The 144,179-nt window shown below is 37.5% G+C and overlaps 2 protein-coding genes across 10 annotated transcripts; one reads left to right on the forward strand and one right to left on the reverse strand.

The window, feature by feature from the left end:
• The first annotated feature begins 11,674 nt into the window (after positions 1 to 11,674).
• On the forward strand, positions 11,675 to 72,840 carry Fxr1 (FMR1 autosomal homolog 1). 8 transcript variants are annotated; one of them, XM_070025864.1, is made up of 18 exons: positions 11,677 to 11,785; positions 32,902 to 32,954; positions 34,372 to 34,465; positions 39,974 to 40,045; positions 40,714 to 40,862; positions 41,057 to 41,150; positions 41,977 to 42,093; positions 44,702 to 44,872; positions 47,580 to 47,658; positions 51,325 to 51,434; positions 58,833 to 58,919; positions 60,925 to 60,982; positions 61,070 to 61,132; positions 64,220 to 64,423; positions 66,724 to 66,924; positions 67,648 to 67,728; positions 71,022 to 71,113; positions 71,788 to 72,840. In XM_070025864.1, the coding sequence occupies exons 1-18, from the start codon at positions 11,735 to 11,737 to the stop codon at positions 71,956 to 71,958; spliced, it is 1,947 nt and encodes a 648-aa protein (XP_069881965.1). In that variant the 5' UTR covers positions 11,677 to 11,734; the 3' UTR covers positions 71,959 to 72,840. The 8 variants fall into 8 exon arrangements, with proteins under 8 accessions (XP_069881967.1, XP_069881963.1, XP_069881965.1 ...); XM_070025866.1 differs by lacking the exon at positions 61,070 to 61,132 and having other exon boundaries at positions 11,675 to 11,785; positions 60,925 to 61,069; positions 64,256 to 64,423; XM_070025862.1 differs by having other exon boundaries at positions 11,676 to 11,785; positions 60,925 to 61,132.
• Positions 72,841 to 80,023: 7,183 nt separating this feature from the next.
• Positions 80,024 to 84,170, reverse strand: Dnajc19 (DnaJ heat shock protein family (Hsp40) member C19). Of its 2 annotated transcripts, XM_070025871.1 has the most exons (6): positions 84,035 to 84,141; positions 83,099 to 83,150; positions 82,947 to 83,020; positions 81,482 to 81,561; positions 80,928 to 80,998; positions 80,024 to 80,198 (listed from the first exon to the last, which is right to left on the reverse strand). In XM_070025871.1, the coding sequence occupies exons 1-6, from the start codon at positions 84,035 to 84,037 to the stop codon at positions 80,128 to 80,130; spliced, it is 351 nt and encodes a 116-aa protein (XP_069881972.1). In that variant the 5' UTR covers positions 84,038 to 84,141; the 3' UTR covers positions 80,024 to 80,127. The 2 variants fall into 2 exon arrangements, with proteins under 2 accessions (XP_069881972.1, XP_069881973.1); XM_070025872.1 differs by lacking the exon at positions 83,099 to 83,150 and having other exon boundaries at positions 84,035 to 84,170.
• Positions 84,171 to 144,179: the final 60,009 nt, after the last annotated feature.

The raw sequence follows: 144,179 nt of genomic DNA on the forward strand, positions 1-144,179 counted from the left end.
CTAAACTCTGGGCCTGGGTGCTGTCCCTGAGGTCTTCAGCTCAAGGCTAGCGCTCTACCACTTGAGCCACAGCACTGCTTCTGGTTTTTTCTGCTTATGTGGTGCTGAGGAATTGAACCCAGGGCTTCATGCATGCAAGACAAGCACTCTACCACTGAGCCACCTTCCCAGGCACCCTCTCTCTGTACTTCTTTTGTTCAAAGCTGGCACTCTACTTCTCAAGCCACAGTTCCACTTCTGGGTTTTTTGTTTTTTGGGTTTTTTTTTTTTTTTTTCTGTTTATGTGGTTCTGAGGAATCAAACTCAGGGCTTCATGCATGCTAGGCAAGCACTCTACCACTAAGCCAAATTCCCAACCCCTAATTAAACATTGTATCATTCAGAAAGGGAGAAAGTAGAGTATATATGATGGTTGATATGTATTTCATTTATTGTGAGGTTAACTGAGCCTTTTACTCTGCTCATGATGTTTACTTTCATATCAGCTATTTGCATCTTGTCCATTTTTCTATAACTTTTTTGTATTTTCTTATGATTTGTAAGTGATCTTTGTTGATAAAAACAAAACAAAACAAAACAAAACCTAACCATTTTTAGTTCCATATATTCTGTCACCAGGAAATCTTACAATTATATTTATGGTAATTTTTCTTTCTGTGAACATTTAAAATGCTTAGGTATTCAAGTTTGTAAGTCTTCCATCATTGGTTTCTGGATATTTATTTTTGGCAGAAATGTAATTTGACAGCTTAAAATTACCTATATGGGACTGGAGGAATAGCTGAGTAGTAAAAGTACATATTTAATATATGCAAGGCCCCGAGTCCAATTTCCAAAACCACTTAAGAAAAATAAAGTATGCATTCAGGTAGTCCTATATGTCTGAGGGATCTACCTACATCTTTGGATTCAACCCATCTCAGATAAAAGATATTTGAGAAAAGAGAAGTGTCAGTGTTGAACATATGTAGACTTTTCTTGCTATTATTCCCTTAGCAATATAGTATAACAACAACTTACATGATTGTAAGGTCTCAGAGTCAGCTTGCCAATTAAGTCCCCACGCTGTGTTCCTACCTGTTTACAAAAATCTGTTAAGTTTTTATTTCCTCAGATGCAGTATTGTTTTCCTGGTGTGACGTACAAATTCCTGCCCCAATTGCAACAGTCTCCTTACACTCCTTACACTCCTCAGCCCCCCCTAATTCCTGCAGTCCATGTAACACCTTCACACCACCTCTTCTCAGAACTGACCTCACCCCCAAATTCTCTGCATAATGTGATCCATGTGACTGCCCATGTGACTCATGTGACTGCCCCTAAAATTTTGTTTAAATTCAGCCTACACCTGTCCATTGCTGTTGCCTCCATTCCTGCTTGGAGCAGCTGGGCAGGTCTGTGTCCCAATAAAGCCTTGAGCGCATATTGGTCACTCTCTCTTGCTTCTCATTTCTTACAATAATCATTTACATTGTATTGAGTATAATATGTACTAGAGGTGATTTAAAGTAGACAAGGGAATGCTACATGCAAATACTACATCGTTTTATACAACGGACTTGACCATCTGCAAAGTTTGGTATCTTTAGGCATCCATGGATACCAAGACACAACTATATTTACTATATTTATGATATTTAAATCTTTGTTCCAGTTACAATATATGTTGTTATGAGTAGTAAAGATATCTGCATTTGTCAAATTAATGTTAACTACTATATTAGGAAACCATAAAAATCCCAATGTTTTTGTGGCTTACCAAAATAGAATAAGTAAAACTTTTTTTCCTAGCTCACACATAGTATGAGCTTAAAAAAAAATGACAAAAACGAACTTCACAACTTTGGTGGGGAGGAGAATTAAGTGGGGGGACGGGGGAAGATGGGAAAGGATGGGAAGGGGAAACAAAGGAGGAGGCTACAATGCTTGATAAGAAATGTACTCATTATCTTGCTCATGTAATTGTAACCCCTCTGTACAGTATTTTTACAATAAAAATCTTATTTAAAAAACAAACAAACATGACAGCTGGATTTCAAGTAGGAAATCTTCACTCACAGTCCATCATTATGACCCTATTCACTAATCTTCCAGGGTCCAGGTATTATAGACAGTAATGCAAAAAGCAAATAACTGTTTTCTTCTATTTCAACACAATATACTTCTGATAACAAATATATGGAAATTTCCCACATACCAATCCAACAGAAGATACCAATAGGGTATCCTAAAATTTAACTCATTTGTAACTTTAACTAAATTTGTGCTGACTTCACTAAGACTAGTCTTTTTTTTTTTTAATTTTTTTATTGTAAAGATACTATACAGAGGGTTACAGTTACATGAGTGAGGTAATGAGTACACTTCCTCTTGAACATTGTTACCCCCTCCATTGTTTTCCCCCTACCATCCCCTCCCTCCCTCCCTTCCCCAAGATTCTTTTTTTTTTTTTTATTGTGATTAAGTGATTACTTAATTTCCAGAAATTCACAGTATTGTGGAATAATGATGCTCATTTAAAGTCACAAGTTCATTCTAACTTTCCTGGAGCAAATTGTCTATCACAGTCTGTAATATATAACGGTGCTCACATGTTATATACCATATATGTGATCAGCAGCATGGGGATATTTGGTAGTGGTTCAACCAGATGAGTGGGAGTTCTTTGTTTCTTAAGTCCTGTTAGTTTTGACTAAGACTAGTCTTAATCTTACAAGCCTGTCTCCACTTCAACTGTCAGTTTGGAAGCCCTAGATTCTGACAGATCAGCTGTCAATTGTGGTTCTCAGGATGTTTTTGGATTAAACTGTGCTAGGATGTCTTACAGTATTTAAGGAAGTGCTTTATTTACATTTATTAAGTTATCATAAAAGATACTGTAAAGGATACAGATGAAGAGATGTATTAGGAGAAGGACATACAGGCATGCCAAGAATTTCAGTTATCAGTATCAACCTAGAAGCTCATCAAAGCTCAAGGATCCACAGTTTATATGCAGCTTAGTTTCCAATTCCTCCCTCTTCCTCCTTTCTGAAGGTCAGTGAAAAGGATTGAAAACTCAAATATTCTAGTAATTTACTTGGTCTTTTTGGTGATCAGCCCTATATCGAGGCTGTCTAGGCCCCACCACATTCTGAGTCATCGTTTTAGCATAAGCTATTTGCAATCAAAGAGGGTCTCAAAATGCAAAACAAAAAGCCATTGCCATCACTCCGGAAATTCCAAGACTTAAAAATAATTTTGGTTTGATTTGCCTTTGTGTAACTTGGACTGGCTCCACCCTCCTCTGTGCTTATATTATAGTCATGAACAACCACATGTGGCAATTCTAATTAAGGAGCCTGGTGGCAAAAATGGAAAACAAACAGTAAATAATAAAGAGCAAATAAAAGAATTTCATGTTATATCATATTATGTTTTTGGATTTAGTTTCGATTCTCTAAGTCAATTCTTGGGGCAAATAAGTTTCAGGATTTGTTTATTTGTTTTTTTGTTAAGTTCCAGTAGTGGGTCTTGAAACTCAGGGCCTGAGTGCATTCCTTTGAATCTTTCAGCTCAAGACTGACACTCTACCAATTAAGCCACAGCTCTATTTCTGGCGTTTTGCTGGGTAATTGAAGGTAAGAGTCTCATAGACTTTCCTATCCTGGCTGGCTTCAAACCACAATTCTCTCATCTCAGCCTTCTGAGTAGCTAGGATTACAGGAGTGAGCCAACAGTGCCTGGCTGAGACTAAGCTTTTGAGGTGCAAACTTGGGGTTTCCTTTTCTTTTTCCACTTGGGATTTCCTGTATTTTAGAAAACAAATCAAGTGACTCCAATATCAACCATATTGTCATATAATACTCATTCTTTGGAGGTTGAGACAGGAGGATGGCTAGACTGTGTTGCATAGTGAATAGGTCAGCCTGAACTCCTTAGCAAGACCCTGTTTCAAAACAGAGACTGCTGGACAGCAGTGGTTCATGCCTGTAATCCTAGCTACTCTGGATGAGATATGAAGATCATGTGAATCCAGCCAGGGTGAGAAAATTCATGACACTCTTAACTCCAATTAACCTCTAAAAAGCTGGACATGGAAGTGTGACTCAAGTGCTAGAGTGCCAGCCTTGAGCAAAAAAGCTAAGTGTCAGCATCTCAGGCCCTAAATTCAAGCCCCAGTATAGATACAAAAACAAAACAGAACAAAAAAGCCACACTATATTGCTTGAATTCAGCTGAAGTCAAAACTTTGGTTTTAACTGGGTACTGGTAGCTTATGCCTCTAATCCTAGCTCAGGAGGCTGAGATCTGAGGATAGGGCTTGAATGCAGGCCCAGCTGAAAAGTCCGTGACTCTTATCTCTAATAAACTACTCAGAAAAAGCCAGAAGTGGTGCTGTAGCTCAAGTGGTAGCACACTAGCCTTGAGCAAGAAGCTCAGGGACAACGCCCAGGCCCAGAGTTAAAGCCCTAAGACTGGCTTGAAAAAAAAAAAAAAGTTGGGTTTTATGTAATTTCCTTTAATATTATCATGCTCAATAATAATGTGTTATGAGAAAATATTCAAAGATGCTTGTACAACAACAGTTGAAATATTTTAAATTATCCTTACCTAGTCATTCATTGCTGTTTTTTTTCAAATTGGGCACAATTTGTTCTAGGAATTGTTTTTTGAAATATTAAAGTTATTTTAGACTTTACAGTTCTTGATATCTTGAAGAAAGAAAGCAATCTCAATTTAAACAAGCTTGTATTATTTTCAAGGGCTCTACTTTGAGAATTAAAATATTTCAGTATCCGATCTCATTAAGATAACTCAAAACATTGTCACAAAATTGATCAAAATCCTGTTTTTCTTCAGGTGGGGATATAAGGTGTAATGGGGAAAAAATGAATTACAGCTACTTTGGTGCAATTTGAATCACAACATCAAAAAAAAATAAAGAGAAGAAAATCGCAACATTTTAAAGATCTTAATTAGCTTTATTACTGAATCTAGAATTGGGCAGTCACTTCATTCTGTAAATAGTATGTGTCTACGTGATGAGCTTAGTACAACAGGTTTTTTTTTTTTTTTAAGGCTGAAGAAAGCAGAAATAACAACAGGTCTGTTCAATTACTTTCTTTATAGGTAGGCACAAAAAGATAGATGAAAGCAAAATTAACTGGATGACTTTAGATTGTTGAAGGGTTTTTGCATGATTGAAGAATTAAATGTTGTAAAGTTTGAAACAACTGGAGCTTCACTATCACTTTGAATGGTCTCTTTGGGACACTTAACTGCCATTCCAATTTCTTTTTTTAATTTGCCCCATTTAGGGGCTTGAACTCAGGGCCTGGGTGCTGTCTCTGAGCTTTTTTGCTCAAAGCTAGTGCTCTACCACTTGAGCCACAGCTTTATGTCTGGATTTTTTTTTTTTTTTTTTTTTTTTTTTGGTGCTTAACTGGAGATAAGGGTTTTACACTTTCCTGCCAGGCTGGCTTGGAACACTGATCCTCAGATCTCAGCCTCCTGAGTAGCTATGATTGCAGGTGTGAGTCACCATTGCCCAGCTTCTTCATTTCTCAGAAAGTCATAGAACAATTTAGTTGGTTTAGTGATGAGAGTGATTCTGCTTTCTTAGTCTGGGTCTGTGGGGTCCAGTAGAAGTTTAGTCCAAAATAATGGCTCCCACAATTTTTATTTAACAAAGTTTGTACTGTGTATTTAGTTTTAAGAGTATTATCCAGTTAAATGTATAATTGTTGAAAATTGGCAGTATCACTACTTTTTACTTACTTACATTTTCTGAGTTACTATTTTTAACAGAAAGCAAAGAAAAGCAAAAGGATAAAACAGTTCATGATGCCACTTCCTTAAAACACATTTTAGTAAAATTCATATCCTTTATACCTCAAACCTAGGATCTCATGAATGTTAAACAAATGCTCTACCACTTGATCTATGCCCCTAACCCAAGTCTGCTTTTTTTTTTTTTTTCTTTCTTCTTTAATCAGTGCAGGGCTACAAGCATATTTGGCAAGTACTCGAGCATTGAGCTGCAACACAAGTCATTACTGGACCTGAAACCCGTAATTCTCTAGGGAAGAGGTCTCCAAAAGGCTGGCTTTTAGGTACCAAGTTTGTGAGGATGAAAAAAGTTTGGGGACACATTGAAGTGTCTTAAAAGTTTATTAGTACGGGCTGGGAAGTTGGCTCAGTGGTAGAGCGCTTGCCTTGCATGCCTGAGGCCCTGGGTTCGATTCCTCAGCACCACATAAGCAAAAAGAAAAAAGCCGGAAGTGGCGCCGTGGCTCAAGTGGTAGAGCTCTAGCCTTGAGCTGAAGAGCTGAGGGACAGCGCCCAGGCCCAGAGTTCAGGCCCCATGACCGGACCCAAAAAAAAAAAAAGTTTATTAGTAAAGCAAAGCAAAGCAGAGGTACATTCAGATATGGGTGTGGGCACATCTAATAAGTGCAATGAGTTGCACTACTATCATGGGTATTTATGGTGGAAAAAGTAGGTTGAAGACTTGGCTCAAATTTACCTTAGGATAAGTGCTCTGTTCTGACATCCAGTTTTTTATAGTTCAATTTTTATTGTAAAGGTGATCTACAGAGGGTTTAGTTACATAAATCAGGTATTGAGTACATTTCATTTTGAACAGTGTCACCCCCTCCCTCATTTTCTCCGAGTTTTCCCTCCCGACCCTCCTTCCCCCCAAGTCATACAGTTCATTTCCAACACAGTGTCTAGTGAGTATCACTGCTGAATTAGTTCACCCTTTGTCTCACCATTTTTCTTTCTTTCTTTTTTTTTGGGTCCGGTATGGGGCCTGAACCCTGGGCCTGGGCGCTGTCCCTCAGCTCTTCAGCTCAAGGCTAGTGCTCTACCACAGCGCCACTTCTGGTTTTTTTCCTTTTGCTTATGTAGTGCTGAAGAATCGAACCCAGGGCCTCATGTATGCAAGGCAAGCACTCTACCACTGAGCCACCTTCCCAGCCCCTTGTCTCACCATTTCTGTGCTTCTCCTTCCCCTTCCCAAATCAGATAAACTTACATACAAGATAAAGGGTACAGAAAAAAAAAAAAGCTAGAAGAGGAAATACACAGAACAAATAAGAACTGCAAAAATAAAAATAAAACCTCGTTTCCACTTCTTATTTTGACAAGCATCATTTTATATGGTCATCTGCACATACCTATTGGGCCCTTGTGATCCTTTTCTAAGAATACCCTCCTTTGGTCTCAGTGTGTGAATGTTTAGAATCCTGTTGAACATTCAAGTGTAAATTTTCATCTTTTACCATCCATTGAGTTTACTCATAAATTTATAGGCATGTTCTAATTATTACAAATGAGGGAAAACACCTGGGTCTGGCTTACTTTGCTCAATATATTTTTTCCAAGTCTTTCTAGTTCCTTACAAATGGGGCAGTTCCTTATGTCATTCTTTCTGATGGAAGCATAGAAATCCACGTATTCTTGATCCATTCATTTACTGAGGGGCATCTGGGTTGATTCCATATCTTAGCTATGGTAAACAATGTTGCAATGAACATGGTTGTGCTGGTGGCTTTAGTGTGGCCTGATTTGGGGCCAATTGGATAAATTCCCAGAAGTGGGATTGCTGGGTCATAGGGAAGTTCTATGTTTAGTCTGGGGAAGATGCTTGCACACTGCTTACCAGAGTGGTTCAATGAGTTCATGCTCTCACCAACAGCATAGTAGTGTTCCCTTTTGGCCACATCCCTGTTAGTATTTGTTATTGTTAGTTTCCTTGATACTGAACATTATATCTGGAGTGAGGTGAAATCTCAGTGTTGTTTTGATTTGCATTTCTTTTATCGGCAGAGATTTTGAACATCTCGTCTGTTGGCCATTATTCTTCTGAAAAATCTCTTTTTAGGTCTTTAGCCAATTTATTATTTGGGTTGTTTCTTTGAGGAATTGTTTCTTTGTGGAATTTTGTTTTGTATATTTTAGCTATGAGGCCCTTGAAAGCCCCCCCCCTTTTTTTTTCTGGTCTTGGGGCTTGAATTCAGGGCCTGAGAGCTATCCCTGATCCTTTTTGAGCTCAAGGTTAGCAATCCACCACTTGAGCCACAGTGCCACGTTTTGCTTTTTCTGTGTAGTTTATTGGAGATAGTCTCACAAACTTTTCTACCTGGACTGACTTCAAACCATGATCCTCAGATCTCAGCTTCCTGAGTAGCTAGGATTACAGGTGTGAGTCACCAGCAGCCAGCTGACAACCAGTTTTTAAATCATTCCTTCTGCTATCTTGTCTTATTAATTGGGTTCAAAGATTTCAAGGTTGGTCCAGCTATTAAGCTGATCATTACAATACAGATGTTAGAACAGCCCTTTAATCTAAAAATGGGTTCTGTCAGATGCCTTTAATACACAAGGTCATCTTTGAGATAAGTTTTTCACTTTGCAAACTTTTTTTTTGGTGACAAATAGAATTTTCTAGGATAAGTGTTTTTAAGCTATCCTGATTCAGTTTCCAGAACACATTAATTTTAATTATTTGGGCAAGTTGACAAGGTCACAGAACTCTTTGTTTTATTTATTTTTACTAAGTGTTATGTTTACTGAGGGAGTATAGGCTTATAGCAAAGAAAATGGTGCCTGTGGCTTGCTTTAAATCAGAGTATTCAGTAATACGGTGTTTATCTGAATTTCTGTCTTCTTTGCCTCATTTCCCTGATCTGTCCTGCTTCAAGCCATATAAAAGGTATTGTAGAACATTTTTAGCATGTAATAGATTCCATGCATCGTGACAGCCTGCATCACAGGCATTTTCTTGTGTTAGTAAAATGTCTTCTGTAAGATTATTTCCAATGGCCATAGATTATCCATGGTATAGTACTAAAAAAAAACGAGTATCTCTCATATTCTAGTAGTTAAGTGATATATTCATTGCAAAAAAAAAAAACTTAGGACAGTGAAAAAATAAATACTATACATTTTTTTGCCAACCATAAAGTTCTGGAAATGTCAGTGTTACAATTTTGGAATATTAACTTCCAACTTACACATGCACATACACTATTTTTTTAAACAGTGAATGCTTTTTTCCTTTTAATATAAAAATAAACTTTTTTTCTGGTTGTGTTGAGGTTTGAACTTGCTAGGCAGGTGGTTTGCCACTTGAGCTATAGTTCAATTGAAATATCTTTTTAAAGTGATGAAAATAGATCTATAACAAACATTTAAGTTTGTGGGTTTGATATTTGCCTAGCATGGTGGCAGTTCAGGCTTCCATCCACTAAACTGCAATCAATCAATCAATCAATTAAATGTGTCATGTGTTATTGTGAATATTACAGAGGGCTACAGTCACCAATGTGTGACTGTAAATGAGAAGTGAATGGCTTAAATCCTAATTTTCCATCTAGAAAGTGTTTGATTTCAGGGGCTGGGAATGTGGCTTAGCAGTAGTGCTTGCCTAGCACGCACAAAGCCCTGGGTTCGATTCCTCAGCACGACATAAACAGAAAAAGATCTAGTGAAAGTGATTTCAGATGAGTTACTGGCTGCTATTAAGCTCAGCTACTTGATGGAAATCATGAATCCCACCTAACAGTATTAATAAACTGTTGGCTGGGGGCTCCAAACTCAAATGTTTCAGATCATAATGCCTGAAAAAGATCAAAAGTTTTTGTTTTTCAGAGTTTAAACAATATAGAATCCTTTAGGTTGGACTGAAATAGAATTATTATTATTATTATTTTGGTCAGTTGTGGGGCCTGCAATCTGGGTCTGGGTGCTGTCCCTCAGCTCGTCAGCTCAAGGCTAGCACACTACCACTTAAGCCACAGTGCCACTTCTGGCCTTTTCTGCTTATGTGGTGTTGAAGAACTGAACCTAGGACCTCATGCATGCAAGGCAAGCATAACCTTCCCAGCCCCTGAAATAGAATTATTTTGCAGCACTACTGCAAATCCCTCACACTAAGAAACAAAAACAAACACAAAAACACAAGAAAGACCAAAACAAAGAAGAAACAAAGACAAGACTGGGAAAGAGAGAGGAGGAAAAAGAGAAATATCTAACACAAAGTAAGAATGCAGGTCTTGCCATCACTGTGGAAAATAATCTGGCAATTCCACTAAACATTAAAGACTGGAGTTACCATAATTAGAAATACTACTTCTAAAGTTGTATCCAAGAGAAACGAAAACACAAAATACAAGACACAAAAATACAAAAACTTGGATAGTAATCTTCATAGCACTCTTAGACTCCTAATAGTCAAAATGTGGAAATTTCCTATAGCACTATTAACTGATGAACGAATAAATGACATGAGTAAAGAAGCTAGGGTGTACCTCAGTAGATCAGGTACTTAGGATGCACAAGGCCATAGGTTCAGTCAACATCAAAAGCAAAAGCATTCCCCAAATCACCAAATGATATGATAGATCCAGACAATGGTAATGTTGGAGTTGACCAAAAGGAGTAATAATCCATGCTGTAGCATGGTTGAATCTTGAAAATTATGCTAAGGGAAAGTTGTCATAAAAGAACATATGCTTATATTCACATGACATATCCAGATTAGACAAATCTAGATAAACAACATACAAGGACCTGGGGTATCAGGATTAAATTGGGAGTGACTACAAACAGGTGTGTGCTTCTTTTTGCAGTGGAAAAATCTAAAATTGATCATGGAAATGGCTGGGCAATTATGAATATACCGAAGACCTTTACCTTATATACTTTAAACCAAATGAATTGGTTCAGGGACTTGAGAGCTGAGGATCAAAGTTTCAAGCCAGCCCCAGCAGGAAAATCCAATTAAACACCAAAAAGTCGGAAGTGTGTGTGTGTGTGTGTGTGTGTGTGTGTGTGTGTGTGTATTAATGAACATTGCCCAGGCCCTGAGCTAAGTCCCCGTACTAGCACACACCTGTACATGTATATGTATACAGTGTTGGGACGGAGTGTTGGGAAGCCAACCTAGGCTATATGGACCTTGTCTCTAAAACTCTAGAGGAAAAAAAAGTTTTTCTGTGAAAGTAGTTAACAAGTGTAAGCCCTTCTCCCGCTCCGCCCCGCGGCCGCTCCAGCGTGGCGTCCACAGGCCTGGCTCGTGGAGCTTCAGGATGCCGGTGGTCACTCGGGGCGGGCTCGCTCTGAGCTGTCTGGAAGTTTGGCGGGTGCCCCGTGGGGACCGGGCGGCGTCCGCTATGCGGTTCTCCCTCCCCCCCCGCCACGCCCCGCAAACGGCTCCGCTTCCCCACGGCTAGGAGGGTGTGCGACTCCGGAGTTCGGGTCCGACTTTCAATAGGCCCGGAAGGCTCGGGGTCACAAACCACGCGCGATTCTCAGGTCTTCGGGAGGTTCGGAGCCCCGCCGTCGCCCTGGCCGAGGTGCGGAGCCCGGCAGGCCGTCCACCGGGCACCGGGCACCGGGCGAGGCCCTCGAGCAACCACCGGGAGACGCCGCCGCGTCCCGGCGACGCGCCCGGGGGAGGGCGGGCGGCGGCCCGCGGGGCGGAGACGTAGACGGGTCAGCGGAGGTCGAGCGATTGTGCGGAGCACGGCGGGCGTGGGGCCGCGGCGGGCGGAGCCCCGCGGGCCGGTGAGGAGCGCGGGAGCCGCGGGGAGAGCCGAGACCGCACGCTGAGACCCCGGGGCGCGGGCGGGGAATCCCAGTCCCCGCCCCCTCCCCGCCCCCCCCGCTCCGTCACGCCCCTCCCCCCGCCCCTCGGGTTGGAAAGTTTCTAGAATCTCTTCCCAGCGGCCTTTGCGGTTCCAACATGGCGGAGCTGACGGTGGAGGTTCGCGGCTCCAACGGGGCTTTCTATAAGGTATTGGCCCCGTGGCCGCGTCGTGGGGGTCTGCCGGGGGCTGGGACGGGTTGTGGGGGGGCGTAGGTGGTCCCCGGGAGTGAAGTTTGCGGACGGAAGCGCGGCTGGGCCGAAACCCGAGGCCACACAAGGCTCCGCGCTGGTCTCCACTCCGCCCGCGGTTTAACGGTCTCGGGGGCCCGGGCTCCGCTATGTTTTGAAGCCACTCGCCGGTGCCCCTGGCCTTTCCCTACGGGAGGACCGTGTTCTTGGCCGGGGGTGAGGCCCCTGGGCGAGCCGGCGGGGGCGAGCCGGGCAGCGGCTGGGCGGCGGGGAGGCTGGAGCGAGCAGGCCCAGCGCCTGAGGTGGGAGCCAGGCGGGCGGCGCTGGGGTCGCGGTCCCGCCGCTCCCCCCCTTCCCCCCCCCCCCCGGCCCGGCCCTGGCTGGTTCCGGCCCGGCCAGGCCTGGCGGGAGCTGCGGCCCGCGGCTCAGACCCCTCCCCGCCGCCGGGGGAGGGGGGCGTCGGGCGGAATCTGAGGAATTCACCTTCGTATTGTTCGGGGTCGGGGCCCACGAATCTCTAGTGTCGGAGCGGGGGGGAGGGGAGCCGGCGAAAGGGTCGAATGGAAGAGTGAAGTAGGAAAAAAAAACCTTGAAATGTGGCGGGGCGAAATGATTTTTACGGCCTGGGAAATCGGGGCGGCGCCTTAAGTGCCTCTATTACGGAAGAAAAGGGGAGAGTTCTGAAGATTTAAAACGTGGGACTCGGAGGGGCAGGTGGGGCGGTGACTTCTGTCAGGTACCCTGTAAGGTTTTTCTTAAACCCTTTTCTATTTTCTCTTTTCCTTTTCTCCACGAGGTTCTTTTTGTTCCTTTGAGGAGATGCATTGCTATGTGATCAGGGCTGGAAACGGATTCTGAAGTAGAGGAATTTCTCAGGGCCTTTCTGTGTGTGTGTGTGTGTGTGTGTGTGTGTGTGTGTGTGTGTGTGTGTGTGTGTGTGTGTGTGTGTGTGTGTGTGTGTGTGTGTGTGTGTGTGTGTGTGTGTGTGTGTGTTGGTGGGGGGGGGTGTCAAGTAACTGGAAATGAAGTCCTAACAGTATTTTTTTTTTGCCATTGTAATGATCTCCTTCCGATTTTCTTTTTCTTGAAGTATGCCAGGAGGTTACAAGATCAATAGAAAATCTCCCGCAGCTGTTGTCTGTCAGTCAATCTCACTAAGCCAAGCATCTCAGATGTTTGAGAGTCTTGGCTATTTTTATGACGAGCCTTCTTCTAATACGTGGGTATTGTGCATACCCACAACGATTTCTCACACGTTTTCATTTCAGTGTATCTGATCACGATTTCCTATTTTCAGCCAGATTTTCCTTAATACATTGATTAGTTTTGTGGGTTAGTCACTTGGTAATAGCATTAAGGAGGCACACTTGTGCAGAGTATCATGGATTCTTAGTGGCTTTTTACAAAACTGTAAACTGTCTGCATAAACTAGAAGCAGTGCCTGTTGGAAAGTAGTTTTTATTTAGAGTATGATCTATCAACATGTAACTGGTTTATAGTCTTGATAAAACTTGGTGTCAGACAAATGAACTAAGTGAAATTTGACTACTTCTCAGTGAAAATAAGAGGTTGCTTTCCCAGAACCAATGAAGATGATTGGTTTATCTGGACCACAAGGAATGGATTTAGTACAAACTTTTCCTGTCTCGGGTAATGCATCATCATTCCTCTCATCATACACGTGGTTAGGTTTCATTTTCCAGTTTATTGAAAAAGCGTTTGCTTTGTTTTAACAAGTTCTTTTGTATCATGTAGGTGTTAGAATGTAATTTCTTACCTAATTTTATTAGGTTTTTAGTCTGCTGCACAATTGTCATTTTTTATAAGGTAATCAGTTTGGCTTTGTAAAAATTGTTTATAATCTTTGGTTGGTTTCTCATGATTTTTCCTGAGTCAGTTCATAATATACTTCCTCTAGTGAAACTCTGGAGTATTACTAATTACTTTTCTTATGCTACAAATCTAGTGCTTGGTTCTACTTAGCCTTGACTCTTACCTATTTTACCTTAAAAGTGAGCTGCGGGTTTGGCAGGAGTTGGGAAGGACATTTGTGTGTACTAAAAGTTCATGTTTGAACGTTTGAAATTTTATGCAGCCATAATCCACTGTGTGTGTGTGTGTGTGTGTGTGTGTGTGTCTGTCTGTCTGTCTTGTCTGTTTGTAAAATGAGAGATATGATGCAGCTAAGTGGCTCCCAGTATTTTTTTTTTTTTCCCCTTGATTGTGGGGCTTGAACTCCAGGCCTGGGCGTGCAGCCCTTGAGCCTATTTGTACTCAAGGCTATGGATCTACCATTTGAGCCACAGCACCACTAACAGATTTTGAGTGGTTAATTGGAGATAAGAGTCTCAGGCAAACTTTTCTGCCGGAGCTGACTTTGAGCTGCAGTTCTCTGAACCTCAATTCTCCTGAGTAGCTGGAGCCTGGCCGGTATGTTTTCTTTTTCTTTTTTAATCTAGTGTCTACTAGAAACCTTTTTCCACTGAATAGTAGTTACATTTGAGGCTAGTTTACCTAGAGTAAGTTTTGTTTTTTTCCTGAAACAGACTTATTTTACTTTTTACTGTATTGAAGTGTGAACTCAGGGGTTCCTTCTTTACTAGTTTATATTCTTTACATTTTTGTCACCACCACTTTGATGATGAAGGGATTGTCCTTTATATTGCTCATAGGCCCTCAGTAGTTAATCTGACATCCCTAGTTCCTTGCATATTTTTTGTCCTCTTCTTAATGTTGTCATACCCATGGTTTTTTATATCGTATATAGGCTTACACAGTGTAAGATGATGAGTTTTTGCATAGGAGCAGTTTACTTTTTTTTCTAATTAGAAAATAATATTTGATCAGTGAGGGATTGTTAGAAGCGCATTAAAAACTCATAAATTGCCTTGAAATTGAAGAGCTGTTAACATTTGATTCTGAATTCTGTCCTCACAGACATAAATGCATTGACTATAATTGTAAATTTTCATTGAGTTTCCAAAGTCTGTTACTTGCCTTCAGCTCCCTGGTGCTGGGATTATGGGAGAGTACTAGCATTAGTTGTGGTACTACAGCTACGTTATTCCTGCTTGAAGTATGTAGCCAGTATTACTGCTTAAAGCAATGGTGTGTAGATATTCAATGAACTGAAACACTATTACAGAACCAGTGAAGAGCTAAAGATTTTGCATGCTAAATGTTTTGTCTTTTTAAATTTTAGCTTAATAATAGATCTTTAATTACAGAGAAATGTCAACAGCCTTATAAATCAGTAGGAAGGAAAAGAATAGGAAGTTATCAATTACACACTTGGTGGTAGGGTATAATTTGATATAAAATACCTGGACCTGGGGCTGGGAAGGTAGCTCAGTGGTAGAGTGCTTGTCTTGCATGCATGAGGCCCTGGTTTCAATTCCTCAGTACCACATAAGCAGAAAAAATAAAAAAAAAGCCGGAAGTGGCGCTGTGGCTCAAGTGGTAGAGTGCTAGCCTTGAGCTCAAGAGCTGAGGGACAGCACCCAGGCCCAGAGTTCAGGCCCCACGACCGGACCCAAAAAATATCTGGACCTGGCTTTTGTACCCTTTCTACCTATAGCAACATCTTAAGGATTTACTAATGTACTTTATATTTTACTTTTTTGTCAGTCGTGGGGCCTGAATTCTGGGCCAGGCTGCTGTCCTTCAGCCTTTCAGCTCAAGGCTAGTGCTCTACCACTTGAGCTTATGTGGTGCTGAGTAATCGAACCCAGGACCTCATGCATGCAAGGCAAGCACTCTACCACTGAGCCAACCTTCCCAGCCCATTACTTTGGTACTTGTAAAGTGCTTTTTCAAAACTTTATTAAGGTAGAAGATGTGTTCTATACTTTATCTTAACCAGAAGGCTAAGAAATTGGAAGAGATGAATATGTGTATTTCATAAAATTGATTTTTGCAGTTGAATTTTTTAACATTCTACGGTATTACTCTTTCATTAGTCAAAAATGCTTTATTGTTAAAAGTGTCCTCTTGTTGCTATTACTGTTTTCATATATTTGTATGTATATTTATTTATAAATGTGTGTGTGTGTGTGTGTGTGTGTGTGTGTGTGTGTGTGTGTGTGTGTGTGTGTGTGTGTGTGTGTGTGTGTGTGTGTGTGTGTGTGTGTGTGTGTGTGTGTGTGCTTGGGCACTGTCCCTACTATTTTTTACTCAACACTAGTGCTTTGCCACTTGAGCCACAGTTGTACTTTTGGCTCTTTTGCTCACTTGACTTTTTCTGGGCTGGATTTGAATCTTGATTCTAGATCTCAGCTTCATGATTTAGTAGGATCACAGGCATAAGCCACCAGCACCCAGCTGTTTCCATAATTTTGAGGTTGGAATTTCCTCTATGGCCTGGGCTAGGTTGCTTAATTCTGGCCTTGCACCCTTGCTCTCCCTTGTAAGAGCTGCAGTTACAGGTGTACACCACTGCACTTAGCTTAAAAGTGATTTTTAACTGATGCCTATGGAATCAAACTTTTTTTTAAAGTGGGGTTTGGCTGTTTTGATGCAACATAGGATTTGGAACTTTCTGCTCTTGCAGTCTTCTCTCAACCTCAGGGGTTGCATTGTTGAGACTAAAAATGCCCTTGTGTCATGGCTACCTTTACCATATTAGACTTTGAAATATTGTACTATTATAATCTTGAGTTAAATACAGTACTTTTTTTAGTGTTGGTGGTCAACTTGGCGTTTTGTATGATAAACATGCTCATCTCTGAGCTATAAGTAGGTATACTATATACAGCTTTAAATAGAAGTTAAAAGTACTTCATTATTTCTGGCTCATACAGAGGAACATTTCTATGGTGTTGTAAGTATATGTAAAAGGTCTAATATAGGTGAATAAAATGTCAGGCCCATTTATAAAGTTAATTACTTTTAGAGCTGTCTTTTCTTTGTCACTCATGGGGCTTGAACTCAGGGCCTGGGCTCTGTCCCTGAGCAATTTTGCACAAAGCTGTTGCTCTACAACTTTGAACCACAGTTCTGTTTCTGATTTTGAGTGGTTAATAAGAGTCTTATGGGGATTTTTCTGCCTGGGCTGGCTTTGAACTATAATCCTCAGATTTCAGCCTTTTTAAAATTTTTATTTTTATTTCTTTTTTTTTTTGGTCTTTTGTGGGGCCTGAACTCTGAGCCTAGGTGCTGTCCCTCAGCTCTTCAGCTCAAGGCTAGCACTCTACCACTTGAGTCATGGCGCCACTTCTGGCCTTTTCTGCTTATGTGGTGCTGAGGAATCAAACCCAGGGCCTCATGCATGCAAGGCAAGCACTCTACCACTGAGCCACATTCCCAGCCCTGATTTATTTTATTTTATTTTATTTTTTTGTCGGTCATGGGGCTTGAACTCTGAGCCTGGGTGCTGTCCCTCAGCTCTTCAGCTCAAGGCGAGCACTCTACCACTTGAGCTACAGCGCCACTTCCGGTTTTCTGGTGGTTTATTGGAGATAGGAGTCTCACGGTCTCTCCTGCCCAGGCTGGCTTTGAACCGAGATCCTCAGATCTCAGCCTCCTGAGTAGCTAGGATTACAGGCGTGAGCCACCAGCGCCCGGCTTTATATATATATATATATATATATATATATATATATATATATTTATATTTATATATATATTTATATATTTATGTATTTATGTATATTTATATATTTATATATATATATATTTTTTTGTCGGTCATGGGACTTGAACTCTGGGCCTGGGTCCTGTCCCTCAGCTCTTCAGCTCAAGGCGAGCGCTCTACCACTTGAGCTACAGTACCACTTCCTTATTTTTTTTTTAAAGGAAAACCGTCTTGCTTTATAATCCAGGCTGGCTTGGTTCCTCCTACTTCAGCTGCCTCTTTTGGGATTAGAGGCATGTACCATGATATGCTGCTAGGAATATAACATTACAAAACTTATACTGTAACATGCATAATTAATTTCTTTATTCATTTAGCTTAATATTAAATAAAATTTGAGGATATCAGCTAAATTACACATTAGGTGTTCTATCACTAATAATAAACTATAGATTATAGTGAAGTGGTTATATTCCTGGGTGTCTGAGTTACAGTGTTTGAACTAAGGATCTTTAGCTTATTTGGTTTCCTTGTCATTATATTACCATGAGCCATGTTTCCAACCTAGCTTTTATGAAATGGACTTTTCTTCCTTCTCATCTCAGCCCACATTACATGTATGGGCCCCATGAGCTTGGCTACAATTTTAAAAATTAAATCAGTGTTTCCTAAATGCTGAGGAGTTCCACAGTGGGGCATGTTGGGGGTAAAATGTCCTGGCCTGGTTCTCAGGTCATCTGCCTCAGCTAGATTTAATTAAGACAGTGTGTGTTTGTGTGTGTGTGTCTTGCACATAAATGTGCATGCAAGTCCTTTACCACAGTGAAGCAGTTAACACCATTTATGGATAATAAGGCTGAGTCTAAGGAATTAAAGACTGATTCAAGATTCAAACTCTGATCTTTGACTCTATAGAGTTTATCTTTTTAAACCATATGGTAGTTTTTTTTAAAAAGTACAATTAGGTAGTTTGCAAGCTATAACCAATTAGTACAATGAAAATTACAAGGATGGAATTGTGATGATTCCTACAGTAATGATTTGGTCTATATTTTCTTTACAAAAATGCTCTTTTCAAAATGGTACCACCAGTTGCTGAGTTCAGAAGTGTTAGTCTCAATTATGATAGTTTGTAAAAGAATGTAAATCATACCAATAATTTATGGTGCCTGTGGCTCACACCTGTAATCCTAGCTACTCAGGCAGCTGAGACCTGGAAAATTTGTAATTGGAAGCCAGCCCAGGCAGAGAAGCCCTTTAACTCCCTTCTCTAGTTGGCCTGTAATATGGGGCTGGAGTTGTGGCTCAAATAGTAGAGTGCCAGCTGTGAGGAAGACAGCTTAGGCTCTGAGTTCAGGCTCTTAGTACCAGCAAGAACTAAAAAAAAAGTTACATAGCTCAAATAATATTTAGAATATATTAGGTTAAAATGTTAAAAAATGTTTACTTTTGTGTAGAATAATTTAACGATATATACACCTTACATTTTTTTTGTATTTGATAGTGTTTACATCCTCCACGGTAGTTTTAAGATGTTGGTGAGTAAGGTACTTTTGGATATACTTGAAATGCACATAATTATATGTACTTTTTTTGGGGGGGGTCGGTGGTGGGCCTTGAGCCCAGGGCCTGGGTGCTGTCCCTGAGCTCTTTTGCTCAAGGCTAGTGCTCTACCATTTTGAGTCATAGCATCCAGTTGGAGATAAAGAGTCTCATGGAGAGTTTGCTGCCCAGGCTGGTTTAAAACCGCAATCCTCAGATTTTAGCATCCTGTGTAGCTAGGATTACAGGTATGAGCCACAAGTGCCTGGTTGTACTAAAGCAGTATTAGGGTTTGATTGAAGTGCTTCATGCTTGCTAGGCTAACACATTTACCACTGAGCTATGTCTTAAGCCTTATCATTTATTGGTTATTGGGTGGGGGGAGTGTCTTCATATTTCTCTAGGGAATGTTTAAACCATGATGCTCCAGCTTTTGGGCCTCCTATCCTTGTTGGGATCACAAGCATACACTATTGTGTCCAGCTTTACTGCCTTGGCTTGTGCTGGTACCACAGTTCTCCCAATCTCAGTCTCCCACATAGCTTGGGATGACAGGTGTGCATCCCTGTGCTTAGTTACAGATTCTTTGAGAAGGGGTCTTGTGAATGTTTCTGCCTGAATTGGCCTTGAACTTCAGTCCTCCTCTTTCTGGCCCCTTGGATAGAATGGCTTCCCTTTCTTTCTTTTTTCTTTTTTTTTTTATTATTAACATAGGACTTTATTGTGAAAATACTGTGGCTTCCCTTTCTTAATTCAGCCACTTAATTATATTTATATTTATATATAATTGTTTCTCTTGCCATGGCTTTTTAAAGACTTTTTTGTTATTTTGAAGACTTTTTTTTTTTTTAACTTGGAGGGATGTTTTATTGTTCTATTTTTAAGTGCTTCCAGTATTTTCCAATTACTTTCCCCTCCTTTATCACTCTCCCTTCCTTCTTCCCAAAACAATTGCAACAGATTTTCTTGTTCTATTTTCATAGTTGGAAGCCATCTTGAACACATTTTCTAGTAGTTTGATAATGTGCATTTAGTACATAGTAGTCTTCAGTCTATATAATGACCGAATAAATTGTGAGAAAACCTATCTTTCTATATAAGTGCATTTTTTCTATCAAAGTGGGTTGCTTCCTGTCAGTCTTCCGAGAATTGTTTTTCTGTAAAGTTCCTGCTTTGTCCTTGGTTGGTTAAACTTTAGTTACATCTTTTTCCTCCTACACCTTAATTAAGATATCTTTGTTACAAGCTCATGGAATTTGTTACATATTGCTCTTGTTAATTACAACCTGTTCCTGTTAAACTACATCCTGTTGCAGATTCTAAGCCAGGGCACCACAGCCAATCTGAGCAGAGGGGCAGGACCTGCTGGGTTAGGCATAAAAAGGGAGTAGCCTGAATAGTTCTATGTGCTTGATTGCTTGGTGGATTTTGGCACCCTCATTGACCTCTAGTTTTTTTTATTCACAACAGTTAAATGCGTAATAATAATGGGGAAGGATATTTTTGTGTGTGTGCTAGAAATTAAACCTAGGGCCTTACATACTAAGCAAATGTTCTTACCTGCTGAACCACACTCCACTCCCAACTCATGAAGGCTTTATGTGTGTATGTACGTGTATGTGACATTTTTAACCAGGATTTACTGTAATGAAATAAGTTCTGTAATATAATTAATAAAAAGTGCATTTTAATTGTTAAATGTGTCCATTGGCTTGAAATAAGTATCAGTAATTGTCAGCTTTGCAGATTTAGTTATGTAGGTCTTTAATCTTCAAAATTGAGTTTTAGTTTTTCTTTTCTTTTTTAAATGTGGTTTTCTGTGTTATCCAGGCTGTTCTTGGAACTCCTGGACTCAAATGATCTTAGTATCTCAACTTTCCCAGCCGGTGACATTATAGGCTACTATTCCTGACAAACAAATTATGTGTGTGTAAGTATAAGTAATTTATAAATGAATTAAAATAAGCACATTGAATAGGCCTCCCAAGTGCTGGGATTATAGGCATGTACCATTATGCCAGGTATCACAAGTTTAAAAAATATAGATGTATGTATTTATGTATGCATTCACATTTCTAATTTTACACAGTTACAGGTGGAATGTACAAACTTGATTTATTCCAAATTTGTTCCTTATCTTTTTTTTCCTGACTGTCCTTTATCACTCAGTATCTTGTCCCCTATGTTTTAAGTAACCCCTATTTATAACCATGTATCCATGTTTCCAGCCAGATTTTGCTCTGTGCTCATAGTTGTATTTGGAGACACATTCTTAACACAGATGTGAGGGTTTATTTTAGTATGCTCTATAAAAAAGTAAAATTGTCCATCTTGAATGAACTAAACTTAATGTGTAATATAGTTAATTTGTATTAGTTGCTTAATATTTCCTAAGGATATATCAAGTTCGGTTGCTCTTCAGTAATGGCTACATTTTCCTCCTTGTGTCTGTCTCTCATCTTACTCTACATATCTATTTCCAATTGGATAATTTCAAGAAATGGGATAGATTTGGCGAAAGCAACTGTATATTTTTAGGAACTTAAAAAAACTAACAAATGTTAACAGATGACTTTTCAAAAAGTGGCAATTCTTTTACCCTGTTCTCAGCCAGAAATGGGTTTTATAATCCTTTATTTTTAGCAGCAGGGTTCACTGTAACTTTGATTTACAGATTCCACTTGGGAATTTTTATGTTTGTTTGACTTAGAATATGCTGTTCCACAGATTGCCTTAATTTGCCAGTCTTTGTTATGTTGTCACTTAACAGTTTTTAAGGTTTCTAAATATTATAGGTATTAATCTAGTGACTTAGTACTTCTTCTTCCATATATAGGTAGACAGTTGTGGTAGTACCTTACATTAAATAGTAAACCATCTCTGAATAAACCATCTCTGAAATACTGTTTTGTATATGTAAGGATCAGGTGCTGATTGTCCTCCTTATCCATAACTCCCTGGCACGAGAGGGTGACATTTGATATACAAAAGGGCTGTATCCTGTCATGGGGCTTGAACTTATAGCCTGGGCATAGTTTCTGAGGATTTTTTTTTTTTTCCTACCATATGATCTATAGTTTTGGTGGTTTCTTGGAGATAAAGAGACTTTTCCTGCCTGGGCTGGCTTTGAACCACGATCCTCAGCTCTCAGCCTCCTGGGTGTTTAGAATTACAGGTTACATTTAAAAAAAAAAAAGAATTACAGGTTAGTTTCTTTGTGAGATAAGGTCTTGTTTATTTTTTTCCAGGGCTCCTCACTGACTCTGCCTTTCAGGTAGCTAGTATAACAGGCATATGTATCACTATGTCAGTCCTGAGACTTATTTATTTATTTATTTATTGTTTACTGCTTCAGATCTTTATTGACCTGACCTGCCATGTACTAAGTAGTGAATCTGAGCCTTAAAAATATCAATGAAATCACTCTGTTGTAGTGGTTTTTATTAAATGAAGGTCTTTTTTCCTTCTCTGATACAGGTTTTATTCCTGTGTGGACAGTATAAATGTAAGATGTTTATTGTGTATCTTTAAGTATAGACATAAAAGCTCCAGATTTATTTTAGTTTTTTTGGGGGGAAAGGAATAGCTTTAAAGATTACTGTCATATCTTTGATTGCATAAGAATACTCAAATAGGCATCAATCCTTTGGTTTGTAGATTGTCTTGATGATGATCCAGATCTTGGAGATATTAAGTAGGGTTCTAGATACATGAGAACGAAGTAAATTCATTACATACAGTGGATGCCTTACTGCATTGGACTGTTAAAAGCTCTGATTGTAAAAGACTGTTAAGATTTTTCTAAGTTAGAAAAATCTTATAGATGGCTGGAAGTGAGGCTCAAGTGATAGAATTTAGGTAGGGCAGGCCCTAAGTTTCAACCCCAGTACTCCTCCCAATCCTGTAAAATGCTTCTTAAATGTATAGGGTGCAAAGGATGAACAGTTTGATTTGAGGTATCAGTAAGCCATGGATGGAGTTATCTAAATAGTTTAGAATCCAGGGAATAGATTATTTCTACTCAGACTTGGAGAGCTAAAGGCTCTTGCAGTTTCTTTGTACCTAACATGGTATCAGTCGTGAGAATTATCACTAATTTGAGGCTTGGTTGTCTTGGTATTCTCACGTGCATTTTGACAGATCACCTTTAGACACTTTTTTTTTTTTTTTTGGATCTGGTCGTGGGACCTGAACTCTGGGCCTGGGCGCTGTCCCTCAGCTCTTCAGCTCAAGGCTAGCGCTCTACCACTTGAGCCACAGCTCCACTTCCGGCTTTTTTTCTTTTTGCTTATGTGGTGCTGAGCAATCGAACCCAGGGCCTCATGCATGCAAGGCAAGCGCTCTACCACTGAGCAACCTTCCCAGCCCACCTTTAGACACTTGTATACCTAACACTTTATTTTTTTATTTTTATTTTTTCGGTCGTGGGGCCTGAACTCTGGGCCTGGGCGCTGTCCCTCAGCTCTTCAGCTCAAGGCTAGCGCTCTACCACTTGAGCCACAGCGCTACTTCCAGCTTTTTTTCTTTTTGCTTATGTGGTGCTGAGGAATTGAACCCAGGGCCTCATGCATGCAAGGCAAGTGCTCTACCACTGAGCCAACTTCCCAGCCCCTACATAACACTTTAAAACATCTTCATGTTAAGATGTTTCTTCTCAACATATTTTCTTTAGTGCCATGGAGAGCATTAATGCTGCAAGCACACTTTGAAAGAGCTCTCCTCTATTACCTCCAGGATTTTCTTCCAAGAATTTCTGCAAGTTTGATTTTTATCAGAAGGTGTCAACAGAAAAGCCTTCTGGTAAGAAACCTCAGTCCTTCCTAAAATGATTCTTCAGGGGTTTGCTGACTGAAATCTCAAGGGATATATTCAAATCTGTAGGAAAATGGCAAGCAAACCAGTTTGAGCAGGGTTAAAAAGTGACATTTATATCCTGACTGGCAGGTGTGCTTTATTATAAGAAGCATCCTGAGTTCAAAGATGTTAAATCTTCAGAATTGAGGGTGGGAAGTCAAACACTGGCCAAGGACAAATAAGTAAACTGATGTAATTGATCAAGCATTAACAAGTGGTATCTAAATACATTGTTATAGTTTATGAAAAGCAAAAAAAATGTGAAGTAATGAATTTTACATAAATTATACTATTTCTTTTTTTGTATGTTTTTTATTGTATAAATGCTGTACAGAGGGGTTACAGTTACATGAGCAAGGTAATGAGTACATTTACTATTGAGCATTGTTGCCTCCTCCTTTGTTTTCCCCCTCCCACCTCCACAACTCCCCCCCACACCCAGTTGTAATGTTTGTTTTTCACAGTGTTGTTTACATCTCATTCTTACAATGGGTCAACCTGTATCCTTATTTAAGCATATTGTTTTTTCCCTTCTCCTCCCCGAATTAAAGAAGTGTATATACAAGATGCAGGGCACCAACATTAAATACAGAGAAAACGCATTATACCGTGGGGGAGGAACATACAAAGAAACAAAAAAATCACATGGTACATTACTTTTTCTTTTTTAAACTGTACTTTTATAAACAAATTTATTCTCAGCAGTAATCTTTGCCTGATGTGTTGAAAGGGGAGAAATTAAGAGTTAGGCAGGGAAAAGCATCTCACAAATAAGCCAAGTGCTTCTAGTTAAGAGGCATATTTAATCAGTTTATGTTTTAGAAATGCAGTATTTGAACCACAAGGTACTTTAGGAACTAAGCCATCAGGTAAAGTGCTTTCAATATGTTTGAGAAGGAATCAAACATATACAATGAAATTGTTAAATCTAGAAAGAAAAATGTTTACATTTTGTTTAAATTTGATGCCACTAATCCATGAAAATGTAGAACTTTGATAGAAGGTGGAGTGACTCAACGCTGTAAGGACAACTTGACCAGTCAAGTTTGAAGGAAGCAGTGTTGTGATTGATAATTTCTATCTTATTTACGGAATCAATGTGAGCTAGAGGCTTGATTCCTGATAGGTTACTTGTTGAACCATGAGCATTCTTATTTTTTAATAAATTTAACTTTTGAGATTGGAATGGGTTAAGTGCCAGGCATAGTTCCTGACTTCCATTTAGGAAGATTATTATTATTATTATTATTATTGCTAGCTGTTTTTTCTTTTAGAAGTTGGTTTTTTATCTTGGACTTTCTGGTTTTGTACTTCTAAACTTGTAGATTAAAACTGTTCCTTCCTAATTACCATTCTTAGTAGTTTGCTGAGTATTAAGGTCTTTATTTCTGTTTCCAGTAACCAACCTAAACAAATAGATGAATTTAAAGTTCTACTTTTCCAGCAAAGAAAAATTTTCTAGACTAGAATAATCATGTTCCAAAAGAATTTAATGGGAATGTTTTCAAAGGGATTTAACCATTTTACAGAATTCCTTTCCTTTCCTTTTTCCTTTCCTCTTCCCTGTTCTATTGGTGTTGGGGGCCTGAATGAACTCTGGGCCTGGGCTCTGTCCCTCAGCTCTTCAGCCACACCACCACTTCTGACTTTTTTCTGCTTATGTGCTGCTGAGGAATTGAACCTAGGGCCTCATGCATGCAAGGCAAGCGTTCTACCATTGAGCCACCTTCCCATTTGTAAAATTTAGTTTTGATTGCTGATATAAGTAGAAAAGCTTTTGTCCATTTTATTTTTCTAGCCACTAATTATGTCTAAAAGCAAATTGATTGTTGTATAGCTTGCCACCTTACTGAATCACTAAGGATTTTCTTTCCTTAATTTCTGTTGAGTATTTCCAAGTGCTACTTCTTACAAGTTCCCTCTTTCCTAATTTTATATTTAATTTATAATATTGCTGTATGTTTTCTCATCTCATGGAAAAACTATTTCATAGATTTTATGAAAAAACTAGGGCTGTGTGTTTGTGGAAAGTGCATACCCAAACATAATTGATATTAATGTTTTGTTTGTGGAAGGCATTTCTCGATTAAAGGATTTTCTTATGAACAAAATTTTCTAGTGGTTTATTAGGCATCTAGTTTCAGCTAACTTATTACTGAAGTGTTAATTGCTGTGGTTTCCTGACTCTGAAAGTTGGGTTTTGAAGAATTAGTAAGTTAGAAAAAGCTGAAAATGTTGCTGACTTCAGATAAGTGATGATTCACTCATATTTATCAACTTGGAAATTCTGTTTTCTGAAATATTAAGTAGAAAGGGTCTTCCACTTAATATTTGAGAAACAGCCATCCATTTTCTAATACGGAAGGATTTGTAACTATGAAAGTACTTACCATAATGATTGCTATGAATGAATACGCCTCATACTAGAAATCAGACTGGATACAGAAGTTATTACTAGAGAATGTTTGGTTAAATAACCAAAGTTGGAATGGCAGCTCTTTTAACATTATATTTTTAAGTAGAAAGAATAAAAAAGTCTTCCGAATTGCAAGGAAGGAGTCTACTTGGGGAATATAGCACTTGTAGTGAGAAGTTTGTTTTTAAGACTCCATGAAGGTATGCGATGATATATCCTATATCATACAAGTAAATGAGATAATAAATAAGCAGTTGGAACTGGAGAAGGGAACCAGGGATATGTCAGAGATACCATTTGAGTAGCAAAGGTTGGGAAAAAGAACTGGGAGGCTTCAGGTTTATGAATTACCTACATTCCTACAATTGGCCATACTTTATTATTAAAATAAATGACAAATGAAGGTGGGGGGAGTGGAGTGGGAGAAAATGAGGGAGCAGATAATACTGTTCAAAAAGAAATTTATTCATTACCTTATGTAACTGTAATCCCTTGCACATCACCTTTACAATAATATTTAAATTAAATTAGTGACAATCCAACTGTTAACCTCTCCTCTAAGACTTTTTCTAGGGTTATACTGAACTGCTTGTTTTTTAGTTTTCACTGCCAATTTTTTGGTAGTTGAATTTGCTTACATAATAGTAGAATGGTAATACTATTAGGATTACTATAGAATAGTGTGTGCATGTGTATTTTTAAGACTGCTTTGCAAAATTACAAATTTTGCTGCAGTCTTGTCTGCTCTCTATTTTTCTCCTCTTGGGTTTTATAATAAAGTCTTAGCTTCCCTTTAGTCTAGTTTTTAATGTTTTTCTTTTTTTTTGGAAGGAGTGACTTTTTTGACCAGGCATTTTGTACATATATTTGAATAAGCTAGTTTTTGGTACATTTTATGGAGTTCAGTATGATAGTATTTAGAAAAAAATATCTGCTAATTATCTAGTATTTCACATGTGTATAAGTATTTGAGAAAGTGAAGGATTTGTGGTTCTGATAGAAATAAACGTTTTTATTCTTTTTTCTTTTTCTTTTTGTCTCTTGTGGGGCTTGAACTCTGGCCCAGGCGCTTTCTCTGAGCTCTAGCTCAAAGCTAGCATACTACTTTGAGCCACATCTCCATTTCTTGTTTTCTGGTGGCTAATTGGAGATGAGTCTCAAAGGGACTTTTCTGCTGGCTTCGAACTGTGATTTGTCTTCTTCTCTCCTCCCTCCCCCCTTTAGGTATTGAGGCTTGAACTCAGGCCCTGGGCTCTGTCTCTGAGCCACTCTGTCCTCAAGGCTCTACCACTTGAGCCACAGTGTCATGTCCAGATTTTTTTTGAGTAGTTTATTGGAGAAAAGCGTTTCACAAACTTTGCTGCCCACGGCTGGCTTTGAACTGTGATCCTCAGATCTCAGCCTCTTGAGTAGCTAGGATTGCAGGCATGAGCCACCAGCATCGGCTATCTTTTTTTTTTTTTTTTAAGTAAGTTTCCTTTTTTTTGTTTAGTGTGAATTACAGTTACACAAGTTTCAAGGACTGCTCACCCAACATTACATAGTGATAGGTAAAGATTTTGAATAAATAATTTCTATCCTATTTTTTATCCCTAATTAAAAATATTTTATAAAAAGAGTTTTATTGTGGTTTGTCCTCTAGTAAGTATGTCAGGTCTTATTATTATTATTATTTTTTTTAGCAATTTTGATCAAAGGAAGGTAAATTTAATTTCTTTTAAAGTGGTAACCAGCCACATTTATTGATATACATGGGACACAGGTTGTTTAGTTGCACAAAGATCTTTGAGAACCTAGAGTCCCTGAAGAGCTTTGACCAGAAAAGGAGAGATGGGATCTCTAAGAAAACTCACTCTGGGTGAAGGTGTAACCTGACCCTTACTAGACTAAGTAGATTAGGAAGTTGAGAAAAAGGAGATGGTTCTAAGTCAAACTGGAATTTGGTTCTGAGCATCTTTTCCTATATTGTCTGCATTTGGGAAAAGAGATTGTTTAGTCAAAGGAAGTAAACTAATTTTAAAATTTAAGGTTAGAAAAATGACCAGTGAGTTTATTGAGAACCAATTTATATTCCACCTATGGTTTTGAGGCAACATATTAATCTTTATTGTTGTTGTTTATTTTATTTGAGCTAGTATTGGGGTATGAAATCAGAGCTTCATGCCATTGCTTAGCTTTTTTGCCCATGCCTGGCATTCTACCAACTTGAGCCACACATCAACTTTTAGCTTTTTGCTCATTACTTAGAGATAGGAATCTCTTGGATTTGTCTACTTAGGCTGGCTTTCAATCTTTTTGTTTTTACTTTTATTTTTCTTTTTAAAGCAGTGTACAAAGGTTTCCATTTAACAAAACAGTTTATGCATACCACTTGAGCCCCACAGCACCACTTCCAGTTTCCTAGCGGTTTATTGGAGGTAAGAGCCTCATGGACTTTGCTGCCCGGGCTGGCTTTGAACCGTGATCCTTAGATCTCAGCCTCCTGAGTAGCTAGGATTACAGGTGTGAGCCACTGGTGCCCAGCTATATATTTGAGTTGTTTTCTCTCATATGTGGAGACTAAAATGATCATATTCTTTGTCTTTCTGGTCCTGACTTTTTTCCAGATCCTTCTGTTTCTTTGCAAATGTTGCAATACCATTCTTTCTTAACATGAGTAAAATTTCATTGTGTTATATCTACACCACATTTTCTTGATCCATTCCTTCATGTCCCCTAGAGGGACATCTGGGCTGATTCCATACCTCAGTTATTATAGCGAATAGTGCTGTAATGAACATGGGTGTGCAGGTAGCCTTAATATATATCCCATTATAATTTTTTGGGTAAATGCCCAAGAATGCTGGATCATAGTTGTTTAGCTTTTTGAGAAAACTCCATACTGCTTTCCAGAGTGGTTAAACAAGTTTACATTCCCACAAATAGTGAGCTAGGACTCCTTTTTGCCATCCATATCCACACCAGCATCTGTTAGTGGTCATTTTTGTTTTCTGTTTTTTTGTTTTTGCCAGTCATTGGGCACTGTCCTTGATCATCTTTTTGCTCAAGCCTCTAGCGTACTTCCACTTGAGCCACAGTGCCACTTCTGATTTTTTTCTGTTTATGTGGTTGTGAGGTGTTGAACCTGGGGCTTCATGAATGCTAGTTAGGCAAGCCCTATACCAGAGCAACCTTCCTGCCAATGTTTGTATTTTTGATGATGGTCATTCTAACTGGGGTGAGATGGAATCTGTGTTGCTTTGATTTGCATTTCTTTTCCTGTGGCCAGAAATGTTCAGCATTTCTTTAGATCTGTTCGCCATTTCTACTATTTTTGAGAAGTCCATTTAGCTTGTTTGCCCATTTAGTAAATGGGTTGTTGATTCTTTGAGGGTTTATTTTTTTAAATAAGTTTTTTATTGTGAAAATACTGTATAGAGGGATTACAGTTATAAGAGCTAGGTAATGAGTACATTTCTTATCAAGCATTGTTGCCTCTTCCTTTGTTTTTCCCCCTCCCATCCTTTCCCTCCCACCTCCACAACTATACCTATCCCCCCTCGCCTAAATAGTGTCTTGTGCATCTCATTGTTACAGTGGGTCAACCTGTATCCCTATTTAAACATTTTGTTTTTTCCCTTTCCCTCCCCGAGGGTTTATTTTTGTATGTTTGTAAAAGTAAATTGTAATTTCATTCTCATTGAACTCGTATTTCAGTATCTACTTTTGTTAAAGGCAAATCAGTAAACCCAAGTAAAAGCTCATATGATGAAAAATAGCCAGTCACAGGTAGAAATTAGTTTTAAAAATAATTTTATTATTATAAGGTGGTGTACAGAGGGGCTCCTTTTCATAAGTCAAGTAATGAGTACATTTTATTTTTTGAAAAAGCACACCTTTCCTCCAGTTTCCTCCTCCCATCCATATCCACAAATTACATAGATCATTTTCCACATAGTGTATACTGAATAGCATGAATGCTTACTTTCTAAAAATGCTTTCTAAAAATCCCCAAACAAAAACACTCCCACAACCAAACCCATGTTTCCATTTCCTGCAGTTTGTTTCAGTAAGTAGTATTTTAAGTGTTTAGAGAAATTACACCTTTTGTTGTTCTTCCTCTGAGGGTAACCTCCTATAAGTCTGACAATTTGTGTGTGAATGTCTAGAGTACTGTTAGGTTATCAGGTCCAGTTAATTTTAGATGTAGCTTCTACATATGAGAGAAAACATTCTGTTTGTCTCTTTGATCTTGGCTTACTTAGCATTTGTTCAAGGTCCATCCATTTCTCTGCAAATGACATAATCTTTCTAATGGATGAGTACAATCTTTTTGTGTGTATATACTACATTTTATTAATCCACTCACTTGTAGGGCATCTGGGCTGTTTCTGCAACTTGGCTGTTGTGAATAGTATAGCAGTGAACGTGGATATGTAAGGTCTTTACCATATCCTGACTTGTAATGTTCTAGGTAGATCCCCAAGAATGGTATGACTGGGTCCATAGTAAAGTTACATGTGTAATTTTTTGAAGAACCCCCATAGTTCCTTCCAGGGTGGTTGTACTAGTTTACATTCCCAATAACGGTGTAGTTCCCCACAGCCCTGCTAGTATTTGTTGTTTGAGTCCTTGATGGTGGCCAGTTGTTTTGATTTGCATTTCCTTAATGGTCAGGGATGTTCAGTAGTTCCTCATGTGTCTTATTTGCCTTTCTTTTGAGAAATCTTTTAAAGCGTCTTTGCTCATTCATTCATTGGTTTACTAGTTTTTAAAGTTCCTTGTGTATTTTGTATTAGACCTTTGTATTGTGTATTAGACCTTTGTCAGATGTTTTGCTAGTGATGATTTTCTCCTAGTCTATTGGCTGTCATTCTGGTCATTAGGCCATTGTGTGATATATAGGTGGCAAAAATCTTTTCCCATTCTGTAGGTTTCGGTTGTCTTTTTAGCTTAACTGTTGTTAAGCTAAAAAAAATACTGTTGTTTTGGTTGTGCAAAAGTTTTTTAGTTTAATCTAATCATATTTATGCTGTATTTCTCTATCTTTACTCAGAAAGTTTTTGCCTTGTACCAAGGAGTCCTAATGTTTCTTTACACCTTGTAGTGATTTCATGGTTTCAGGTCTTACGTTGAGATCTTCGATGCATTTTGACTTGATACTGGTGCAGGGTGATTAATTCAGATTCAGTTTTAGTGTTCTGCATGTGGTTATCCAATTTTCCCAGCCTGGCTTTGAATCATCATATCTCAGCCTCCTGAATAGCTAAGATTAAAGGCAGGAGTCAGTAGCGCCCTGCTTAGCCCAGTAAGTTTTGGGAGTGAGGAAGGAATCAGTGAGGTTTGAACTTAGGGTCTGAGCTTTCTCATTCAAGGCTAGTGCTTCACTACTTGAGCCACAGCTCCACATTTGCCCCTAACCCCTTTTTGTGGTTAAGTGGAGAGAAGTCCCATGGACTTTTCTGCTCAGGCTGGCTTTGAACCATGATCCTCAGATCTCAGCCTTCTGAGAAGTTAGGATTACAGATGAGAGCTGTCCAGCTGACCCAGTATTTTTCTAAGGGAAGAGGTAAAAGAAGTAGGAAAATTATATTAAGGTAATGGTAAGGATTGTACCTTTCAAAAAAAGTCATATTTTTTTAAAGTTGAGCTATAATTTAATATTGGTAACATAAAATTTGAGTTCTTATTCTTATTGTGCTAAGTATCTTATTTTTCAGTTTTTTGGTGTTTTTTTTTTTGTTGTTGTTGTTGGTCATGGGGCTTGAACTCTAGGCCTGAATGCTGTCCTTCAGCTCAAGGCTCAAGGCTAGTGCTCTACCACTTGAGCCACTACGCCACTTCCAGTTTTCTGAGTGGGTTATTGGAGATAAGAGTCTCACGGACTTTCCTGCCTGGACTGGCTTTCAACTGTGATCCTCAGATCTCAGCTTCCTGAGTAGCAAGGATTACAGGTGTGAGCCACTGGCACCCGGCTTTCATTTTTCAGTTTTATAAGAGACAATTCAATTCATCACATTAAAACTGTTGTCAAGAATATACAAGTAATAGAGTTGGGTTGTGAGTTCTGGCAGTCAGGTTCTAGATATTTGGCTCTTAATCACAGTTGTAAATATTGTGTCTTTTAGCTAATACTATCTGTGATCAAGGATATACAGGTTTTTATGTTGTTAATTTGCCAATTTCCTTATAGATATTTCACAGTGGTTCATAAATTAAAAGGTCATACATCTCACAAGCTGATGGAAATCAAACTTTCACTAGGAGGTATATCCCAGGTAGAAGAGTGCTTGCTAAGCATGCCAAAGGCCCTGAGTTTAAAAAACAAACAACAAAAAAGAAACAGTGGCTCATGCCTGCAATGATAATTACTCAGGAGGCTGAGATCTGAGGATCAGAATTCAAAGCTATCGGGTAGAAAAGTCCCTGAGAGACTGTATCTTTAACCAGCAAAAAGCCAGAAGTAGAAGTGAGGTTCAACTGGTAGTGTGCCAGCCTTGAGTGAAAAAGCTGAAGAGAGTGGGAGACCCAGAGTTAAATTAAGCCCATTATGAGCACAAAGAAAAAGTAAACTCCAGTCTAATTCTAAGCCCCTGTATTTTTTTAGTATTATACATTGTCTTTATATCCTTATTACAGATTTTTAGAGTTGTGTAGAATTTGCTAGTATTGATAACAGTTTTTTAATAACACTTCTTTTCTTTTATGTAGGGATTTATCAAAGATGTTCATGAAGACTCCCTCACAGTTGTTTTTGAAAATAAGTAAGTTGTTACTTGACACCTTAATTTTCAAATTTGGTAATGCCAAGATGTTTGTTTTTGAATATTCCTATTGTCAGTGGGGAACTGATTTTTTTGAGTCTTAAGTGCTTTGTGTAGTTGATTCATCTTATGAATTCAAGTCAGTCAGTTTTGATGACCTTTGCTGTTTGCCACAATTTGTATTTTTCTTGTCCCTTAGCCAAAATATATGATTCAGTAAATGTTTTTGCAGAAATGGATGGCATATAATGTGCCTCTTTCTCTCCCACCCTCCTCCAAAATCTCCTTTCCCTCCTTGTCTTTCCCTTGTTTCATATCAACAATGCCAGGTTCAAGACTTAATGCTGGCTAGGCAGGCACTTTATTGCTTGAGCCATCCCTCTAGCACATTGAGCCCAATTTTTAAGAGTGCTAAATGTTAAGATGCTATTGTAGAAGACTTCTTAGATGGCTTTTTGTAATGAAACTATTCGGTCATTTTTATTTGCTTGATATTTGTAAGAATATTTTATAGATAGTATTAGGAGTAGATAGTCTACTTGGTTAGGAAGCATTGTTATTTTCAGTTGGAGGTCTAACACTAAGAACTGTTCAACTTTAACTTCTGAGCTGCCTGAAAAGAACTTCTTCACAGCTATTTCATGTAGAAGTTAGTGTCTAGATGATTTGTCTTTGAGTACCTGCTATATAAATAGAAATGTTGAAAAGAAAGCAACTAAAATCTTTTTCCTGTCGGCTTCTGCTCAACCTACTATTGGTAGATATTAACATTTATATATGTCCCAAACTTACAACTTTCTAAGTTCATCTTACACAATAAAAACTGTCAAGCAACAACCAGATTTTACTTTACTTTACTATAGTTATAGTTGCTACACTAATCTGAAAGTAAACTTTTCTAGGTTCTGATAACGTATACATGTACACATACATACATTCATAATTTGATGCTCATGGTTGAAGTCTGGATTTTGCAAGTATGTTAAGCACTAAGCTCCTTTTGAGCTCATGGGTAATTAGTTGATACATATTCAATTTCCAGCCCAAACTGCTAATTTTTTTTTTACTACTGTAAATGCATATGTATGCTAGAATTACACAGTTTTTATTGTTTAGAATATAAGCTGTGTTGCTTTTGTGACAAGTCATATAATTGTACTTGAAATATGTTGATCATACCATTTTTATTTGGCAGCTGAAAATGTTACATTATTTTGTTATGGTGTACATTAGTCATCACTGAATTTATCCTGTTTCCTTTGCAGTATAATGTATATATCATGACTCTAAGCAGAAATAATATAATAATAATCATACCTTCTGTATCAGAGATTGTTAAATAAATAAATATAATAATAATCATACCTTCTGTATTAGAGATTGTTAAATAAATGCATTCTTTTTTTTAATCCTTCAGTTGGCAGCCAGAACGCCAGGTTCCATTTAATGAAGTTAGATTACCACCACCACCTGATATAAAAAAAGAAATTAGTGAAGGAGATGAAGTAGAGGTATGTGTTTGTGTTCATGGTTTATTTTTCATGTTCCTATTTTTTGGTTTTAAATGTTGTTGGAAAATTTGTTTAGCTGATAGAAAATAAATGGAATTCCTTTTCTCTATTCTTTCTATTGGCAATAGCTATGTAATACAGCAGTGTCTGAGATTGGAAGTCAGAACTGGATTCATGTTTCAGAAGTATATTTTAGCCTTGTGAACTGTAATGAAGTTTATCAGTAAGATGAAAATAATTTGAACACTAAGGATAATAGTGAATTTGAGTTGATTTCTAAAGACTAGCCCAAAACTTTGTGATATTAGTCCTATTCTTTTTTGCTAATTACTGATTTTTGCTTCAATATCTTAAAATTTTGGTAATTATCAGTACAGATTATATATAAAAATGTGGGCTGGGCACCTATGGTTAACATCTATCATCCTGGTCTCAGGAGTCTGAGAAATCGGAGGGACTGATTTTAAGCCTTCATGTACAGAAAAGTCCTTAAGATTCCATCTCCAAAATAATCAGCAAAAAGTGAGGCTAGGCTAGTACCCTGTCTTGAGCCATACTTTCAATCCAGTACTGAATATTTCTCACAGGAAGTTGCTTGATAGTAACTAAGAGGTTTTTAAGTCTCACTTGTGCCTATTTTATTTGGGATTGGATAGGGAAACTGGAGGAATTGGAGAATTTATAACTGATTTTCTCTCTGATTCTTACCATTTTAAGCTTGTGCGTATGCATAGGCAAATGTGTATATATGTTTGTGTGTGTGTAGGCAATGGAAAATATCCACCCCCATTGATCTTCAGTGGTCATTAACAGTCACACTATGTAGGTCAGGCTGGTCTTGAACTTAAGATCTTCCCGACTGCCTCCTGGGTGTGATTAACATCTCTACCACCATACCATGTCTAGTACAATTCTTTTTTTTTTTTTCCATGATAAATTTTCTTTTTTTCTATTGGTCCTGGGGCTTGAACTCAGCATCTGGTCACTGTCCTGAACTTTTTTTGCTCAAGACTAATCCTCTGCCATTTGAGCCATAGTACCACTTTCGGCTTTTTTGCTGGTTAATTGGAGGTAAGAGTCTGACAGATTTTTTTTTTTGCGTGAGCTGACTTAGACCACAATCCTCAGATCTCAGTCTCCTGAGTAGCTAGGATTACAGGTATGAGCCTCTAGCACATCAGGAAGCAAAAATTACCCTTTGAGGTGGGGTGCTGAGAATGTTTTCCTCGGTCTTTGATCCAGGAAGGAACAAGCCTTATCTCTGGCCTGTTTACAACTGTGAACAAAATATTCATGTTAGAAATTTAATTATTCAGAAATAAATAATCCTAGGTTATTGTATTTCACTTTGCTTTATGATTTAGCCCTAAAAATGTTAAGCTTAAGTCTTTGGTTTTGTGAATTATTATCATGAATTAAAAATATATTTTACTTTTGAAGATTGAAGAAAAAAGTTTTAAGTTTACTTGTACCAGCAGTGCATTCCTTTGGTGGGCAGGGCAGCAACATTTTTTAGTAGTATGTTGGTATGTATCATAATTAAAAGGCTATAATTAATAGACTTTTCGCTATTACCAAAAATAACATTAACTAAGGTTCTTTTGTAAATCTTCTGGTAGTATAGATCTTAAAGAGTTCCATTGTTGAATCAAATTCATAGTCAAGTTTTTTTTTTTTTTTTAAAGTTTCTGTACTTGGGCTTGAACTCAGGGTCTGAACACTGCCCTGAGCATTTGTGCTCTAGGCTAGCACTCTACCACTTGATCCATAACTTCTTTCACCTTTTTTGGTAGATAATTGGAGATGAGAGTCTGATGAACTTTCCTATCTAGGCTAGCTCTGAACTGCTATTCTTGGATCTAAGCCTCCTGAATAGCTAGGATTACAAGTGTGAGCCATTGGTGCTGAGCTTGATATTTAAGATTTTGATACTATCAAAAAGAACCATCTCAGCCTGGTATCGGTTTTGCTTGTTGGAAACGCTTTGTCTGCTGAACTTTCATTTCCTTGGTCAGTAGTGACATCAAACACCTTGTAAATTGTGTTTTTGGAGAGAGTAGAGAGTGTGTGTCTTTGTATGTCTATGTGTCTTGAACTCCAACATTGTCCTTGAGCTGCTTTTGCTCAAAGCTAGTGCTCTACCTCTTGAGCTACAGTTGCACTTTCAACCTTTGTGGTGATTCATTGATGATAAGAGTCTCGTGGACTTTTCATGCCTAGTCTGGCTTTGAAATGATCCTGAGATCTCAGCCTTCTCTGAGTAGTTAGGATTACAGGTGTAGGTAACCAGCACACAATTCTGTTTTGATTTTTGCTCTTACTGTGTTCAGAATAAAAACTTCTGTCTTTTAACATGCTTAGGCCAACAAATCTACTTGTTACTAGAGCTAGTGGTGCTACAGGGAAAAAAAAAGGTATCCAAAAGGGAGGAGGGCTCTACCGGGTCTTCGTAGGTGCTATGTTTTTGTTTTGTCCTGTGGTTTTTCTTCTTTTGGGGACAGGGTTTCAGTATTATAGCCCAGGCTGGCCTTGAACTGTGTCTTTTTGCCTCTGCCTTCCACGGGAATGGATTATAAATCCAGTGTATGCCTGTAATTAACTTTTTATTCTTTGTTTATGAGCAAGGTTTATGAATCAAGGTCCTTTGGTAAATATGAAAATGATTTAGATGGTTTCGAGACTCGAGATACCTACCACTGAAAGAGGTGTTACTAGATATTAGTTAAGGGTTAATTTATTTTGCGTTTTTGTTTTTTGGCACTGGGATTTGAAGTTTGTTCCTTATACTTCCTTACTAGGTGCTCTAACACTTCAGCATGTGGCCAGCTCCTATTATTTAAATGTAGCAAGTCAACTTTCATTCAGTATTTTTCTTGTTTTGATGATGTAAAAACTTAAAAAAAGGAACTGTTTTATAAATTTAACTGTCCATCAGTTATTTATGATTCTGAAATATATCTTATTAATATTAATCTCATTTAAAATGTATCTCTGAAAAGGTTTATTACTTTTGGTGTATCATACACTTACCATTACTTAAAGTATATGTCTAAAATATTGTCATTATATGTGGATCATCTTACACTGAGATCAGACTGTACTACTCAAAAAAATTATATATCTCTGGGTTTAATACTATAACCATTAAAATTTTTTTTATTATAAAGGTGATGTATAGAGGGGTCACAGTTATATAAGTCAGGTAGAGTACATTTCTTTTTGGCAGTGTCACCCCTTCCCTCTAGCAATTTTTGTTTTAGAAATTCAGCAGTTTGATATTCAATCAATTTGACATGACTAACCCATTGAAAATTTTTTGTTTACCATCTGTTTCTATTCATTTTTGCATACTGCATTTGGCATTTTTCCATGTAGATCAGGAGTAGGGAATCTTTTTTTTTCCTGAGAGCCATTTGTAAAATCACTTACAGGCCACATATCATATATATCTGACATGTGTCTGTTTTGTCTTATGTACAAAACGATTTCATAGGCCTTTATATCCATTGAGCTGGACATTCCCCATCCCTGATGTAGCAGGTAAATTTTGGTGCACAAATATGTTAAAAAATGAAAAAATACTGTCATCCTTGTAAAAAAAAATAGGATATTACTGGGTCTTTGTCAGAGAATTTTAGGAGTTTCTTATTGAGTGATTAACTGAATAAGGCTATCATCTTAACTTTTCTTCTTAGGAATACATTGAGAGCATTAATCCAGAATGTCACCTGAGGATTTTGTAGTCTTAAGATACCAGTAGAATCTAGACAGCTGCTGTCTTTTTGGCTTCTCTAATTCTCCTAATAATTGTAAAATACTTTCTGTATCTTTTTTTATTATAGGAGACTAGTTAAGTATTCCAGATATTCTACTATTCAAAAATAACCCAAAGTAGCCAACTCAAGTTATGATTTAAGGAAACTGCAGGAAGTTGCAGGCTTTTTTTGTGTGATATGCTTATACTTGATGCCATCATTCTTCTGTTTCCTTAAGTCTTTAAAAATGTTTAGCTGAAGGTGTGGCTTAGGAGTAGAGTACCTGCTTAGCAAGCTGTCCCTTGAGTTTAAACCCTATACTTAAAAACATACACACACACACACACACACACACAAATGAACCAATGAGATGTAGCTTGGTAGAGCTTAGCACCCCTGAGCAGCCAAAACAGCTAACTAAATAAATAGATGTAGACAAAATAAGATAATTCAATTCTACCCTAGGATTGTTGTAAAGGGTTTGGTGTATGCATATTGCAGTGTGACAGAATAAATTTTATTCCAATAGAAAATAATTTCCATGTTAAGACCTCTAGGAAAGAATAAACATGAAATACTGAAGAGGAACGTTGGCTTAGAAACTCAGATTCTAAAATTGATTTCACTGGATCCTGACTGTTACACTTGTATCTGTGTTTTTTTTTTCTCATAGCCCTTTTCTAATTTGATTGCTAGATTTTGGCTCACTCATTTACAATTAAGTATATCTACCCACTTCCAAAATGTTTGTGAAGTGATCTTAGAGCTTCTCAAAACTTTGTTTACAAATGTTCCTTACATAACTCTTACCAATCAGTAGTTGATTTCTCTAGTCACCCGTGCAGTCTTACTTCCTTTATTCAAGATTGTTTTTTTTTATGAGAATACTTTGTTGTTTTCCTCCTGCTACTTGCTTTCATGTTTTGAAAATATATTAAGATACAGTATTATAGTAATTTCAGTTGGTTTCTTTAGCAGAAGTGTTCTTATTTCCTGAAAGTGATTTCAACGTTGAGTTTGTCTTCTGAAAACAATTCTTTTGAATTATTGAACAGAGCTGAAGGACATGTTATATAAGACTGCCTTTTAACAAATGTTTCTTTAATAAGTGTTTCTTTAGAAATGTTTTGTTTTAGTAAACCTTCATCAATTTGGAATTACATTTCCAAGAAGCCAAATTACCCAAAAAAGCGTTCATTCTTATTTTTAAGTAATAGAAGTTCAGTACTGTTAATTTATTAAAGTGCATTTAGTTTCAGTTTCAATAATAGGCCCCTCCCTTTCTCCCATCTCTCTCCCCCTTCTTCTCTCCCCCCCCCACTTTCCCTCCCCCCCCCTTTTTTTTGTGGGTCGTGGGGCTTGAACTCTGGGCCTGGGCGCTGTCCCTCAGCTCTTCAGCTCAAGGCGAGCGCTCTACCACTTGAGCTACAGCGCCACTTCCGGTTTTCTGGTGGTTTATTGGAGATAGGAGTCTCACGGTCTCTCCTGCCTGGGCTGGCTTTGAACCGCGATCCTCAGATCTCAGCCTTGAGCCACCAGCACCCGGCCCCTTTTTCCCCTTTTCTTTCTGCTTCCCTCATTTATGGTGCTGAGTATTGAACTCAGGGCCTCTGACTTACTGTGTTAAGTTCTCTACCATTTGAACTTCAATTTTAGGCACATTTTTGATTGTTGAATTTGATAAGACATTTATAATAAGTCATTTGTTAGGTTAAAATCATTTGACATGAATTGATAATTTTTTCCTGCTCAGGTATACTCAAGAGCAAATGACCAAGAACCATGTGGATGGTGGTTAGCTAAAGTTCGAATGATGAAAGGAGAAGTAAGTGATTTTTGAGAATCTTGGTTTCTGTAAATGTTAACTCATTTCTAAAAGCCTACTTCAAACATTAAAAAAATTATTATGGACTATTTTGTTTAATAAAATGAATACCAGGAAGTAGAAATGAAAAGTGAATACCGGGAAGCAGAAACATGTTGCAGGGAGACACTGGCCAGGGCAGGGGGGGATGACAGATGACATGACAAATGGAGGGAGGGTGAGCAAATGGAGTCTTGTATTTCGTGTACATCATGTAAAATTGAACTATGTAACTTGAGGGTAGGGATGGAGAAGAACAATGAAAGAGGTGACATTGATCAAATTGATCAAGGTGATGTATTATACTCATAACCTGACTTTAAAGGCTCTTTGTACAACTACTTAATAAAAAAATTATTATGCACTATTAACTTTTTTCTTCTTGTGTTACATTGGCAAACACCAAAGCTGTTTTCCCCTGAGGTATATACCTCAAGTAGGTGAAATTCACCAATCTTTATGCTTGTAATAATAGTCTAGTTGTGTCAAATTAGTTTGCTATAATTAACCTGTGCTTAGTATTTGTGTCATAGGACATGGGTTCTACTGATTAAACTGAGCAGGGTAATGACTTCATCTCAAGTTCTTTAGTTTTGTTGGGATTTTAAAAGTACTTTCATGTCTTTCAGTTTTATGTCATTGAATATGCTGCTTGTGATGCCACTTACAATGAAATAGTCACATTTGAACGACTTCGGCCTGTCAACCAAAATAAAACTGTCAAAAAAAATACCTTCTTTAAATGCACAGTGGATGTTCCTGAAGATTTGAGAGAAGCGTGAGTAATTTGTTTACTCTTGGATTATGAATTTAATGTGTTACAAAACAATTTTTTCCCCAAACCAGTCACAAAGTCATCTGATAGGAAAATTTTTAAATAAATAACGATGACAAGATGTACTAAATTTGCATTATAAACATTCCCTAAGTTTATTGTTGTTGAACTTTTACATTGAATTAATTTCTCTCTAGGTGTGCTAATGAAAATGCACATAAAGATTTTAAGAAAGCAGTAGGAGCATGCAGAATTTTTTACCATCCAGAAACCACGCAGTTAATGATACTGGTAAGATAACACTATATTTTAAGGTAGCCTTTAATAGCTGTTGCATAGAGTTCATAACTACATACTTTAAAAGATAAGAACTTAATAGTGAATTTACTAGTGAGTTATTAGTGAAAATATTTTGTAGGTTTAACTTTTTAGTTGTTTACATTTTTTTTTCTTTTTTGGTCCGGTCGTGGGGCCTGAACTCTGGGCCCCGGCATTGTCTCTCAGCTCTTTAGCTCAAGGCTAGCGCTCTACCACTTGAGCTACAGCGCCACTTTCGGCTTTTTTCTTTTTGCTTATGTGGTGCTGAGGAATTGAACCCAGGGCCTCATGCATGCAAGGCAAGCGCTCTAACACTGAGCCACCTTCCCAGCCCCAGCTGTTTACATTTTTTAGCATCGTTTAGTTGTATAAGAGAGTTAAATTTATATGCATGTATAGGATATACTTTGATTAGGTTCACCCTTCTCTATCACTCTTCCAAATATTTTTTGAAATTTAGCTCTTTAAATACATAGACATTTCTGTTGACCAGACTAATTTTTTATCTTTTCTGGAGTAATGAGAAAGTTATTAGTATGACATTAACATTACATTAACATTTAGTGTAGGGATCCTAGCTTCTCTTACCTTCCCACTGTACATCCTCTGAATAGCAGATATAATGTAGGAGTTCAGCAAGGAAAGTAAGATTACTTTAGAATGAATGAATGTTAGCTAAAGAGAAAGCCATATATAGTATATGCTAGTCATTGAGCATTCCTGTAGAAGGAGCATGTTTGTGTGTAAATCTTGAAAAATGATGATTGAACTTTTGAGTGATTCACATCTTTGTGTATAGTCTGCTAGTGAAGCAACTGTGAAGAGAGTTAATATCTTGAGTGACATGCATTTGCGAAGTATTCGTACAAAGTTGATGCTTATGTCCAGAAATGAAGAGGCCACTAAGCATTTAGAAGTAAGTGGTTTTATTTATGAAAACTTTATTGTTTGTCCCATTTACTATCAAAAGTATATTTTTTTTTGGTGGGTTAACTTGATTGTTAAGACCAACTAGGTAGGACATGTTTAATGCTTATTATCTGAAGTTCTTAGAAGAACTGGTTATTCTATGTACCTATTTTTATTTCTGTTTTTATATTTCTACTTAAATTTTTGCTTTTAGTTATTTTTCAGATTTTATTTTTGCCCAGGCCACCTTGGAATTCAGTCTTCCTATTATTTATGCATCCCATATAGCTGAATTACACTGGTACAACATCATATCCCAACTTAATTGTTGATTGAGTCCTGATGCCTTTTGTCTGTATCCTGAGTAGTTGGTACACTATGCCTGGCATCTATTTTACTTTATCAAACATGGCTTTTCTTTTGTTAAATGCCTCTTGAATTTCCATGTTAGGGATTAGATGACAGAGCCAAAGAATTTAGAACTAACAATAGTGAGATTATTTTGCTACATTGTTGCTTTTTTTTTTTTTTTTAATTAACCACTATATTTCCTATCACAAAATCAGTTCACTGTAGCAACTTCTATATTGCTGTTTGTACAAAGTTGATGAGGTCTGGGAGTGGAAAATAAATCACATGCTGTATTTTTTAAATATGACTTGCCATTTCTTCTGTCTATTGTATATGTGTGTCAGAATTGGAATTTGAACTCGGCTTGGGCATTGTTGTCATGTAGCTTTTTATGCTCAAGGCTGATGCTTTCCCTCTTCAGTCACGGCTCCACTTCTGGCCTTTTGATAGTTAATTGGAAATAAATAGTCTCAAGGACTTTCCTGCCCTGACCAGTTCTTAAGATTCTGTATTTTCCTTTCCACTACCACTCTATTAATGTACTTGTTCTTCTCTTTCCTCACCATCCGAGCTGGATATAATACTCACATACACACTACTTTTATCTGGAAAAATTGAGTTCTCTTTATCCTTAGGAAATATTAAGGATATATGAATGAATTCTAAAACAAGAATGATTGTATTAGAATACTGGGTGTGTAATTCCCGTAATGCTGTTTTAGAATTATTGTGTGACTAGGAATTAAATGCACTGAATTAATTAACCAGTATTTTATTTTCCTTTTCATTTTATACCAGAAAGATTTTATTTATTCCATAGGAGAATGAATTTTGGACTTTATTAATTTTTCTATATTTCCCCCCCTCCCTAATTTTTCTATTATTATTATTTTTTTTTGAGCTGCTCCTGGGGCTTGAACTCAGAGGCTGCACATTGTCCCTGAGCTTCTTTTGCTCAAGGCTAGCACTCTTACCACTTGAACCCAGCGCCACTTCTGGCTTTTTTTTCTCTTTATGTGGTACTGAGGAATTGAACCCACGGCTTCATGCATGGTAGGTAAGCACTCTACCACTAAGCCACATTCCCAACCCTGAATTTTGGACTTTTTCACTTAGTTTTTGTTTTTTCTCTCAGAAGGCTGAGATCTGAGGATGGTATGTGAAGCCAGCCCAGGCAGGAAAGTGTGAGATCCTGTCTCTTAATTACCAAAAAGCTGGAAGTGGAGCTGTGGCTCAAAGTGGTACCCACTAGCTTTGAACACAAAGAGTTCAGGGACAGGCCTTGAATTCAAGCCCCAGGAACTTAAAATTTTTAAAATGTGCATTTCATTGATGTTAATGGATTTTACATTCTCTTGATACTTCTCAGGTACCCTAGTCCAGACTGGTTTAGAACTCAAAATCAAAATCCTGCTACTCCACAGCTGGATTTTGCTCTACTTGACCGTCCTTTTACCCCATTTTTATCCATTTTGTGGACTAGTCTAAGATCCCATTGAAGCAGAAGACAAAAATAAGACTTGGAGATGACAACAGTATCATAGTCCTGTTTTCATTTAATAAATATTCTTTGTAACTTCAATTATTCAGAATTATAGAGATGAGCTGGTTTTCGTAAAATATACTTGTAGATAATGCCAGAATTACAGGCTCGTGCTATCACATGCAGCATTGTGGGTTTTTTTTTTTTTTTGGGTTGGTCATGGGTCCTAAACTCTAGGCCTGCGCATTACCCCTCAGCTCTTCAACTCAAAGCTAGCGCTCTACTACTTGAGCCACAGCGCCACTTTTGGCTTTTTCTGCTTATGTGGTGCTGAGGAATTGAACCCAGGGTCTCATGAATGCAAGGCAAGCACTCAACCACTGTGCCACCTTCCCAGCCCCAGCATTGTTTTTATTGTATTCTTGGTCAACTTGTACTTTTCACATTGTTAATACGCTCCTGTTCAAAAATTTCCAATTTTCTCTTCCCTCCAGACCCTGGCAACCACTTTCATTTTCTCTAAATATAATTACTCTAGGTATGTAAGTGGAGTCTTAAAATATTACATTTTGTAAATGACTTATTTCAGTTAGGCTAGTAATGCTCTCAGTCAGTGATCATTTGTGTTATAGTATGTCTAAGAATTTTCTTTCCTTTTTCAATGATGATATTTCATATATGTATAAACCACAGTATTCATTGGTTGGTAGATAAGATGTTTTCAACCTCTTGATGTGAATCATAAATGGGGATATAAGTCCTAATTTCCCTCTTTTATTAGTGCACAAAACAACTTGCAGCAGCTTTTCATGAGGAATTTGTTGTGAGAGAAGATTTAATGGGCCTGGCAATAGGAACACATGGTAGTAATATACAGCAAGCGAGGAAGGTTCCTGGAGTTACCGCCATTGAGCTAGATGAAGATACTGGAACATTTAGAATCTATGGAGAGGTAAATTGGCTTTTCTTGCTTCTGCTAACTTTATAGAAAGAACAATCTGCTGAATTACAATATTTTATGTGGAATTTCATTTTATCTTAACTATTATTGAAGGTAGAATTCATTCACCTAAAATCCATCAACTTGGCAGGTTGTAAACTTAACTACTCAGGAAGCTGAGGTCTAAGTATTGAGGTTTTAAGCCATTCCACACAGACTCTTAAGTGGCTTAGGTGGTAGAGTGCCAGCTTTGAGTGAAAAATAGTGCAAGGACCTAGTCTAAGAAAGATAAAATGTTTATATGTGTGCTGGTCCTAGGGCTTGATCTCTAGGCCTGGACACTGTCCTTGAGCTTTTTTGTCCAAGACTAGTGCTCTACCACTTAAGCCACAGCTCCACTACCAGCTTTTCTTGTGCTTAACTGGAGATAAGGGTCTAATGGATTTTCCTGCTCAGACTGGCTTTGAACCATCATCATCAGATCTCAACCTCCTGAGTGGTTACATCACATATGTGAGGTACCGGCACCTGGCTGGAAAAGTAAATTTAATACCCTAGTTTTCTCTATAAAGAGATCTTATGAGATGTAGCTGTTCCATGCTCATTGCGTATCCTGTTTTGTGAAGTTCATGTTTAATGTTCCTGGGTTCAATGTTTGATTTTCTATGTCTGTATACTCTTAGTAAATTTTTCATGATTAAAAAAATATAGTGCAAGGTCTTGAGTTCAAACCCCTGCCTTAGGTACCAAAAAAAGAAAAAGAAAATCAGGTTGTGGGGCCTGGCATAACAGCTCATAGTAGTGATCTTGGGTAGTAAGAATGTGGCTTCAGAGTTCAATCAGTGCATTTAAGAAAATAAATCTCAGCCTAGTAGTTATAGTCATCTTCTGTTGGGAGAAAGAAGGATTTTCTGAGTAATGTTTAGAATTTTCAGAAGGTTCTTAATGACTTCCATAGCTTTTTTTCCCAATTTTATGCCTACTACAAATAATTCATCCATTTAATTTTGATTGCTATTTTGTCAACACTAGTAGCAAATAGTATGCAATAAAACTTTTTTATGACTTGAATTTGGATAATATTTTGTCACTTTGCTGCATTTGCAGGGTAGGAAATGAAGTTACATAAAAAATATAAGTATTCAGGAGGCCAGGAGGATGGAAAGTTCAGGGCCAGTCTGGATGTTATAGTCGGCCTTCAGCTTGGGTAGCTTAGCTAAGACAGTGTCTCAAAATAAGGAGTAAAACAAGAGCCCAGTGGTGGAGGCGGAATACTTGGCTAAAATAGGTTACTTCCTGGGTTTACTTCCTGTTACTAGAGGGGAAAAGTGTTTATTCCAGATGTTTGATTAAGACCATTCCTCAACTATGATTTTTTTTTTCCAAATCTTGACCTTTTAAAAAATTATTTTTGGTGCTTGAATGCAAGGCCTGGGTGCTTTCCTAAGTATTTTTTTCCGCTGTCTTTCAAGTCTCGCACTCCACCACTTGAACCACAGCTCCACTTCCATCTTTTGGTGGTTAATTGGAAATAAGAGTCTCACTGACTTTCCTGCCTGACCTGGCTTGAATCAGGATCTCCAGATCTCAGCCTCCTGAGTAGCTAGGATTACAGGCTTGAGCCCCCAGTACCCAGCCATAATGCATACAATAATTCTGACCACAGAGATTTGTTTATATTTCTGAGAGCTTTCAAAAGTGGGCTATGCAACATAATCATTCTGAGGACAGACATTGTAGCCTGACTCTGCATTTTGATGTTTCTTATCTTTTCCAATAATAATGATGATACTTACCATAGTTTATAAACTGTTTCTTCAAGTGTTTTATTACATATGGTATACATTGAAGTTAGCACAGTGAATTCTTGAGCTATGTTTCTTAAAAGAACCATCAAAAGAGAATTTTTTGAAATTTAAATACCTTTTCCTACTTTTCATATGTTTAAATAGTTCCAGTAGGAACCGAATAAATTTTATGCTCTTATCAGTAAAGTTCTTTTAAAAAATCTACCTCTGCAAAAGCAACTTTTAAAATCATTTCTGGGGCTGGGAAGGTAGCTCAGTGGTAGTGGTTGCCTTGCATGCGTGAGGCCCCGGGTTTGATTCCTCAGCACCACATAAGCAAAAAGAAAAAAGCCGCAAGTGGCGCCGTGGCTCAAGTGGTAGAGCGTTAGCCTTGAGCTGAAGAGCTGAGGGAGAGTGCCCAGGCCCAGAGTTCAGGCCCAATGACCAGACCCCCCCTCCCCCCCAAAAAAAAATCATTTCTGACTTTGAGAATAAGTGCAGTTTTTCAGAAAATTTGAATAAATATGTTTTTTGCACTTATATGGCAAATACATTCTGAGAATATGGACCAGTATGTTTTGGAAGGGGTTAATGTTTGGCTCCTCACTAGTATGTAATAGATGTAATTTAAACTATTATTATTAAAAGATTGTAGACACTCTAAAATTTTTTGAGTGCAACTTTTTTCTTTTTTGGTCTGTCATGGGGCCTGAACTCTGGGCCTGGGCGCTGTCCCTCAGCTCTTGAGCTCAAGGCTAGCATTCTACCACTTGAGCCACAACACCACTTCCTGCTTTTTAATAGTTCATAACTTAATCTGAAATAGCACTTCTTAGTGACTGAGCAGAACTTTGCTCTTCTCATTTTGTTTTGGACTATGAGTTTGCTTCAAGATGGTAACAGTAATTCCTATTTGTTTTCCCTTCATTTAGAGTGCTGATGCTGTAAAAAAGGCTAGAGGTTTCTTGGAATTTGTGGAAGATTTTATTCAGGTTCCTAGGAATCTTGTTGGTAGGTACTTCTAAAATCTTAAATATTTATACAGATTAATTTGAAATTAGTTTCATAGTTTGCTATCTTGTTCTAATTATAGGAATATTTAGATAGCAAATATTATCATATTTTTGATGATAACATTTTATGTGACTTGGACCTATGTGAAGATGCTTTTCTCTAATAAGACCTATAATTTGTAGAACAGTCCGTCATACTAGTTTTTCTTAAATCTTCTCATCCATGGAGTTCTTCCCTATTCCCTTCCTTATGTGTCTTTTTACCAAGATTTTCATCAGAATTGTGATGGTACTTTTTGAAAAGGTGTTTATGATAATGTTTTTCTTTTGTTTAATGCAGATGAGAAAGTAACTGGGCTAACAGTAGGGAGGGTAATCGATTTTTGCATAATAGGCCCTGAAAAATTAGTTGTTGGCAATGTCATAGAATAAGCGAAGAAGTCACGGGCAGGAGATGATGCTTTGTGAGGAAAGGTTTCAGTATTGTTTATCTCTACTAATGAAAATGATGGCATGCCTGAGTTATATAAATTGGCAAAAACTTTGAGCTTGAAGCAATAGTTAAAAAAGCATTCAAGCCTGGGAAGACTAAATGGTTCTGTTACTAATGTGTCTTATGTCTATGCTTTGCTTTTTTGTGTGTGTGGTAGGGTGATATAGTTAGGGTGCTCAGAGCTACGTCCCTAACACCTGTTCTGTGTCTTTAGAGCTATGAGGCAAATGTAATAAGTAGTGATTATTTTAAATAGTAAATGAAAAGAATAACAAAATATAGTTGACCAACAGGAATGACTTTCTGTTCCCTTTGTCTCATTAAATTTTAACTCTGATGAAGTTTATTTCTGCCTTTTTGGGTCCATTTATATAATGGGACCTCTTCATCCTTTAGGAAATAATTGCCTAGGTAATGATGTTTCATTTATCATACTGCAAAAAACTGAAGAGAATTTAAAATGTATGTTTTGACTGATAAGCAGTATATTCAGAAAAAATGATTTACAACGCAAGGATTTCCCTTTTTTTTGGAGGGGGGTGGTCAGTTGTGGGGCTTGAATTCAGGGCCTGGGCACTGTCTGTGAGCCATTCTGCTCAAGGTTAGCGCTCTACCACTTGAACCACAGCTCTGGTGGTTAACTAGTGATAAAAAGAGTCTCAACAGATTTTCCTGCCCGGATTGGCTTCAAACTGATCCTGAGATCTCAGTCTTCTAAGTAGTTTACAGGTGTAGGCTACCAGCACTCACCAGGACTTATTTCTTGAAATCAATGATTAGTAGTTTTATATTAAATGCTTTTCAATTCTGTACAAATCTTTGGGTAGATAATGACATACTATTAATTACAAAAATTAGTTGATGAGTTCTTAGTGTGCTATTGTTTGCCATACTTTGTGCTGCTGGGGAGATAAGTTGAAATTAAAGGTGAATAAAATCTTGAAGAATTCTGTATAATTTTAATAAGCATCTCATACAACCATATCCAAATATTTAGTCAAATGAAATCACGATTAACAACGGCTTTTGAAAAATATGTGCTTTTTATTTAAGTCATACTGAGTTGTTGATATCTGTAAGGCACAAATACTGTGGTAGCTGCTGTGCATATTGTAATTTTAACATTTTCTCGCTTAAAATGATATGGTAGAGCTACAAGGAAGAGTCAGATTTCTTTCCAACTTGATTCTGCAAAAGTACCCTTATTCTAAGAGTTTTTGTATTATGAGTAACAGTTCTTGATATTTAAGAAATAATGAGATTGAATGCTAGTTTTCTTATTCTGCTTGTCTTTTTCTTTGATTTTCTTACCAATCCAACGATAGTGCATGTTTTTTCCTGTATTCTGGTTAGCTTTGGTAATGTGAATTGCTTGTATGCTCTTCAGGAAACGAATGAAATGACAACATTGGTGACATTAAGGAGTAGGTCAAAATTTCTGTTGGTTGTCAAATGTAATACTGTATTTCCCTCAGATGTTTCATGAATAAAGCACTCTTTTGAAAGATAGTGTATTCTAAGTGAAAGAGAAAAAAAAGGACTGAGGAATAAAAGGGAATGAGGACCACTTGGTGGGTAAGTTCCAGAGAGGATTCAACTTAAACTTAACAAATTTCAAGAGTTTTAGGATTTGATCATTTCTTTCCTTTCCCAAATAAATTTTCTGTGTACATTGAGTTGAGAATTAAAATTTTTCACTTCATAGAAGCTTCTTTAATCACTTCTTTATCCCATCAACATTTATTCTTAGTGCTCAATTTATACTACAGGTGTGCTTCAGTTTGTCAATATGCTCTGGAATTTAAGCTATGGAAATGATCAATTAAAATATTGAAGGTCTCTGGCGGGACTAAATAAAACTTGCAGGTAGGTCCCTGCCAAGGACCCAGGAGTGTAATGGAAGTTTATTCACCCCTGGTATAGATCACAAGAAGGAAGTGACAAAGATATTGGGAGAAGGAATTATGCCCTATTGATTTTTGCTTTTGAGAAGACATTTGCTTCTTTTTTATCAGGGTATCAAATATGAAGTTGATTCTTGAGCTTCACTGTTTAACAATGAAGGTGGCTTTTAATGTGCTGCGGCTAGAGCTTTTCAGAAGACTTAACATTCTGTGTCCTAATTGCTTTTTGTAACCAGTTCGATTCCTGTTGCTTTTAAATTTAGGCTTACTAATGAGGAGGGAGGTTTTAAAATGGGATTAAAAGAGTGAGAAAATCTGTTAGAATTCTTTTGCTATATTGACCAGTTCTTTTAAGCATGCAAGCGAAAATTTTTAACTCTTATCAACCAAAATAATTAGTTGCAAGCTTTTCTAAAAATGATTTAGTCAAAATGATGTGTAATTTATAACAAATATGAAGATCTGTTTTATATAGTAAAGGTTACCAGAATATTTTCTGATTACTAAGTGACGGTACCGAGGTTGCTTCATTTTCTCTATTAATCTTTAATGGGGAGAAAGAGTATGTGCTCTTTTTGAAACTTTGCTTTAATTATGGTATGTTTAATAGCTGGATTTGCCAGATTTACAGGTATGGAGAAGGTAACAGTTTTGAATTTTATGCTGTGAGCAAGGCAATGAAGATGTTTACATAAATATATATATATATATACACATATTATATACCCATATATACTTTTATAAAGCTGTGAGAACTTTTAAAACTTTTGATGTAAATTGTAATACTTTTAAGATGTATTTTGTTTTACTGAGAATATTTTGAAAATCATGTCAAATCCTTTGGACAAACACAAACTTGAAAATAAAAGCAAGATAACTGACTATCACCCTAGAAATGAATAAGTTGATAAAGTTAATATCAATGTAATACAGCTTTCTATTTGCTTTATATATGTAGAAAAATTTGAAGTGGTTTGGAGTTTTTATTTTTAAAATGTAAAGATGATTAAAGGACAAGTAAATATTTAGACTGAAAATTTCTATGTGTGAGAATTATTTTCAATTTCAGTAAGTTCAGGTATATTGAAGAGAATCAAATTTCAGACTAAGGGTAAATTTCTTGGTAGTCCTTATGTGATTTAATCGAAAATAAAATGTAGGAGCTTTGCTAAGTGATCATATTTGATATCGTCATAAATTATTCAGGTTGGTGTCTGAGAATATAGGGAATTTGTTTTAACTACTGTATTTATTTTCTTTTACAAAGGAAAAGTAATTGGGAAAAATGGCAAAGTCATTCAAGAAATAGTGGATAAATCTGGTGTGGTTCGGGTGAGAATTGAAGGAGATAATGAAAATAAACTACCTAGAGAAGATGTAAGTGTTTTTAGAGTAAGAACCCTCTTTGTTTTCCATGTTTCTTGGGTGACTTACTGTTATATTTTAGGATTCATTTAAAAAAGATGTCAGTTAATCTACTTTGATAAAAGTTATTCTTCCTTGCTTTAAGAAAATTCTGTTCCTTAAACTTTTTCAAAGGCTGGAATGTTTCAGGTTTCCAAATGACGCATGATAAAACATTTTGAATATTGATTATTGGCATCTTGGCATGTTATAGCCAAGTAGAGACTCAGCATTACAAATTACTTGTTCTAAAGAGCCTTTGTGACTTGGAGGCTGAGATGACCTTTCCCACTTACATATTATTCATTGCTATTTTTTATCGTTAAGATGCTGTACAGAGGGATTACAGTTACATGAGTAAGGCAATGAGTACAATACTTGTCGATCATTGTTACCCTTCCCTTCCTTGTTGTTGTCCCACTATCCATTCCCTCCCCAACCTCCCCCTCTTCTTACCACCCTCCACCCAAAGTTGTGAAGCTCTTTTCCAATATAATGTCCTGTGGGTATCCTTGTTGCAGTGGGTCATTCTGTGTCCTTGTTTAATCACTGCTATTTTTTTGTTGCTGTTGTTTTGTTTTTTTTTGGGTCCGGTCGTGGGGCCTGAACTCTGGGCCTGGGCGCTGTTCTTCAGCTCTTCAGCTCAAGGCTAGCGCTCTACCACTTAAGCCACAGCGCCACTTCTGGCTTTTTTCTTTTTGCTTATGTGGTGCTGAGGAATTGAACCCAGGGCCTCATGCATGCAAGGCAAGCGCTCTACCACTGAGCCACCATCCCAGCCCCATCATCACTGCTATTTTTTTTTCTTATGTTTTCAAAGATTTCTTTCAAACAGGTTATGAACTCCTTGTAATCAAAGTCATATGGACATTTTAAATTACCTGCTTATATAAACACAGATTACTGATATTAAAAATAAATGTGGCTGGGTGCTGGTGGCTCACGCCTATAATCCTAGCTACTCAGGAGGCTGAGATCTTAGGATCACAGTTCAAAGCCAGCTTGGGCAGGAAAGTCCGTGAGACTCTTTATTTCCAATAAATGGCCAGAAAACCGGAAGTGGTGCTGTGGTTCAACTGGTAGAGCACTCGCCTTCAGCTAAAGAGCTGAGGGACAGCGCCCAGGCCCAGGTCCAGAGTTCAAGCCCCAAAACCAACAAAAATGAACAAGTACATGTGTATCCTGCCATGTCTTGTCTTCCCTTTCCATCATGCCAAATAGATTTTAGTGTTGTTTGGTTACTTTTTTTTTTTTGTGGGTGCTATCCCTGAACTTACGTTTTGTTCAAGGTTAGTGCTGAGCTTTTCTTGGAGGTAAAGAGATTTTTAGGTTTTTCTGCCCCGGGCTGGCTTTTAATCACAGTCCTCAAATCTCAGCCTCCTGATGTGTGAGCCACCAGTGTCCATCTTAATTGTCTTCTTGTGTCTTTGTTTTGCACTAAATGTCATTCTTTGCTAAGTTACCAGAGCATGGATGAGAAGCTCTCCACTTCAGAGTTTCCACACAAAATAGGTCCTTGAGATTGACTAAAGGATTTATTTTAGTATAACAATTAAAGTAGGGCAAAATAGGAATGAGACATTTTCTGCCACCAATGTAGGAAAGGAGAGCTAAAGACTCAAAATGGTGATTCTTATTTGTAACTCTTAAATTTTGAGTTGAATGAATTAAGGTGGTTATATCAGATTCCTAATGCTTAGACAGTGGACATCCTTTTGTCAGATACATTCTTTCATTCTGTTTTTACCCATTCAAGAAGAGTTTCCAAAAGACATATTGAAGTAGCTTCTCTTATCTCCTACTCATGTAATTTAACACTAAAGGAAAGGAGGGGGAGGTCCTGGAATGGTGGGAGGGGAGCTTGTCTTTTTTCAGTTTATTTTCTGGTTTTATCTTTTGAATTTAGCTCTTATCATACTCTTTTAAAGTAATTTCTATTTGCTCATTCTTCCTCATTTCCTCACTAAGCAACTTTGGTTCCTGATATATTGAAGGGAGTGTAGAGGGTTGGCAATCCATCTTCTATAGCTGTTTTGTGCTGAGAGTGGACTATTGGCTCTGTCTGGAAAAAAGGAAGTAGAAGGTGACATGGGAAATAAGTAAACTACGTTTCCTCTATGGTTAGGTAATAGGTCAGATTTTTCAATGGAATCAAGAAACAGTAAAGAAAACAAAATCTGTAGACTTAAGATTTATATTGAATATACTTTCTGTTAGGTTTTTAAAAAGAGGTAGCCAAATAAGAACAGCACCACGCATGTGGTATTCAGGTAAGGGGTAGATTTATTCAGTAGACCTGCTAGGACCAGGCCAGGTTGGCACTCCACACAGCTGGCAAAGAGGTCTGGCCCTGGGTTAGGCTTTATCTAGGGTAGGGGCGGGGAAAGGTGTGGCCAAGTAAAGGGAGGTGGGAGGTGGGACCAGGTGGGAGAAAGGAATGGGCACATCAGATCCAGATGTGACCTCAGTGGATGCAGATTTGACCTCTTCCAGTTGTCCCAGTTGCCTACGTAACACAGGTACTGGGCGGGGTCTGCTCACCATCCAAAAATGGACCTTACACTTTTCTACCTATAGAAATGGCATACTAGGTTAATAGCTATAGTAAAAATGGCAGCCTACATATACATACAACACTATATGTGTGTGTATATATGTATATATAAAATACACATATGTTCTGTTTTAGACATTTAGGAGGTTAGGTTAGTTACTCTTTTTGTGCTGGTAGTGGAGCTTGAACACAGTTCCTTGTGCTTTCATTTGACTTTTTTACTCCAGGCTGGTGCTCTACCACTTTTTTTCCACTTTTTGCCTTTTGCTGGTGAATCTCAAACTTTTCTGTTTGGGCTGGCTGGAACGTTGATCCTCAGATCTCAGCCTCCAGAATACCTAGCTAGGATTATGGGCATGAACTACCAACTCCTGGCTAGTTGTTCTTTATGGATAATGTTAAAGTAAACATTGAGTACTGGCTAGTTGTTCTTTATGGATAATGTTAAAGTAAACATTGAGTATCTCCAGGAGGATTTGATATTCTTTACTCCTTGGTGAATTTGGCTGTTTTTGTTGTGGCTAGAGCTTCCTTCCAGGAAGTTTATAATCAGGTCCTGGGTTCCCTCACAAAGGGGCTTTGTTAACCCAAGTGCACAAATCCAAATCCTATGGAATCTAGCTATTTAGGTAAGTTTTGTGCTGTTTCTTTAAGGTGGCCCTAGTACTAACTTTTTTTTTTTTAAGGGCCAAAGTAGTTCTGGAATTACAGTGTAGCCAAGAAGTTTTGTTTAGATCTTCCTTAGATCTTCTTTTGTTAGGATATTTATGCATTTTGGTGCTCCAGCATCCTATAGACTCCTAAGAATTTGGAGTTAGGCTCTATGATTTAAAGTTTAGGACCTTAATTTCCTTGATGTTCCAGTAGGTTTAGGATCTGACACAATACACTGCTAGTTTTTTTTATTACAATATTATTCATTTCCTTGGTTATTTTTTAAAGCAGATTTAATGTTCCCTCCTCCTTTTAAAAAGTAACCAAGGCTGTAATAGTTGAACACAGGTACATGTTATAGTAGTTTTCTGTTGAGTAATACTAAATGCCTTAAAGAAGGATCCAAACTGGTAAGAAAAAAACAAAAAACAAACCCCTTTGAATATAAAAATTGCTGTGAATCTTTTGATCTTTGCGATTTATCAATATTGGCTACCTGTAGCCAGTGTCCTTTAGAAGGAGACCCAAGCAAGGGAGTTAAGGCAGAAAATTGAGCCCATTAAAATTATTAAATGAGTAATTAAAATCGATCCTTTAAAAGCTATGTTGAAATACCCAAGGTTCCTAAATAAGACACTAGAAGTTTGACTATTTGGGATCTTGAAAAGTGGAACATCCCTTTAAGTTCTCAGGGACTACCATTTTGGAGGTGGATATCCCTCACCCACTGGAGAAAGGACTAGTTTTTTCTACATGTGTCCCTTAATGGCAGAGACAGTATGTCCCTGGATAGCATGGCTCCTTCTTAGGGTATTCTGCTTTCCAGTGACCTGTTTTTCTGCATTCATAACCTTTCCCTTTTGGAATATGGAATCACCCTGCTTAAGAGTTTTCCCAGGTTCTTCTGACCTTTAAGTCTTGTTTTCCATGAAATCTGGGTGTTGAGAACTTCAAAGGCCAGATTTGCCAGTTCTTTTAAGTGGAGTCTGGCGACCCTTTTTTTTTTTTTTTTTTTAATAGTTTATTGGTATCTGCAGCTGACTGGATAAAAGACATCCCCAGAAGTATTACTTCTTTTCTTGGATTCTGGGCTACTAGTTTGTTGTTGCTGCTTTTGTTTTTGTTTTAAGGCCCCTAGAAATAGGATAGGGTTCTTACCCTTACCTAAGTGACATACCTTTATCATGATTAGTAGCCTTGTGCATTGGTTGCTTTATTCTTTAAATTAAGCAACTCATCATAAAAGTTTACTTGATGTTCCCAAAGATGGCTGCAATTTGGTTCATCATTGGGAATGGCAATATTACTCAGCATTTTATCCCTACGGCACATGTTTTTTCTCATATGTGGAAGCTATATCTAAAATAAACCAGAACAATTATACAGGTGTCTAGGCATTCATACATAGTGAGACCTTCTCTTAAGGACACAAGGGCACAATGCCTGTGTGTGTCTTAACCACAAAATACATTCCCTTATTGAAATGAAAATGAGGTTCTTTTTCTTGGCTGTTGTTTTTGTTTTCCTTTTACCTTGTTTGTTCATATATATATATATATATATATATATATATATATATATGCCTTTGGGAATGAGGGAGGTACAGAAATGGAGGAATAAAGGATAAATAAATGTAGTAGTGGTACATAGCAGACACTACATTGAAAATGAACTATACAACTTATTGGTGGGGAAGAGGGGGAAAAACTTGGAGAAGAGGGGAAGGGATGACATTGTTTAAAAATATGTACTCTTTACCTGACTTACGAAACTGTAACCTCTGTACATTGCTTTTATAATAACAATAAAAAATTAAAAAAATGACAATATGGATGCTAATTTTCAAACTTGGGGCAGTTGATTTATTTTGATTGTCTTTATATTGAATGCTTCCCTTTGTTGTTGTTGTTACTTCTAATAGTTACTTATTTGATGATGGGATTTCCATATAGTAACCTGATTATGTAATTTAAAATGTGTATATAACAACTAATAAAAAGTAAATATTTGAATATGTGGATATATTGTATATGTAAAGTATAATTTCTCATGTTTTATTTATAATTTTAGTATCTGCATGGATTTTTTTTCCTCCTCATCCTGGGGCTTGAACTAAGGGCCTGGGTGCTGTCTCTAAGCTTTCTTGCTTCAGGCTACCATTCTACCATTTGCCTCACAGCTTCATTTCTAGCTTTTTGTTGTTATTGCTTAATTAGAGATAAGTGTCTCATGGACTTTCCTGCCCTGTTGGTTTGCTTTTAAAGTTGACATATTATGGTGTTTCTTTCGTTGTTTTTGTTTTCTTTTTAAGTACATTTGATTTTTTTTTTTTTTAAGAGATAGACTCTGTGTATATAACCCAGGCTGGCCTCAATCTTGTGCTCTTTATGTCTCAGCCTAATGGGTGCTTGAATTATAGGTATGTGCCACCACGCTGGGCTTCCTAGTTACTTTTTTTTTTTTTTTTTTTTGTCGGTCGTGGGGCTCGAACTCTGGGCCTGGGCGCTGTCCCTCAGCTCTTCAGCTCAAGGCGAGTGCTCTACCACTTGAGCTACAGCGCCACTTCCGGTTTTCTGGTGGTTTATTGGAGATAGGAGTCTCACGGTCTCTCCTGCGCGGGCTGGCTTTGAACCGCGATCCTCAGATCTCAGCCTCCTGAGTAGCTAGGATTACAGGCGTGAGCCACCAGCGCCCGGCCCTAGTTACTTTTAAAGTGAATATTAAATAATATGTATGACGTTAAAAAAGATATAGATGTAGGATATATAATACATTTTCAGAAGTGATATGAGATTTAAATTTTGGGGGGTTCAATTTACCGCCTCTGTCTTTAATTCCCTTTGGCTTTCTCTCAATCCTCCCAGCACACACTGGCATTGATTACTATATACTTGCTAGGCAGTACTCTTGGGCCACACTTGTAGACTTCCAATACACTTAAGTATGCCCTCTTACCTGAAAGATATCTGTAACCTTAAATTAGATTCCCTTTATTTTGCACCTTTGTAGTTGAAATTACTGCTTCCTGATCACTGTGATTCTCACAGCTACATGATTCTTACGGTGTTAACATCATTCTTAGCATCTGTCTTGGAGCTTTTCTGGTTTTTTAAAATTAAATATCTAAAAGTCATTTATTAGAATGTTTAGGAAATTACCTAGAAGATAAATTTCACTGAATTTATACTTTAAGACTGAACGATATTTATGTAACTATTAGGACTGTGCTACAAATCAAAGAAATTTTTTTTTTTTTTTCTAAGAGGCTGAAATGTGCTTTTTTGTTTTGTTTTCTTGAGTTTTAAGACGGGGGTCTCACTGACTTGTAGCTCATACTGACTTTGAACTTGAGATCCATTGGCTTCATCAGGTGGAATTACAGACCCAATGTGTGCCACCATGCACTGTTACTGAAATGTGGTTCATGTGCCTATACTTGTATGCTAGGAAGCTAAGATCTGAGGATCATGGTTCAAAGCCTGTGAAGTCCATGACACTCAACTCTAATCCCCCCCCCCCCCAAAAAAAAAAGTAGAACTGTGTACACCTCTTGTGTATAGAATGCTCAGTGTAGAGCACTAGCCTTGAACAAAAGAAGCTCAGGGACAGTAGCCTAGTTCTGAGTTCAAGCCCCAGGAGCACCACAGAATAAAAGGAAGAAAAATCCCTAGCCATCTTAATACCTCTTCCCTCCTACTTAAAATAATCCCTCCTGTTGTTAAGTTTAAACAAACAAATAGTTTGGGTTAATCCTTTGGTTTAATTATTGATGACTAAATATTTGCTGTGCCAGTAGTTCTCCTATTTTTTTGTATCATATAAGTATTTTTATTTTTTCAGTGATATATATCTCTTAATGGTCAGGAGATAACCCTGAGTACACAGACCCTGTGTGGAAATTTAGATTCAAGTAGAAAGTAGAAACTGGTATAAAATGAGGGTTTTTTTTTTTCATGTTAAAATTAAATTGTAGCACAAATATGGCAATATTTGACCATTTTAGATTATAGATTTTATTTCTCTTGAAGTTTACTAGATATAAGTTGCTATGTGTATTAGAAAAGTTTTTCGAATTATGTATTGTGGTTAGATTTGTGCTGGAATATTAAGTATTGATTACTGAGGACATTGGGGTTTTTTGGTTTTGTTTTTCTTTTTTACAGGGCATGGTTCCATTTGTATTTGTTGGCACTAAAGAAAGTATTGGAAATGTGCAAGTTCTCTTAGAGTATCATATTGCCTACCTAAAGGTTTGTATATAATTTACATTATATTTTCCACTAATCATTGCCACATTACTACATAAATGTTGTATATTAGCACTGGCAATGTGGTTCAGTGGTGAAGTGTTTACCTCTCACAACTGCAAGACCCTGGGTTTCATCCACAGTACCAAAAATATTAAAAATAAGCAAGATGGTAGGGGTACTGGAGTGGCTTATTGGTAGACCTGCTTAAGCAAGTATGAGGCTGGGAGTTCAGTCACCAGCACTACAAAAGAAAAAAGCTGCACATTTACAGCAAACATAAGATGCTCTCACATTAGACATTTTATTTTTGTCTACATTTCTATGAAATACTTTTGCCTAGTTTTTGTCACATGAGAACTTAATAGTAAAATGTCTTTTGCTATAATTAAATGACCTCATGCATTGTTTTTTCTCAGCATTTAAGTTTTCCTTATTGTTTAAGAAATGGTAACTTTCGTCTTTATAGGATTTATCATCATTAAAATATGTTGTGTATTAGAGCCATTTTGTTTCTACTTTCATATTTTACATGCATATAGAGTACACAAATGAAGTTTGGTTACCGTGGTAAACTTTGGTGTTATCTCAGTCATCTGTACTGCCTCCCATATCGGCACCATTGTATTATATGTGTGTGTACGCATGCATAGACATGTTTCTAGAAGCAAGACTCAAAACTAGAGCCTGTACATGGGGAACATGCTACTATACCACTGAGGTACATTGCCAGTTCTCCTTTGCTGATTTTTCTTTCTCTTGTACTGAGGCTTGACAACTCAGCCTTGTGCCCCTGCCTACCTATTTCCATTGAGGCTGATGCTCTACCACATAAGTCTACTTTAAAGCTTTTTGCTAAGTGGACATCGGCATTTCCCAGAATTGTTTGTCTGGACCTGTTTTGAACTACAGTATTTAGATCTTAGCCTCCTAAATAGCTAGGATTATAGGGATAGGGATAAGCCACCAAAGCCCAGCTTTCATTTACTAATTGTTAATACATAAACAACTGTTTTAGGGAAAAAAGTCCTGTAAACTTGTAAACATTGTGATTGATACTTTATATAGTGTCTTTGTTTCTGCTTTGTTTCCTTTTTTAGAGGGTCTTCAACTGTTTGCTACTTTTTACTTTTTGTAAAAGTAAAATCACATCTTTGCTCTTGTGCTATTATGAAAGACCCCCCAATATCATTTCTTGAAACTGAGTTTTCTATAACAAGTCTCAATTCAAGTGCAGTACTTTATTTTTCAATCAAGACCTTTGTCAAAACATCTTACCTTTACATCTTCCAGTGACCTGAGCTTTTTTTTTTTTTTTTTTTTACTCCTGATCCCAGGCTTTTAAGTGCTTTCTTTTCCTCACCCCCACTTATAGTTGGCACTGTATCACTTGAGACATACCTAAAGTCCAACTTTTTATTCTGCTGGTTATTTGGAGACAGTGTTGAATACTTCTCTGCCTGGGCTGGCTTCCAACTGCAATCCTTAGATCTTAGCCCTTTGAGTATAGCTAGATTATAGGTGTCACCCATTGGCACTCTTCTAACCTCAGTTTTTAAATAATAAAGTATGTCTATGTTGCTCACAAGTTAGGGAACACTACTTTGATAGTAAAGCAGCTTTTATTAGTACTTTTCAAGATGATACTTGAACATAATTTAGCAGAGTTGTAACCCTTTGAGGAACAAAGTCTGCTATTGCTATGTAATTATTAGTTATTTTAATAAGCTATTTAACATTGTTTGAAACATTTTCTAAAGGCTAGAGTTGTGTTTCTTCTAAATTTTTTACTTATGTAAAGTTGTTTGGCATATTTCTAAGATGTTCAGTAAATATAGTTTAATTAGATCAGCAAATGACCATGTGAACTATGTTAGGAACACGGTGCTGCTTTCCCAAGCAGTTTTATAAGTCACAGTTTCTTTCTTTGGTGGTTCATCCAGTTGTAGCTTTAAGTTAAAAAAAAATTATTAAACAAAGAAGGCAAACCTTTTTGTTTTGATTGTAGGAAGTGGAACAGCTAAGAATGGAACGCTTGCAGATAGATGAACAACTTCGACAGATTGGTATGGGTTTCAGACCTTCTTCCACCAGAGGGCCTGAAAAAGAGAAAGGATATGCCACTGATGAAAGTACCGTCTCTTCTGTACAAGGTTCTAGGTCTTATAGTGGAAGAGGCAGAGGTCGTCGGGGCCCTAATTACACCTCCGGTTATGGTAAAAAAATAAAATAAAATTATTTTTGTAGTAGTCTAGTTTATGTACTTCCATAGATTTTTTGTTTTATAAGTAATAAACTCATTGTTCTTAATTGGCTCTGGGGTACATGTCCTAATCGTGATGATATACTTTGTTAATGACAATAAAAGGTACATAGCTTTTGAACAGTTATGCATATTAAGTTAGTATATAATCATGTTTGTTTTAAATATTTAGGAGGTTGAATGTTCACCATCTTGTTTACCAAATAATTCTCTATAATACAGATTTTGAACATTTCCCCAATAAAACCTAGAACTGGTGGTGCTACTGGTTGAAATATACCCTGTTAGCAAAGTAAAAATGAAAATATGAAAGTCACTAGAACAGGATGATTATGTATAACAAATCTTTAGTAACTGGAAGCAGGTTCAGATTATAGAGCACTTGCCTAGCAAGTAAGTACAAGGTCCTGAGTATTAAATTCAGAACCATTTTACTACTGATTCTTCACTGGAAGACTTGACTATTATTATTAACATTGTACTTTTGGAATTTTTTTTTGAGATGACAGCATTTAATGAAGCCTTTATAAAAGCCAACCTAATTAACATCTTATAAATTCATTTTTTGTGGTATGCTGGTCCTGAGGTTTGAACTCAGTGCTTGGGTGCTGTCTTTTGGCTTTTCTGCCAAAAGTTAGTGCTCTACTACTTGAACACAGTTGTGCTTCTGGCTTTTTAGTGGTTTATTGGAATAAAAGTCTCACAGCTTCAAGATGTGATGCTCAGATCTCAGCCTTCTGAATAGATAAAATTACAGGTGTGAGCCACTAGCACCTTGCAATAAACTTAATAAAAAGTGTTTCACTGTGAAGATGGGTCTTAACTTGAGTAGAATGGTAGAGTGGTGGTAGTAATAATCCTAAAGTCCACATTTGGAGTTGGATCTTTTCAGTGACCTGATTTGGGGGATGGGGCCATTTTCATGATCATTTTGTGTACTCTGGCTTCTGCTACTTCTGTGCATCCTGTTTTGGGAAAGTATTCATTAATCTATTCCAAAATAGATTTAAAGAAAATAGAAATAAATGCAAGATTCTAGTATATGAATTCTTGATTTAAGTTTTGTGTTTGAAGAATCATCTAATGCTGCTAGATGTATGAAAATTCCACTACTTGTTGTAGATGTAGAAGTTTGTATCTCCATGTTCACATTCTTTTGATGTTATTTTAGTAAATCCTGTAAAGAATTGAGAGTTGAAGCTATTACTCTATTCCTGGAAGCCTATTAATACAAATAAACAAATTCAATATATTTTTATTTAATGTTTCAAAGCCTAAATGCCTAAATTGTTAGCTCAGATAGTCAAACATGGCTCTTTGAATGAAGAGAATGGTTATTAGAACACTTTTATTCATCTTTGTGAGAAAAGATCTCCTTGTTGATGAGTGGCAAAGTGCTTTTGTGAAGAATAAGATCTAGAGTTTCCATAAAGTGTACAAATTGTTCAGTAGATGGCACTCTTACCTTTATAGAACTATTCTTGAAACAGGTTGAGTGGGCTTGAGAGGGAAAAACCATCTTAATTTATAGATATTCTTGAATACTTTATTTCAGAAGGATTCTTTTTAGGTAGTAATAATAATAACCCCATATACACATGCATACTACTGTGCCCAAGTTTAAGGGTCAAGAAAGGATCTTCTTGTCTTTCTTCCCAGACTGGCCTTGAAATTCTGTTGTCAGCTTCCCAATGAGCTAAGATTACAGGCATGAGCCCCTGGTTTTTTTTTTTTTTTTTTTTCCCCTTCGGCTGTCCTTCTCAGGACTTGAACTTAGGGCATTGGGGTGCTGTCCTGCCTGATTTGTGGTGTTTTTTTTTTTTCCTAACACATTTGAACCACAGCTCTCCTGGTTTTTTGGTGATGGGTCTGACAGACTTTCCTGCTTGGGACTTCAAACCTCAATCCATCTCAGCCTCCTGAGTAACAAGGATTGAGTTTGAGCCACCGGTGCCTGGCCTACCACTGCCTTTACATTGTACTTTAATGTAGGAACATCTTTTTTTGTCTTCATAGTCACATTTTAGCGAATTTAAATACGAGAAACTTCTAGGTATTTTGTGAACGGAGTTCTGTCTTTTACCATATACGATTTTGTACTTATTCTTTCAGAGAAACTTTAACAGAAAACATCATATAGATGCTTTTGATGAAATAAGGAGGGCTGGAGCCTGTTTTTAAATTGGTCTGATGCTAGGGATTTGACATAGACTGAAGGAAATATATTTGGATATACGATAAAGTGACATGCCAAAAGCCATGAACAACAGGAATATGAAAATGAACATTATAATGATTGTGTCTGACTTGATTGTAATACAACAGTGATATTGTAGACTTCCTGTGAAATCTTTGGAAGTGCTTAAATTTTTGAAAGGTCTCTTAAGTTGTAGGAGTTACAAATGGTCTGTAAGTTTTGAAGTCAGGTAGAATTTATTCTCTGGTCATGGCTTTACTTCTAGTAGTTGTCAAGTCTTCTCAAGACTTTAAAAATTATTGAATAATTTCCAATATCTTATTCTAATTCTGACAGTACTAAAATGTGCTGTTATTTTATGTACAATAATAAAGTAGTATGATAGACTTGATTAATTTGTTTTAAATTGTTGGATAACAGTTGTATATATCATCCATAAGCTAGATTAAAAACCTAAAAACAGACAAATTTTAATATTATCTCCCCATAGAAGTGCAATTTGGTAGTAATTCTACTGATCTTGACTACTAGATATTTTACTACTACTACCATCTTAACACTTGCTTATTCTTTCAGTTATTAATTTCAAATTTAATTTCCATTTGGCTTTCCAAGATGCAGACAAGCATGCTTACTTAATTTGTAAGGAAATAGCACTGTGTCTCAAGTGCTAGAGGGCTAGACTTGAGCTGAAGAGCTCAGGGACAGCGCATAGACCCAGAATTCAAGCCCCATGACTGACAAAAAATAGTAATAATAATTTGTAAAAAATATTTTTGAAAACTTTTAAGCACTTCTTTTTAAACAAGGAGCTTCTAATTGGCTTATTTTTCATTTTTCAAGGTACAAATTCTGAGCTGTCTAACCCCTCTGAAACAGAATCTGAACGCAAAGATGAGCTGAGTGATTGGTCATTGGCGGGAGAAGATGATCGAGAGAGCCGACATCAGCGTGACAGCAGAAGACGCCCAGGAGGACGAGGCAGAAGTGTTTCAGGGGGTCGAGGTCGAGGTGGACCACGTGGTGGCAAATCCTCCATCAGTTCTGGTAGCCTTTCATATAATGTCTGCATTTGTTCCTTCTAACCAGTGTATCTGTACAAAAGTTAATTTATTACTTACGGAGACCCAATTTGGAAAGTTTGTCTTTCCATGTTCTCTGGAGAAAATAGTGGCTTTATGAAGCAATTAGTACAGGGAAAACAGACTTTTTTAGGTTAGAACTTTTGCATGGTGTATCTTTCAGTTTTGAGGGGTTCATGTAATTAGAATTTTTTTTATTTTCCCTAGAACACTTGAGTTATGTATTTCTGTTTGCCAGACATATTCAGTATATTTTATGCACAGAGAAATCTTAAATTCTTTCATGTATTAATTTGAAAAACTGAGCAGCATTTGTGATATGCTAGGTACTACTTGGAGAACAGAAAAAGGGTAGAATCAGCTCTTAAAGAAAATTTTACTGAAGAATTGAGCTGTAAAGAAGAGTACTCCAATGACTAAAGACTTGAGATTTACAAGCAACTTTTAGCACCATTTTAGAATTTTCATAATGCTTGACTGGTGTTATTAGAATGCTTTCGGAGCAGAATAGGATTTAGGGGAGATGGACTAGATTATTTCAAGGGTATAACTAACATTTTTATATCCCTTTAAGAAAACTGCACTTACTTAATGACATACCTACCTTTTCAATAGCATATATTGTAAGTATTATATGAAATTAGTGTGTAGACACTAAATATATGGGATATATACATAAAACATGAATGGCAACAATTGAGCACAAAAAAGAATTTTTGTAAGATTCTTTTTCTTTCATTTGCTTGCTTTGGGTCTTTAGTCTTGAGAACTTTTAGAAAAGTAGTTTTAATATTTGAATACATTGCACATTTTTATATTCTGTATTGTCAAATAAATTATTAGGTGAATGATAATTTTGTTATATGCAGTAAATGAACCTAGTTCGAATTAGTATAAGTATTTTGTGTTAAATCTTACAACTTCCTTTTCTACCTTTACCCCAACTTCACACTTTGTTTCTAGAGTTGGAGAAAACAGAATTTATTTTTTAAATAAGTTTTTTATTGTGAAAATACCATATTGAGGGGTTACAATTACATGAGCAAGGTAATGAGTACATTTCTTACCAAGCATTGTTGCCTCCTTTGTTTTTCCCCTTACCATTCCTTCCCTCCCATCTCTATGATTACACCCACACCCCCCGCCAAAATTGTAAAGTTCGTTTTTTGACATAGCATTTCGACCCATTGCAACAATGAAATCAGTATTTATTTAAGTGTTTTTTCTTTCGATTACCATTTAGAATTTGAATTATAACTTGCTGCTTTGTGTGGACTTATTTTGATCATTTCATTGATTTCTCCTGAGTGCAGGTGTTGAGTATTGTTTGGAAGTAATCCATTAATATACACAATAGTATCAGCCATCACTTTGAAATCCATAAAAGGCACTAAAAGCTTTCTTAGAGTTAATTCATTATAGCTGAATATTCTCTTTGTATTTTTCTAGCCTCTGTAGGATTGTCTTAGGATGTGAATCTTAAAATTTTTATTAGTATTCTGTTTCTGCAAAACAATCGTCTCTCATTACCCATGGTAGATTGGTTTTAGGACCTCTCTCAGATTAAAAAATCCAAAGATACTTGAAGTCCTTTATATAAGATGATACAGTATTTGCATATTATGTGTACATCTTGTTTATATTCAGGGATAGGGAATGTCTGGCGTGCAAAATCATTACTTCTGTTCCTGCCAACGCAAACCACACTTGGGGTTTGAAATACAATCAATCTTAGGAGCTTTTTTTTTTTAATAGTAATTTATATAAACATCAGTACTGGCTAACATCACATGCCAAAATAGTCTTGGCAGCAAAAATTGTTTCCCAGTCTTGCTTTAAATCAACTCTAGTTTTTCTTAATATCCATTAAAGTATAAATGCTATGTAAATAGTTACTATATTTAGTGAATAGTGACCAAAAGAATGTACATAATTAGTACAATATCTTAATTTTACCATCTTATTGGTTGAACCCTGCAGATACAAAGAGAACTATGTTTTTAAAACAATTCAAAGGAAACGTTAGGAAGCTGTCTGCTCATCTTTTGCTTTATAATTTTTCATCACCATTTAAATTTTTATATTTATCCATCTTCATTATTTTCCAGGTAAAATAGTGATACAGAAACTTTTTTATTTGAAAACTATATTTTTGTTGGGGAAATATTGATGTTTATCATTAATTGATGTGGTTCATTATAGAACAAAATATTCACAGCTACAGTTATCTTAAACAAATATTTCTTGCCTCTGACATGAATATAGTGCTCAAAGATCCAGACAGCAATCCATACAGCTTACTTGATAATACAGAATCAGATCAGACTGCAGACACTGATGCCAGCGAATCTCATCACAGTACTAACCGTCGTAGGCGGTCTCGTAGACGAAGGACTGATGAAGATGCTGTTCTGATGGATGGAATGACTGAATCTGATACAGCCTCAGTTAATGAAAATGGGCTAGGTATGTAAGCACTTAGGGAACAGGGTGTGTGTATGTGTGTGTGTGTGTGTGTGTGTGTGTGTGTATAAGTATGTGTATGTATGTGTGTGTGTGTAAAATTACACTGTTAATGTATGAACTTTTTTCAAAAAAATGTATGCGGCTCACAAAGTGTTAACTTCAGTGAAACTATATAGCTTTTTGTCTGTCTAGTTTTCACATTTGTTAAATTATTTGAAACTGGGTTTATTACTTTTGATGCCACTAAATATAGTGCAAGTATTCAACTCTATTGTCCCCAAACCAGAATTGAGCTATCACCTTGTCTTTCTAAAAAGTATTTTAAATGACCTTAGTGGGAAGATATGTAAATCATAACTGAGCATTAATTTCCAATGGGTTAAAATGTTCCTTGTTGAAAAACTATATTGGAGAGAAACTATCTCTGAATGAATTTTTAAGTAGTAATTTAAGTCTGGGAGATAGTTTAACATAGCCAAAACCCTCTTAATTTCCAGATGAGAATTCCATTTTTAATCTATTTGGAATGCTTAAAAGCTACAAAAGTATCTATGCTGTGAGTACTGTATGTTTAATCTTTGATGTTTAAATCTTTCTCCTTACTCTTTAAATAAGGAAAGTTGTTTTATGTTACTGTTTTTTTTGTTTTGTTTTGTTTTTTGTTTTTACCTTTTTTGTTTGTTTTTTTGTCAGAATAGTTCATGGTAAACTTTGCCCTTACAGATGATAGTGAAAAAAAACCCCAGCGACGCAATCGTAGCCGCAGGCGTCGTTTCAGGGGTCAGGCAGAAGATAGACAGCCAGGTAACTAGAGTGGACCTGTTGATACCAGGTCACAAGCATGAAAAAAATGTCATGTGTCTGCATTCTAAATATATTTACATGTTCACATGTGTGCATATATATTCAAAATTGGTGTTGCATAAATTGTTTATTTAACTAATAAGACTACTAAAGAAAAATGCATTATTTCCCCACAGTGTGAATGTTGAGTAACTGGTCTAAGTGGACTAATTTTACGTTTTTTGTTTTTTTTTTACGTGGAAATATTGTTAAGACCATAATTTTATTCACTTGGGAGGTTCATCACACTTGAGATGGATCCTGCCATCCCAGGGACTGTGTTGTAGAATGTGATTGAGGTTGATTGACCTAAGTAGGTAGCTTTTGCATGGTGCCTGCTTACTGGATTTAACACCTCATTTTTGTGGGGACTTTCATACTCACAGCTTATAAAACAAATAAAAAAAGGAAAAATACTTAAGTGTCCTTTTCCTAATAAGAGGATGCATGTTATGTTTTTATTGTAGTGTGATCCCTTTTCCTTCACACCTACTAACTAATCAGATTAATAGTATTTATTTAGTTTCAGAGTACTAACTTTATTTAGCCAATAACTTTTAGTAACTGGAAAGAAAATTGTTTGTTGTGTACATTTTGAACCTAATCTCATCTCCTGTGTATAGAGATATACATGTATATTCACTATGGAGAAATTGTGTTCACTAGAAATAAACCCTTTTCAAACTAATCAATTTTTGCATTCTTTCCAAAGCAAATCTTTCCATGTATTTCCCTCAGTGTGTAAATTCTAGCATCTTTAGAACTGGGTTAAATACATTTGGGACAGCTGGTGGTTAATGTATTCCCATTTCAGGAAGTTCATGTTTTAAAGATAGGTAGAAACTTCTTAAGAAAACAAAACTATCAGAAAAATAGAGTGTCTAGAAAGTATTTTCTTTTCCTGTTTCTAGTCTCTCCCCTTCTATGGTTAGAAACACTGAGGAAAAACTATTTTGTATTTTGGATGTGGCACAGCAGTGAATATTTTTTTGGGCCTGTATAAATAGGTAAATTCAGGCTATTAATATGAGCTTAACAGAATAATGGCATAGAATACAACATTTAATTAATTTAATATACTAATAATTAAATGTATTAATATAAGACATAATCTAATTAGGTAAATGGTCAAGTCACAAGTCATAAAAGGACCAAAATAGTAGGGTTTCTTGTAGAAGAGGCAGATACTTTAGTATTGATTGAAAAGACTGTTTTAGAGTTTTCAACAATTTGACAGTTATTGTGATGCATACTGCATCTGTTACTCTTTTACTCTGTTCTTATATATTATTACATTTCCTTCGCTAAAATGTCTTACATTCCCTAGTGCTTCCCCTACAAAATGATAGGAACACAGAGTGATTAAAGACTGTTTCTGACTTCAGGTCAAAAGGAGGCAGCCTCCACCTAAAGTTAATAATCAAAATTCTTTTACAAATATAACTTCATTCTCATTTGCTTCAAATTTCTTGTTGTTCTTAGTACAAATTACTTATTGAGGGGACTTAATTTTCCTGGGCCCCACTGAGGATATTCTAAAGTCCAAATTATCTTTCACAAATTGTCTGTTTTTCCTAGATGTTGTAAAGTATTGAATAAGAGGCATGTATGACCATAAACAGGTTTTTATTTAGATTAACTGAAATCTAATTGGCTTCCTTTAATTTAGAGATAATTCTACTTGATAAAATTATGTAAATATATATTGTATGTATAATAGATTATAATAGATGATAGGATCTAAGAATTGCTTGGACACATACTAAAATTTAGCAGGATTTTCAAGTAGAAGAATTTTTCTCAGTATCAATGAGGTCTGAACTATGGGAACAGAAAACATATAGTACTGCTCCCCAAAGTAGTGAGAATCATTCTCAAAATGGCTGTCAGCATATAGGTAGATTTAATAATTAGGTAGATTATGATAATATATCCCCTTTCCAATACTGTTTACTATTAAATAATTAAAAATTACTTAGTATTGAAATTAAATGACAAAATTTTAAATTACTTTTTAAATATTTTAAAATATATTAAAATACTTTTAAAATGTACATGCCAACTTTCCTACAACTTGAAAGTACCAGCTTTAAAAAGACTAAATATCTCTAGTAGTTTTTTTAATAACCATGTAAGTCCTGATACAAATTTCCCTTATTTTTAAGATTCATATACATAAATAGCTCTTTAAAAGTTCTTGATTATGAATGTTAGCACATTTATAATTCAAAATGAATTGTAGCTGCTATCCAGTTTATTATGCAAATGGTTGGCTCCATATAAATTAAATTTACAGAATGAGTTTTCCCAAGACTTAATGATTTGAACTTAAAATTTACTTGTTTTCTTTTATACAATTAATTTAAAATACATACTGAACTTGTAGTAGGGATCTTAAATAGTTTGAGTAGAATATAATAACAAGGAGGGGGGAGATGGTTATTTTGCTATTTCCTCAGATTAGGGATTCTAAGCTTCAGATTTTGAGACTAATCAACAATACCTGTAGAACAGAATTTATTTATTGTATTTGTGTTAACAGTGGGAAGTTACTTGGGCTAGTCCTTTCCCTAATCTATTATCTTTACTTCTAAAAACACATTTAAACCTGTCCTTAAACCTGCACTAGTGGATGGTCATTGAAGTCACTCAGGCCCTTTTTGCACTCTTACCATACCTACATCTTTAGGGTGGTACTATGTGCTTATTTTAAGTCACAAAATCAAATGGTTAAATCAGAATGGTTTCTATCATGTAACATTAAGGAGGAATCACAAGTTGTGCTGTTATTTTTCACTTAAAAATTATAAGCAAGTCTTTGAAATTTTCAAATTTAATTTATCACATTGTGACTTGGCTCACATTTGTTCCATTTTCCCCACTTATAATAATACATACTTGTTTGGACATAGAACCTGGCACCTACCATTTTTTGTTTGTGGGTGTTTTTGTTTTTTTTTTGTTGTTGTTGTTTTTTAAAAATAATAGTCCCACAACCTTAGTCTTATCCTGGACTCTTGGAAAAGAGGACTTGAATTTAGATTTCCTTGTTTCTCCAGCTTGAATTTTTCTATTGCCAACACTAAAATCATAGGCAAAGTTTTTTCCAAGCTTTTTGGTTGGAGGCGATACCCAACTTAAATTTTGAATTTGGGTGACCTACCATTTGTTTAATAGTAAAATTACTCTTTATCCATAAATAAACTTTAGAAATATTTTTTCAACACCTGTAATTTTTTTCTCATCTTTAACAGTCACAGTTGCAGATTATATTTCTAGAGCTGAGTCTCAGAGCAGACAAAGAAACCTCCCAAGGGAAACTTTGGCTAAAAACAAGAAAGAAATGGTAAGGAGAATTTAACCTGTAGGGTTTTCTTTTTGTTTCCTTTTTATGTTTTTATTTTTCTGGTATAATTTAGATTTATTTTTTACTTCTTAATGTATGGTCACTTGTTTTCCAAAATAGACAAGTATTATTTAGTTAAGAAGATTTTGTTCCTGGACACAGATGTCTGAAGATATGCATGCTTGAGACTGAAAATCTTTTTTGGATAGAACTTTAGCATTTGTAAAATTCAGTCTTAACTATACTGGGTATAGATAGCTTAATTTTGTAAACTGAAGGCTCTATACATTTTCTCAATAGTGGATCTTTTAAATTTAAATTTTTTAAATGCTTTTAGGATTTTATATATGAGTTCGGGGGGAAAAGGTGAGTAAAGTAGGTAATTGTTTTATTTAGATACTTTATTGTTTCAGTTACATGGAGTTTTCTGTTCTAGTGGTTTCATTAAATATTACAGATGCTATGGTTTAGGCATTCCTAGAGATAGAGTTGAGAGATCCCCCCAAAATGGAGTACTTTGGTAATTATTTAAAAATTTAAAAATGTGTTAATTTTTTAAACTCTAGTGGCATATGAAATTGAAATTTTCTAAGTTAATGTTTATGTAGCTGTTTTCCTCCTCAGCTGTAGATTGCATTTATAAAGAAGTTGAAAAAGCTGTCTCCCTTTGGCAGGCAAAAGATGTGATTGAAGAGCATGGTCCTTCAGAAAAGGCAATAAATGGCCCAACTAGTGCTTCTGGCGATGAAATTCCTAAACTACAACGTACTCCAGGAGAAGAAAAGATTAATACCTTAAAAGAGGAAAATACCCAAGAAGCAGCAGTCCTGAATGGTGTTTCATAAACTGAAGAAGTTCCTAGTTTACAGTTCTCTTACATTACATTTACAATAGTGCTTGTACAAGCTTGCCAAAGATAGAATATGGATCGCCAGTCTTTACATCGTACTTTCAGTTCCTCCATTTGGAATTCAGAAAGGGGAGGGATCCTGAAGAAATCATATGTTAAACATACTTTGACACCTACTGTGTTAAAACTATATCATCAGATGTGCCTTGAGAATAGTATATGTAACATTAAAAAAAGTTGCTGGCTATAGGAAATGTTATTTTGTTTTCAAAATATGGCAGAGATGGGGGGAGGTGGGTGGGGGTGGGATCCCTAACACAATATTCTTTATGAAAGCATTAGCTGCTTTTGTTACATTTTTAATAATATGCAACCACTTCTTCACCTGAGGAAAACTAGAATGAAATGCAGTCTGAAATATTTTGCACTGAATTGTAATTTCTTCATTAGTTTAGTCTGGAAACTGGTCTGTTTTACAATGTGTTTTTTAAATGCTGTATGAAGAGGAAAAACTGCAGACCACTGGAATACATTTGTTAACTCATCTGCAGGGACACTGGGTGATATTGGCAGTGACTGTTCTACATTGAGGCTTTGTTTGGTTTATTTATTAAAGTGTACAGTATTTAAAATCAAACATAGCTTTAGTTAAAACACTAAGCTCTGATTAGTCATGTCCATTCAGACTTAACCTAAACTACTGAAAAAAGATCGTTTTCCAGAAAGTTTATTCTGTATAAACTACATGTTAGTCTTCAGTAGAGTATCTTTCACTTTTTCTTTTCCTTTTTTAAATTTTTTTTTAATTTTGGTTGTTTGATGTGCAATATGTTTTTGTATGCAGGTAGTAAATAAACTTTGATCTTCCATTTGCTGATTTTTAACTTTCTACTTTTTATGCCAATTATTACAAAGTAGTTGGACCTACTTAGAGGCACAGAATAGTTTCATTGATTGCTTTTAAAAAGCATCTATTCTTATACCTCAAATTAAAAGTTTAGTGGACCATTTAATCATTTTGTAATGAATGCTCTGCAATATTTAATATGTTAGGTTGTTAGAATAGGGGGTAGGGAATTTATAATACATTTATTAGAAAAATTTGTATCAAATTCTAATCACTAGCAAATTGTAGATGAAGTAGAAGCTTTGCCTTAATTTCCTTTATCAAAATTATTTTTAAAGTACAATAAGCAATTTTTAATTTATCAATAAGGTACTTTATGATTTCACAAGGAAATGTGAAGGTCTATCAGTGATTGAAATGGATAATTAAGATATTTTAAAATATGAGGTCAAATAAATGTGGGACTCCAGTATTTTATGGACCACTGAAAAGAAAGGATATAGCTCTTTAGCATCTGAAAACGTTATGCACATTAGTAAATTGTTTATAGTAACCATTTATAACAAAAAGGATAATGTAGTATGTAGTTACAAATGTAAAAGATCATATATGCATAGCTCTAATCATATGTATGTGTGTGTTAATATATAGAAAGGAGGGATTAAATGCTGGTAGTTATTGGTTGTTCTTAGTGGTCCTTGGTACTGGAGAAATTTTAAGGTATGTGCAAAGTCCTATGCTTTCTATAAATATGCCAGGTAATTAATCTTGTCTTGATTAAAATGCTACTTAAGAAATGTCTTTAGTCCATCAAAGCTAAAAACAAATTGGCTTGTTAATTTCTTAGTTCTCTTCCAGTACCATAAGGTAATGTGCACTGAAAAATATTTTTAACTTTATTTTTTGGTAGTGCCAGAGATTGAACCTAGAACCTGTTCCATTAGTGTAGTATTCTGCCACTGAGCTACATCTTTAGCTCATGAAGAATTTTAAATACTAAATTAGAAAATGTGATGTAAAGAAAGAATGATTTTCTTCTATGTAGAATAGTCACTAAAATCTTTTGAGCTTATAAGGATAGTTAAAGCAGTTTAGAGTAGCAGTATCTTCCTCTTTTAAATTAAAGATTTTATTACTTTGTAGTCAAACACAGTGACTTGTCTTTAAAAATACATACTAAAGAGTTGTGGTACACAGATTTGGCTTTATATAATACATACTCAGAAATATCAGTAGAAATGTCTGGAGATAACTTGTTGATTCTGAAAGAGATCTTTGGCTACTATACTAGTTAGATGAGATGTTGGAATGGAAGTACACTATACTATAGTCAAGGAAAAGGTATTCTGATTTTGTTTCAACATCTACATGTCTTAAAAAGAACCTGAAATGAACCATGAAGTAGGAATTCGACATGGGGTTAAAAATGATGTTTCTTCTGATGAGGCAAGGATTCTTTATTACTTTTAAAACTTGAGACATTGATCAGATTAACAAAAGTACATTATGGTACAAACATCAATTTTAAATAGCTAAGTAATGTGAAATCAGAAGCAGTGCATCAAGCAAGTGACCACAGGAGAAATTACCTCAGGTATTAAAATGGACAGGCTGAGAGAATTTGTAATAAAAGTACAGGCCATCTGGCTGCTGGTGGCTTGTGCTTATAATCCTAGAGCTACTCAGGAAGCTGAGATGTGAGCATTGCAGTTTGAAACAGCTCAGGCAGACACATTCAAGAGGAACACTGGGATTGTGAAAGTTGAACACTTTTTAGGTTGGTTTTCAATACCTAATGCGTAAAAATCACTGGAATTTTATTTTTTATTTTTTGCCAGTCCTGGGGCTTGAACTGGGCATTGTTTCGGAGCTGCTTTTGCTTAAGGCCTACCACTTGAACCACAGTGCTACTTCTGCCTTTTTATGTGGAATCAAACCCCAGGTGTTTGTGCATGCTAGGCAAGCATTCTACCACTAAGCCACATTCCCAGGCCCATCACTGGAATTTTTGTAGTTATTTACCAGGACTAGGGCTTTGAAACCTGGGGACAGTCTCTGCTCTAAAAGTTGAAATAATAATGGTGCCCATGATTTAGGTAGTGTCATTTCTGTCTTGGGCTTTTTGAGATTCAAAGCACTCATCTCAGGGGAAAACCACTTGCCCTTGAGTTTTGTCCTCAACTCTGGGGAGGAAAAAAAGAGGCTAAAAATAATTAGTATTCTTATACTAAGATTAAGTAAACAGTACTATATGTTAACAATGCATTTTGTGTGTGTCTGTCAGATGATTAACTGTCAGTAGCAGAGATCTGAATTTTCTAAAAAGTCCTGAAAAGAAATGGGGTGTAAAACATGATATAAAATCTCATGCAATCTTCCTGTTTTTATTATCTATCTATGAAACATTGCTCAAGGCTAGTGTTGAAGCACTGGGCCACAGCTCCATTTCTGGCTTTTTGGTGTTCTCAGAGTTCCTGCTCAGGCTGGCTTTGAATTGCCATCATGAGATCTCAATAGCTAGGAATCCAGGCATATGCCATTGGTGCCCCACCCAATTAAACTTTTTAAAGTATAGTAATAACTTAAGCAGATTCAAGAGTCAAAACATCCAGAAAAAAATCCCTAAGTTCTGGATGATACAGAACATTTCATTTTGCAAAAGGGCTGGTTGATCAGGGTTTGCAAAAATCCTGAAAAAAAAATTAAATGTTCTTAAAAGAAATTCTAAAAGGTTTTCCACTGCTCATTTTTTTAATTCCTTTTGACAATTGTTAAAAATACCAAGGTAGGGGCTGGGAAGTTGGCTCAGTGGTAGAGCGCTTGCCTTGCATGCCTGAGGCCCTGGGTTCGATTCCTCAGCACCACATAAGCAAAAAGAAAAAAGCCGGAAGTGGCGCTGGGGCTCAAGTGGTAGAGCACTGGCCTTGAGCTGAAGAGCTGAGGGACAGTGCTCAGGCCCAGAGTTCAGGCCCCACAACCGGACCAAAAAAAAAAAAAAAAATACCAAGGTAAAAACAAAATTGGGAGCCATTATTTTATTTTTTTTTTGTCGGCCGTGGGGCTTGAACTCTGGGCCTGGGCGCTGTCCCTGAGCTCTTCAGCTCAAGGCGAGCGCTCTACCACTTGAGCTACAGCGCCACTTCCGGTTTTCTGGTGGTTTATTGGAGATAGGAGTCTCACGGTCTCTCCTGCCCGGGCTGGCTTTGAACCGCGATCCTCAGATCTCAGCCTCCTGAGTAGCTAGGATTACAGGCGTGAGCCACCAGCGCCTGGCAGCCATTATTTTAGTTCTGATCACTTACTCTGGCTTCTAGTTCATCTAATGGAGAGTTGACATGATACCTTGAAGGATCTTCCAATGTTAATGTAATAGCAATCTACTTATCAGACCCCTAGTTAACATTTAACCATATGACCAATTTCCTAAGGTGTATGCTATCTAAAATGGCAAAGTAATTCTCATTCCAGCCTATTATCAATGTTCTGCTTAATAGCTTGAATTTTTTTTTCAGTTTTAGTGCTTATTCTTTGTGAAATATTTTCTTTGTACCTTTTTAAATGACTTGTAACATTGACTTTCTAGTTTAGATTCCACTTGATTAAAAACATTTTCCAATAGTTCCATTATTATAAACCAGTTCATAATTTCTTTTTCTTGAAGTCTATATATTCTTCCTTAAATAAATGTAAACATTGCATTTGAAATTACTGAGAAAACACCTGGATGGCATGTATCCAGGTCATACCAGTTGCTGGACTGTTATCCTATCATTCAGTCAGGAGTAGCAGGTAATGAGATAGAAACAACCTGTTGCTAAGGCAAAAAGTCCTTAAGCAAATTGAGCATTCCACCACAGGGTCAATAAAAAGCTTGGTACTTTAGGATTATCTGACTGGAGATAATCTTACAGTTTCAACCTCCTGAGTAGCTAAGATTACACATGGTATGCCACTGGCACCTGGCTCAAATGCAGCCAATGACCAGTCTTCTAAATAGTTTAAAATAGTTTAGCTCTAATTTAGTTCGCTATTTTATTTGAACTATTTCTACCAAGCTGATCAAACTCTTAGAAACAACCCAGCATTCTAGCCTAATCTAAAACTAGTAACGCTTTAAATGAAGCATCCTGTGAGTTAATTTTGCGTTTAAATAGTTTGGGTGTCAAAGTGGGGCATACATTTTTACAGTATTGAATACAGTCTAGCTTCATTATGGTAGTTTACAAGCTTGTGGTAAACTGTTTACCTAGTAATTCCCAGTAGTGTTACTGCTCTTTTCCCCTCCTGTTTCCTAACATTTAGAGCAGCTATTGAGTGGGTTTTAGAAACTATATAACTAAATGTAAGACTCAGAATATACTCTGAGCTTATGTGCTACTTGGACTTTCACGCATCCATTTTTGAAGTTTTGAGCAGGCTCTATATAGCCCAGGCTGGCCTGGAACTCAAAATACTAGTTCCTGAGTGCTGGGATTACAGGTATATTGCTACCACATACAGCTAGGCTTCAAGTATTTCTTGAATGGTGTGAGACTTCTGAAGTGATACATATATGACTAAATTTTATTTCCATGTTTCTGTTAAGTATTTGCCAGGAAGGCATTAAAAACATACCAGATCTATTAAAATGGGTGGAAATTCCCCTAAGTCTCCATTGAGAATTTAAATGAACTGTGGACAAGAAATTCAAGGCTCAGTTCTATTTGCTATATAATCTTGGACAAAGGTGCTCTGGCATTATTTGATTGTCTTAACCATAAAAAGCAGCAATATCCTTAGTTTGGGGTTGGCCATTCTTTCATTCTGCAGGTGAGGTAGCATAAACCCCTCAGGATAAAAGATCACATGCTGGAAAGACACCTACTTATTGCAGAACTTTTGAATTCTGTACCTTTTGTTACCTGTTTTAACCATACCATTTCTTTTGTGTGGTGATGTTTCAAGTCAGAATTGAACTGTCTCTCTGCCCCTGAGTGCTTTATTTTCATTAATTTAGCTCATTATCTCCATTTAAAGAGTTCATATTTCCATGGCTAGGGATGTAGCTTCTTTGGAGAGTTGTATGCCTAACATGTAAGGCCCTAGGTTAAAAATCCAGCATAAGGGGTAAAATATTTGTAAGCACCAACTGGTAAGGAAAAATGTCCCCAAGCTAGATGTTTTAACAAGTGTTTTAACAGATCTTAGCACCACCAAGAAAATTATAGTTGGATTATCTTAATTATGAAAAAAATAGTACAGAAGAGTAAAGTACTCTGGATCTGAAAAAGATCAGCCTTTCTCACTCAGCTCGTCTCCTTACCTGGACAAGTTACTTCATTAAACAACTTTCCTCACATGTAAAAGTGTATGTAATAGCATTTATAGAGAATGCTTATTAAGCACAATACCAGCACATTTTCAGAACTTGAGTATTTTGCTAAAAAAAAAAAAAAAAACTAAAAGATGACCTTCACAGTCTCACATAGATGACATACTTGCACTGTTTTTTTTCTATTTTAAAATTATAAAGGTAAGTCTAGAAAAAAAACTGGTATGAAAAAAATATGATTAGCATTTCAAAGTGGTTTCCATTGTCTTTAACACCTGTCTAGAAACAGGTATACTGTTGGAATAAAACATTCATGGTATTCAGCCCTACTGCACTAGTTATTTACAGTTAATGGCTGATTGCCTGTGGGCATATTAACACACTATTTGTTTATTAAAACTGCTTTAAAGTTTTATCTGATACTATATTCATAGAAACATTTTGATTAATCCAAATGATTAAGATTAATAAACCAAACTACAATCAATCTTCTTTTAGTGGATTTTTTATTGTAAAATTATCTGTTCACAAAGATTTTCAACTTCAGTACTCCACACACTTGGTTATTTTTGAATATCCAAAATGACAAAAAATTTGAACTACACCAGGTGCTCAAACAAGGCAATGCTGTATCTGCCTTCCTGTTTCAGTGTGCATATTGTAAACAACTGTCCTTTATGTGCTCCTTTTTTTTTGGGGTGGTGGTGGTCAGTGGTGGGGCTTGAACTCCAGGCTGGTGCTTTTTTACTCAAGTCTAGCTCGACTACCACTTTGGGCCACAGTGCCACTTCTTGTTTTCTATGGGTTAACTGGAGGTAAGAATCTCAAGAACTTTTCTGCCTGGCTTTGAGCCATGCTTCTCGGATCGGTCTCCTTAGTAGCTAGGATTACAGGCTTGAGCCACCATATTGACTGGTGGGACAGGTATAGTCAGAACCTCACAGTAACCTTAATTTCCCTTAGGAAGAAATTGTCCTGTAATTACTAATTCAGTGTTTTATTTTATAGTAGGACACTGACATACCAGAACCAACTGTATTCTCAGCTCCCTTGTCCCTAAAATTGCTACTTTTTGAAAAGCCCCCCCCCCCCTCCAACCAACCAACCAAAAAAGAACTCTATAAGACTGGAAAGAGTCAATACTTTAATATGTCCCTATAGGGGTTCCAGCAGTAAATGCTCACCTTCACTATTTTCATACAGAACCTGACAGTGAGTTGAGAAAGTTTAGACGGGAGCTATAATGATTTATCAGTTTCACATAACAAAACTTGGGATTTATTGACTGACTAGTTTGCCTTGTGTTTACATTTGTGTTAGATACATTTCATTAGACTGTCACCTGCCTTCATATCATTGAAGTTTATTAGTATGTAATAATAGTAATAATAGTAGATAAATAAGGAATTTTAGTATCACTAATAATGTTTAGTCTTGTCCATAATTGTAGATTGGATTACATTTAAAAAAACATATAAAAGGATAATTTTATATAAAAGACCAGTAAAAGGGAGACAATGCAAATTTACCTTTGACTTACAGGAACTGTATAGTCAATATGTAGATTTTAATGTATGAAACTTGAATTGTTACTGATACATAGGTAATTTCTTAAGATCATTGTTGTGGCTAAATACTTAGTAGGTGGGCCCAGTTGTATCCTAGCACCCTGAAGCAGCTCAACAGTGTGAGAGTTCCATAATACTATTGACTACACCTGACTGGGATAGGGCTTTTTTAGGATAGGGGCTTTGAATTAAATAGCACACAGACACCAAATTATTTACTAAATAAGCAAATATATTCAAGTGGTGTACACCTGTCATTTAATACTAGCTCCAAATATTCTAATATTCTTAATGTTCTCAAGCTAAATAAAATATTCCAAAGCTTTGCTTTAGCTTGTTTGTGCTGAATCATTTTTAAAAACTTTATTTGAGGCATTTTATTATAAAAAGTTGGTACTCATAAATTTATATGAACTTAAAATTCATCATACATTTACTTCATTTTTTAGCTTGACCTTCTAGTAAATCTTTAGCTTCATTGATTTTGGCTGCTATGTAAGGTGATCCTCCTATAGGGAGAAAGAAAAACAGACCCCATTTTAGTTCCTTTTTCTCTTTTCATTTTCTTATTGCCTTCCTTTCTAATACTAATCAGGAGTTTGTGTTCCCAAGATCAGCACATCTTCAGCAAGACACAATAGAAATGTAAGTTTAGCACAATTTTCTTTAGACCTAGACCACTAGGTAATGTTAATTTCATACATTGCTAGGTCAGATATCAAACAATTGCTATTTAAAAGTGTCAACATCCTCTCAAAATACCTACCTCTATGTTAGTAAAAGATTTGTGCATTGAAATACGGATTTTTGTAGTTTTAGTATTAAGAGGAATTTTGTGCTTTAAGCAGTCTGACTACTTAAAAGTATATCAGAAGTGAATACACTTTTTAGATTTCTAAATAATCTCTAGTTCAAAGTATATACAATGGAAGAGATGAAATCATAGTTTTGTTAAAGTTTAACATTTGTTTTAATGTTGAATATAAACAAAAAATAAACAGCCAGCAGCATTAGTATCTGATGGTTACTGTAATTCACATTTATCATACATGGAAGACCTTAAAAGCATTGTTAATATTGATGGCTACTAGCTATTTTATCAGTTCATTCTTTAAACTGCAGATTGTATTCTTAAGATACTAAAAACAGTTGTATCCAGCATGGTCACACAGATTTAAGCATTTATAACAGCCAAGAATTACTTCCAACAACATATTTAACAAGAATTTAATGATTACCTTTGTCTGGGTGATTTAAGAGCATAATTCGTCGATGAGCATCTCTTATCTTTCCTTTATTGGCAGTAGGGCTAATTAAAAAGGAAAAAAAAAACTTTAATCTCCTGGATCCCATTAAAAATAAAGGGCCATTAACAATGGTGAAGCAACAATAAGTCAAAATAGTATAAAAAGCTGCTTATGAACCTCGACACAAATGCAAATGCATATTCTATATTGGAGAACTAAACTGAACCTTCAAAAAGTAAAGCATTTTCGAAAATGTAGTTGAATACCAAATTCAAGCTGTACTCAAATCAATTCTTACTAAATCACTTCTTTTATTGAAATGGAAGACATTCCTAGAAAATGTCTTGATTACAAAGGACAGCAATGTGATAATCTGCTGAGAAGTCTTTCATAAAGTCCTTCTGTCCTGGTGCGTGTCTTCTATTTGACTTTGGAGTATTTAGATTTTAAAAATGTACATAGGAGCAACAGCAAGGCTCCATGAACTAAACCTGAAAATTCTGGGCAAAACCCACAAGAAAAATTCCAGTTAGAAATTATTTTACCTTACACCTAATATTAATGCTGCTTCCCGTTTTGTCATTTTGGGTTCAAATCCACCTCTGTAATAGCCACTGCTGAAGGCCTGAGAGAGGAAATGCATTTCCATTAATGAAATAAATGGAAAATTCCCACGGGGAGTATACAGCCATAGAAACAATTAACAAATGAGACATTTTAGAGAACTCTTCAAGAACTTTTAGCTTTACAGATAGCAACACAGACAGTAAACATCTTTTTCCCCCAGCTATAATAACCGATATATAAAACAAGGGAATAGTGTTTCTAATGTAGGTCTTTCAGAAGTATTACCCATATTGAAGATAAAAGTTTGACTTTAGTTTGGGCTCTGGTGACTCATGCCTGTAATCCTTAGCTACTTAGGAAGCTGAGATCAGGACAGGAGTTCAAAGCCAGCCATGGCATAAAAATCCATGAGACTTGTATTACCAATTAACCACTAAAAAGCGGGAAGTGGTGTAGAGACGTAGCCTTGAGTGAAAAAGCTCAGGTACAGAACCCAGGCCCTGAGTTAAAGCCCCAGGACTGACACTGACACACACACACACATACACACACACACACACTATATGACAATGTGAAACTGGTAACCTGTAATCCTAGTTACTTAGAAGTCTGAGATCTGAGGACTGCAGTTTGAAGCCAGCCCCGAATGTCTGTGAGACTTAACTCCAATTAACTAGCAAAAAACCAGAAGTATAATTGTGGCTCAAGTAGGAGAGTGACAGCCTTGAGCAAGAAAGTAAGGGACAGTGCCTAGGTGGAGTACAAGTACCACCAATACGGTTTTGAACACAAGGCTTCAAGAAGAGGAACTAGAGGCTGTTTGAGGTAATTGTTCCAAGAACCTAGCACTCCAATAAAACTTTGTATGTAGAGAACATCATGCTATCAGGTCCTTTTCCCTTACTAGGTCAGAAATTGTATTGGTAACATCGAACATTTAATCACAACATAAAAGTATTTAACATGCTGTCATAGCCATATTCAGTTTTTCTTGTTTTAAGACAGGATCCTATGTTTCCCAGGTTCAAATGACTATCTCACGTTAGCACCCAGAGTAACTGGGACTGCAGGCTTGTACCATTTTGTCACAAGCTGCTGCATCTTACAGAGTATGTAGTTCTTGTATTAGCCAGTTCTAAGGCCACACACGAAGAATGGATCTCTTTATTATCCCTCTGTGGTTACAATACAGACAAGATGAGAGAAACAAGAATATGGACACAATAGTAGATGAAATATAAACTCATAGCAGAACTGGTTAATACTACCCACGCATACTTACTCATCTAACATTTGTTTCTTTTAAAGATAGTACTATTGCTAAATTTCAACTTGTACACATTCTGGGAAAGCAAGAGAAGGAGCCAAAAGCAATCACACTGACTTTCATGGATGTTTGGAACTTTAGAAATAAAGATAGCAAAAAAATGTTTTAAGTCTTACAGATTTTGGTAGGCTTTGAAAAACTTGTTTTACTTGAGGCTCCACATGCTTCATGGCTTGTAAAACGTAACGGCCTAAAACCAAAAGCAATATGTAAATTAATTAATCCTCAATCTTCCTATTTCATTTCCATTCCCAAGTCACAAACAAACCTGCAAATCCTGCAGCAGCAATGGTCAGCCCAACTGCTACCACTGTACTGGCCTGGTAAGGAGAAAAAAGTATATACTTATTAAGTCTGCTGTTACGTCCATCCTAACTCATTACGCATTTCAATAACTATAATGATATTCTGGCCAATGATTTTTAACTTGCAATTTTGTTGGGCACGCGTGGTGACTCATGTCTGTAAATAAGAGCACTCCTGAAGCGGTCGAATCACGAGTCAAGGTCAACTTTGACACACCTTGTCTTGATTTAAAAAATTAATCTTTCAGTTTTTATTAAACAATGTGAAGGTATGAATTCTCCCTAGGGGATTTCTCAACTTGCTATTATTTACCTCTAGTACAGTGGAAGGATGAGTCCTTTCCACTAAAACGTTTCCACCCTGAACACTCCAACTCGATTTAAAGTTCAATCGGGAGCAGTGGAAATAAGATTTCTGCTAGAGGAGGGAAAAACTGTTAAGAGGGAGATTCCCGCAAACTTCCCAACTTGTCAACGCTCGATGTGGGCGTCTGTGGCACTATCCCTTCTCACAGTCTCGCTGCCATCAAAGGAGGAAGGGGTATATATATGATCAAGTAACAGGGATGAGATGGGTCACAAGAGCGCAGGCGGACGACAGACCAAAGTGGAGGAAAAAAGTCCAGCACCTCTCCGGCCTCGGTCTGCCCTTAATGGAGTCCAAGCGCGGGCAGGCGGACCAGGGGCTGGGACTCCTCCCGGACACGGGTGGGCCGCACAGATTTGAGTACGAGCGAGCCCGGCTCCGGCCCACGGCCGCGCTGAGACACGGGTTCGAGTCTCGGCGAGCCCAGCTCCGGCCCACGCCGCGCTGGGGCGCCCGGTCGCGGCATGCCAGCGGCGGGCGAGAGTTGCAGGGAGGCCTGGACTCCGCCCGGGGACCGACGTGCTGCACTCACCATGGCTCCGCGCGGCTCCCCTGCCTCCACCGGGAGCGTGTTTCATCCCCGCCCAGAGTCCTGGCCTTCACCCCAGGCACAACCGGGCGGCCTCTAGGTCTCCGTCCCAGGAGCCCGGCAGAATACGGCAGCGGCGGCCGTAAGCCAGCCGGAAAAGTGTCGTAAACTGGGGCGCGAGGGCGAAGGCTCGGTCGCTTCGCGGCGGGCGGGAGGACGTGACTTCCGGTGGGCGGGGGTGCCGGTGGCGCCGCCTCCCGGGCTGGAGGCGGGGCTTCGCGGAGTTTCGACCTTTGTCCGGAGAGTTTGGGACTTGCAGGTTCTTGTCGGAAGTGTCCCGTGTTTGGGAGAGTTTTACTCGAAACTGAAGAGTCTTCCGACCTCGCACTTCACATCGCGTTTACAGTTTATTTCTTGTGAGCGTTCAGGGTGGTGAGCGCGTAGAAACGCGCCGCGGTGGCGTTTACCCAGAGCCCGGCGAACGCGTAGTCACGGTGGGGCGAGGGGCCGGCGGGGCGGCGGGGAGGGGCCGGGCCGCGGCCCCCAGGCCGCGGGGCGCCCCCCAGGCCGCGGGGCGCCTGGGCCGCGCGCCTCTGCTAAGAACAATCCGATTTCGGCTCGGGACGAGACTTCCGAGTACACCTGCTTTTTTATTTTGTAAGATGTCATTACTGCTAAAAACAGCTAAGTGTTCTGATCATACAGGACTCAGCAGTCCTGTAACTGATAATCACTAATATTTTCTTCCCAGTCTTCAAAATGAAATTGTTTTTTCCCTTTGAAGACTAGGTTTCATAAATCTCTACTTAGATGCTTGGGAAGAGAAATACACTGATGACAACAGTAATGTAGTAATGACAATAAGGGACGTTAAAGGTGTGGTGTCTGGAATGATATACTTAACATTTAGAACTTACAAGTACTAAAAATCTCTTTTTTGAGCAATTCTGCTCTTAGGACTTGATTATTTAAAAATACGCAAATATCTTCACTTAGTTTTCCTCTGTAGAAACAGTTTGCATACGAATCGTCAAGGGCTGTTCTTGTTCTAAGGGATTTTTTGTGATGTAATTTTTTTTTTTTTTTTTTTTTAGTTTTAAGTTTTTACTTGTTATTTTAAAGGTAAGGTAAAGATGATGTAATGAGTACATTTCCTTTGGGCAGTGTCGCCCCTTCCCAGTTTTTCCACCCTGTCCTTATCCACAAATTTTAGTTTGGTTTTAATGTCTTAAGACTGCTGCATTTGCTCACTCCTTGTCCCTACATTTTTGTGCCCCCTTAAGCTCCCCAAACAGATAAATAAGACAAAAAAAGAAAACAAAACAACAAAGGAAAAAGTTTCTGTTTCCATTTTCTGCAGTTCATTTAGATAAATATTATCTTATATGATAAAAGGCACATAGACATTGTGCCTTTGTGTTCCTTCCCTAAGAGTATCCATCCTCCTTTGGTCTGCGTCTGAATGTCTACAGTCCTGTATAATTGTTCAGGTGTATTTTAGAGCTTCTGTGCATGAGAGAAAACACATGTCTCTCTGAGCTTGGTTTAGCTCACTTAACATGACTTGTTCTAGTGTATCCATTTCCCTGCCAATGATACAATATTCTTTCTCATGGCCATGTAAAATTCCTTGTGTAAAATTCCCTGTTTAGAATTCCCACGTTTTTTTGGATCCACTCATCTATTGTAAGGCATCTGGGCTGTTTCTGTAACTTTGCTATTGTGAATAGTACGGCAATGAACATGGAGGTGCAAGTGCCTTTATTGTGATATAATATCTGTCAACTCGTGACAATGTGTTGACACTGAGACATGAGTTAAATATATATTTCTTTTTACCTCCTCTTTTATTTAGTTTTTTTTAAATGGAACAATTATAGAAGAAAAAAACAAAGGAGGCATATCAGCAGAAACAAGCTGGAATACTACCTGGGAATTTTATTATGCATATCTTTGGTATATGCAAACTATTTCTTTTGATTTTCTTGAGAAACAGCTTAGAACACCAAAGCCAAGCCTCAAATACTGGAGGTATAGCTTTTGTGTGTGTGCATGCTTGTACTAGGGCTTGAAATCTGCACCTGGGTGCTGTCCCTTAGTTTTTTTTCCCTCAAGGTCGGTTCTCCACTACTTGGGCCACACATCTACTTTTGGCTTTTTTGTGGGTAATTGTAGATAAGAGCCTCATGCACTTTTCTACCAGAGGTGGCTTTGAACTTTTATTCTCACACCTTAGCCTTCTGAGTAGCTAGGATTACAGGTATTAGCCTTTGGGTCTTCAGTGAGAGATTTACTATTAGAGTTAGATCAAGCTGCAGGTTCATTCTGGTTCTGTCATTAGTTCTGTGGGTTAAACAAACTTTTTAATTTTTGTCAGTTGTGGGGTTTGAACTCAGGGCCTGGGGGATCCTTGAGCCTCTTTGTACTCAAGGCTAGCGTTCTACCACTTGAGCCACAGTGCCACTGCCAGTTTTTGAGTGGTTAATTGGAGTCTCATGGGTACTTTTCTGCCCGAACTGGCTTCAAACCTTGATCCTTAGATCTCAGCCTTCTAAGTAGCTAGGTATGAGCCACCAGCACCCAGCTTATTTCTGAGTTTCTCATTTGTAAGCTAAGGATAGCGTTAATTACTTTGCTAAATTTTGCAATGTTAGAAAAGATGTATGTAGTATTCTACACATGGCCATCATTCCGTATTGGGATTTATTATTAGGAGGGAAGCTACAGTTCAGATTGCTGGGCAATGGCCTTCCTAAGTCTCATGATACCTTTCTCATGGATATAAGTTTGGTAATTTTTTTCCTGTTTGCTAAAATCTTGGAAAGGGCCTTTTAAAACATCTTTTAAGCTATCCATTGAGTTATGAATGGATAAATATTTTTTCCTAGCCTGTGCTAGTTACTCTTGTCAACTTGAATGGACTGAGAAGTCATTAGATTAATATAGCTCCAGTGTTTCTAGATAGGATTAACTAAGGGGAGATCTGTGGGCAGTGGCAACCCAGAGGCTGAGGGCTTGTATGGAATGAAACGGAAAGTAGAGAACGAGCTAATGTCAGCATTCTCTCTTTGCTTCCTGCCCACCACCATGTGAGATGTTCTGCTCCACCCTTGCCTCCCCACTACAATGAACTCAAAGCCCTATCCAAAATAAATCTATCTTCCTTTATCTTGTTTGTTCAGGTATTTTGTCATGCTGAGGAAAAGTCTAACACAATCGGCATCTTGAAATCTCTATTCTGTCTTCTTGGCCTCTGTGTTATAAAATCTCTTTCTCTTCTTTTTATACATGTAATTGCACGTGTAATCCATGGTTATCACCCCCATCCCACAATTCTTAGTTTAATCATACTTTCACAGACTTTGCTAAATAAGGTAATATTCTTGAGTTCCAAGGATTAGGACCTGCTATCTTTGGGGTGGGGGGGAGGTGCCATTATCTGGTTGACTGCAGAGAATGGGAGAAGGAAATAAAAGATTGACTAGCAAGGCCAAGAGGCAGAAGACTCAACATGCCTGTTACATTTCTCATCCCAAGGTTTTGGGCCAGGAAAATCACATCTTGAAAACTAACAAAGAAAGGAGAGGGAATAGCTAAGAATTTTATTCTTTTAAGATACATTGTTCACTTATTGTGAATCATATATTAACAGTTAATACTTGAAGATTTCAGTATAGGTTTTAGTGACAAATGAGCTTGTTCCATGGACATAGATGACTTTATCAAATAAGTACATTTTTGTTTCCTAAGTGTTTACATATTTTTACTGTGATACATTCATATTAGAAGGGTAAGATGTTCTGTGGAGAGTTATTGCACAGCACTTCCATGGTATGGAGTAGTATTTAGTATAGAAGATGGAAACTAGTTGGCTGTGTTCCTCCCTTCTTTCTCTGACCCCCAATTCTCATTCATGGTCTTAGTTTTAATAGCTTATCACTGTAAAGGAGCAAGAATTTTATTATTGCACTGTGACATTCAAACATGTTTTGACTATAACCGTTAGTAAGTATTCTCTATATTATTACCCAAAGAACAAATATATTCTTATGCACACTACAAATATCCATAATTGTGATTTGTGTCTTATGAGATGATATTTAGTGTAATTTCATGAAATGCATGCTTTGTTTTTCAGTTTCTTAAAAGATGCTAAGAAACCTGGGCACTGGTATGCATGCCTGTAATCCTAGCTACTCAGGAGGCTGAGATCTGAGGATTTGAAGCCAGCTTGGGTAGGGAAGTCCATGAGACTCCTAGCTCCAAAACTTGTCAGAAAAGCAGAAAGTGGTATTTTGGCTGAAGTGGTAGAGCACTAGCCTTGTGCAAAAGAAGCTCAGGGACAACACACAGACCCTGAGAACTGGCATTAAAAAAAGCCATGTTGGAAATAAACTTTACAATTTGGGGGGGAAGATATTGAGGGGAAGAGAAAGTGGGAGAAAAAAGAGGAAAGGGGTAACAATATTTGACAAGAAATGACTCACTGTCTTATTTTTTTTGTTTTTTTTTTAATTTAATTTTGACTCACTGTCTTATGTATGTAATTGTAACCCCTCTGTACATCACCTTGATGATAAAAATAAATAAATAATAAATAAATAAGCCAGGTCATGGTGGTTTATTCCAGTACTTCTCAGGTGGCTGAGATCTGAGTATTGTGGTTGGAAGCCTCTCATCTCCAGCTAATCACCTGGAAGTGAAACTGAAAGTGGAGTTATAGCTACTAGCCTAGGGCAATAAAACTTGTACAGTGCCCAGGCCCTAATTTTAAGCCTCACAACTGACAACAACAACAAAAAGATGCTAAGAAACCTATTTAATTCATGACCCACTAATTAGTTATTTGTTATAACCTGAAGTTTACAAACCAACCCTAAAAAAATTAATGCTTAGAAATATGATGCCAGGCAAATAAGGTTTTTATTCTCCCTCTAAAACAATGTTCCAGGCATTGCATCATATAGATTATTTCATTTTACTCTGTGAAAGTAACATTTATTTCTGCTTTGGAGATGAGGATATTTTACTAATAATTTTTTTTTCATCAAGACCATCCATCTACCTTTTCCCACAATGCTTTGTATCCCAGAAGAACAAGAGATCAGGAGACTAGTCTTAATAGATTACATCAAGGATTTATTTTGTCTTCTAGCTTGTGTCTATAATCAGAAGATTAGGAAGAAGGAGAAAAGTGAGTCTATGGTTTTCATTTCTTCATCTTTTTTTCTGGGGGTTACTTTAAGCAGCATCTCCTGGGGCTTGGACTTTAGCTTAGTGGTAGAATGCTTGGCTGGCATGTACAAAGCATTCAGTTTGATAACTGACACAGGAAACAAGCCAAGGGGAAGAAAGGAAGGAAGAAGGAAAGAAAGAAAAAGAAAAAAAAAGAAAGAAAAGGGAGGAGAAAGGATTCAGAAAGGGAAAAAGAAGAGAAAAAAGGAAAAGAGAAAAAGAATACAGATTTTGCTGTGTATATATTATTAATTACTCATACTTCTTTCTTCTTCAAGTCTAAGCATAGTAATGATTTCATTGGCCCACTAGATAGAAACCACATAACTTGTTTGCTAATCTCTCTTTACCTGTGTTACTTCATTGGGTGGTAGCATGAATGTTTGTGTTCCCCAAATTTGTAGGCTGAAACCTAATGAATAATGTAATAGTAATAGGAGGTATTGCCTTTGGTACGCGATTAGATCATGGGAACAGAACTATTATGAGTGGAATTAATATCCTCAAATAACAAGTTCCCCTAGCTGGCTGTGGTGGCACAGAGCTGTAATTGCAGTACTCAGGAGGTTGAGACAGGAGAATCGTGAATTCAAGGCCAGTCTGGTCTATCGAGAGACTTGGTCTCAGATAAGAATAAAAACAACCAGCCAACTATCAACTATCCCACCCCTTGCCTAACAAGAAAAAAAGATGCTAATTAAAAGGAAAAAATGCCCCAGAAAGACCCTCTTTAGACCATGTGAAGACAAAATAAAAGATGCCATCTGTGAGCCAGTAAACAAGCCATTACTGAATAGACTTAGCCTGCAGTTGGACTTAGACTGAGGAAGCATGCAGTCATTAGACTGCTGCCAATGCCTTGATCTTCAATTTCCCAACCTCTATAATTGCGGGATACAAACTTCTTTTATGTACAAGCCAAATAGTATATAGAATTTTGTTAAAGCATCTCAAAGTGCTTTATCCTTCAAGTACACCTGAGGCATATTCCAAGGCAGTGTACTCTTTGTTTTCCAATTGTAGGCAGTAATTATTAACAGAGGGTGCTGCCTGCCAGGTAGGGCACGGTAGCTCTTGCCTGTAATACTACCTATCCAAGAGACTGAGATCTGAGGATGGAGGTGTGAGAACCCACGCTGACATCATAGCCATGTATGCCAGGCCGCTGGGAAGTGGGACATCAAGGGGTGGCTTTGGATGAGTAGGAGAAAGACGTCAGAGGAGAAGCTGGAGGCTAAACAAGCTCTCCCATAGAAAGCAGTTTTTATTTTATTACTCAATTCAAAACCTCTTAGGCTTAAATTCTTTTTTTGGGGGGGGTCCAGTTGTGGGGCCTGAACTCTGGGCCTGGGCGCTGTCCCTCAGCTCTTCAGCTCAAGGCTAGCACTCTACCACTTGAGCCACAGCGCCACTTCCGGCTTTTTATTTTTTGCTTATGTGGTGCTGAGGAATCGAACCCAGGGCCTCAGGCATGCAAGGCACCTTCCTAGCCCCTAATTCTTTAATAGCAGTATTATATCTCTTTATACCTATATACTTTTTTAAGAATCATTTTTTAGTTTTTGATGTATCCTTTCCATCCCTCTCCTCCTCTCATCCTATCCCTTTCTTCTCTCAATAATACCTTTAAACTTAGATAATTCTTTTTTTTATTGTGAGAATACTGTACAGAGGGGTTACAATTACATGGGTAAGATAATGAGTACATTTCTTATCAAGCATTGTAGCCTCTTCCTTTGTTTCCCCTTCCCATACATTCACATCCTCTCCCCAACCCCTCCACCCAACCCTCCTCCCCCCCCCAACAGAGTTGTAAAGTATGTTTTCGACATAACGACTTGCACATCTCATTGTTGCAATGGGTCCACGTGTATCCCTATTTAAACGATTTCTTTTTTCCCTTCCCTTCCACGAATTATACCGACATCAAATACAGTGAAAACAGGGGTTATACCGTGGGGGAGAGACATACAAAGCAACAAAAAAATCATTTTATAAATGGGTTAGAAACAATTGCATGAAAGAAAAAAACATTTGAATACATATCTTAGGGTTCATTTCCCTAACATCAACTTATCTGACCACTTCTGCTTGACTCAGACATATACTAGTTATTGCAAAGAAGGGAAACCATGGAACCTATGTTACTTTGGGCCTGGCTTACTTCACTTAATATAATTTTTTCCAAGACTTTCCATTTCCTAACAAATGTGGCAATGCCATTCTTTCTGATGGAGGCATACAATTCCATCATATATATATATATATATATATATATATATATATATATATATATATATATATATATATATATATATATATATACCACATTTTCTTGATCCATTCATTTACTGAGGGGCATCTGGGTTGGTTCCATATCTTAGCTATGGTAAATAATGCTGCAATAGACATAGGTGTGCTGGTATCTTTAGTATGGTCTTGTTTGTGATCATTTGGGTAAATGCCCAAAAGTGGGTTTGCTGGGTCATAGGAGAGCTCTATGTGGAGTCTTTTGAGGAACCTCCATACTGCTTTCCAAAGTGGTTGAACAAGTTTACACTCCCACCAACAATGCAGTAAGGTTCCCTTCTGTCCATATCCACCCCTAGCATCTGTTGTTATTAGAGTTCTTGATTATAGCCATTCTAATTGGGGTGAGGTAGGATTTCAATGTTGTTTTGATTTACATTTCTTTTAAGGGTAGAGACCTTGAGCATTTCTTCATGTGTCTATTGGCCATTCTTCTTTCCTCTTCAGAGAAGTTTCTCTTTAAGTCTTTAGCCCACTTATTTATTGGGCAGTTGTTTCTTTGAAGATTTGTTTTTGGGGGATTTACTTTTGAGTTCCAGGTATATTTTAGATATGAGACCCTTGTCTGTTGTATGGTAGTGAAGATCTTCTCCCAATCTGTGGGCTTCCTATTAATCTTGCTAGCTCTGTCCTTTGCCATGCAGAAGCCCTGCAATTTCATGCAATCCCATTTGTCCAACCTTTCTTTGATTTGTTGTTAAACTTAGATAATTTTTTAGTTTCATCTTTTAAATTTAAATTTTTGTTTTTCTATTTTTTCTTGTCCCTTTTTTTTTCTCTCTCTCCTATCATTCTGTCCAATCCATTTCCCTCTTTGAGATTAGGACTTGGTTAATTTCACTCCTCTTTTACCTTCCCACATCACTCTAGTCCTATTTTTCCCCCACTTTTCTCCCTAAACCTAATAATTTCTGGTTTGCCAAATTCTCCTTTGCTGTTCTTACCCATTAATCCATATTTGCTTGATGTTGAATAGATTGTATCTGTTGAATTAGATTGTATCTGCAGCCTTTTGGCTGTGCAACTACAGGACTTCGGTTGATGCTTGCCTTAAAATAGTGTTCTCCCACAAAATTGGTGTTACTTTCATACCAAATGGGCAGAACAAGCTGAAAAACACAAGAAAAATGGCAAGTCAGTGTATCTCAACTCCCACTCATGATAATCAGGTGACAGAACAGATAATGAATAATCCAGAGGAGAGTTCCCAAAAAGGTCTACAAGCACTACTGGTAAACATGGTGAATGAAAAGATTGAAAACCTGCAAGGACTCAGTGTGAGCATGATAGGTAGAGAGAGGAGGCAAACCAAAGATAAATACAGTAATCTCATGAGTGTGAGGAAGCTGCACTAGATTGACACAGGAATTGCGTGAGCATGTTGAGAACACTCAAAGAGAAATAAAGGAATTATGTGAGCAGGCTGAGAACAGTCAAAGAGAAAGACAGGAATTGTGTGAGCCGGCTGAGAACAGACAAAGAGAAAGTCAGGAATGGCTTGAGCAGGCTGAGAACAGTCAAAGAGAACCACAGGAATTGCATGAATGTGAGGAAGTTAATCAAAGAATAATACAGGAATCACGAGAGTGGGATGAGAATAGACAAAGATCAATAGAGACATTCATGGATTCCAAAAACAGACAGCTGAAAAATTCAGGGAGACCACAAAGGTCTCATGGAGCCCGACAGAAGGAATGAAAGTCCAAGGAAACCATAACCAATCGACTAAGTGATTTGAGAATAAACACTGAACACCAAATTAAGGAAGTAAAGAAGTTCATACAAGATCTAAAACAAAGCTCCAACAAAGCATTTCAAGCCATCAAAGCCGACCTATTAGAAGGAAAAGAAATAAAAAAGTAGAAAATCTTGACGGTTAGACCATGCAAAAAATTGAATCTCAGGAATTAAAGACAGCCTTGATATTATAGAGAAAGAACATACAACTATTCAAGACAAATCCAAGAAATATGATGGATCTAGTCAACATTTGGAAGACACCATCAGAAGGCCTAATCTGAGGATAATGGGTGTAGAGGAGCACCTAGAGACAGAAGTTAATGGTCTAGGAAATTTGTTTAACAGGATCCTAGCAGAGAACTTCCTAAACCTGCAAAAAGATAGGCCTATTCAGATACAAGAAGCTTTTAGAACCCCAAATAGACCAGACCAGAACAGGATTTCCCACTGTCACATTCTAATCTGCACAAGATCAATTCAGACCAAGGAAAAGGTCCTTAAAGCTGTCAAGGAGAAAAGATCAATCACCTATAAAGGGAAACCAATTAGAATCACCTCAGATTTCTCAGCAGAGATAATGAAAGCAAGAAGAGCCTGGAATGATGTATGCCATGCCCTAAAGACAAACAAGTATCAACCAAGAACACTGTACCCAACTAAATTCTCCTTCATAACCGAAGGGTTATGGTGAGAGTAAGGTTTAGGTTGAGGGTTAGTGTGAGGGTGAAGGTTAGGATTAGCATTAGGGTTAGGGTGAGGGTTAGGGTTAGGGTTAGGGTGAGGTCTACGGTAAGGGTGAGGGTTAGGGTTAGTTTTAGGGAATGGGTGAGGATATGGGTTAGGGTTTGGGTTAGGGTGCCCATTAGGCTGAGGGTAGGTTTAGGGTTAGTGTGAGGGTTAGGTTTAGTGTGAGGGTTAGGGTTACGGTTAGGGATAGGGTTAGGTGAAGGTAAGGGTTAGGGTGAGGGTTAGGGTGAGACTGAGGGTTAGGGTTTGTACTAGGGTTACGGTTAGGGATAGGGTAAGAGTCAGGGTTAGGTTTAGGGTTAGGGTGAGAGTGAGGGCGAAGGTTAGAGTGAGGGTTAGGGTTCGGTTTACGGTGAGGGTGAGGGTGAGGGTTAGGGTGAGGGTGAGGGTGAAGTTGAGGTTTAGGGTTAGGATTATGGTTAATGTTAGGGTTAGGCTAATGTTAGGTTAATGTTAGGTTAGCAAAGAAAAACTGAAAAAATATATCTCCACCAAACCAGCCCTACAAAAGATACTTAAAGATGTCCTACACATAGAAACCCAACAAGACCACAATAAAAGCCAAGAAACCACATCCATACTGAGAATACAAGAACCATAGGAAGAACCAGTTGCTGCGGCCCCCAAGAAGGTGGATAAAATGGTAGGAACTCCCAAATACCTCTCAGTCCTCTCTCTCAACATTAGCTGACTTAACTCTCCAATTAAGTGACATAGACTGTCTAGTTGGATTAAAAAGCAAGATCCTTTTGTCTGCGGCCTTCAGGAGTCACTCCTTGCCCATAAAAACAAACACATTTTGAAAGTGAAAGGTTGGAACAAAATCTACCAAGCAAATGGCCCCCAGAAACAGGCAGGAGTAGCAATCCTAATATCAGATAAAATAGACTTCAAATTAAAATTAGTCAGAAGAGATAAAGAAGGTCAATACATACTAATTAAAGCATCTCTCCTTCAGGAGGATATTACAATTCCAAATATTCATTTGCAAAACAACGGACCACCCAAATTTATCCAAGAAACACTACTTTCCCTCAAAGATTACATAGACCCAAAGACATTACTTGTTGGGCACTTTAACACACCACTATCCCCACTATATAGATCAACTCAGCAAAAACTCAACAGAGAAACCGCAGATCTAAACAACTGCATAGATCTACTAGATTTAACAAACATCTACTGAATATTTTGCCCAGCAGCATCAGAATACACGTTTTTCTCAGCAGCACATGGAACATTTTCCAAAATAGACCACATTTTAGGCCACAAAGCAAACTTGTCCAAATTGAGAAACATTGAAATTATACCTTGCATTCTCTCAGACGACAAGGGAATAATTAGAACTCAACACCAAAAGCCACCAAAGAAAGCCCTGTAACAAATGGAGGCTGAAAAACACACTGTTGAATCAGCAGTGGGTCATGGAAGAGATAAGAAAGGAAATTCAAATGTTCATGATATTCAACAAAAATGAACACACAAATTACCAGCTCCTCTGGGACACAGCAAAGGCAGTACTCAGAGACAAGTTTATAGCTCTGAGTTCCTACATCAACAAATTGGAGAGAGCTGAAACCAACAATTTAATGAGACATCTGTGCCTCCTTGAAAAAGACCAGCAAAATAAACCTCAATCCAGTAGATGGAAAGAAATGATTAGGATTAACTGAGAATTAAAGAATTAGAATAAAAAAAACATAGAAAGAATCAACAAAACCAAGAATTGTTTCTTTGCAAAAACTAACAAAATTGACAGACCCTTAGTAATTCTTACCAGTAAAAGAAGAGAACACACACAAATAAATAAACTCAGAGATGAGAATGGAAACATCCCCATAGAAACAACCAAATTCAGAACATTATAAGGGAATACTTCTCAAACTTTTATCCTAATAAGTTTGAGAACTTGGCAAAAATGGATCTTTTCCTAGCAAATATCGACATGCTGAAACTAAAACAAGATGAGATAAACCATCTTAACAGGCTCATATCAAGCATTGAAATAGAAACAGCAATAAGAGACCTCCCATCTAAGAAAAGCCCAGGACCAGATGGTTTTACAGCAGAATCTTACAAGGCCTTCAAATCAGAGCTCACACCAATACTCCTCCAACTCTTCAATGAAATTGAGAGACAAAGTTCACTACCGAACTCATTCTATGAAGCCATCATGGCCTCATCCCAAAACCAGGCAGGGACTCATCAAAGAAAGAGAACTATAGACCCCCATTTTGTTGATGAACATTGATGCAAAACTTCTCAACAAAATTTTGGCCAATCAACTTCAACAATTCATCCAAAAAATCACACACCACGATCAAACAGGATTCATTTCAGGGATGAAAAGCTGGGTCAGTATATGCAAATCAATTAACATAATTCATCACATCAACAAGAGCAAGGATAAGAACCACATGGTTATCTCAATAGATGCAGAAAAAGCATTTGACAAGATCCAACACTCCTTTATGATGAAGGTTTTGGAAAAATTAGGAATACAATACAATAAAGGCTGAATGTGACAAATCTACAGCCAGCATTATACTTAATGGTGAAAAACTAAAGCCATTTCCTCTTAACTCAGGAATGAGACAAGGATGTCCACTCTCCCCACTTCTCTTCAATCTAGTATTAGAATGCCTAGCTACAGCAATAAGACATGTTGCAAATAGGGAAAGATGAAGTAAAACTCTACCTTTTTACAAATAACATGATTTTGTATTTAAAGAATCCCATGGACTCCACTCCCAAAACTTTGGGAAAGTAGCAGGGTATAAAATTAGCCCTCAAAAATCAATGGCTTTTCTGGATGCCAACAACAAGAAAAGCGTGGCTGAAATCAGGAAAGCAACTCCATTCATAATAGCTCCACAAAAAATAAAATACTTAGGACTTGACTTAACCAAAGAAGTGAAGGACCTCTATGATGAAAACTTTAAAAACCTGCAAAAGATAATCAAAACAGAACTTAGAAAGTGGAAAAACCTCCCATGCTCTTGGATTGGAAAGATCAACATTGTGAAAATGGCAATACTTCCGAAGGCTATCTACAAATTCAATGTTATACCAATCAATATTCCAACCTTCATGGAAATAGAAGAGGCTATCCAAAAATTCATGTGGAACAATAAAAGTCCCTGAATAGCAACAACGATCCTTAACAAATGGACACTGCTGGAGGAATATCAATACCAAATTTTAAACTCTACTACAAAACCATAGTAATCAAAACAGCTTGGTACTGGCACAAGAACAGACCTCAGGACCAATGGAATAGAATTGAAAACCCAGAAATGAACCTACAGACCTATAGCAATCTAATCGTCGATAAAGGAGCTTAAAAAAAAGGAGAATGGAAGAAAGACAGCCTCTTCAGTAAATGGTGCTGGCAAAATTGGTTAACCACTTGTAGAAAACTAAAGCTAGATCCTTATATATCACCCTGCACCAGAATCAACTACAAGTTGATCAAAGACCTGGGAGTCAAAGCAGGCACTCTGAAAACCTTACAGGATGGAATAGGAGAAACCTTAGGTCTCCTTGGCACAGGCCCAGTTTTTCTTAATAGAGACCTAGAAACACAACAAATCAAATGGGATTGCATGAAATTGCAGAGCTTCTGCATGGCAAAGGACAGAGCTAGCAAGATCAATAGAAAGCCCATGGATTGGGAAGAGATCTTCACTAGCCATACAATGGACAAGGGTCTCATATCTAAAATATTTCTGGAACTCAAAAAATGAAATTCCCCAACAACAAATCCTCAAAGAAACAACTGCCCAATAAATAAGAGGGCTAAAGACTTAAAGAGAAACTTCTCTGAAGAGGAAAGAAGGATGGCCAGTAGACACATGAAGAAATGCTCAACCTCTCTAGTCATAAAAGAAATGCAAATCAAAACAACATTGAGATACCACCTGACCCCAGTTAGAATGGCTATAATCAAGAACTCTAATAACAACAGATTCTGGAGCGGATGTGGACAGAAGGAACCTTACTGCATTGTTGATGGGAGTGTGAAGTTGTTCAGCCACTTTGGAAAGCAGTATGGAGGTTCCTCAAAAGACTCCACATAGAGCTCCTCTATGACCCAGCAATCCCACTTTTGGGCATTTACCCAAATAATCACAAAGAAGACCATATTAAAGCTACCAGCACAACTATGTTTATTGCAGCATTATTTACCATAGCTAAAATAGGGAACCAACAAAGATGCCCCTCAGTAAATGAATGGATCAAGAAAAATGTGATTGATATTTTTATATATATATATATACACACACACACACACACAATGGAATTCTATGCCTCCATGAGAAAGAATGACATTATCCCATTTGTTTGGAAATGGAAAGACTTGGAAAAAATTATATTAAGTTGAAGTCAGCCAGGCCCAAGGAAACATAGGTCCCATGGTTTCCCTTATTTGCAATAAATAGTATATGTCTGAGACAAGCAGAAAAGGTCAGATAAGTTGATGTTATGTGAAATGAACCCCAAGATAAGGATTAAAATTTTTTTTCTTGCAATTGTTTTTAACATGTTTATAAAATGATTTTTTTGTTGCTTTGTATGTCCCTCCCCCAAGGTATAAGCCGTGCTTTCACTGTATTTGATGTTGGTATAATTTGTGGAGGGGAAGGGGAAAAACAAATCGTTTAAATAGGGATACAATTGGACCCATTGCAATAATGAGATGGACAAGTCCTTATGACGGAGGAAAAGGAACTTTACAACTTTGGTAAGAGGCTCGGGGGCTGGGGAGGAAGATGGGAAAGTATGTGAAGGGGAAACAAAGGAGAAGGCAACAATACTTGATAAGAAATATACTCATTATCTTGCCCATGTAATTGTAACCCCTCTGTATGGTATTTTCACAATTAAAAAAAAAAAAAGGGGCGGCTTGGCTGCTGGCCACCCGATATAGAGAGGCAAGCCATTCCAGGGAGGAAAAAAAGATGCCACAAGAGACACGTGTCAAGAGACCTACCTCCTGAAGTGGAGCAGTGCCCGGGCTAGAGGGCTGGCAGAGAGGCCCGAGGATACCCGGGCAGGCGGAAAGCTCTGCACAGGGCTGAGAGGCCTGCGCAGACGCCAGAGGGCTGTAGAAAGCAGAAAGGCCTACAAAGTGCTGAGAGTCTTGTGAAGAAGTGGAGAGGCCTGCGGAGATTGGAATGGCCCAGGGAGGTCGGGGAGATCTGTGAAGAGTGGAGAGGTCTGTGGAGAGTGGAGAAGCCTGCAAAGAACAGGGAGGCCTGTGGGAAGGGGGACAAAGGAAAAAAAAACTTGCCCCCCTTGGAGGTTGCAGCTGCTTGTAGTTCTGAGGTAACCCAGGACAGGGATGCAGACCAACTAATAAAACTCCTTTGCCATCTTTAACCCTACCTCCTTGGATTTTCTTGCTCATGGGTCATTATGGAGGTTTGAAGACAATGTTCAGGAAGACAAACCCTCGAGACTCTTCTTTCCAATTTACCAACTAAAAACTAAAAGTGGAGGTATAGCTAGAGCAGTAGAATGCCAGCAGAGAGGGAGAGTGAGAGCTTGACACCCAGAGTTCAAACTCTGGTACTGGAAGAAAAACAAAAGAGGCTACTGTTGCTAATGAAACTTTTTTTTTTTTTTTAAGGTACTGCAGTTGGGTGCTGGTGGCTCAAGTCTGTAATCCTAGTTACTCAGAAAGCTGGATCTAAAGACTGATGCTCAAAGCCCAGACAGATAAATTTGAGACGCATATCTCAACCAGCAAAAACAGACAGTGGAGGTGTGGCTCAAGCCTTGAGCCAATAGGACTCTAAGTTCAAATTTCTGTACTGGCTGGTGCGAGCATGCATGCATGCACAGGAGGCTACTGCAGTAAATCATGTGGGAAGTGAGGTAGCAGTGGAAGTGTCTGTCCTTGTGAAGGTAAAGCAGAATTTGCTGATGGATGCACAAATCCATTGGCAAGAATGGCTACAAAACTGTAGGCTTAGGTAGTGGGAAGGATGGCAAGAAGAGAAAGCTGGGACTGGTGAGTTTTCATCTATTGGATTAGCAATGCCAACAACGCATTCAATGTATCCTATGAAGTAAGTTGGACCTCCAAGTCTGATATCAAGAGATAGCTGTGGAAGTCATCGGCCTAAAGATGCTCTTCAAGTCCAGAGAAACAATGAATCATTCATTTGCATGAATGGAAAGAAGAGGAGTAAAGACCGTGTTTTGAAAACTTCCATGTATGGAATTGGGACCATAAGGAAAACTAGAAAAATAGAATGAAAGCTGGTGGGCAGAAGCAGGTGACTGGTATTATAAAAGCCAAGTGAAGAAAATATTCAATGAAGAATCGAGGAAATAACTATGTCAAATCCAAGAATGAATAAGAGCTCACTACTGGATATCATTGGTGATGTTTATGAAAATGTTTTGGTGGGATGGGAATGTGTGTCATAGATCATGCCTATATCAGCATTTGGCAATTGAGCTTTAAGAGTGGTGGCACATGCTTATATCAGCATTTGGCAATCGAGCCTGGAGGATCTCAAGTTTATGCTGACCCTGGGCTGAACAAAATGTGTCTGAAGGAATTTTTTGCTAAAAGGGAATCAGAGAAATAGGAACTATGCAAGAGGAAGCACAATAGAAGATCTTTGTTTTTGCCTTAATGTGAAGACAATAACATCATGTTTGTCTGTTGTAGGAGCAATCTTATAAGTTTTGATAAAAGTCCTGTTGCAACAATGAGAAGTACAAGTTGTTATGTTGAAAACAAACTTTACAACTTTGGTGGGGGGGGGCTGGGGGGGAGAATGGGAAGGGGAAACAAAGGAGGAGGCTACAATGCTTGATAAGAAATGTACTCATTATCTTGCCCATGTAATTGTAACCCCTCTATACAGTATTTTCACAATAAAAAATAAATAAAAATTAAAAAAAATAAGTTTTGATAAAAGTCATTGAGTTGTATATTTTAAGAAAGAGAAGAAAATGTGGGGCCAGTTTCTAATAGCTTTATATCACAAATGAGGAAACTGACTTGCAAAGAGAGTAACTGACATTTTTCTTTCTTTTAAAAAAATTAGCATGTATTGTTTGTACAAAGGTGGTTCCATTTTCGCAGGTGGATACAATATATTCCAATCAACCTCACTCTCTCTATCTCTTTCCTTTCCTTTCTTTTCTTTCTCTCCTTTCCTTTTTGTGCTAGTCCTGGGACTTGAACCCACGACCTAGGCTAGCTCTCTATGATTTGATCCATAGCTCCACTTCTGACTGTTTTGGAAGTTCATTGGAGATAAGCATCTCATAGACTTTCTGGCCCAGTATGGCTTTGAGCTGTGATCCTTAGATTTTAGCCTCTCAAAAGCAAAAATTATTAACATGAGCCACCAGTGCCCAGTTCACTTCTTGTTTTTAAAAAGGATTTCCATAGGTTTCATTGTTCCATTTTCATGCTAACTAACTTCTTTAGCTATATTCATCCTCATTCAACCTTGTCTTTAGCCTCTCTAAAACTAAATGCTCTTAACAAATACCCTCCTCTCTTCTGCTTCATTATATCCTCTTGCATTTCCTATTTCTCTCCTTTACTCCAATGATTCTGCCAATCTACCATTGGAATTCATCTTATCATTCCATTTGACTATAACCGTTCATAGTAAATGATAGTGCTGAGCCATGATCAACAGACTCTTCTATGAAACATGGTAAGTGATCCTTTTGCTGTTTTACCTAGTGTATGGAACCATTAAAGTGGAAAAAAAAGAAGGAAGAAAGGAAAATAGATGTATAGCAAGTAATGGTTTAAACATAGCCCAGATGAGAGTCAGTTGAATGAATACCTTGGCTCTGGGCAAAAGCAGAGAATAATGAAAAGTCAGGAAGAAAGGTCTAAGATCATTCCTCAGTTTTCCCTACCAGCATCTAAGTCCAGTGAATCCACCTTGCTCTATTAGAAAATAATTCACAACCATTCTTTTGTGATTTTTTTCTATGCTTTTTCCTCAGATTGTCTCATTTTCCCCATCATATCTGCTTTTGTCTGATGACATTCCTTTCTAATTTTGGAAAATGTTGTTCCTGACAGACCAGGGTGTATAGGTGGTAGGCCGCTAGAGAATTCCAGTGTATTTAACCAGAGAAAGTATGTTTCTGGATAAAGGCTCTGTGAGGAAAGACAGGCACTTGACTTTAGAGGAAACTGGGATTTTAGAGGAAATTGGGATAGCCTGCATGCCTGTCCCCAAATGGAGATTTTCCCAAGTGATTTCCATCTCATTCCATTTCAACAAATCTTTTCCCTTTGCTTGCTCTGTCCTTCTTATTTTTTCTTCTGTAGCTCAGGTTCCAACTGCATGCATAGCTTTATGCATTGAATAAATAAAGCCCTCCCTGCTGAGCTGTCAGCAAATGGAACTGACCAACAGACCAATCTGTGTAAGTGCATCTGTGCTTGAGCCAGACAGAAAAGCACAATTATTTGATTGCTGGAGATTGCCACTAAATGAGGGTGAAATAGTGGGTCTGAGAGTTGTTGGGTGAATATTATTAATAACATAGTGTCATGCATTAATAGCATAGTGTCATGTTAAACAAAGCTACATTGGAAGGTCTGTCTGAAGTCCTATTTTAAATCAGTTTCACATTTTCAGGCAGCTAGATGTTTGAGCAAGATGATGAGCAAGAAAGAGAGAGAATGAATATATATAGCTGCCATAAGTTATATGAGTAGAATGCACTGTTGGATTTATTACTGGTTAGTTATAAAAATCTCATTTCTAGTTATCTTTTCTGTGAAAAATCAGCTTTACTTCCATCATTAGAGTTCTTAACAAAGGCTAGAACAAAACTCCAAGAAATGCTCTCTTTTTTTTGGTAGCTATGATATGTAACTACACAATTCACTTCTTTATCCCAGCACCACAGATAGCTATTCTAGACTTTTTCTTCCACTTCTCCCCTTCATAAATCTCATAATCCTCTCAAATGAGATTTAGTACCACTACTTTCCAAATATGCTCTGATGAAGTTCACTATCCCCACTGCTAAAAATTATTTTAGCTAAATCATGTTCTCTTTTTCAAGTGCCCTTCTTTTGCCTCATTTCTGTCCTTTGGTTAAATGTCCAGGTCACACATGTCTTCTGTGATGCCTTCTGGTTTATTAAAGTTTGGAGCAGGTGTGCACAGACATATTGTAAAGGAACAAAGAGTATTTTTTTAAATTTTTAGATAATATATAGTCTTTGTATTCTTTGTTTTTATTACAATTTAAAAAGCATCCAGATGGGCTTCAGTGGCTCGTGCCTGTAATTGTACCTACTTAGGAGGCTGAGATCTGGGGACTGTGGTTCAAAGCCAGTGGGGTCAGGAAAGTCCATGAGACTCTTACCTTCAATTAACCACCAGAAAACTGGAAGTGGTGTTGTGGCTGAAAGTGGTAGGGCACTAGCCTTGAGCAAAAAAGCTTAAGGAGAGTACCCAGGCCCTGAGTTCAATCCTCGCAACTGACAAAAATTAAAAATAAATAAAATTAAAAAAAATGCTTAGCTCATGGTCCATTCAGACACAGAGCACAGGATGAACTTGGCTCTGGGGCCAACCCCTTCCCTACATTCTATCTTTTTTTTGTGAATTCCTATATAATTTTGTTTATACTTCACTGCTAATTTCTATGTAATGACAGAAATCACTAGCATCCAAGTATTTTTTGCATTCCAGGATGATTCTTGAGAAAAGAAGACAGGTCTCATACATTTCTTTTTATTTTGTACAACATCTATTATAGTGTCTAAGCACAAAATGTTCAAAGGATTTTTTAAAATGAATAAATTTCTGATGAAGTCTTCCAACAAGGACATAATGTAAATTCAACTCTCCTAAGCCATGTCTCCACCCTGTCCATGGTTTGTTAAGGCCACTATAGTGCAGATGATAATTAGAAAAAGTATTGTTTCAGTTATTATATATTGTATTCTTTGAGAGATTATTATGTTCCACATACCCTTCTAGGTTCTGAGAAAACATCAATGAATAGAATACAGAAAACCTTGGACCCTTTAGGAAGCATGTTAATAAGAGCTTTCCCCACTAATGTCTTAACTGCACATTCCTTTTTTTCCAGGTCATTGACTTAATAAAAGTATTTGCCACTTGGTTTACTATGGCACAACAAGTAATAAAAATTATAGTAGAAGCTGACATTTATTATATATTTAAGATAGTTATAGATATTATCTTTTTTAATATGTCTAGCCACATGAAGAATTTATAAAGCAATTATCTGCATTTAGTTATATTGTTGTCAATCTGGGTAAACAACTGATCATAACTGTCACTGAGATTATAGGAGACAAACTAGTCAACTAGATACAATATTTTGAGCACAAGCTAAATTAAGGAATATTATATATAATAGGTACTTAGGATTAAAAATTAATTGTGGTTTCAAAAGTAGCTTGTAGGTAAAGAGTAAAGATTTGATTTAAGGTCTATTTGAATTCTAGGCCTAATGATTTTTCTAACTTAATAAAAAATGTTGGGTCATCTTCAGTTTTATTATAAGCACATATTGGCATGAAATTAATGGAAGTAAAGTTAAAACTAAAAATAAGTGACAAGAGCAAAGTATACCCAAAATTAATAGAAAGAAATTAGAATAGTTTATGGTAGTTTTCAAGAGGGAGTAAATAGATGACCAATAGCAAAATTTGCTATGGACTTCTTTTTTTAATTAAAAAGTTACCTTAAAGTAGTTGTACTAAAGGATTTCTATTGACTATGTTAGATTATAAGTACTGTGCATCTTGATCAATGTTACCCTTCCATTATTCTCTCCCCATCTCACAACCCCACCTCAAATTACCTTTTTCTGCTTTTACTTATGTACATTGAATATAATGACTGTATCCACAACCTTTTCTTTCTCTCTTTTTCTGGCTTTAACATTCCAGCGCCTAAAAACATGTTTCAGCATCTTCGTATTCATCTTGTTAAACTGTAAGTTAGTTATTCAAAGGCTTCACTTCTCTGTGTATACCATATTGTAGTCAATATGTTTGTGTGTATATATACATAAGACCAATGTATTTATGATAATTAAATAATAATTCATGAACCAATTCATAATTAAATGATAATTCATGAACCAATTCATTTTTAATGAATTGATAATTCAATAACAATGGATTATAAACTCATTATAATTGATGAAATATTAATGAATAATTAATAATGAAACAATGAATGAATAGAATGCCAGGTTGTAGAATAGGTGATAAGCTAACAGATGTTGAGATCATTGAGGGTTAAGGGAAAAGGCAAAAGATGGAATTAAGAATTTTATTATTCTTATAAAATACAGTTTATACTAAGTTAACCACAATAGCTAGAAATATCTATTAACTTAGTCTCAAACAGAAAACACGTATTAAAAAATATCAGTGATAAGAGGAACAACAGAATGGTGAGACAAAGGACAACCAATGCAACAGCGATATTCACAAGACAATAAGTTGGAAATAATCTGTACAACTTTGGGGCCGGGATTGGAAGGTAGAGGGAAAGGAGAATAATGGGGGAAGAGATAAGTTTGACCAGAAATGTACTTATTACTTACTTATGTAACTGTAACCCTTATGTACATCACCTTGAAAATTTAAAAAAATCTGGGACAAAATTGAAACATTTCTACAAACTTGTTTTTCTTTTTCTCTGTCAGGTCACCTGAGTCAGGAAGTCAGTCTTTTCCTTGTTTTCATGCTTCCTTCCCATTCCACTCACCCCTCTACCAAGTTCCTGACTTTATTCCATTATAATTATTTTTTTTCACCAATATAGTTGGCCTGTTGGTTCTAGTTCTTTATATTTTTTGCTACAGAGGCCTATCAGACACAGCTATCATGATGTAAAGTTAATGTACTATTCTTTCCTTTCCTTTTTTATTTTTTTCGTTTTTTATTATTTTATTTTATTATTTTTTAAATTGTGAAAATACCGCATAGAGGGGTCACAATTACATGTGCAAGATAATGAGTACATTTCTTTTTTGGGGGGGGGTCCGGTCGTGGGGCCTGAACTGTGGGCCTGGGCACTGTCCCTCAGCTCTTTAGCTCAAGGCTAGTGCTCTACCACTTGAGCCACAGCGCCACTTCCAGCTTTTTCTTTTTGCTTATATGGTGCTAAGGAATCGAACCCAGGGCCTCATGCATGCAAGGCAAGCGCTCTACCACTGAGCCACCTTCCCAGCCCCATGAGTACATTTCTTATCAAGAATTGTTGCCTCCTCCTTTGTTTCCCCTACCCATCCCTTTGCAACTCCCCCACCCCTCCTGCAAAGTTGTAAAGTTCGTTTTGAGACATAAAGACTTGTAAATCTCATTGTTGCAATGGGTCCCATTGTATCCCTATTTAAACAATTTGTTTTTTCCCTTCCCCTCCACAAATTATACCAACATCAAATATAGAGAAAGCAGGGGTTATACCGTGGGGGAGTGACATACAAAGCAACAAAGAAATCATCTTATAAATATGTTAGAAACAATCGCATGAAAGAAAAAAAAACATTTGAATACTTATCTTGGGGTTCATTTCACCTAACATCAACTTATCTGATCTTTTCTGCTTGACTCAGACATATACTAGTTATTGCAAATAAGGGAAACCATGGGACCTATGTTTTTTGAGCCTGGCTTACTTCACTTAATATAATTTTTTCCAATTCTTTCCATTTCCTAACAAATGGGGCAATGTCATTCTTTCTGATGGAGGCATAGAATTCCATTGTGTATATATATACCACATTTTCTTGATCCATTCGTCTACTGAGGGGCATCTGGGTTGATTCCATATCTTAGCTATGGTAAACAATGCTGCAATAAACATAGTTGTACTGGTAATTTTAGTATGGTCTTGTTTGTGATCATTTGGGTAAAAGCCCAAAAGTGGGATTGCTGGGTCATAGGGCAGCGCTATGTGGAGTCTTTAGAGGAACCTCCATACTGCTTTCCAAAGTGGCTGAACAAGTTTACACTCCCACCAACAAACAGTGTAGTAAGGTTCCCTTCTGTCCACGTCCCCTCCAGAATCTGCTGTTATTAGTTGTTGATTATAGCCATTCTAACTGGTGTAAGGTGGTATCTCAATGTTGTTTTGATTTTCATTTCTTTTATGGCTAGAGAGGTTGAGCATTTCTTCATGTGTCTATTGGCCATCCTTCTTTCCTCTTCAAAGTTTCTCTTTAAGTCTTTAGCCCATTTATTTATTAGGCAGTTGTTTCTTTGAGGATTTGTTGTTGGGGGGTTACATTTTTGAGTTCCAGAAATATTTTAGGTATGAGACCTTCGTCTGTTGTATGGCTAGTGAAGATCTTTTCCCAATCCATGGGCTTTCTATTGATCTTGCTAGTTATGTCCATTGCCAGGTAGAAGTGCTGCAATTTCATGCAATCCCATTTGTCTAACATTTCTTTGTTTCTAGGTCTCTATTAAAAAAAAACTGGGCCTGTGCCAAGGAGACCTAAGGTTTCTCCTATTCCATCCTGTAAGGTTTTCAGAGTGCCTGCTTTGACTCCCAGGTCTTTGATCAACTTGGAGTTGATTCTGGTGCAGGGTGATATGTAAAGATCTACCTTTAGTTTTCTACAAGTGGTTAACCAATTTTGCCAGCACCATTTACTGAAGAGGCTGTCTTTCTTCCATTCTATTTTTTATAGTTCCCTTATCGACGATTAGATTGCTATAGGTCTGTAGGTTCATTTCTGGGTTTTCAATTCTATTCCATTGGTCCTGAGGTCTGTTCTTGTGCCAGTACCAAGCTGTTTTGATTACTATGGTTTTGTAGTAGAGTTTAAAATTTGGTATTGATATTCCTCCAGCACTGTTCTTTCTGTTAAGGATCATTTTTGCTATTAGGGGTCTTTTATTGTTCCACCTGAATTTTTGGATTGCCTCTTGTATTTCCTTGAAGAATGAAGTTAGGATATTGATTGGTATTGCATTGAATTTGTAGATAGCCTTCGGAAGTATTGCCATTTACATAATGTTGATCCTTCCAATCCAAGAGCATGGGAGGTTTTTCCACTTTCTAAGTTCTGTTTTGATTTCCTTTTTTCAGGTTTTTAAAGTTTTCATCATAGAGGTCCTTCACTTCTTTGGTTAAGTCAAGTCCTAGGTATTTTATTTTTGTGAGTCTATTAAAAATGGATTGCTTTCCTGATTTTAGCTATGCTTTTCCCATTGTTGGTATACAGAAAAACCATTGATTTTTGAGGGCTAATTTTATACCCTGCTACTTTGCCAAAATTTTGAATCACCTTGAGTAATTTGGAAGTGGAGTCCATGGGATTCTTTAAATACAAAATCATGTCATCTGCAAAGAGAGAGAGTTTTACTTCATCTTTCCCTATTTGCATCCCTTTTATGGTTGCATCTTGTCTTATTTCTGTAGCTAGGCATTCTAATACTAGATTGAAGAGAAGTGGAGAGAGTGGACATCCTTGTCTCGTTCCTGAGTTAAGAGGAAATGGCTTTATTTTTTCACCAGTAAGTATAATGCTGGCTGTAGATTTGTCACATTCAGCCTTTACTGTATTGAGGAATGTTCCATGGATTCCTAATTTTTCCAGAACCTTCATCAGAAAGGGGTGTTGGAGCTTGTCAAATTGCTTTTTCTGCATCTATTGAGATAACCATGTGGTTCTTATCCTTGCTCTTGTTGATGTGATGAATTATGTTAATTGATTTGCGTATACTGACCCAGCTTTGCATCCCTGAAATGAATCCTGTGTGATTGCGGTGTATGATTTTTTGGATGAATTGTTGAAGTCGATTGGCCAAAATTTTGTTGAGAAGTTTTGCATCAATGTTTATCAACAAAATGGGGGTCTATAGTTCTCTTTCTTTGATGAGTCCCTGCCTGGTTTTGGAATGAGGCTATGATGGCTTCATAGAATGAGTTCGGTAGTGAACTTTGTCTTTCAATTTCATTGAAGAGTTGGAGGAGTATTGGTGTGAGCTCTGCTTTGAAGGCCTTGTAGAATTCCTCTGTAAAACCATTTGTCCTGGGCTTTTCTTAGATGGGAGGTCTCTTATTGCTGTTTCTATTTCAGTGTTTGATATGGGCCTGTTAAGATAGTTTAACTCATCTTGGTTTAGTTTTGGCATGTCAATATTTGCTAGGAAAAGGTCAATTTCTGCCAAGTTCTCAAACTTATTAGCATAAAGGTTTGAGAAGTATTCCCTTATAATGTTCTGAATTTGGTTGTTTCTATGGGGATGTTTCCATTCTCATCTCTGAGTTTATTTATTTGTGTGTGTTCTCTTCTTTTACTGGTAAGAATTACTAAGGGTCTGTCAATTTTGTTAATTTTTGGGAAGAAACAACTCTTTGTTTTGTTGATTATTTCTATGGATTTTTGGATTCTAATTCTTTAATTCTGATTTAATCCTAATTATTTTTTCTGTCTACTGGATTGGGGTTTATCTTGTGGCTCTTTTTCAAGGAGGCACAGATGTCTCATTAAATTGTTGGTTTCAGCTCTCTCCAATTTGTTGATGTAGGAACTCAGAGCTATAAACTTGTCTCTGAGTACTGCCTTTGCTGTGTCCCAGAGGAGCTGGTAATTTGTGTGTTCATTTTTGTTGAATATCATGAACATTTGAATTTCCTTTCTTATCTCTTCCATGACCCACTTCTGATTCAACAGTGTGTTTTTCAGCCTCCATTTGTTACAGGGCTTTCTTTGGTGGCTTTTGGTGTTGAGTTCTAATTATTCCCTTGTCGTCTGAGAGAATGCAAGGTATAACTTCTATGTTTCTCAATTTGGACAAGTTTGCTTTGTGGCCTAAAATGTGGTCTATTTTGGAAAATGTTCCATGTGCTGCTGAGAAAAACGTGTATTCTGATCCTGCTGGGTGAAATATTTAGTAGATGTCTGTTAAATCTAGTAGATCTATACAGTTGTTTAGATCTGCGGTTTCTCTGTTGAGTTTTTGTTGAGTTGGTCTATCTAGTGGGGATAGAGGTCTGTTAAAGTGCCCGCCAATTAATGTCTTTGGGTCTATGTGACATTTGAGGGAAAGTAGCATTTCTTGGATAAATTTGGGTGTTCCGTTGTTTGGCGAATAGATATTTAGAATAGTAATATCTTCCTGAAGGAGAGATCTCTTAATTAGTAAGTATGGACCTTCTTTATCTCTTCTCACTAATTTTAATTTGAAGTCTATCTTATCTGATATTAGGATTGCTACTCCTGCCTGTTTCTGGGGGCCATTTGCTTGGTAGATTTTGTTCCAACCTTTCACTTTCAAAATGTGTTTGTTTTTATGGGCAAGGTGTGACTTCTGAAGGCAGCAGACAGAAGGATCTTGCTTTTTAATCCAACTAGACAGTCTTTGTCACTTAATTGGAAAGTTAATTCTGTTAATGTTGAGACATAGGACTGAGAGGTATTTGGGAGTTCTTGTCATTTTATCCACCTGCTTGGGGGCCGCAGCAACTGGGTTCTTCCTATAGTTCTTGTATTCTCAGTATGGGTGTGGTTTCTTGGCTTTTATTGTGGTCTTGTTGGGTTTCTATGTGTAGGACATTTTTAAGTATCTTTTGTAGGGCTGGTTTGGTGGAGATATATTTTTTTCAGTTTTTCTTTGCTATGGAAGATTTTTATTTGACCTTTGGTTATGAAGGAGAGTTTAGTTGGGTACAGTGTTCTTGGTTGATACTTGTTTGTCTTTAGGGCATGGCATACATCATTCCAGGCTCTTCTTGCTTTCATTATCTCTGCTGAGAAATCTGAGGTGATTCTAATTGGTTTCCCTTTATAGGTGATTGATCTTTTCTCCTTGACAGCTTTAAGGACCTTTTCCTTGGTCTGAATTGATCCTGTGCAGATTAGAATGTGACAGTGGGAAATCCCGTTCTGGTCTGGTCTATTTGGGGTTCTAAAAGCTTCTTGTATCTGAATAGGCCTATCTTTTTGCAGGTTTAGGAAGTTCTCTGCTAGGATCCTGTTAAACAAATTTCCTAGACCATTAACTTCTGTCTCTAGGTGCTCCTCTACACCCATTATCCTCAGATTAGGCCTTCTGATGGTGTCTTCCAAATGTTGACTAGATCCATCATATTTCTTGGATTTGTCTTGAATAGTTGTATGTTCTTTCTCTATAATATCAAGGCTGTCTTTAATTCCCGAGATTCAATTTTTTGCGTGGTCTAACTGTCAAGACTTTCTACTTTGTTTTTTATTTCTTTTCCTTCTAATAGGTTGGCTTTGATGGCTTGAAATGCTTTGTTGGAGCTTTGTTTTAGATCTTGTATGAACTTCTTTACTTCCTTAATTTGGTGTTCAGTGTTTATTCTCAAATCACTTAGTTGATTGGTTATGGTTTCCTTGGACTTTCATTCCTTCTGTCGGGCTCCATGCATCATTCCCTTTGTGGTCTCCCTGAATTGCTTCAGCTGTCTGTTTTTGGATTCCATGAATGCCTCTATTGGTCTTTGTCTATTCTCATCCCACTCTCGTGATTCCTGTATTATTCTTTGATTAGCTTCCTCACATTCATGCAATTTCTGTAGTTCTCTTTGACTGTTCTCAGCCTGCTCAAGCCATTCCTGACTTTCTCTTTGTCTGTTCTCAGCCAGCTCACACAATTCCTGTCTTTCTCTTTGACTGATCTCAGCCTGCTCATGCCATTCCTTTATTTCTCTTTGAGTGTTCTCAAGCTGCTCAAGCAAATCCTGTATCAATCTTTGAGTAACTTCCTCAAGCTCATGGGATTCCTGTATTGATCTTTGGTTTGCCACCACTCTTTCCCTATCACTCTCACATGGAGTCCTTTGCAGGTTTTCAATCTTTTCATTTACCATGTTTACCAGAAGTGTTTGTAGATCTTTTTGGGAACTCTCCTCTGGATTATTCATTATCTGTTCTGTCACCTGATTATCATGAGTGGGAGTTGAGATACACTGACTTGCCATTTTTCTTGTGTTTTTCAGCTTGTTCTGCCCATTTGTTATGAAAGTAACACCAATTTTGTGGTAGAACACTATTTTAAGGCAAGCATCAACCAAAGTTCTGTAGTTGCACAGCCAAAAGGCTGCAGATACAATCTAGTTCAACAGATACAATCTATTCAACATCAAGCAAATATGAATTAATGGGTAAGAACAGCAAAGAAGAATTTGGCAAACCAGAAATTATTAGGTTTATGGAGAAATGTGGGGAAAAATAGGATTCGAGTGATGTGGGAAGGTAAAAGGAGAGTGAAATTAACCAAGTCCTAATCTCAAAGAGGGAAATGGATTGGACAGAATGATAGGAGAGAGAGAGAAAAAAAAAGACAAGAAAAAAATAGAAAAACAAAAATTTAAATGTAAAAGGTGGAACTTAAAAATTATCTAAGTTTAACAACAAATCAAAGAAAGGTTGGACAAATGGGATCATATGAAATTGCAGAGCTTCTGCATGGCAAAGGACCTAGCTAGCAAGATTAATAAGAAGCCCACAGATTGGGAGAAGATCTTCACTAGCCATATAACGGACCAGGGTCTCATATCTAAAATATACCTGGAACTCAAAAAGTAAATCCTCCATAAACAAATCTTCAAAGAAACAACTGCCCAATAAATAAGAAAAGATCTCTGGTAGTGGGGTGGGGGATGCGTGCCTTCCCTCCTCTGCTCCCTGAGAAGAAGTGAGGTTGTAAGGCTTCTACTCACATCGGAGTCTTGGTTCCTGGGTCGTCTCTGGTCTGTGATCTGCACAATGAAGATATCTGTTCCTTGTCAGTTCCTGCTGGTGTTGAGTAGAATCCTCAAGCCCACTGCATCTGGCGCCTTTGTCCCGGACTCTCTGTGTTGTAGGTATGGTGGCTACCCTACCAGCAAGTGCTCAGATCTGTCTCCTTGCCTGGATTTTCCCTCTCTGACCAAACTCTCTGTACTGTAATGGCACACTTGGTGTAATTCTCTGGCCTAGGATTGATCACTGGAACACTAAAACTGCTTTCTATGTGAGAGCTGTTTAGCTTCCAGCTTCTCCTCTGCCATCTTCCCAGAACCCTCCAAGTTAATCTACTATTATACTGAGTTGCTTCCTTTCACTTGGCATGGGGAAAAAGATAAATGATGAAAAAAAATCATGTATTGTCTGGTAAAGATGAACAGGGACAAAGGTAGGAGAGGACAGACACCCCGGTGCTGTCTTACAGTAAATGATAACAATACAGACTTCATTTTTTTAATCGCAGTCTTGGGGCTTGAACTCAGGACCTAAGTAATGTCCCTGATTTTTTGTGCTCAAGACTAGTAGTGTTCTACCATTTGAGCCATGGCTTCATTTCTAGCTTTTTGGTGATTAAGTAAATTTCATGGACTTTTCTGCCCCGGCTGGCTTCAAACCAAGATCCTCAGACCTTTTTATCTGGAAATCAAGTACTCAAAAATGTCAGTGTATTCCAAAGTGTTTGTTAAATGCTATTTTAAGATGGACAGTAGGAGACGGAATTACATAAAGGGAAGGTGTGTGGATATACTATACCCAACAGAACTAGTGAGCTGGACACCCAGAGACAGGAAAAAGATGAGAACTCCTATAAAGTTGCTGAGACTCTTAGAATAAAAGCAAAGGCAAAACTTGAGACATGTACAGCACCTTTAAACTTTCAATGGCTTCCAGGCATTGTACAACTGCTTGTATATGAAGATGACACCACTTCTCAGGAATGTTCTCCAGTCCTAGAATGAGGCCTTGGTACCATGCCTTCATAGGGTTCCTTTTGGCCTCACTTTGGCTTGCCTTTCCATGTGTGAGGGATTTGTAAGAGACAAGAGAGGTTTTGTTCTCCTTTCTAGGCTATCCATTGGGAACTCTTAAGCCAAAGTTTTTCACCAAAAAGGAAATAACAGGAAATGATAACCCCTAGGTTCAGTCCTCCGTACTACAAAGCAAAAACAAAGCTGTAAAGCCATGGTGAGAAGAGAAGGTTGGGGGAGGTAGGTACACAGCTAAGAACCACCTTTTGTACCTCTGCTCAGATTCTCACAAGAGTTGGAATCTGGGAGGGGGAGGGGGGAACAAAGGAAAGGAGGAGGGGTGAACAAATGCAAGCTGCTATTCAGTATTCACTGTGGAAAATGAACTATGTAACTGTGTAAATAGTGGGCAGGGGCCGAAAGTGGAACCTGGGGGGGAAAGCGTAGGAAGGGGTTACATTGTTCAAAAAAAGAAATGTACTCTTTACTGGACTTATGAAATGGTAGCCCCTCTGTACAACACCTTAATAATTACAGTAAAGCTTTTTTATGCAGGGGGCCAGTGGCTCACTCCTGTAACCCTAGCTACTCAGGAGGTTGAGATCTGAGGATTGCACTTGAAAGTCAGCTTGGGCAGAAAAGTTCCCTTAATACTCTTATCTCCAATTAACCACTAAAACACTGGGAATAGAGCTGTGGCTCAAGTAGTAGAATGCTATCCTTGAGCGAAAAGGCTCAGAGATGGAGGCCAGGTGCTGAGTTCAAGCCCCACAACTAACAACAACAACAAAATTATATTTTAAAGAAAATAGTTGGTAGCCAGGTGTCAGTGGCTCACGCCTGTAATCCTAGATATTCAGGAGGCTGAGATCTGAGGATTGTGATTCAAAGCAGTTGAAGGAAAGCCTCTGAGGTTCTTATCTGCAATTAACTATGAGAAAACCATAAGTGGTGCTTTGGCTCAAAGTGGTAGAGTGCTAGCCTTGAGTGATAAAGCTCCGAGATAGCACCCTGGCCATGTGTTCAAGCCCTAGGACTAAAAAAAGAAAAAAGAAAATAGAGTTGGAGTCAGTTCTATCTTAGTGACAGCTTATTTTCTCAACCTTCTTCATTTTCCAACTCCTGTCTTAGATGGCTTCTTCCGGTATACTATGATTTGTTTTTAAGTCCAGACAGGTCCTTAATCAGGGGTTCCTAGCATGTAATAGATTGTGAATTTGAATCCAGAATTAAAATTTGTAACTTTGATTCAGAATATTTGATTATGAATTTATTCAAGAAAACAGTATTTCTTTGTACCTGTACCTGTTGTCAATAGAAATCTGACATTTTATAATATACTAAAGTCATTATAGATCTTCTTAAAATATTTATTTAATTAAATAAATTTAACTTATTTATATTCATTATTCATAATAGTGTTTTGACATATTTTGTAATTTCATATTAATAAAGAAGCAAATTACTATGTTAGAAATGTATCAATATATTTTGTTTTGATATAAAGTTTTTTTGTGACCCTATGTTCTTTTTTGACATATTTAAATTTTTGTTTTCATTTATTTTTTAGTGTGGATCCTTTGGATTGAACTCAGGGCCTAGACGCTGTTCCTTGAGCTTTTTCACTCAAGGCTAGCACTCTACCACTTGAGCCACAGCTCTACTTCAGACTCTTTGATAGCTAATTGGAGATAAGAGTTTCATGGACTTTATTGCCCAGGTTGGCTTTGAGTCGTGATCCTTAGATCTCAGCCTCCTTACTAGCTACAATTACAGATGGAAGCCACCAGTGCCTGGCACTCGTATTTAAAATTTTTATTCCTGAAAAGGAGCCCACAGGCTTTAACTGAAAGTCAGTACAAACAGAGCTAAAAACTTTAGTTTGTATCTCTTTGTCATCCTCTTCTTTCCTCATTCCTGCTAACAAATATTATCCACAGGCCCATGAAATACAAATTTCTCCTTGTCCCTGCCTAGAGTTTCTTGATGTTCTTGCTAAGGTCTCTAAAGCACCTGTGTGTGGCTATAGAATTGTTTCAAGTGAACTTTTTTGAGTTGGGTTCATTTCCTTGGCAAGTCACTTAGACACAAATCTTTCTGGAAGATGCTGTTCCTTAAGGGCAATTTAACTGCATAGTCCACACCCTGATTTACCTAAGTTATTTTCTTTGCTTATAAGTTTCCCTCTTCAGCCCTAACTGAAGGGTATGTCTATGGCTGGGTGGTCCAATAAAAATCATACTCTTCTTCCTTCTATAACGACTTTTGACTTTGATGTTCTCACTAGTATACAGTACGTTAGTGTACTTTATCTCTATTTTGACTTCATGGACCAAATCTTTTAATATCCAAATTATTTCTCAAAGTTCTGAAGGCTGGAAGTCTAAGATTAAGATGTTGACAGGTATGATTTCTAGAGTCTTCTTTTCTTAAGTGGCATTTAAAATACAAGAATGAAAGAGAAAGAAAAACTCATAATTAGCTTCCAAAAGAAAATATTTAAAATGTGGCTATCACTGGCCTATACCACCTATTCTACTGATGTCTCTGGATGTGTTTTCTTGCAGCTGAAAACAAGTACTACCATACAGAGGAGTAGCCCTGAGGATTTCCAGCTAATTACGAGATCTCTTTGAAAGCAAAGACATGATAATGAAGGTCATATGTCTTCTTTCTAAGAAACAGGTTCTCACCAATATTATTTAGGAGCACATTTTTAATGCCAAATTGTAGCCCTGCTTAAAAGATTTGTGAGTACCATAAAGAATTAGCACTTTTTTTTGTACTGTCATGAAATTATAGTTTCTGAATCAAAATATTTTTAAAACATCAAGCAAACTTGTTTTTCACAATGTTGATGGCTGAACCTCTGACATTCAGCTCTATCAGCTGGTTTATGTGCTTTCTTTTCAAATCATAAAAGGAAGCCTGGCTCTCCCTATTCGTTGCAGAGCAAAGAGCTCTGAGCTTTTTGTGGCAAGAGCGCAGCCATACGAGAGAGTCCTAGCAAAAATGGAGACCCAATGTACATCAATGAAAATGGAACTTAGGTAACTTGAGAGGTGTGTGTGTTGGGAAGGAATTGGGAAAGTGTTGGAAGGAATGGCATTAATCCAGGTGCATTGTACTCATAAATTGACACATGGAATGAAAATCCCTTTGTACAACTAATTCAAGATAGTAAAAATAAATATTGAGATTCATGCACCTAATAATGGGATAGAAAATTGAGATTGGTTCATTTTACCAAATCTAGAACAAATTATGTGCTTTATGATAGCTATAGGTGCTTGACAGAAAATGAGTATGCAATGTATGTTGTTCTGAAAATTTTTTTTTTGGAGAGGTCCTCTTACATGGCTGAATTGATTCTGGGTTTTTGTAATTGTTTGGTGTTACTTTAGAAAAAACCCCCAAGGATTCTGGTTCAGTAGCATCCTGATGAATTATTTAGCATGTGTATAATAAGCCCACAGGTTCAAATGACTTCTGAAATATATGACTGTGTGCACTGTGTTTTTCATTCTGTCTCATAAAATCTTTTGTAGCAAATGGAACGAATCATTCTTTGGATTGTGTTTCTAACTGAATTACCATCTGCTATTTGGAAATCATAATTAGTTTTGAAATTTACATTTTAATACAACTTGTGCACTGCCACGTTGATTGGTCTGAGCATATGATAAGAAAATGATTCCTATAGTTTGATATTATTATTCTCTCCAGTGCCTCATCTATTACATGGAATCCCAAATGTATCTTCAAAACCCTGATTGGTGTTCAGAGGCTTCAACTGCTTGTTATTCTTTCCTTGGCTCCTCTTATCTAGAACACTTCTCATTTATTTAGGATACAGTTTTAATTTCCATGGTCACTGAGGTTTTTCTGAGCTTTCTTAAAGGAAAACTGCCAAGGTCAATAGGTTCAAATTTGACTTTTATTCCTAAATGCATTTATGCATTGCCAAGATTTCCTTGAATCCTTATATGATTTTGATCTTAATGGTTGGTACATGGCTAGTTGACTCAAGGACCAAGCAATTACAATAATGTCACTTCTCAGATCTGACTGTATGAATTCAGAACAGTTTGGTGCTTTTCTTTGTACTTAAAGAATGTGACAAGAACAGTGCCCAACAATCAATCCAAGAACGGGCAGTTAGGTAACACATCTCTATCATAGAGAGGTATTTTTACAATCCTCCATGGGCATTTTCAGGAGATGAAATGATTAGATCTAGGTTTTCAGTCAATTCCTCCATGATTAATTTGGGTAACCTGGGTTAAATTGCTCTCAAATCTTTGAAGGTTGGGCTAGATATTTCCCAGATTATTAAAAAAATTATTATTAAAAAAAACAGTATTAGGGCTTGAAACTAAGGCCATACCCAAGCTAATCCAGGGCTTTATTACTGAGTGACACCTCTAGGCCCTCAGATTCTTTTAGATTTCTAAAACTGAATGATGAATAAAAGTATTCTATAGAACACTTTCAAGTTAACACCAAGTTGATGAATGGTAGCATAGTGGTATGAAAACCCAGGAATGCTGTAGGAAAGATTACAGAATAACTGTTTTCAATCCCCATTTCCCCACAGAAGTACCAATGTTGCTGATAATCCACAGATAAGAATATTTTGTAAAAGTCTAATTCAGTAGAGACTATCTAGAATCTTTTGGAAGAAATAAAAATCTGAAAACAGATGCATCAAATAGAGTTTCTAAGACAGTTTCATTTAATCCCTTTGCCCCTCTCCTATAGCAACACAGCATAATGTCATGAAAGACTCCCTTAATTTCTCCTATGGGAGAGAGAGAGTTTTCAGTAAATGATTGGTTTCCCTTGTCATGTAGAAAATTGTCCAAGAGGATGTCTTATTTCTCATCTCAGTTACAGTGCTGGGGGACTTTGGCATGGATGCTGGGTTCAGGCAAAATGGGAAGAGGCTCATAGCAACTAGGAAATAGCCCAACAAAGGGCCATGGCTGTGACTAACTGCCTATGAAGAGTTGATCCATGAGCCTCAGAGGATATATTATCTGTGCACCTGTCTGCACGCATAGCACCAGTGCTCTGTCCTTCTCCTCTGCTCTCCAGCTATCACCCCCATCTGTGATCCCACAGATAATCCAACGAATCTCTGCAGATCATGACCCAGACAGCTGACTTGAATGTGCTAAATTGAGAATTGGCACTTACCCTTAAATATTCAAGCTCACTGAGAAAGATAAACAGAAAGCTCTCTGAACCTGACTTGGAATCAAGAGAAGGTACACAATCCTAAAACTTGGTCTAAAGGGATAAAGAGAAGTGGAGTGGGTCTATCCATAGATAAGATCTAATAGAGCTCTAGGGTCTCTAACCAGGCCAATTGGTGAAACTCTTCCTTTCCTAAAGCCAGTCACTAAACACTGAATGAGAGATGGGCAGTAATGGAATACACAATGAATATAAGAGAATACATAGAAATCAGAAACACCACCACCACAGCAACACAATAATTTTCCAGTAGCCAACATCAAAGAAATAGGAATTTATGAATTGTCAAACATAGTATTTAAAATAGCTGTTTCAAGATGATTCATTGGAGAACAAGAGAAGAGAGATAGCTTAATAAACAAACAAGAATACAATGAAAAGTCCAATAGATTACAAAAAGGAATTAAGTAGACATTCTGGAAATGAAGAGTATAATGGGTAAACACTAAATGTACCCGAGTGTTTCTAAAGCAGACATAAAGCAGGAGAAAAAGTCTAAAAACTCTAACACATCATTTGAAATCATCCAGTCAGAGAAAAACAACAACAAAAAAACCTGAGAAAGCCTATAGAACTTATAGGAAATGATCAAGTGAACTATTCAATATCTGCCGTATGAAAATTGTACAAGAAGACAGGAGAAAAAAATTGACCTTAAGGATATATTGGCTAAGCTGGGCATGTAATGCATGCCTGCAATCCAAGTACTTGGAAGACAGATGCAAAACATTAATTTGAAGTGATCTTGAGAGGAAAAAGAAAAGAAAGAAAAACTAAAAGAAAAATAGAAATAATGGCTTCTTAAATCTTTGGAGGAGTATAGACATCCAGGTTCATGTTCAAAATTTTTAAAAGGATCACCAGAAAGAATCTTATGCTATGACACATTTTAATCAAATTATCAGGTGTCAAAGACAAAGAATTCTGAAACCTGTAAGATAAAAGAAGCTCATTACATATAATGGAATATCCATAAGGCTATCAGTATTGAGTTCTCTGCATTACTCAGTAGAAATCATTCAGACTAGGAAGGATAACACATTAATGTAATAAAAGTGTATATAGTGAAGCCTAGAATAATACTGTAGTGGTAGTGTGTCAACATCTTTTAATTCTAGTGAAGTTGTTAAAGACCAAAAATATTAAAATAATATCATAATTATGTTAATGAATGTTCAATAAAAATATAAGTATATTATCAGCAAAAATAAGATAAAGGGAGAAAAGTAAAAATGTAATTTTTGTTTAGTTAAAATTATTACTAACTTAAAATTGACAGCTTTTGTAACCATAAAGAAGAGCTTCTACTTACATACAAAAAATTTAAGACTAAACACTACACACACACACACACACACACACACACAAACACACACACACAAATATCCTAGTATAGGACAAGAGAGGAAGAAACTACAAGAATTAGAAAATATATTTTCATGTTAATGCCAAGTTCCTACTTTAAATGTAAATAGTCTAAATTCCCCAAACTAAAGACACAGAACAATTGAATGTATAGAAAAAAAACAACAATGCTATCTACAGAAGGTTCCCTTTAAGATTTAAGGGCGCATGCACACACACACACACACACACACACACACACATGCACACACACAAGCTAAAATTAAAATGATAGAAACACACACATACACACACACAGAGGAGTGGTTGTACATAGACAAACTAGATTTCTACAGTCTGTACAAGAGTAGAAATAAATGAAATACAGATTTAAAACCATAGAAAAGAATAATATAACAGATGTTTTTTTAAGGTAAACAAATTGACAAGTCTTTAGCAGAACTAAAAAAAAGAGAGAGAGGCTCAAATGAAAGTGTACATTAAAGAGGGGTATAAGACTACTGATAAGAGTACCTCGAAAGTGTAAAAGATCCTAAGAACTACGATGATCATTGATGGGAATCTGCTTTGTTCTCATAACTCCATGTTACTCCCCTCTCAGCCCAATCCTTTTTTTTTTTTTTTTTTTTTTTTTTAATTTTTTTATTGTAGAGATTCTATACAGAGGGTTACAGTTACATGAGTGAGGTAATGAGTACACTTCCACTTCCTCTTGAACATTGTTACCCCCTCCATTGTTTTCCCCCTACCATCCCCTCCCTCCCTCCCTTCCCCAAGGTTCTTTTTTTTTTTTTTTTTTGATTGTGATTAAGTGATTACTTAATTTCCGGAAATTCACAGTATTGTGGAATAATGATGCTCATTTAAAGTCATAAGTTCATTCTAACTTTCCTGGAGCAAATTGTCTATCACAGTCTGTAATATATAACGGTGCTCATATGTTATATACCATATATGTGATCAGCAGCATGGGGATATTTAGTAGTGGTTCAACCAGATGAGTGGGAGTTCTTTGTTTCTTAAGTCCTGTTAGTTTTGTCATATCACCTAACATTTTGGATTCATCATCCACTTATCAGGGAGACCATGTACTGTTTGTCTCTTCGTTCTTGGCTTACCTCGCTCAACATGATTCCTTCTAGCTCCATCCATTTCCCTGCAAATGCCATTATTTTGTCATTTCTAATTCAGCCCAATCCTTTTATGTATCCAAAGATCCTATATGAAGGACTTGCCTCTCTCCTCTTCGCCCAATCATCTGAAGATGGAATATGAAGGATTGACTCCCATCCTATTGTCCCAGACCCATACAGACGCCAGGCAAAATCCCAGATATGTGTGAACTTGTCTGAAGTGCAGGCAGGTCAACCCACCTAAGCCCAGCTGTAAACATCCCATTGTGGGCCCAACTGAAAGGCCCCTACCTTCCTTGACCTAGTGGCTTTTTCATTAACCTCTGCCTCCTTGCTCAGACCTTCTATAAAAACCCAGCTCCTGTCCCAACTCTCCAGCACAACTTCCAAACCCGGGAAGGTCTGTGCCCCTCACTGTTCCTCAATAAACAGTTTTCGCCTGTTGATGATCAAGTCGGGACTTTCTTTTTCCGTTCTCCTCCATTTTCCTAACAGTCATTCAGCATATTCTATCCATGAACAGGAAGAATCCTGCAACATAAGGGCCAGCAGATTCTGTGGAGGGTCAATGATTAAAAAAAAAAAAAAAGGAGACACTACAAGGAGTTCATTGGGGACCCAGGGAATTACCACAAAGCAATCAGGGTAGAAGAAATAGAAGGAGTGTGGAACCTGTGTCTGATTCTCCCTGCATGGGATGAGGAATCTGGAAGGCAGAAACACCAGGTAAAGTCGGAGCCTCCAAATTCAGCCTCAGGAATAACAAACAACCCAAGAGCCTTGCCAACAGCTCAGGGACGTGGGAGGAGGGATCAGGTCTGCCTCCAGAGTTGAGACTGCATGAAGTGAGATATCCCGGGCCTCCAGTGTCCCAGGGAAGGACACGGAGCTGCCATCTTGAGGGGGTTGTCTGGAAGCTCAGGGCCAGGGGCAGTTTAATTTGGCAGTGCACAGGAAACTTTGCCATTGAAACTTGGGTATAAATCAGAAGAGGCATGAGAAGGAAGGACAGATGAGCTGGTTGGGAACATTTATGCTGTAGGCAGTGAGGCTGCAGCCAGGAAACCAGACCTGACAGGAGCCCAACCGGCTGCAGTACAGGAGATAGAGGATTAGGAGTCAGACAGTAGAGGCCTGGGGGTAGCCTATGGATTCCACCATTGAGAGTGCTTCCATGTTTAGAAACAAGTCATGCATGGGATGCTCCTCCGAGCTATGGCAGCTGAATAGCCCAGCACAGCTCACCACTAGATAGAAGCAGCTTGGCCTGTCATGCAGCCTTGGGATTCGCTGCTGAGCCAGACAACAAGGCCTGAGATGTCAGACCTTACCTTGGACTCTGAAGCCCATTCCCCATGTAAGGTCTTCAGAGAGAAGCAAAGATTTCACACCTAGGCCTAAAACAGGCTGTAGCAACCTTCAGAGAAATCTATATATAAACATTTATGTTTATATACAAGAACAAAAAATCAAAATTGTTGCATATAACTGTCTTTGTTCCTGTACTGGCTCAGCTGTTTTTGAGCCTTGTATTTAGTTAGCTATGTATGGTTTTCTTTTTCTGTAAATCAAAGTCCTTTACTTTTAGCTTCTACATTCTAGCACAGACAGATTACCCCTCCCATTTAATCTTGCAGTTTGTTTCTCCCAATTTTGTTTGAACAGAAACCATCATCTTTGAACCCATTGCCCACTTTTAGTAGCATTTCTTTTTGAATCACAGTTCCATCCCCTTCCAATAACCTGTCCTTGTTTATCAGCCTCCCAAATCTATTCATGGTTCCCTACTTACTTGCTCTCCTAACCCTGCTCCCAGACTCACAAATTTCCTGAAATACATACCTGGTAACTAGACTACCTGAATGTTATTTGCCCTTTGTTTTAGTCCATTTTTCTCCCCCCCCCCCCGGCTTGCTTTGCTTGTTTCTTTACCCTTTTTTCCATTTTATTCTTCCTTCTAGATGATTGGAATTTCTCGTTTATTTTTCTCTGTGTATACACTTATCTCTCCTAACTTCACCTCCACTGCACTCCAACCCAACAGAACTTTATGTAATGTTTTTTCCTGCTTTTGTCATTCTACATTCCCATCAACCTCTCATAAAGTGTAGGCCCTACTTCTTCCCACCCTACAAAACCAAATACTTAGAATTATTCCAACAGGACAAGCCTTTTCTCCAGTTCTCCTTCTTACTACTCTGGTTAAAGAAGGACTTCACAGCACATGGAAGTATACCCTGGATCCTGTGTTAACCTAAAGGACTGGAACAATAGCACTAACTCATCTTTAGAACTTAGTGCAAACAGGGTTGTGGTTTACCACTTACAATACCCTTCAAAAGCTACGTTCCTCATCCTGACAGAAGGGTCCCACAGGGCAGGGTCTCAAACACTGAAACTGTCAACTGAGACCTTACCCTTCCAATGCAAACACCACCACCTAGCCATCACCTCCTCTTAAGAGGAATACCTCCACAAATACTGGCCCCAGATGTGTAATTAACAGGGGTAGGTCACAAAATTCATGAATAAACAAGGTGACATCTCCTTCATAAACAAGTAATTCCACAATGAAGGACAAATGAGAGTGAAGAGAAAGTTCAGATGAAACAATCATGAACTCAATGAAACAATCATAAGAACTGTAAGTAAAATAAAGAACAGATGCTTAAAATACTGGTTGAATTTGAAGAGAATTTGGACAAACAATGGGAGAAATCTTACAATCAAGAGAACACAAGTGAACAATTAAAGAAGCTAGATGTGCATGGTTCAGGTCTGTTATCCCATCTGCTTAGATGGCAGAGATCTGAGGATCTATCTGGCTTGAAGCCAGAATGGAGAAATTGGAGAGACCCATTTCTAATTAGCTAGCAAAACCCCAGAAGGTATGGAGATGTCTCCAGTGGCAGAACAGCCTTGAGAGGAAATGCTAATCCAGAACTCCAGGCCCCAAGTTCATGATCTAGTATCAACACCAAAATGAAAAACAGAAAGAAAGAGAGAAAGCAAGCAAGCAAGCAAGCAATGTAGGACCTGAGAATGAAAGTGAAAAACTCAACAGAAGAGAGGAACTCAGTAAAGAGATGGAAACCATGAAAATAAAACCAGAGAACCTACAGACCAAATAAGAACTCAATTGATAAAGGGGAGTGGGGCACAGAAATAGAGGGACAAAGGGTGAACAAATGCAGCAGACACTAGACACTATGTTCAAAATGAACTATATGACTTATGGGTAATAGGTGGGAGGGAAAAACTGGGAGAAAGCAAGAGAAGGGATGATATTATCCCAAAAGAAATGTACCCTTTACCTGACACATACAACTGTAATCCCTCTATGTATCACCTTTAAAATAACAATACAATTTAAGAACTCAATTGAAAGCCTAAATAATAAAGAACATAGAAATAGTTATTTCCTATCAAAGACATAAATTTGATTGTGGATTTGAGAAAAAAAGGGTAACTAAGCCTAAATTGAAAGAAGAGAATCCTTTCAAAGGAAAAGATTCATTAAAGGAAAAGCCTCATTTCCTCAACCTTAACCTACTTACCCACCTTAAGTGACCTGTAGACTACTTGCCTTATGTGACCTTCTGTAAAACTGTGAGCTTTGTTCTAAGGTCAATAGGGCAGCAGACAGGGGGTGAGGCAGAGGGTGGGAAAAATGCTAGGGAAAAAAACTGGGCCAATGCCTGCCTAGCAGGCACACTTGAATTTCTGTCAATAACACATGCTTCTACAGAAGTAAACTTTGCCTTGCTTACTTCTTTTCCAGTTGGTGTCCTCATTCCTATGCAACAGTAACAGTATAGGAGAAGTTGAAAATACGGTATCAGAGGTGGAAGAAAAAGTAGAGGAATTAGATCATAGTCAAAGATACTGGGAGAAAAAAATAGGGGATACTACGGGGACTTATAAAGTCTCTTGTACTCTGTCAAAAGATGAAACCTATGTACAATGACAAGAAAGAAGAATTGAAAGCTAAATGCATTATTTAACAAAATAATGACCAAAATTAAAATTAAAAACCAAAAGAACAATGTGGTATATATGCACTATGGAATTCTATGCCTCCATCAGAAAGAATGACATTGCCCCATTTGTTAGGAAATGGAAAGACTTGGAAAAAAATTATATCAAGTGAAGTAAGCCAGGCCCAAAGAAACATAAGTCCTATGGTTTCCCTTATTTGCAATAACTAGTATATGTCTGAGACAAGCAGAAATGGTCAGGTAAATTGATGTTAGGCGAAATGAACCCCAAGATAAGGACTCAAATGGTTTTACTTTCTTGCTATTGTTTCTAACATATTTATAAGATGATTTCTTTGTTGCTTTGTATGTCCCTCCCCCACGGTATAACTCCTGTTTTCACTGTATTTGATGTTGGTATAATTTGTGGAGGGGAAGGGAAAAAACAAATTGTATAAATAGGGATACAGGTGGACCCATTGTAACAATGAGATATACAAGTCGTTATGTCGAAAAATGATGAACTTGACAACTTTGGTGCGGGGGGTTGAGGGGTAGGGGTAGGGTGGGGGGTGAGGGAGGAGATGGGAAGGGATGGGAAGGGGAAACAAAGGAAGAGGCAACAATGCTTGATGAAAAACGTACTCATTACCTTGCTCATGTAATTGTAACCCCTCTGTATGGTATTTTGACAATAAAAAAAACAAAAGAACAAGTCATCCATTAAATAAGAGAGCTAAAGAACTGGACAGGCAGTTCTCACAAGAAATACAAAAGGCTAATATATACATGAAGAAATCTTCTACACCCTTTGCCATAAAGAGAATAAAAATCAAAATCCACTACGGTTATATCTCACCCCAGTTAGAATAGCTGATGAGGATGTAAGGGAAAAGATACCTTCATTCACCATTGGTTAGAATGTAAACTATTGACTCCATTATGAAAGTCACTGTGGAAGCTCCTCCGAAGGCTTAAAAATAATTTTCCTATGAACTCACCATACCACTATTGGTCATTTAGCCAAAGGACAGTAAATCAATATACTAGATATATACCATATATCCATGTTCATTGCAAGACTGTTCACAGTATGCTAATGGTCAGCCAAGGTGTTCAAATGGATAAGGAAATGTAGTAAATACATTAGAATATTTAAAACACTAGATAAAAATGAAATAATCATTTCAGGAAGATGGATGGAATTGGAGGACATATTGGGAGTGATGAGTCAAACTCAAGAAACAAAATCTCATGTTTTCACTCATATGTTGAAGCTAGACCTAAAAGACATATTTGTTCATGGGTTTATAACTATATGTATGTAAGTAGATATGCATGTATGTATGTATGTAAGTATATATGTGTATGTAAGTATATATCCTTATTCATTCATATTTGTATGCATAAATAAAGAACATGAATCAAACTAATGGGCTACCTTAGGAGAAGAGAAATGGGACAAAGAAGCAGAAAGATATAGGGGAATAATTATGTAATATATTGCAAATACATTTGAAAAATAGCATAATAAAATCCAGTGAAAAGTGTTGGTAAACAGAGGATGGGGCAGGGATTGAGAAATAGACTGTCAAGGAGTGGTTCCATCGGGAGGGGGCTGTGCTAACAAGGATGATGAACAAGGTTGAATATTATCAAAATAGGTTATTTCCAACTATGAAAACAGAACAATAAAATCTGTCAAAATTGATTTGGGAAGGGACAGAGAGAGTTGATAGGTTGAGATTGATTGGAATACATTGTAAGCACGAGTGGAAACCTAACACTAAAATCCTTCTCTGTAGAATTATTGTAAGCTGATATCAAAAAAAGACAAAGAAAAAAGCTACTTTTATTGTTCTAGGGCTGCACATTCTTACTCAACTTTCTATCATGTCTGCTACTCTACCACGTGAGTCATATATCTTGCCTTGCATTTTGCTGGGTCTGTCTTTTGAGTATCTAAGATTATAGCCTCAAACTTGGCTTTCTAGTAGCATTTTCCATGAAAATAGAAAAAAATCTTAAAATTCCTAAAATATCCTGAATAGCCAAAGCAATCTTAAGACCAATGAGCAAAGTAGGATTTTTTCCTTATTTCCTGATTTCAAAATGTGATACATAGCTTCAGTAATCAAAATGGTATGACATATGAACAAACATATGAACAAACATAATCTACTGTGTGAAATAGAGAGCCCAGAAACAAATCCATGTATTTATAGCTATGGTCTTAGAAAAGGATGCCAATAGTCAAAGGGAGGAGGGGGAAGGACAGATAACTTTGGAGAAACTGAATATTCTTATACAAATGAATGAAATGGGACACTTTCTCATACCATATACAACAATGAACTCAATTTCTAGAAAAATTAGACCTGAAAATGTAAAACTTCTAGCAAAAAACAAGGGAAAAACTTCTTAACATTTGTCTGGGAAATGAATTGTTTTTGGATATGACCTCTTAAACACAGGCAATGAAAACTAAAATGAACAAATAAGAGAGGATCAATGTACAAAGTTTTAACATAGGAAAGAAAACTATTAACAGAGTGAACAGACAATATTGCAAGCTGTACATCTGATGAGGGTTTGGATATGGCTTAAATGTGATCCCTAAAACTTCATTTGCTGGAAGCTTGATCCCCAGTGTGTGATGCTGAGAGGCGGTCAAGCCTTTAGAGGTGAGGTCTAATGGAAGGTGGTTGGATCACCGAAGGTGCCATTTAAAAAGGATTAATATTATTCTTGAAGGACACTAATTCCTTCAAGAATGGCTTGTTGTTAAAAGGTGAAGCTAGATCCATGAATTTCTCTGATAAATCTGGTTTGCTGTATGTTATTTCTTACACCTATCTTTCCCTGTTGTGATATGGTAAGCCATAGGGCAAAGACTAGAGGCTACTCAGATGCACCTGCTCAACAAACTTTCAGACTCTAATAAGACTATGAACCCAGAAACAATAAAGCTCTTTTCTTTATTAAGTAACTGGCTTCTGGTATTTTGTTATATTAACAAAAAATCGACTAACAGAAGAGTTTAACATCTGAAATATATAAAGAACACAAACACCTCTATAACAAGAATACAAATACTCTCACCGGAAAATAGCCTGAGGACCTGAAGAAATGTTATTCTAAAGATGACATAGATGTGTGGCATATATAAAATATGTACATCATTTAAGAACCAGACAAATTCAAATCAAACCCAGAATGTGATATTTGCCTCACACCTGTCAAAAAGACAAACTGTCACAAATTTTGATGAGAAAATAAAGAATAAGGATCCCTGTGCAATGTAAGTGTGAGTAAGTAATGTAAGAATGTAAGTAGCTGAAACGAAGGGTAGGGATCTTCTTCTCTGTGGGGCACTGGGCAGTAGCTAAGCCAACTTAGAGCCCTGCACAAACACTGTTGATGATCAGATTTAATGCTAAGCACCTTATGTTCTTCATTATTTTCCTTTAAATTTACTGAGCTGTTCAGTGGTAGAGAGATTTACCTCCATAGCTGGCAGTGGTTAGTACCTTCCCTGAGACCCTGGCTGCCTTGAACTAAGGACTACTAGCTAAGTTGCAAGTTGACTATCTTGTAGGACAGTCACAACTCATTCCTGACACACAATTCTCTCTCCTGAAGGCACTGTCTCAGCAAAAAGCTGGCAGTAGACACTTTGCCTTCAAAATCCTTGGTGATCTCCAAATGGCCTTGCAGCCATTTCCACCTAGGCCAGAGGGTGAGCTCCTTTTCAGGTGGCCCAGCAGAAGGCCTGTGAGTGGTGCAAACACAGTTGTTCATTTGCATAAGGTACTACCATTGCTGGAGACAGCAACAGTGGGCTATGATGTGCATTAGAGTGCTGCCATGATTGATGCAGACACCCTTGACCCACCCCTTTCTGCTCTGCCAGTACAAGTTTGGGTTCACTTTGAGAGCAGCCAGGAGCCACCTTCCTGATGTCACTGCTGCAATATCAGATCCAAGAAGACTTCTCTCAAGTGGTCTTTCTTGTCTACTTCTGATTTTCATCATTAGTAGAGTTAGTAAGCTGGTAACAGGAAAAACAAAAGAAGGGAAGAAGCAGTAGTAGAGACAGCAGCACAGAGAGTGACTCAGACATTGGCTAATTGGCATCAGTGGTGGCAAGATATGTCTTGCCACAGGTTCTGATTTTGAGGCTCAAGAGAGATGTAATAGTTCCCACTGTGGGTTCCAGGTATACACACACCTGTGTGTGCACAGGTGTGGCAGTGTTTGCCTCAGGTGCTTTAGTTGCTGTGGGCCCTCTCTCTGAGGCTGGCATTGACAGGTCATCTGGATCCTGACCCCAAATTGGTGATGTCAAGGGAGGACACCGTCTATGCTGCCATCTGTCCCTGCCACCACTGCTTGCTAAGGATTGCAAAACCCCATCACGGGCTCAGAATAATTAGGGAAACTTCTCCTGCTTACCCATGGGATCTATCCAGGGAGAACAGATGGACCCTAGCCAGATAGTTTGGGACACAGGTATGCGTGTTAGGTTGACATGATACTATGCTCGTGAAGCTGGCACCATAGTACTGAAGCCTGCCTCCAAATCAATTTTTCACTGGTTATATTTAGGATAAGATCTTGCTTCATCTGCTTAATATAAGGCTTTCTGTTGCCACTAGGATCACAGGCTAGACCCACCAAGTTCAGCTTCCATCTGTAGAGACAAAGACTTATGGATATTTTGTCCTGGGCTGGCTTGACACTGAAATCCAATCACAACCTTCCATGGAATGATAGGCATATGCCACTAACTCCAGCTATGGTTTGAGAAGGGGTCTCATGAATATGCTTAGGCTGGCCTTGAACTTTTATTCTCCCATTTTCAGCCTCACAAGTAGGTAGGATTACAGGCTTGAGTCTCTGGTGGCTGGCTAGGCACACTTTCATTTATTTATTTTAGATGTAAAGATTTATTCAGTTTTGATTTTTATTATAAAGGTGATATATAGAGGGATTACAGTTTCACAAGTCAGGTAATGAGTTCATTTCTTTTTGGACAATGTTAACCTATTCTTCACTCTTTCCCAGTTTTTCTGTTCTTTCCCCCACCCACAAGTTGTATAGCTCATTTCATAGTGTCTAGTGAGTACCATTGCTGCATTTGTCCAGCCTTTATCCCTCCATTTTTTGCCACTTTTACCATTCCAAAGACAGATAAGCAAACAAATAAGACTAAAATAAAATAAAATAAAACTTTTTGTTTTCAGTTGTGGGTCTTGAATTCGGCTTGGGTGCTGTCCCTGAGCTCTTCAGCTCAAGGTGAGCGCTGTACCACTTGAGCCACAGCGCCACTTCTGGTTTTCTGGTGATTAATTGGAGATAAGAGTCTCATGGATGTTCCTGCCTGGGCTGGCTTTGAACCGTGATCCTCAGATCTCAGCCTCCTGAGTAGCTAGGATTACAGGTGTGAGCCACTGAGGCCAGCTTCAACATTTTTTTTTAATTTCTTGTTTCCATTTCCTGGAGTTCATTTTGATAAATATTATTTTCTATTATCAGAGGCAAATAGGCATTATATCATTGTGCTCCTCCCCTAAGAGTATCCTCCTTTGGTCTCATTGTGTGTGAATGCCTAGAATCATGTATGATTTATCATGTCCTGGAGTACTTTAGATCTAGCTTCTGCATATGAGAGATAACTGCATCCTTGAGCTTGGCTTATTTCACTTAACATGATTTGTTCTGGGTCCATTGATTTCTCTGCCAATGATAAATTAGTATTCTTTCTAATGGCTGCGTAAAATTCTATTGTGTATACGTACCACAATTTTTGGATCCACTCATTTATTGTAGGGTATCACGGCTGTTTGCATAACTTGGCTAGTGTGAATAGTAGGCACACTTAAAAAATGATTATCAGAGTTGCTAAAACATTGAAGGAAGTCTATTAGCATAAACAAAATTTAATTTTGTTTCATAAGCTGCTTTAGTTTAATTTGTTATTTTGGTGAAACCAAATCATCCTTGAAAAGTTGAATTTGATCTTGATGAATATGGGGTAAATTTCTTGAATTCTAGGTATGCCTAAAAGTGCCAATAGACTCAATAATGAACTCAAATGTTTAACCAATTTTCTCTAGCTTATTGTACATATATAAAATAAATATAAAGTAAATTACATATGGTAAGAAGCTGAGGTAGAGTAAAAAGACTCAATGTTGTTTTATGTGTTTGAAACTCAGTGTCAGGTCAATGTAGGCATATATTGCATTATCTGTACACTTTGCTCCTAAAGAAGTATCAGGTCACAAAATATATTTAATTTCAAGATATTATTAATTTTAGCTCTTCTTCTGAATGTGCTTAAGAGGGATGAGAGTCAGGACTATGGAATGGTATGGAAGAGGCTTGAATATGGACACTGAATTTCAGAACGAAGAGCTAAGGCATCTCTGAAAAGCAACTTTCAATATGGCTTGGACATTGCTGCTGCTTCCTTAACATTCATTTCCCCTTTGATTGGTTGCAATTTGGTTTTAATTTGAGTATGAGTATCTACTCATTTTCAATTCAGCCCATGTGTTTGTGGGAACATCTCTAGGAAAGAAGCTGCATATACAGCAGCACCTGGCCAAGATTTGAGTTCAGACATGACAAGAGCTGAAGCACTGGGCTAAAGATTCTGGAAAAGGTATTTTCTAGTAACTCTGTTTTTGTCATTTTCAGATACGCAGCAAGTGGCTGGAAAGTGCTTCAGCCATATTACTACTGTGAGTAAAGCTAGCTCCAGGATAAGGCTATGTTATGCCAGGCAAGGTAAGAGTGAGAAATTTAGTTGTTAGGAAAATCACATAGCCAAGTAAAGTAAATCACAATCTTGACATACTACCAGTTTTCTAGTATATGAGCCCATGTTCAGGTTTGTAGATATTCATGAGAATTGAATTTTGTTGCTGCATTAAAAAGCATACCACCTGCTACAAGTGCTTAGGTTGGTAGGATAGCCCAAATGGTGCATAAGTTTGAAAGAGCTGATTTGAGAAGTGGAAACTAGGACTACAACATAGGACAAGAACTGGAGACAGGAGCTGAGAGAGTTTGGGATGTTGGAGAAGGTAGTAGACTTGGGAGATATAATGTGAGTTGGGTGATTTTTAAAGGTGGAAGAGAGAAATTGGGAATATGAATAGCCATCAGAGCTTCTATAAATTTTCATTGCACATAAACTTGCTTTTCAAGATTGGGGTCAAGAATAGTACCTTAATATCACTTTCATTGTGAGTGTGTGTGTGTGTGTGTGTGTGTGTGTGTGTGTGTGTGTGTGTGTGTGAATACTAGAGCACTTGAGCTATACCTCTATTAAGGATCTTGCTGGTTAATTGTAGGTAAGAATCTTATAGACTCTTCTACCTCTTCTGCTTTGAACCTTGATTCTTGTATTTCAGATTCCCGAATAACTAGGATTACAGGCATGAACCACTGGTGCTCAACCACTCCCAGGATATTTTTTGTTGTTGTTGTTGTTTTGTTTTTTGGTCATGAGGCTTGAACTCTGGGCCTGGGCATCATCCCTCAGCTCTTCAGCTCAAGGCTAGTGCTCTACCACTTGAGCCACAGTGCCATTTCTGGTTTTCTGGTGGTTAATTGGACATAAGAGTCTCATGGATGTTCCTGCCTGGGCTGGCTTTGAACCGTGACTCTCAGATTTCAGCCTCCTGAGTAGCTAAGATTATATGCGTGAGCCACTGGCGCCTGGCAACTACTTCCAGTTTCAAAGCCAGTTATTATTTTCCTTCAGCTGAGCCAAGATCACAAAATGGAGAAGTGTTTTTTTTTCTTTCTTTCTTTTTTTTTCTCTTGGGGGTCCAGTCGTGGGGCCTGAACTCTGGGCCTGGGCGCTGTCCCTCAGCTCTTCAGCTCAAGGCTAGTGCTCTACCACTTGAGCCACAGCACCACTTCCAGCTTTTTTCTTATGTGGTGCTGAGGAATCGAACCCAGGGCCTGGAGCATGCAAGGCAAGTGCTCTACCACTGAGCCACCTTCCCAGCCCCTGGAGAAGTGGTTTTATAGCTAAAAACTGATTTAGAATCATTCTATATCATGCATACACCAAATCATATGACATTGTAATCCATAAATGTTTATGAAAGTTATAATTTGTCAATAAAATAATACTGATAAAATGTATTAAGACTTCTATAAGAATTAACTGCTATGAAAATTTCCTTTACATTACAAATAACTAGAAAACCAATAATTTATTTTCAGAGATTGGACAAAATAATAACACAGGATTGTGATCTGTGACAGAATGGGAGCGAATGAAAGGAGGCTCTGATGACATAAATTGTCTTTCTGTAAATTGTTTCCAGGCCAGAGTGCTGGAAAGAAAATGAAAACTGAGCCTCATGGTCTTCTTGCATGGAAGTGATAGATCAGAGCCCAGGCAGAGCTAAGAAGCTAGAATTTGTGGAGGAAGTCTATTAGAGAGAAAGAAGTTGGAGAGAGAGACAGACAGACAGAGAGACAGACAGAGAGAGAGAGACAGAGAGAGAGAGAGAGAGAGAGAGAGAGAGAGAGAGAGAGAGAGAGAGAGAGACAGACAGACAGACAGACAGACAGACAGACAGACAGACAGACAGACAGACAGAAATAAGCAGAGAAGAGAGAAGAGAGAGGCTGAACACTCTAGAGGTCTATGGAGGGGTTCCCTCAAATTTTTGACATGTCTGAGAGGAAATTCACTGAAGCCAATGAAAGGAGAATCAAAAAGCAATAAGCAAATTGATGCCTGGGATTCCCAAAGTCTGGGAATAATTCCCACCAACTGGAGGGAACAGAAAAACTGAGTGCTCGGAGGTATCAGGCTTCAGAATTCAGATTATCTTAGCTCTAGAATGAAGATTTCTTCAAAACATCCACAATAAAGTGTAGAAATCAACCTCAAAAGAATTGTCTTCATGTCAATCCAAAAATTCATATGGAACAATAAAAGACCCAGAATAGCAAAAACGATCCTTAACAGAAAGTGCTAGAGGAATATCAATACCAAATTTCAAACTCTACTACAAAGCCATGGTAATCAAAACATCTTGGTACTGGCACAAGAACAGAACTCAGGACCAACGGAATTGAATTGAAAACCCAGACATGAACCCACAGACCTATAGCCACCTAATCTTTGATAAGGGAGCTAAAAAAAATAGAATGGAAGAAAGACAGCCTCTTCAGTAAATGGTGCTGGCAAAATTGGTTAAATACCTGTAGAAAACTAGAGCTCCCCTATGACCCAGCAATCCCACTTTTTGGCATTTACCCAAATGATCACAAACAAGAGCATACTAAAGCTATCTGCACGACTATGTTTATTGCAGCATTAGCTACCATAGCTAAGATATGGAACCAACTCAGATGCCCCTCAATAGATGAATGGATCAAGAAATTGTGGTATGTATACACAATGGAATTCTATACCTCCATCAGAAAGAATGACATTGCCCTATTTGTTAGAAAATGGAAGGACTTGGAAAAAATTATATTAAGTGAAGCAAGCCAGGCCCAAAGAAACATAGGTCCCATGGTTTCCCTTATTTGCAATAACTAGTATATGTCTGAGACAAGCAGAAAAGGTTAGATAAGTTGATGCTAGGCAAAATGATTCCCAAGATAAGTATTCAAATGTTTTTTTTCTTTCATGCGATTGTTTCCAATATATTTATAAGATGATTTTTTTTGTTGCTTTGTATGTCCCTCCTGCATGGTATAACCCGTTTTCATTTTATTTGATGCATTTATAATTTGTGGAAGGGAAAAAACCAATTGTTTAAATAGGGATACAGGTGGACCATTGCAACAGTGAGATGTATAAGACGTTATGTTGAAAAACGAACTTTACAACTTTGGCGGGGAGAGGGGGAGATGGAGGGATGGTAAGGGGAAACAAAGGAGGAGGCAACAATGCTTGATAAGAAATGTACTCATTATAAAAAAAGAAATATACTCATTACCTTGTTTATGTAATTGTAACCCCTTTGTACGGTATTTTCACAATAAAAAAATCACATAGTAAGTACATTAAAAATGACAAAAAAACCCAACTAAAGTTAGATCCTTATATATCACCCTTCACTAGAATCAACTCCAAATGGATTAAAGACCTTGAGATCAAAGCAGACACTCTGAAAACATTACAGGAAGAAATAGAAGAAACCCTAGGTCTCCTAGGCACAGGCCAAAATTTTCTCAATAGAGACCCAGAATCACAACAAATCAAAGAAAGGCTGGACAAATGGGATTGCATGAAGCTGCAGAGCTTCTGCATGGCAAAGGACATAACTAGCAAGATCAATAGAAAGCCCACAGATAGGGAGAAGATCTTCACTAGCCATACAATGGATAAGGGTCTCATATCTAAAATATACTTGGAACTCAAAAAATTAAATCCCCCAACAACAAATCCTCAAAGAAACAACTGCCCAATAAATAAGTGGGCTAATGACTTAAAGAGAAACTTCTCTGAAGAGGAAATAAGAATGGCCAATTGACATATGAAGAAATGCTCAACCTCCCTAGCCATAAAAGAAATACAAATCAAAACAACATTGAGATTCCACCTCACCCCAGTTAGACTGGCTATAATCAAGAAATCCAATAATAACAGATTTTGGAGTGGATGTGGCCAGAAGGGAACTCTACTGCATTGTTGGTGGGAGTGTAAATTTGTTCAACCACTTTGGAAAGCAGTATGGAGGTTCCTCAAAAGACTCCACACAGAGCTGCCTTATGACCCAGCAATCCCACTTTTGGGCATTTACCCAAATGATCACAAACAAGACCATACTAAAGATACCAGCACACCTATGTCTATTGCAGCATTATTTACCATAGCTAAGATATGGAACCAACCCAGATGCCCCTCAGTAGATCAATGGATCAAGAAAATGTGATATGATACACACACACACACACACACACACACATACACACACACACACACACACACACACACACACACACACAATGGAATTCTATGCCTCCATCTGAAAGGATGATTATCGCCCCATTTGTTAGGAAATGGAAAGACTTGGGAAAAATTACTTTAAGTGAAGTAAGCCAAGCCCAAAGAAACATAGTCCCATACTGTCCTTCATTTGCAATAGCTAGTTTATGTCTGGGACAAGCAAAAATGGTCAAAAGCTATGTACATATGACCAGATAAGATGATGTGAAGAAAAATAAACCCCAAGATAGGGACACAAGTGGTTTTTTCTTTCTTGCTATTATTTTTAATGTATTTATAATGTACCACACAGTAAAACCCCTGTTTTCACTATATTTGATGTTGGTGCCCTGCATCTTGTATATGCACTTCTCTAACTTTGGGAGGGGAAGGGAAAAAACAAAATGCTTAAATAGAGACAGGTTGACCCATAGTAACAATGAGATGTTCAAGACACTATGTTGAAGAACAAACTTTACAATATAGGCTGGAAGGTGGGAAGAGCAGGGGAGGATGAGAGGGGGTAGGGAAGGGATGGTAGAGGAAAAACAAAGGAGGAGGTAACAATGCTTGATATGAAATGTACTCATTACCTTGCTCATGTAACTGTAACCCTTCTGCGCAGTACTTTTACAATAGAAAACATATTTAAATAAAAAGAATAGTCTTCATGCTACTTAATTGTGCCTTTGAATAAACTCTAGCACTCTACCATAGTTTGTAGCCTCCTGGAAAACTTACCATTTAAAATGATATAAATGGAGGTGTGGTTCAGACAGTAGAGAGCTAATGAATGAAAGCAAGTATCAGATACCATGTTTGAGTCCTGATCTCAGAAAAAATGAAAAAAAAAAAAGAAATAAAATGGTCAAATTCACAAAGTTTAACATCTAGTAAAATTTATCTAGAATAGAAAAAAATAGAAAAGAAAAAGACCCATAAAGAGGAAGAAAATCAATTGATAAAACTAGATTCAGAACTGATGAAATTTGTAGTCCAGGGACAGAAACAATTATAAACATTACAAATATGTCCAAGGCCATAAAGAAAAATATAAATATAATGAAAGAGAAACTGAAGATGTAAAAGACCCAAATGAAATGTTCAGATATGAAAAATACAGTGTCTGATATGAAAAATTATATTTAATAGGTTTCCTCTTAAGATGCAGAGTTGGAAAAAATGGGCTCCATTTTGCCCCAGAGCAGAAAATTGGATAGTTTGCAAAACCTAACTTTTCCTGAGTTGTTCAAAGAGCTGAAGTTATAAGTTGAGGAAAATGCTCTATGGTTAGTTTTTTGAGGAACCTCCATACTGCTTTCCAGAAGGATTGAACAAGCTTCCATTCCCACTAGCAGTGTATTAGAGTTCCCTTTTGGCCCCATCCTTGACAGCATTTGTTGTTTTCTTGAAAATGGCCATTCTAACTGGAGTGAAGTAGAATCTCAGGGTTGTTTTGATTTGTATTTCCTTTATGACCATATATTTTGAACATTTCTTCATGTATCTATTGGCCAATTTTACTTCTTCTGAGAAGTCTCATTAGCCCATTTATTAATTGGGTTGTTGTTTTGATGAGGATTTATGTTTTGAGGATTTAATTTTTTTGAGCTCCAAGTGTATTCTGGCTATTAGGCCCTTGTTTGGTGTATAGCTGGTAAATCTCTCTCATTCTGTGGGCTTTCTATTTATCTTGTTAGCTATGACTTTTGCTATGCAGAATCTTTGAAGTTACTGGATTTTTATCTGCAAAATTTTGACCTGAGCTCAGGAGCCCTAGTGTTTCCTCTTCCTGTATATTTTTTTATGGTTTTTGTCTCATATTGAAGTCTGATTCATTTTGAATTGATGCTGGTACAAGTTGATATGTGAGATTCTCATTTCAGTTTTCTGCACGTGGTTACCAAGTTTTGCCAGCATCATTGTTGAAGAGGCTGTCTTGTTTTCAGCCTATGCTTTTGATTCCTTTATTGAATATTAAATGGGTATAATCTGTAGGTTCATTTCTGGGTTTTTTATTCTGTTCCATTGGTCCTTCCCTATACTAAGCTGTTTTCATTACTGAAGCTTTCTAATAGGGTTTGAAGTTTGGTATTCTTACTCCTCCAAAACTAGAACTACTCTATGACCCAGCCCTTCTGGTCCTGGACATTTGTACAATAGAGTACAAACAAAGTCTCACTAAAGCCATTGGCACAACCATGTTGATTGTAGCACTATTTACCATACTCAATATGGAATCAGACCAGATGCCCCTCAGTGGATTGATGGGTCAAGAAAATGTGGTATATATGCACAATGGAAGTTTACTTGTCCATTAGGAAGAAGGATATTGTAGCACTTGTGAGAAAATGGAAAGACTTGGAAAATATTATATTGGGGGAAATAAGCCCGATCCAAAGAAACCAAGGTTGCATATCTTCCCTCATTGGTGGTACCTAGAATTTGACTATAAATCTATCAATAAACACATTGGGTGGTATGCAAGTGGTTACAAATGAATTAACTGAAGTATAATAAACTGTAGAAAGCTCAAATAGTATAGTTCTTTAGAAAGACTAAGTCAAAGTCCAACAAAATATGTACTAAGAAATGGGTACTTGCTAGAAGGGAAGCTGAAGTAGGGGTAGATGAATGAAAGGGGAAATGCAACCAAGGGGAACACAACCAAGAATTCATTGCACATACCACAAAATTAAGAATAACAGGGAATGAGGGGGTTGAAGAGGGTGAACATATAGAAGGGGTGCCATAAAGATCGATAGTATATGTGAACTGCTTTGTTAAATGGGAAAAATAATACATATCCTTCAAAATTAAGAAAAGTGAGGGAAGGTGTAGGTTAGGAAGGATGGGTAAGAATGTTGAAAGGGGTGACACTGATCGAGAAGCACTGTATTCATAAACTGCTTTGTTGAATGGCAACTCTTTTGTACAACCACTTAAAGATAATTATTTAATTAAAAAATAAAACAAGAGAAATATATTGAAACACAAGAGGAAAAAGCTCTTTATAGGACTGGATAGAGCTTTCAAAGAAGAGCTAAATATAGACCTCCCCTATACCACTCCTAGGCATCTACCCTGAGAAAACAGGAACCAGTATACAAATCACATGCACTTCCATGTTTATTGCAGCACTGTTCACAATAGCCAAGATTTGGAAACAACCCAGATGCCCCACTACTGATGAGTGGATCCAAAAATTGTGGTACCTATATACAACGGAATATTATGCAGCCATTAGAAAAGACAAAATAATGGCATTTGCAGGGAAATGGATGGAACTAGAGCAGATTATTTTGAGCGAAGCCAAGAATAAAGAGACAAACAGCACATGGTCTCCCTGATATATGGATGCTAACGCCAAAATACAAGAAGACATGGCAAAGTAACAGGACTCAAGAAACAAAGGACAGCCATATCATTGTCATATCATTGCTAAATGACTCCATGTTCTAGACCATATATAGGATCGATATATACACGCAATAGAGGGAAGCCAGGAGGAGGAACAGAGTAAGTGGGAACAGCCCACACTGAGCAAAAGGAAAGAAATGGAAACATCACCTGATGTGGAAAAAATAACTTGTATTGTCAAAGCTCATATAATTCATAAACTGTATAGACCATGATAATGACAATTTGCCTTGTGAAAGTTAAAATGTGTCTGTGACTCTAAGTATCACTATTCCACAATACTGTGAAATATGTGAAATTTATGTAATCACCTAAGGGATGGGTTAAGAGAGATGGGTGACGATGTTGTCAGACACTTTGTATTCATATACTGTTTTGTAGAATGGGAACTTCTTTGTACAACTACTTGAAGATAATAAAAAAATTATAGTGAAAAAAAAAGAAGAGAGACTTATAGCAGCTCCCCCTCCCTCCTCTGCCCTCATTGCTCCATGAGCAAGTAATTTCGCAGCAGCTAAATTTACTTGTTTTTGGTGCTGGTCCAAGGTCATGAACCCAGAGTCTGGGAACTGTCCCTGAGTTTTTGTGTTCAAGAATGGTCCTTTATCACTTGAGCCACAGCGCTACTTGCTATTTTTTGGTGTTTAATTTGGTATGCGTCTCTGGGACTTTCCTGACTGGGCTGGCTTCAAATAGTGATCCTCAGATCTCATCCTCCTGAGTAGCTAGGATTACAGGCATGAGCCACTGGCACCTGGCAAGCTGCTAAATTTTTAACCACTTCTTAAAAGCTGAGTTAACAGGCTGGGAATGTGGCTTAGTGGTAGACTCGCTTGCCTAGCATGCATGAAGCCCTTGGTTTGATTACTCAGTACCACATAAACAGAAAAAGTTGGAAGTGGAGCTGTGGCTCAAGTAGAGTGCATGTCTTGAGCGGAAAAAAACAAAAAGAAGCAGCAGCTCAGGGACAGTGCCCAGGCCCTGAGTTCTAGCCCCAGGACTGGCAAAAAAAAGATGAGTTAACTATGAAAATAATTGGGTGTCCCAGATGCAAAAGGAGCCAACATATATACATATATATACACACATATATACACACATATATACACACATATACATATATACACATATATGTATATAAACATATATGTATATATACCTATACATGTATACACACACACACACACACACACACACACACACACACACACACACACATATATATTTCATGTGCCTTCTTTGGCATTCATGGGAAACATTTTAGGCAACACACAACACTAGCTAATTTTCACTCATTCTCCCAGGAGTAGTGGCATTATTGCCTGGGACATGAGGGTTGGAGGGGTTCTTGCTCCTCTTCCACTTATGGGAGAGAAGGAAGCAGGGCACAGGTGCCAGCAGATGCATTAGAGAACAGGAGATGGAAACAGGCTCCCATTGGCTTCCTTAAAGCCAGTGCTCTGAATAGGAGACAAAGTAGATTCTGAAAAATTTCCAGGCAAAAGGAACAATGTGTGTTTTCTGAATAGCGGCTTTATTGGCTACTATTTACCATGTGTAAAATTTTCTTTGTAGTACTGGAGTTTGAACTCAGGGCCTTTTGCTTGCTAGAAAGGCACACTAGCAATTGAATGATGTTTCCAGCCTTTTTTTTTAAACAAAAGATAATAAATTTTATGCTCATACTGGAACTCAGGGCATTGAGCTCTCCCTTAGCTCTTTTTTTCTACTCTAGGTTGGTGTTTTACCACTTGAGCCACACCTCTACTTCCAGCTTTTTGCTTGTTAATTGGAGATAAAATCTTTTGGATTCATTTGCCTAGGTTGGCTTCAAACTGTGATCCTCAGATCTTAGCCTCTCGAGTAGTAGGATTACAGAGTGAGCCACTGAATATATTCTATGCTTAGAATATTTTCCAGGTTTCAGAAGTTTTGCAAATGCCAATAAAAAATGTACCCCTTAAAAGGGTGGAGTTCAAACCTGGCACTGGATGTTGCAAATTCGTCCTTCTGATGACCTGTTGGGGCCAACCTTAGAAGAATATACCATTCTCTGCTTTAATAGGTTTGCTCTCTTTGTAGTAGATTTGTCTTCTTCTAGTAGATTTGCCTTCTTCATGTTGCTGGGACTTCACCAGACTTCTGGCCCAAATGGTAGGATGGAAGATAGCCTAGTGGATGTTGAGCCTCTCAGGAATAATACTCTAAGCAGCCCTGTTGTTTCTTGCCTTTTAGCTAATCTAACACACAGGTTCAACCATCAGGCTGACTGGAATTAAACTTCTTTTTTTTTTTTTTTTTTTTTTTGTCAGTCGTGGGCCTTGAACTCTGGGCCTGAGCGCTGTCCCTGTGCTCTTCAGCTCAAGGCTAGCCCTCTACCATTTGAGCTATATCGCCACTTCCGGTTTTCTAGTGGTTTATTGGAGATAAGAGTTTCACGGACTTTCCTGCCCAGGCTGGCTTTGAACCACGATCCTCAGATCTCAGCCTCTTGAATAGCTAGGATTACAAGCATGAGCCACCAGCGCCCAGCTTGGAATTAAACTTCTTATAGGTAGAAATTATTCATTGTAACTAGCCTACCAAATACAGTATTCTCCAAGCCTTTGTATTGTCTTCTCCTTCACTCATAGCATCTGTTTTTGTGTATATGTATACACTGGTACTGAGCTTGAATTCAGGACCTTATACTCTCACTCAGCTTTTTTGATCATGGCTGGTGCTTTACTACTTGAGTTATGCTTCCAGTAGCTAGGATTACAGCCTCCTGAGTAGCTAGGATTACAGAGTGAGCCACTGAATCTATTCTATGCTTAGAATATTTTCCAGATTTCAGAAGTTTTGCAAATGTCTGTGTGAGGTTAGGTCCAACACTGCTAAGCACAGGAATTTAAGCAGAAACAAGGCCCATTTTGTCGTTGTCAATGGTTTTATAAAACTGATGTTGGATAGAGATTTGAAAAGCTTCTACATACAGAACACATTTGCAATCATTATTTACTAAGGAAAAAAAAGTCAACAGGAAGAATTCTTGAAAAGTAAGTTGCTATCCTCATGTAACTTAACAAGTCATGTAACCCTCACTTGTGACAAAGCCCTGAGGAAACAATTTTTTTTTCTAGTCTGTGGCAGGTAGTATTTTTTCCTCATGGATGTAATTGTGCATATTTCTGTTAGAAAAACCCTTCAGAGAAAAGTGCCCCCAGCTGAGCTGGTGGCTTTTCTACCAATTGGTAATGTGCCTGGCTGTTGTGAATCCCTGCCAACGTGAGATGGATTAGAGGAGAAATGTCTTCTTTGAAAGACAATGATAGTTACTATTTGTTGAACACTTACTATGACCAGATACTGTTCTATCCATTCATTATCTCCATAGGGAACCAACAAAATGGATAGGGTATTGGATTAAGGCCTCTCACAGTCCTTCTAGCCCCATGACTCTATGAGTTACCAAAAAGCACTAGATAATTTGTCTGGCATAAATACATTGGTTGGCTCTTATTTCTATTATGATTTCTGGAAAACATCCTCTATAGCTATACTGTATAAAAAGCTTAAGCTTGAGTAGTAATAGTTGGTCTAACCAATGCTTCCTGCTGGACCACACCCCTCCTAGTGGGCACAAGGAAATGAGAGTGTGTGATTAGGAATCTGAAATGTTAGCTGTTTCTATGTAGAACCCAGGAAGAACACCCCTTTGTAAGCCTAGCTGTCTGGGGAAATAAACAGAACAAAAGGAACTAGTTGAAAGCATTTGAAAAAGGGTCACCCCCCCTTGACTGTCATATTCAGAATTCTCAATAACATTATGAGCTACCTTAAGATTAGAAAAAGAGAGGTGTCTCTATTGTCTTTTATAATTACTCTATTTATCCGAAGAAGTTTTGAAGTCTTTGCCAAAACACGCATCCCTTATTACTAGTAAACCTATGCTGAAAATATGAGCTTAACAAAACAATTGTTTTGGCTTGATCTTTTAAGTTATTTTTTTAAACTATTTTACTCCTTCACGTGAAAGTTCCTACCAAATCTTTTTTTTCCCCCCCAATTAAATGGCTGGGGAAATGAGTAAAACTATTAGCTCTAGGTTAAACAAAATGGAAAAAAGTAATATTTAGATTAATACATTTTTAATGAACATTTTTGGGGGGCTAACAACCAGAGGAACAAAAATAAAATTGCTATATGGCTGCTGCACTTGAGAAAAAGAGTCAAGTTTAATGATAAATCTGGCCTTAGAGAACCAGCCAG

This window comes from Dipodomys merriami, unplaced genomic scaffold (assembly GCF_024711535.1).
Source record: "Dipodomys merriami isolate MVZ:Mamm:240054 unplaced genomic scaffold, mDipMer1.0.p SCAF_173, whole genome shotgun sequence".
In the NCBI taxonomy this organism is placed as follows: domain Eukaryota; kingdom Metazoa; phylum Chordata; class Mammalia; order Rodentia; family Heteromyidae; genus Dipodomys; species Dipodomys merriami.

What these genes read in the sequence shown, in the direction of transcription:
- Fxr1 (XM_070025862.1), top strand. Translation starts at nt 11,735, where the DNA reads ATGGCGGAGCTGACGGTGGAGGTTCGCGGCTCCAACGGGGCTTTCTAT. An exon ending in CCAACGGGGCTTTCTATAAG is followed by an intron (nt 11,786 to 32,901) that starts GTATTGGCCCCG and finishes TCTTTTATGTAG; the next exon opens with GGATTTATCAAAGATGTTCA. An exon ending in CCTGAAGATTTGAGAGAAGC is followed by an intron (nt 40,863 to 41,056) that starts GTGAGTAATTTG and finishes ATTTCTCTCTAG; the next exon opens with GTGTGCTAATGAAAATGCAC.
- Dnajc19 (XM_070025871.1), bottom strand. An exon ending in TTCAAAGCCTACCAAAATCT is followed by an intron (nt 81,562 to 82,946) that starts GTAAGACTTAAA and finishes TTCCTCTCTCAG; the next exon opens with GCCTTCAGCAGTGGCTATTA. An exon ending in CTTAAATCACCCAGACAAAG is followed by an intron (nt 80,199 to 80,927) that starts GTAATCATTAAA and finishes TTCTCCCTATAG; the next exon opens with GAGGATCACCTTACATAGCA.